This window comes from Toxorhynchites rutilus, chromosome 1 (assembly GCF_029784135.1).
Source record: "Toxorhynchites rutilus septentrionalis strain SRP chromosome 1, ASM2978413v1, whole genome shotgun sequence".
Lineage (NCBI taxonomy): Eukaryota > Metazoa > Arthropoda > Insecta > Diptera > Culicidae > Toxorhynchites > Toxorhynchites rutilus.
Window position 1 is genome coordinate 90,067,863 of NC_073744.1, and position 131,718 is coordinate 90,199,580.

General features: G+C 40.4%; 3 protein-coding genes across 7 annotated transcripts; 1 reads left to right on the top strand and 2 right to left on the bottom strand.

Moving 5' to 3' along the window:
* Positions 1-553: 553 nt before the first annotated feature.
* On the top strand, positions 554-78,342 carry LOC129767147 (protein unc-13 homolog 4B-like). 4 transcript variants are annotated; one of them, XM_055767782.1, is made up of 12 exons: positions 555-1,108; positions 36,124-36,182; positions 54,531-54,774; positions 68,865-69,202; positions 69,264-69,435; positions 69,499-70,091; positions 70,142-70,366; positions 70,419-70,920; positions 76,781-77,266; positions 77,328-77,773; positions 77,836-78,035; positions 78,093-78,342. In XM_055767782.1, the coding sequence occupies exons 4-12, from the start codon at positions 68,943-68,945 to the stop codon at positions 78,215-78,217; spliced, it is 3,009 nt and encodes a 1,002-aa protein (XP_055623757.1). In that variant the 5' UTR covers positions 555-1,108; positions 36,124-36,182; positions 54,531-54,774; positions 68,865-68,942; the 3' UTR covers positions 78,218-78,342. The 4 variants fall into 4 exon arrangements, with proteins under 4 accessions (XP_055623750.1, XP_055623745.1, XP_055623763.1 ...); XM_055767775.1 differs by lacking the exon at positions 54,531-54,774 and having other exon boundaries at positions 554-1,108; XM_055767770.1 differs by lacking the exon at positions 36,124-36,182 and having other exon boundaries at positions 554-1,108.
* A 21,061-nt stretch (positions 78,343-99,403) lies between these two features.
* On the bottom strand, positions 99,404-110,154 carry LOC129762953 (uncharacterized). Of its 2 annotated transcripts, none has more exons than XM_055761587.1 (4): positions 109,820-110,154; positions 100,094-100,546; positions 99,864-100,023; positions 99,404-99,801 (listed from the first exon to the last, which is right to left on the bottom strand). In XM_055761587.1, the coding sequence occupies exons 1-4, from the start codon at positions 109,941-109,943 to the stop codon at positions 99,660-99,662; spliced, it is 879 nt and encodes a 292-aa protein (XP_055617562.1). In that variant the 5' UTR covers positions 109,944-110,154; the 3' UTR covers positions 99,404-99,659. The 2 variants fall into 2 exon arrangements, with proteins under 2 accessions (XP_055617562.1, XP_055617561.1); XM_055761586.1 differs by having other exon boundaries at positions 99,406-99,801; positions 109,805-110,152.
* An 8,711-nt stretch (positions 110,155-118,865) lies between these two features.
* LOC129761162 (uncharacterized) lies at positions 118,866-122,282 on the bottom strand. The gene has a single exon (XM_055758875.1). It carries the CDS (start codon positions 122,280-122,282, stop codon positions 118,866-118,868), a length of 3,417 nt encoding a protein of 1,138 aa, XP_055614850.1.
* Positions 122,283-131,718: the final 9,436 nt, after the last annotated feature.

A 131,718-nucleotide genomic window follows, 5' to 3' on the forward strand; every position in this document is an offset into this window, starting at 1 on the left:
GCAGTCGTTTTAGCTAATGTCTTCACATCTGCAAAGCTTTCATGAATGAAGGTGCTTCTAGTGAAGTTGGCGCGAATTTACTTTAATGAATCTTAAATGAATTTTCGTAGTTTTATGTCAACAATGTAATGTCTTGGACACAACCCTCTCTACGAAATTAAATAGCAGTTTTATTATGCGGTATTATTGTTTCTTATACAGCAAATTTGAATGAACTAATAATATACAACAGCAGCAATCTATCGGTAATCGGCGTAAACCACATAACAGCACTTCTCAATGAAAAGGTTGTACCGTCCCGTTGTGGAAATGAATTCTTACGATCGCATTTTTCTGAGTAGACTGAAGTGTGAATATAAATCTTATTTCAGTACACCACCAACGGTAAACATCTACATCAAGCAGCGGCACGCTGTTCACGAGAGAGTTTTGTTGAGCAATGATCATTCTGAATTAGGGAGCATTTTTTCAAAGTTGCTCCTACTGACTGAATCCGCGATCGAGGTACATACGTGTATTGCTCTCTCTCTCGTTTCGCGTGGTCTCAATTCACTTCAGAACGCATTGTATAGTCGTTACGGAAAGCTGCGCGCGGTTGGTTCCCTCTGGTTCCGTCACGTTCTTTAAATCAACAGTGAGGCTTGTAGTATAACTATTGTAGTGTTTTTTTATACACAAAAATGTAATTCGAACAAAAAATCAGTCCAAACAAAAAATAAACAAAGAAGGTTATTTTCTGGTGGGTGAATTTCGTTCAGAAAAGTGATCGCTGCGAAGAAGTGTGTTTCGCGAACAAGTGAACCACTTTCACTGTGGCGCAAAAATAGTCTTTCAATCCCGTTAGAAGTGGGATCGAGAAAAAAACCGTGACTATCTGTTAAGTACGAGCGAGTGTACAACGATAGATATAAAACGGCAATGTGAAAAGTGTGGAAGAATTGCATAAACGTTTTTCATAATCAGTGGCACATTGACATTTCCGTACATTTCCGCAGTAGATGAACCGACTTAAGATGTCTAACAGTCACAACTTGAGCAATTTCATTGATAACACTATAGAGGCACTTCAAGCCAGATGGAGTAAATCAAAAACGGAAAACAAAACCAGGTAATTTTATAAAAAAGAGAATTATAACCTATGTAGCTCTAATTTCGGGGATTCCCAGTTCATCAGTCACATGAAACGATGAAAGGTTGTTTCTGAACCGGTTTGACCTATTCGGTAACAATATTGGAGTCGCCGACAGCCGACACCTGAAAGGTATTGCAGTTAACTAGTTTGATGAATGAGAGATATTCATCCTAGTGTGTACGGGTTTTCGGGAGAATATAAACAAAATGAACATGATAAACAATCCCGTAACTGCTCAGAAAGTCGGTCAAATCTGAACTGATCTAATTATCATTGAATGTATGTACTGAAAGTCGAGCACAGTATCAAGTATGCCGTGCATAGCCGGTTGGAATTATTTTGCTCACCTAAAAGAGAAGATTGAAGAAACTCTAATTCTATTCTCCCACGTAACAAGTAGTTTGCATGTGAACTTTCATATTATTATTTTTGATCGGGAGTTTCATAGAAATTGATATAGCATTCAAATAGATATGGGATCTGCATTCGCTTGTAATCAAATCTATTATTTCGCATCAGATCTCAGTTGATTAGTACCTGATCGCCTATTACCAATGCGATGTTATGTACGTACAATTTAAAAATTACAATAATCACGACTATTCATCTTTAAACACAAATCAAATGTCTTGCATTGGAAAAACATGATTGTGCTCTGAATCCAGCTATCCAGTAACTAAGCCGTGTCCAAGTTATATAATATATTCTATTTCATCAGCGAATGCATTTTACGCTATGAATGATATAAGACAGATCAAGCGAATATAACAAGTTGATGGTTGCTGTAAAAAAATCAATTTTTGGTCAGACGATCAGTCAAAACAAATAAGGAAACCAAATGTTCGGTTGAAATTCATGTGATTTATTGATTTATGAAATTTATGAAATGATCTATGAAATTAAAAATATAATTTCTGATCCCAAATTTCAATTGGTAAACATGTTGGTCACCATTCACATTGTTTCCTAAGTTGATGTTTTCTAGTAGAAATTAACTAAGCTCAACGAACTCAATGCTAATTCTTTGGTCGATGATAACAATTTCCCCTTTATTCCTATTCAAGTCACAGTGTCCCGGAAGACGAATGGTGTGACTATAGTTCGCCACTAGTTGAGATTTGAAGTCGTGTCCTCATATGTTACCGACTCGGGTATCAAATAGGAACTGAAAAGTAAGGTGGCATGTACAATAAGGCGAGAAACTTTGCTATCTCACGTCATTCGCAGCGCAGAATAAAGGGGTGTATTAGCATATTGGAAACTTGATTCACTTCTCACTGTTTTCCATACATACTTTGATGCTACTCGAAGTCTAATATACGTTAAGCTTTTAAGGGATAAAATAGTGACTAGCAAAGGACACAATTTACAAATTTTTCAGTTTTTTTTTACAAAACCCTCGGTTTTACTTGGTTGAACCTCAAATCAAAATACTCTAGTAGAAGCTTCTGAAAACAGGTCTGTTATATTTTGAAAGTATCCTTGATGGAACGAAATGAACCGGTATGAATTATTCACCAAACCGGTGGCGATTAGTTGTCTCCCCTTGGCGTGTTGTATTGCATTAAGGTTATTTATTGTGTTTACTATCCGATTGAACAACCGGTAACCTTTTATAATCCCCCACACATCACAAGCAGAAACATGTATAAATCACAATAATGTAAACCTCCTTATTAATGTCTTACATGTGAGTTTCAATTTATTTTTTCAGTTACACGGATTTTTTCTAATTGCTATAATCCTATTCATATTAACATATTAAGGACCGCTCACGAGTTTCCTCGTGTTTCGCGTTCCGTCTGTTACGGATGGATCACGTGTTTTCCACACGCTGTCTTTAGATGTCACATACTTTTATACATTGTATCCTACTTTGTGTATTTGAGTATTTACGTCAACAGCCAAAACTTGTTATAATTATTAAAATACTTTTTTTTTTCAAAAATACCTAGAATGCCTTTTATTGTACAATTTCCGGAAATTTCACAAAAATTGCTTCATGAATAACAAAGTTATGATGATTTCAGAACGTACCAGTTTGCCCCAAAACGGGCGGTCCCTGACGTATGTCTTACAGATTTCTTTGCGGTCCTTAATATGTTAAAATGTTACCGTTCGGTATTTGTTCACGTTGAAAAATCATCGCAAATTTAAATATATTATCTTATTTTCATAACCTAATTTACGTGGTGCATGTTTCCATTTGAACGTGCAAATGTTATATCTTTACCTTTGCTTAATTTCCAAGTTAGCATATGTGAGAAGGTGATGTAAAAAGTTCTAGTAGTCATTACTAACACAAAATGAGTACCACATGTGTTGAATTCGCGAGTTTTGGATGAAATAACACTATTTGTTAGTAGTTTCAGTAGTTTCAAAACACCTTCGAAGTCAACAACAACAAACAATCAAATAAATTTATCTATTACAATAAACATACATTTAGTACATTTTTGATCCCCACTACTCGCTAGTCAATTGACAATAGGAGAAAACATGTAGCGAAATACACGGAAATCATTCACATTCCTATAGCAATGAGTGGAGTGTGTTTTCGCACTATATACAATATTAGTGATTAAGTTAAAAAATTGAAAACTTTCAATGCGTAAAAAATTTCAATCTCTCAGGTTCAACAAAAGTTGCTGATCGCCTAGGTATAGGCGCCCGAATTTCAATTAGAGCATTGTAAATCTCATAAAAACAATCTATCTGTTTATTGTGCATTGTGAATAAGCTTATTATAGTCTCATGTCAGAAGCCATAGCCCATAATCAGGACTTTCATATGAAATTCGCATTTTTGCACTACATACTCTGCGAAATGGCTTGAACACTTGTGCTGAGGAATAAAGGTGCAAGCTGTCATTTTATCTATTTACCCTTAAGGTTTGATTTAGTTTAATTTCAGAATCATTGTTCATTTTATAGCAGCGGTCGTAGTAGGCGTATCTCAAATCTTTTGACATTAAATTGTTTGGGAAAAAACTGTATCTTTCGACTGTGAAAATTTCAGTTGATCCGTTTTGTTTTGAAAAATTTGTACAGGATGAATGCCGAGAGAAGAAATTTGATTTTGGACACCCACATTAGAAACTCGACATGGTCAGATACTAAAATCGCGAAATCACTGCATGTGGTTAAAATTGACACTGTAAGATCTGCTGAAACATTTTCGTGAAAATGCAACTGTTGTTCCGATTGATCAGAGAGCCCATCTCAGTAGAACATACGATCGGAATCTGAGGTTGAAGGTATTGAGATGATTAACGCCAACCCAAGGTTCTCGGACTTCGACGTTGCCACAAACAAAACTTTGACCAAAGTACCATCCGGAGAATCAATACATGAGAAAGTTATCGTAATTTCTGTGCCTGCAAGCAACCGAACAGGATGCTAAAGCAAAATCTGGTGGCCGAAAGACGTGTTCGAGAATTATACAAGGTTTTGCGAAGTACGAAGGATGCATGTTGATGGATGACGAAACGTACTTGAATATGGATTTTAGACAGTTCCCAGGCCTGAAATTCTATGGGATCGCTGCTAGAAGAAACGTTCCCAGCAAATTTAAGTCCGTTTTCGCTGATAAATTTGCCAGGAGGTTCTCGATTTGACAAGGGATTTGCAGATGTGAACAGAAAACCAATGTTCTCGTCACAAACATGACAATGGACTTGAATATGTTTTTGCTAGATTTGGCAAGCTGTCACAGTCGAGTGGTGCTTCAGTGACAATGGGATCAATTACTTTGAAAAAGACCTCAATCCTCCGAATTGCCCCTAATTCCACCCAATCGAGAGATATTGGCCAATTGTCAAGCGGAATTGAAGAAGAGTACCAAAGTCAATCGGGATGCGGCAGAAATGAGAAGTTTGTGGAGTAAAATGGCTGCTGAGGTTGACCAACAGCGAGTTCAAACATCGATGGAGGTATCCGAAGAAAAGTAAATTCATCAAAACTTAGAGGAATATTTTTTTAAAGTACACTAAATTATCTGTATTTTGATATAAAAAAAAACATTGTTCGTACCTGGAGTGCCGATCGGGCAGCCGTCGGGTGCGGACGTATTTTAGCTTCGCTCCGCGTTCGAATCTTTTTTTCCTTATACGTTTAAAGGAGGTGTAATAATTTCATGAGAAATAGTGCTGTTACTGGTTTAGCATATGAACAATTTCAATAAGTGAAGTTATTCGGTGAAGCAGTTTTTCTTCGCATGTTAAGTGCGGTTTATTTATTTTTACGGCACAATATACTCGCGATGATCGTTCGCTCGTTTTCGTGTCGCGACATGTTGAAATTATTTCTTCGTCGCGTGTGTAGGTCAAAATAAAATGAAAGGCTTTCCGCTTGAGATGCCAAAGTGTTTGATTTAATGAAGAAAATTCAAACAATATGTTTTCGTGAACAGAATTGAAATAGAATTCAGAATGAAATTATTTTGCTCATTATTGGTGTGTTTTGTCCTGCATGTGTGATTTTCAGGAGCGCAATAGCTCAGCTGTGTGTTTTACGTAGAAGCGTTGCAGACATGGGTTTCGTTTAACCGTTGTTTTTACGTGAAAGTAGTTTTATGAGATATCATTATATCTGTTGACTTCATGGTGTAATGTGTAGCAGAAACGCATTTCGTAGTAGATATGTGTGTGTGTGTATCGAAAAAAAAAGAGAGCTCCCTCTTCACTGTCATACGCGCATGTGCGAAGCACAGAGTTCCCCGGTGCGAATAAAGTGAGTACGTACAGTCTCTCGTCACATTTCGAGGAGGGTTGTGATTTGGAAGAATATGTGGAAACAAGAAGCGACAGTTTGTTTCGAAGAATCCGTGTGTACATAGCGACTGTTCGGTGTTGCTGTGTGGGTATGCCATGTTTGCACCCACACAGATAAAACAATCTACGAGAAACTCTAGACAGAGGGTGAGAGAACCTATAAGTGTTGCCAAGTGGAAAGCGTAAATAATCTCAGCGAATGTATCACAATCAAAGGAATCATCGAATCAGCATAGGATGGGACGAGCGTGCAGTGGCGTCAGATAAGTTTTGTTTTAATTTTTTTTCAGATGCGTATTATAAACATTCTTCAATTGTTCAGTTCTTTAATTCTTTAGTTCTTTTTTTTTTTAATTCTTTAATTGATAAGACTCTATGGTTTGTATCTATGGGAGAAGAGATAACTAAAGCATAAGCATTTTCACTCCCACAGATTTACTCCTTTATCAATAAAAATCATATTAACATTTAACAAATCTCTTCTTTTAACTCAGCTAAAAAGGTGACAACAATCGGAAGGCTGGAGCAATTTTATTTTACTAACCGTCTCTCTTTGCAGATGCCATTTTTCATAGTAATAATAATAGTAATAGTAATAGTAATAGTAATAGTAATAGTAATAGTAATAGTAATAGTAATAGTAATAGTAATAGTAATAGTAATAGTAATAGTAATAGTAATAGTAATAGTAATAGTAATAGTAATAGTAATAGTAATAGTAATAGTAATAGTAATAGTAATAGTAATAGTAATAGTAATAGTAATAGTAATAGTAATAGTAATAGTAATAGTAATAGTAATAGTAATAGTAATAGTAATAGTAATAGTAATAGTAGTAGTAGTAGTAGTAGTAGTAGTAGTAGTAGTAGTAGTAGTAGTAGTAGTAGTAGTAGTAGTAGTAGTAGTAGTAGTAGTAGTAGTAGTAGTAATAGTAATAGTAATAGTAATAGAAATCACAAGCTGTGCCACTAACACTGACTGAGTGTATCCTACGGCTAACCTTCCCAACTAACATATTTCCTAAATTCCCGAGATATTTATGAGAGGTCGTAGAGTTCTCTGCATCTCTCTTAAGTAAATATCGAACATTCCTTCCCTTTCCTCAGCAGTTGCAAGGACGTGGCCAGGACAATTCTTAACTGTTGGAGAAAGCAAGCCTTCATCTAAGAGATACTTCCAATCGTCAGTAACGGATGGAGGTGAGCTTTTGAAGTAACAGTTCTGAATTCGTACCACCTACGATATTGTGCAACTTGCTCAATGCTAATGCTAATGCTAATGCTAAAAAAGACGGGTGGGTAATGTCGGGGACATAACCGGAGTGACGTAGGACTATACAAAGGGGACAGCTTTTGTTAAATATATATTTTAAATATATTGATTTATTTTCTTCTCATACGTGAATACCTACCTATCTACCTGAAAAATGGATTAGTTTACTGTTTGCTCTTTATGAATATGTTGATGGTTCTGAAAAGAACCTTTGGTGTTGTGTTTTTGTTATCACTCGATATTCCTATCTTTTTCGGTTAAACCTTCCTGTTTAGCTATTGCGTTTGCCACTCGCCACAGCTTTCACAGTTGGAAAATTTCTTCCCATCCAGCTTGTGACATGTTGTTCAGTGAATTACATTTAATGCGACGTGCCGGAGAAACACTTTGCCATTCACTGAAACTAATTGTTGTCTTGATGAGCGCCGAACCGAAGCTGCTCTGTTGCTGTCTGTGCGGGTTTTCTGATTGTCGTGAGCAGCTTTGCAAGCCAACTCGAGCACTCCGACGGCCGAGACTCTATAATCGCTGTTAGGTATACTGGTACTCCGGCACCAATCCGTTCGGCCTAGTTACCCTTGCGGAGCGATCAGTGAATGCGATCAACAGGGAACTGGAGACCTGCACGGTTCGAGTGAGACTTTGCCTTTCCCTTAACTTGTCCTCCTTTGTTACGTCCACGATGCCGATGCCGTACAACCACACGGGTTTACGGTTTGAAAGAAAATAAGATATTTTTTTGCGGTCCGCTTGTTTTTGGATAATGTTTTAGAAAGCATTGAACTGTATTTCCTAAACTCTTTTTTGGAAGGTTTAATGGCCCTGAAAAGCGCCTTGTTTTATGGAATGGTTCCAATTTAGAAAACTTAGTACTCGTGGTTTTGAAAAAAACCATTTCGAACGCCCTCGATGCCGCCTTGTTCTGGATTTCCCACTAAAGCGGTTTGTATAAAGAACAAACTTTTTTCTTCTGCTACCTGATGCCGTTTTGCGATTGCGTTTGCCACTCGCCACTCGCTGCAACTGCCTGTTGTCTTGATGTCCACCGAACCGAATGTGTTCTGTTCCGAATGCGGGTTTTCTCATCGTCGCGAGCAGCTTTGCCAGCTAACTCGATCTCGATCACTTCGGCGGCCGAAACTATATAACGCCGGCTAGGTGGACTGGTGCACTGGTACTAACGCGCTCGGCCAGATCAACACGGTTCGAGCGGGATTTTGCCTTTCCCTTCACTTTTCCTCCTTTGCCATATCCAACCATGGCTGCTTGTGTTGGTTTGTTGATGTGAGGTGATGCGAAACGATGTGGTGTACGGTTCGGATGAGAATGATCGTTACGGCAGCGGAGCGGGGATTTTTAAGCTGACTGGCTGGCTCGAGAATTACGCATGTGTGAGACTGCGACCAATGTTTCGTTCATTTTTTTCTTTTTCCTTTCCAATCGTGCTTCATTCTATTTCGCTGCTGCTCTGGTTGCCCGTTTTGGTCGGTACGATTTGAGGAGCACAAAATGGACCAATCAAAAATGGGCACATAGTGCATTTTGACAATGCTTCATATTTCACAATTATTCAATTATTTATCTCAAGAGAAATGAAATGTTATTCGTTATGATAGATGCGTAGATATATTTCCTATCAATTGATGCAAAAACCTTTGCGATCTATTGAGAAATGCTCGAGTTGTAAGCGTTCCAAATCTTGCATTTTTTCCTACTTGTTCAGTGCCTAGATTTCCATTTCACCCCCTATATCTTCCGGTTAGACGTAGTCCTACGTCAAAAAAACATTGTTCGTACCTTTAACCAATCTCGATATACAACTGGTTTTGTGATTCCGGATTCTATATGATTTCGACAGTATCGATTTTAGTAACAGAAATCTTTGATAATTTATATCTCAAAAACTATGAGTCGTATCGAAATAGTGTTATATAGAATTGTTGTTAAAACGTGAAAAAATATACAATCAGAAAAAAATTAGTACTCTTTTTTCTATTTACAAAAAAAAATAGCTGACCCGGCAAACTTCGTCCCGCCAAAAATTTATTTTTCGTTATCACATCCACGTTTTCTTACTAAGCGCTGTTCATGGGTCCAATCGCAGAATAGCTCATTGATTGATCTTCTAATCTTCCCTTTAAAATATATATATATATATATATATATATATATATATATATATATATATATATATATATATATATATATATATATATATATATATATATATATATATATATATATATATATATATATATATATATATATATATATATATATATATTATATAAAATTCTCGTGTCACAATGTTCGTGGTCGAACTCCTCTGAAATGGCTCGACAGATTTTCAAGCCTACCAAGTTTTCAGTTATGCACTGAAAACTTGGTAGGCTTGAGAATAGAACGTAAACTATATATGATACCGCTAGGGTACCGATTACCATATGTTTTATACCGATTAGGGTGGTCCTATGCAAAAAAAAAAAGAATCTAAATAATTTTGACGTAGGACTACGTCTAACCGGAAGATATAGGGGGTGAAATGGATATCTAGGTACTGAACAAGTAGGAAAAAATGCAAGATTTGGAACGCTTATAACTCGAGCATTTCTCAATAGATCGCAAAGGTTTTTGCATCAATTGATAGGAAATATATCTACGCATCTATCATAATGAATAACATTTCATTTTTCTTGAGATAAATAATTGAATAATTGTGAAATATCAAGCATTGTCAAAATGCACTATGTGCCCATTTTTGATTGGTCCATTTTGTGCTCCTCAAATTGTACCGACAAAAACGGGCAACCAGAGCAGCAGCGAAATAGAATGAAGCACGATTGGAAAGGAAAAAGAAAAAAATGAACGAAACATTGGTCGCAGTCTCACACATGCGTAATTCTCGAGCCAGCCAGTCAGCTTAAAATCCCCGCTCCGCTGCCGTAACGATCATTCTCATTCAAACCGTACACCTCATCGGTTCGCATCACAACACATCAACAAACCAACCCAAGCAGCCATTTCTGGACATGGTAAAGGAGGAAAAGTGAAGGGAAAGGCAAAATACCGTTCGAACCGTGTTGATCTGGAGTTCCCCGCAAGGGTAGTTAGGCCGAGCGCGTTAGTACCAGTGCACCAGTCCACCTAGCCGGCGTTATATAGTTTCGGCCGCCGAAGTGATCGAGTTGGCTGGTAAAGCTGCTCGCGACGATAAGAAAAACCGCATTCAGAACAGAATACATTCAGTTCGGTGGACATCAAGACAACAACAGGCAGTTGCAGCGAGTGGCGAATGGCAAACGCAATCGCAAAACGGTAGCAGGTAGCAGAAGTTTGTTCTTTATACAAACTGCTTTGGTGGCAAATCCAGAACAAGGCGGCATCGAGGGCGTTCGAAATGGTTTTTTTCAAAACCACGAGTACAAAGTTTTCTAAATTGGAATCATTCCATAAAACAAGGCGCTTTTCAGGGCCATTAAACCTTCCAAAAAAGAGTTTAGGAAATACAGTTCAATGCTTTCTAAAACATTATCCAAAATAATAATAAAACACAAATTGATTTTTTCATAATTTGTTTGCCAGGATCTGATGAGTATGTGATTTTGGCAGTTGTTCTGAGCTTATTGATAGTTGGGGACTTTCAAGATTATTCAATTTTCACCAATTCTTAAATTGTTTCCAGATTGAAAGTACAGTAATTTACAATTAGTTCGACATTTAGCTAATTCGACGGACATGTAATGCGACTTATTTAGTTGGACATTTTTGTAAACATAGAGATCCAAATTATGACCCCACATTGAAAGTCGAAACTGTACCACTGTCATCGCAAATGTTCAATTACAGGTTAAAATCGCCTCCAATGCGACACTGAGTGGCGCTTCGGCACGTCGCATTGAATGTAATTTACTGTACAACATGTCACAAAGCTGGATGGGAAGAAATTTTCCAACTGTGAAAGCTGTGGCGAGTGGCAAATGCAATCGCTAAACAGAAAGGTTTAGCCGAACAAGATGGGGATATCGAGTAATAACAAAACAATAAACTCTTTAGATTGAAGATAATTTTGTGATCCTGAAAAGGACCCTTTTTAGCCTGCATGTGAATCCAACGAGCGAACAAATCGTAATGAATGTATTTTTTTGCCATCGCTCCCTTTTAACGCTCATTCGTTCGTCTCGTTAGACTCGCCCCTCTGGCTGAGTCTGCCGATTTGTCTCTATCCTGTGAGTGTGTACCGCTAGAGTATAAAACACGCGGACCCCAAAAAATATCTTATTTTCTTTCAAACCGTAAACCCGTGTGGTTGTACGGCATCGGCATCGTGGACGTAACAAAGGAGGACAAGTTAAGGGAAAGGCAAAGTCCCACTCGAACCGTACAAGTGTGCAGTTCCCTGTTGGTCGCATTCACTGATTGCTCCGCAAGGGTAACTAGGCCAAACGGATTGGTGCCGGAGCACCAGTATACCTAACAGGGATTATAGAGTTTCGGCCGTCGGAGTGCTCGAGTTGGCTTGCAAAGCTGCTCACGACAATCAGAAAACCCGCATCAAGAACAGAGCAGCTTCGGTTCGGCGCTCATCAAGGCAACAATTAGTGTTTCTCCGGCACGTCGCATTAAATGTAATTTACTGAACAATATGTCACAAGCTGGATGGGAAGAAATTTTCCAACTGTGAAAGCTGTGGCGAGTGGCAAACGCAATAGCTAAACAGGAAGGTTTAACCGAACAAGATGGGAATATCGAGTGATAACAAAAACACAACACCAAAGGTTCTTTTCAGAACCATCAATATATTCATAAAGAGTAAACAGTAAACTAATCCATTTTTTCAGGTAGATAGGTAGGTATTCACGTAGGAGAAGAAAATAAAACAACATATTTAAAATATATATAAACAATATATTTACAGTATATATAGAGGGGTCCCCTTTGTATAGTCCTACGTCACTCCGGTTATGTCCCCGACATTACCCACCCGTCTTTTTTTATTTCTTTTTTTTAAATTTGGCATAAAAGTATATATAACCTCAAAGGTTTACCTGCATTTCCTATTTTTAATCGAGATTTTAGTATTTTGGTATAAATAATATCCAAATAATCGACCCGTAGATAGTTTTTCAAAGAGAACGAATGTCAACCAACCTTGAAACGCAATGCGTATAGACGTCATTGAGCTTCGTGTTCCTTTTCTGTGAAGCGTAAATTGTTATGAATTTTCGAGTGAAATAAATACGCTTTTAAAACAAAAATTTTAAACGAACTATGGCTCTATTGAGGGTTCTGTGTAACAGAATAACACATTCTTTACCGGTAGGGAAAATATCGGACGAAAATAGTCTCTGATAATTATTTTATATTCTGGATAATATTTTGGCTGAAATGCAAGAAGATTTATAGAAAAATAGTAGAGTTAGGGTCAAGGCTATGTCTACTAAGTATTCAAACAACATCGAATAATCATTCGTTCGATAACTCGCAAGTAGATCGGACAGGTTTTCGAAACGATCCAACAAAGGTGTTTTTTTCCACATCGAATCAGACTGTGTTTTTTTTTCATCGGTTGCGCTTGCGAGTAGAGCGAAGCTCAAAGTGGTGCGCGACCGAGACGCAGAGGATACAATTCAGACAGATTCATCACACACGCCACACAGCAGCGGCAAGTATAAGTTTATTTTTCTTTTGTCCTCCTATCATTCCTTCTACCATCTGTGCTCGATTTACACCATTGTTCATCTGTGTGTTTACCAAATCGGCAAACGTTGGCATTAGGGGTGTCTATTTTTTCTTGGTAACATTACCGTTGAAATTTTATTGGAACTTTTTTTCATTTTAGAATTTATTATAAATTAAATAAATTAATATAAATATTATCCGCAGGGGGCAACCTGGCTAAGCCCCCTCTTGTACAGTTTTTACGTCAATGATATAGATGATTGTCTAACTAGAGATTGCACTTTGAGACAACTTGCAGACGATGGAGTTATTTCCATCACGGGTACTAATCCCGCCGTTCTGCAAAAATCCTTGCAAGATACCCTGAACAACCTGTTCACGTGGGCTCTCAAGCTGGGTATCGAATTCTCTACGGAGAAAACTGAAATGGTCGTTTTTTCTAGGAAGCACGAACCCTCCCAATTCCAGCTTCACCTATCCGGCAAAGCGATCAGGCACTCGATGTTTTTCAAATACCTTGGAGTATATTTTGACTCTAAATGTACCTGGGGAATACACATTGCGTATTTGAAACAGAAATGCCAGCAAAGAATCAATTTTCTCCAAACAATAACCGGAACATGGTGGGGTGCCCATCCAGGAGACCTCATTCAGTTGTACAAAACAACGATATTATCAGTGTTAGAATATGGCAGTTTTTGCTTCCGATCAGCTGCCAGGATTCATATTCTCAAGCTGGAGAGAATACAATATCGTTGCTTGCGTATAGCCATGGGGTGTTTGCATTCGACACATACGATGAGTCTCGAAGTTTTGGCAGGAGTACCCCCGCTTACTCTTCGGTTCACAGAATTATCCTACAGATTTCTCATCCGTTGCAAGATCATGAATCCATTGGTGATTGATAACTTCGAAAATCTATTCCAACTGACCCCTCAGTCAAGTTTTATGTCTTTATACCATGAGTACCTTACCCATGAAGTGCACCCTTCACCGGGCATCTCCAACCAAGTTTGCTTCCCATACATTTGCAATTCCTCTGTCAATTTTGATCTGTCCATACGACAAAAGATCCATGGAATCCCAGATCATCTACGCTCCGATTATATTCCGGAGATATTTTCGGCAGAATATGGGAAAGTTAGATCTGATAAAATGTTCTTTACTGACGGTTCATGCATAAACGGGTCCACTGGCTTCGACATCTTCAATGAAAATTCCAGTGCCTCTTTCAAACTCAAAGATCCTTGTTCCGTGTATGTCGCTGAACTGGGTGCGATATACTACGCTTTAGGGATCATTGAAACATTGCCCATCGACCATTATTTAATTTTTTCAGACAGTCTCAGCTCAATAGAGGCAATCCGCTCAATGAAAGTTGATAAACGCTCATCTTATTTCCTTACAAGAATAAGACATCTATTGAGTGTTTTGGTCGAAAAATTATTCAAGATTACCTTAGCATGGGTTCCCTCTCATTGCTCGATTCCGGGGAATGAGAAAGCGGACTCGCTAGCTAAGGTGGGCGCTTCAGAAGGCACACTTTTTGAAAGGCAAATTGCTTATAACGAATTTTTTCACATTCCTCGTCAGGACACACTCGTTAGTTGGCAGCGCATGTGGAGTGAAGATGAGTTCGGTCGTTGGTTACACACGATTATCCCTAAGGTTTCGACGAAAGCTTGGTTTAAGGGATTGAACGTCGGTCGTGATTTCATTCGCGTGATATCTCGGCTTATGTCCAATCACTACAACCTAAACGCGCATCTCTATCGCATTGGGCTCGCAGCAAACAATCTTTGTGATTGTGGCGATGGCTACCACGACATCGAGCATATTGTCTGGTCGTGTATCCGGTTCCATGCTGCTCGCTCTCAGCTCTCTAGAGCACTGAGAGCAAAAGGCAGACAATCGGATATCCCCGTCCGGGATATCTTAGGTAGCCGTGATCCTGATCTTCTGCTTCATCTATACCTGTTCCTCAGAAACGCCGATGTCAACGTTTAATGATGTTTCCTTCGTTGTGTCCCTGTTTCGTGTCCCTCCTATCCGATCTATAAACTTTTACTTAGTCGCGGCAATACATACACACACTCTTTACAGATACACGGGCCAAAGGTTGTGCAGTCCACTGATGATTCAACAAAAGCCAAAGGTTGTACCGCTCATGACAACTCTACACGAGCTGATGATTGCGCCGGCTAGTGACCATTCTATCCTGGATTCCTCGAGAAGACGCACCACGCTAGATATGGGGTACAGACTAGGGGGCGTCGCTGATTAATGGTCAGCTGCATCCCAATAGGAAGTATCCCGTGTCGGGCACAGGTACAGATCATTGAAGACAGCAACATCACAATTACGAAAACACTTGTAATACTAACCTCGAGCCAACCGCGAATAATCGGTTACATATTACTAACATAGTTATAAGGCAAACATTGTCGAAATATTGAACTCCCGGCCCTGTCAGGTTGACGCCATATGAGCCTTAATAAAAATATATATTTTGGATAAAAAAAAAAAAATTATCCGCAGCATAACCTTATAATATTTTTTTTTACTTATTCATTTTGATAATTATTATATTCTGTTCATATCGAACAGTTGGCCGATTTTTCTAATATGGCTGAGGGCGGAAAGGACCCCCCGTTGACGCAATTGAATATTTCTGATACCAAACCTCCTCCTGAAGAGCAGGAGGATGAAGCAGAAATTGAGGTAGAAAATTCTGTTTACGAAGTTGATAGTTCCGAAGATGAGGAAATCGACGAGAAACAGGATTTTCGTCCTAAAGAATACCCTGAAGGCTCCAAAGGCCCATTCATTGTGTACTTTAGACGAAAATCCAAACCTCTCAATGTCATTCGCATCTCGAAGGAACTAACTCAACATTTTTCTGACGTTACCGAAATTACACGGATGGGGCCAGACAAACTACGAGTTGTCGTCTCAAGCAGGACCCAAGCGAACAAAATAACGCGCTGCGACCTCTTTGCGATTGAGTATCGTGTATACGTACCCTGTGGCAACGTCGAAATAGACGGCGTAATAACCGAAAAGGGTTTGACCCGAAAAGAGATAATCGATGGTGTCGGTCGCTTCAAGAACTCCACACTAAAAACTGTGAGGATTCTTGCATGCGATCGACTGAAATCTGTGTCATATAAAAATGACAAAAGAATTCTCAATCGGACAAACTCTTTTCGTGTGACTTTTGAGGGTTCCGCCCTTCCAAATTACGTTGCAATAGGGGCACTTCGTTTACCTGTTCGATTGTTTGTACCCCGGGTAATGAAATGCAACAAATGTATGCAACTCGGTCACACGGCCGCCTATTGTTGCAATAAAAAACGTTGCGCAGATTGTGGAGAGAGCCATGATGAGAATCCTTGCGCGAAAGAGCACAAGTGTCTTCATTGCGGCGGGACTCCTCATGATCTTATTCAATGCCCGGTGTACAAACAACGAGGGGAAAAACTCAAGCGTTCCTTAAAGGAACGTTCCAAGCGGACTTTTGCAGAAATGCTTAAGAGTTCCGTGCCAACGACACAGGACAATCCCTACTCCATTCTGCAGAACGACGAGCCTGTTGCTGACGCTCCCAATGCCGGATGTTCCGGTACATCTCAGGGTGCCATCAGGAAAAGAAAAATTACTTCTTTTCCATCACTCCCCAGAAAGAATACCGAAACTTCCCAAGTTGGAATGAAGCCTCGAACTGAACGTGCTGAGAATAGGCCGAAGCAAGTACCTACTGGTTTACGTGGTCATGCTACCAACCAGGGGTCCTCAGCACTTCCCGGAACAACAACGAACACGTCTGTTCCATTTTCGCGGTCGTAGCAACAGCCACTACCTGGCCTGCTTGCGCTTTCAGACCTTGTGGATAACATTTTAAATGCTTTAAATATAAATGATCCTCTTAAAAGCATAGTATTATGTTTGCTTCCGGTTGTGAGAACATTTTTGAAAGAAAAATGTGGCTTTTTAGCAGCGTTCATTTCCCTCGATGCCTAATTCAGCGCAAGAGGTCAAGGATTTGACCACTGTCATACAGTGGAATTGCAGAAGCATCATCCCTAAACTAGACCAATTTAAATTTTTAGTTCACAGTTCTAACTGTGATGTATTTTCTCTCTGTGAAACATGGCTTTGTTCAGCCGACGAGCTGAATTTTCACGATTTCAACATTATTCGCCTAGATCGTAACGACTCGTTTGGTGGCGTACTATTGGGGATCAAAAAAAGACGGGTGGGTAATGTCGGGGACATAACCGGAGTGACGTAGGACTATACAAAGGGGACAGCTTTTGCTAAATATATATTTTAATTATATTGTTTTATTTTCTTCTACCTACCTATCTACCTGAAAAATGAATTACTTTACTGTTTACTTTTTATGAACATGTTGGGGGGTCTGAAAAGAACCTTTGGTGTTGTGTTTTTGCGTTTTTTTTTACAAACTTGATTCTTGATTTTTTTCTAAAGGCTTTGTACTTATTAAATGCTCAACGCCGGGCATCTTTCGGCGTATGCATATATCGTACAATCAAAATGATGGCTGTGATAGGGAATGCATAGGTAGTCATCAACTCATTCACTATCATATATTTCATTATTGAGCACATTACCGTACCTTAAACTGTGGTTTCAGAGACGAATGAATTGTAAGATTTGTAGTATCCGTAAACAAAGTAAATAAAAATAAAAAAGAACTGAGGTTTTGGAGACGATCTGTTGAAAAATAAACGAACTATAAGAACTTAAAATAAGAACAGAGCAGCAGGAAATACATAGCTCATCATGTTGCTCCTTAGTTATTTTCCTATACAATGCAGATGTAACGTCAGTCAGTCAACCAAAGAAAGCAGTTCTTGCTACCGAGAAAATTCGTTAATGCCATCCTGCATACAATGTGTTGTAATTTGAAGCCACTTTTAATTCGGAAACTGTACATGGGTTTGTGAAAACTGAATGATCAATTTAAAAAAACCCAACCAGTTCAAGAACAAGCATAAACAAAACAAAACAGTTTATATTATATGTCATATTATGTCACTTTAGAATGCATTGGTATTGTGAAAAACTTTTAATAACTCTTTTTTGAATGGTTTAATGGCCCTGTAAAGCGCCGTGTTTTACGGTGGCTGGTTTTGCCACCAAAGCGGTCTGTATAAACAAACTTTTTCTTTCTTCTACCTGCTGCCGTTTTGCGATTGCGTTTGCCACTCGCTGAAACTAGTTGTTGCCTTGACGAGCGCCGAACCGAAGCTGCTCTGTTCTTGATGCGTGTTTTCTGATTGTCGTGAGCAGCTTTGCAAGCCAACTCGAGCACTCCGACGGTCGAAACTCTATAACCACTGTTAGGTATACTGGTGCTCCGGCACCAATCCGTTCGGCCTAGTTACCCTTGCGGAGCAATCAATGAATGCGACCAACAGGGAACTGGAAACATGCACGGTTCGAGTGAGGCTTTGCCTTTCCCTTAACTTGTCCTCCTTTGTTACGTCAACACGTCCACGTTGCTGCTTGTTTTCTTTTTATGATGTGATGCGATGCGATGCTAAACGATGCCGTACAACCACACTGGTTTACGGTTTGAAAGAAAATGAGATATTTTTTTTGGATCCGCGCGCTTTATACTCTAGCGGTACACGCTCACAGGATAGAGACAAATCGGCAGACTCAGCCAAAGGGACGAGTCCAACGAGACGAACGAATGAGCGTTAAAAGGCAGCGATGGCAAAAAAATACATTCATTATGATTTGTTCGCTCGTTGGATTCACATGCAGGCTAAAAAGGGTCCTTTTCAGGATCACAAAATTATCTTCATTCTAAAGAGTTTATTGTTTTGTTATCACTCGATATCCCCATCTTGTTCGGCTAAACCTTCCTGTTTAGCGATTTGTTGCCACTCGCCACAGCTTTCACAGTTGGAAAATTTCTTCCCATCCAGCTTTGTGACATGTTGTACAGTAAATTACATTCAATGCGACGTGCCGAAGCACCACTCAGTGTCGCATTGGAAACGATTTTAACCTGTAATTGAACATTTGCGATGACAGTGGTACAGTGTCGACTTTCAATGTGGGGTCATAATTTGGATCTCTATGTTTACAAAAATGTCCAACTAATTATGTCGCATTACATGTCCGTCCAATTAGCTAAATGTCGAACTAATTGTAAATTACTGTACTTTCAATCTGGAAACAATTTAAGAATTGGTGTAAATTGAATAATCAGGAAAGTCCCCAACTATCAATAAGCTCAGAACAACTGCCAAATTCACATACTCAGCAGATCCTGGCAAACAAATTATGAAAAAATCAAATTGTTTTTTATTATTATTTTGGATATTATTTTAGAAAGCATTGAACTATATTTCGTAAACTCTTTTTTGAAAGGTTTAATGGCCCTGATAAGCGCCTTGTTTTATGGAATGGTTCCAATTTAGAAAACTTTGTACTCGTGGTTTTGAAAAAAACCATTTCGAACGCCCTCGATGCCGCCTTGTTCTGGATTTGCCACCAAAGCAGATTGTATAAAGAACAAACTATTTTCTTCTGCTACCAGCTGCCGTTTTGCGATTGCGTTTGCCACTCACCACTCGCTGCAACTGCCTGTTGACTTGATGTCCACCGAACCGAATGTGTTCTGTTCCGAATGCGGGTTTTGTTTTCGGCGCGAGCAGCTAACTCGATCACTTCGGCGGCCGAAACTATACTGGTACTAATGCGGTCGGCCTAGCTACCCTTGCGGGGAACTCCAGACCGACACGATTCGAGCGGGTTTTGCCTTTCCCTTAATTTTTCCTCCTTTGCCATGTCCAGATTTGGCTGCTTGGTTTGGTTTGTTGATGTGTTGTGATGCGAACTGATGTGGTGTACGGTTTGAATGAGAATGATCGTTACGGCAGCGGAGCGGGGATTTTTAAGCTGACTGGTTGGCTCGAGAATTACGCATGTGTGAGACTGCGACCAATGTTTCGTTCTTTTTTTTTCTTTTTCCTTTCCAATCGTGCTTCATTCTATTTCGCTGCTGCTCTGGTTGCCCGTTTTGGTCGGTACGATTTGAGGAGCACAAAATGGACCAATCAAAAATGGGCACATAGTGCATTTGGACAATGCTTGATATTTCACAATTATTCAATTATTTATCTCAAGAAAAATGAAATGTTATTCGTTATGATAGATGCGTAGATATATTTCCTATCAATTGATGCAAAAACCTTTGCGATCTATTGAGAAATGCTCGAGTTATAAACGTTCCAAATCTTGCATTTTTTCCTACTTGTTCAGTGCCTAGATTTCCATTTCACCCCCTATATCTTCCGGTTAGACGTAGTCCTACGTCAAAAAAAAACCATTTCGAACGCCCTCGATGCCGCCTTGTTCTGGATTTGCCACCAAAGCAGATTATATAAAGAACAAACTTTTTTCTTCTGCTACCAGCTGCCGTTTTGCGATTGCGTTTGCCACTCGCCACTCGCTGCAACTGCCTGTTGTCTTGATGTCCACCGAACCGAATGTGTTCTGTTCTGAATGCGGGTTTTCTTATCGTCTCGAGCAGCTTTGCCAGCTAACTCGATCACTTCGGCGGCCGAAACTATATAACGCCAGCTAGGTAGACTGGTGCACTGGTACTAACGCGCTCGGCCTAGCTACCCTTGCGGAGAAATTGGCGAATACACCTACGTGGAACTGCACACTTGCACGGTTCGAGTGGGACTTTGCCTTTCCCTTCACTTGTCCTCCTTTGTTACGTCAACACGTCCACGTTGCTGCTTGTGTTGCTTTGTCGATGTGATGCGATGCGATGTTAAACGATGCCGTACAACCACACGGTTTGTTTACGGTTTGAAAGAAAATAACATATTTTTTTGGGGTCCACGTATTTTATACTCTAGCGGTACACACTCACAGGATAGAGACAAATCGGCAGACTCAGCCAAAGGGACGAGTCCAACGAGACGAACGAATGAGCGTTAAAAGGCAGCGATGGCAAAAAAATACATTCATCACGATTTGTTCGCTCGTTGGATTCACATGCAGGCTAAAAAGGGTCCTTTTCAGGATCACAAAATTATCTTCAATCTAAAGAGTTTATTGTTTTGTTATCACTCGATATCCCCATCTTGTTCGGCTAAACCTTTCTGTTTAGCGATTGCGTTTGCCACTCACCACAGCTTTCACAGTTGGAAAATTTCTTCCCATCCAGCTTGTGACATATTGTACAGTAAATTACATTCAATGGCACGTCGCATTACCACCACTTAGTGTCGGATTGGAGGTAATTTTAACCTGTAATTGAACATTTTCGATGACAGTGGTACAGTGTCGACTTTCAATGTGGGGTCATAATTTGGATCTCTATGTTTACAAAAATGTCCAACTAATTATGTCGCATTACATGTCCGTCCAATAAGCTAAATGTCGAACTAATTGTAAATTACTGTACTTTCAATCTGGAAACAATTTAAGAATTGGTGAAAATTGAATAATCAGGAAAGTCCCCAACTATCAATAATCTCAGAACAACTGCCAAATTCACATACTCATCAGATCCTGGCAAATAAATTATGAAAAAATCAATTTGTGTTTTATTATTATTTATTATATTATTGTAGAAAGCATTTAACTGTATTTCGTAAACTCTTTTTTGAAAGGTTTAATGGCCCTGATAAGCGCCTTGTTTTATGGAATGGTTCCAATTTAGAAAACTTTGTACTCGTGGTTTTAAAAAAAACCATTTCGAACGCCCTCGATGCCGCCTTGTTCTGGATTTGCCACCAAAGCAGATTGTTAAAAGAACAAACTTTTTTCTTCTGCTACCTGCTGCCGTTTTGCGATTGCGTTTGCCACTCGCCACTCGCTGCAACTGCCTGTTGTCTTGATGTCCACCGAATGTGTTCTGATCCGAATGCAGTTTTTCTTATCGTCGCGAGCAGCTTTGTCAGCTAGCTCAATCACTTCGGCGGCCGAAACTAAACACGGTTCGAGCGGGATTTTGCCTTTCCCTTCACTTTTCCTCCTTTGCCTTGTCCAGACATGGCTGCTTGGGTTGGTTTGTTGATGTGTTGTGATGCGAACTGATGTGGTGTACGGTTTGAAAGAGAATGATCGTTACGGCAGCGAAGCGGGGATTTTTAAGCTGACTGGCTGGCTCGAGAATTACGCATGTGTGACACTGCGACCAATGTTTCGTTCATTTTTTTTCTTTTTCCTTTCCAATCGTGGTTCATTCTATTTCGCTGCTGCTCTGGTTGCCCGTTTTGGTCGGTTCGATTTGAGGAGCACAAAATGGACCAATCAAAAATGGGCACATAGTGCATTTTGACAATGCTCGATATTTCACAATTATTCAATTATTTATCTCAAGAAAAATGAAATGTTATTCATTATGATAGATGCGTAGATATATTTCCTATCAATTGATGCAAAAACCTTTGCGATCTATTGAGAAATGCTCGAGTTATAAGCGTTCCAAATCTTGCATTTTTTCCTACTTGTTCAGTGCCTATATTTCCATTTCACCCCCTATATCTTCCGGTTAGACGTAGTCCTACGTCAAAACGTCACTCCTTCTATAGAGTCACTATCCTATCGATTACAGGCATTGAAGTTGTCGAGGCATTGCCGGAGCCGCGGTTAATCTTAGGTGACTTCAACTCCCATGGAACAGCATGGGGGTCACTCTACGATGACAACCGTGCCACGTTGATTTATGATCTGTGCGACAACTTCAACATGACAGTTTTAAATACTGGGGAAGCAACTAGGATAGCCAACCCTCCTGCACGGGCAAGCATGTTAGACATATCTCTCTGCTCTTCTTCATTATCCCTGGATTGCACATGGAAGGTAATCCAAGATCCCCACGGTAGTGATCACCTACCAATAATTTTATCGATCGCCAATGAATCAAAATCTAGTGAGTCAGTCGATATTGCGTATGACCTCACGAAGAATATTGACTGGAGAAAATTTGCAGAATTAATATCTGAAGCAATCATTTCGATGCATGAACTTCCTCCCCTTGAAGAGTATAATTTTATATCAAGTTTGATTTACGATAGCGCACTTCAAGCTCAAAAGAAACGTGTACCGGCTACCACTTTCCGACGTCGTCCTCCATCACTTTGGTGGGACAAGGAGTGTTCAAAGGTCTACCTTGAAAAATCATCCGCTTTCAAAAAATTCAGGAAAACTGGATCAGTGGAATGGTTTCGAAAGTACCAAGCTCTAGAAGCCAAACTAAAAGGTCTGATTAAAGGAAAAAAGCGTGGATATTGGCGGAAATTCGTCAATGGTTTGTCAAGGGAGACCGCTATGAGTACTCTTTGGAATACGGCTAGGAGAATGCGTGGCTGGAACCATACCAATGAAAGTGAGGAATACTCTGACCGTTGGATTTTCAAATTTGCAAGGAAGGTTTGTCCCGATTCTGTTCCTGCACAAAGCGTCGTACGCAATATTCCGCTCCAATGCGATTATGAGAATTTTTCGATGGTAGAATTCTCAATTGCCCTCCTCTCATGTAACAATTCAGCTCCGGGGTCGGACAAAATTAAATTCAACTTGTTGAGGAATCTTCCCGACTTGGCAAAACAGCGTTTGCTGAACTTGTTCAACAAGTTTCTGGAGCTGAATATTGTCCCGCATGACTGGAGACAAGTGAGAGTGATAGCCATACGAAAACCCAACAAGCCGGCTTGCGATCACAACTCGTATAGGCCGATTGCAATGTTATCCTGTATTCGCAAATTGTTAGAGAAAATGATTCTACTTCGTTTGGACAAGTGGGTCGAAACGAACAATTTGCTGTCAAATACGCAGTTTGGCTTCCGCCGAGGTAAAGGGACGAATGATTGTCTCGCGCTGCTATCTTCTGAAATCCAAATCGCATTTGCTCGCAAAGAACAAATGGCTTCCGTTTTTCTCGATATCAAAGGGGCATTTGATTCAGTTTCCATGGAAATTCTCTCAGAGAAGCTTCATAATCGTGGACTTTCACCAATTCTGAATAATTTCCTGTACAATTTTCTGTCAGAAAAGCACATGAATTTCTCTCATGGCAACTCAAAATCTGGTAGTTAGAATATGGCAGTTTTTGCTTCCGATCAGCTGCCAGGATTCATATTCTCAAGCTGGAGAGAATACAATATCGTTGCTTGCGTATAGCCATGGGGTGTTTGCATTCGACACATACGACGAGTCTCGAGGTTTTGGCAGGAGTACCCCCGCTTACTCTTCGGTTCACAGAATTATCCTACAGATTTCTCATCCGTTGCAAGATCATGAATCCATTGGTGATTGATAACTTCGAAAATCTACTCCAACTGACTCCTCAGTCAAGTTTTATGTCTTTATACCATGAGTACCTTACCCACGACGTGCACCCTTCACCAGGCATCTCCAACCAAGTTTGCTTCCCATACTTCTGCAATTCCTCTGTCATTTGTTATCTGTCCATGCGACAAAAAATCCATGGAATCCCAGATCACCTACGCTCCGATTCTATTCCGCCGATATTTTCGGCAGAATATGGGAAAGTTAGATCTGATAAAATGTTCTTTACTGACGGTTCATTCATAAACGGGTCCACTGGCTTCGGCATCTTCAATGAAAATTCCAGTGCCTCTTTCAAACTCAAAGATCCTTGTTCCGTGTATGTCGCTGAACTGGGTGCGATATATTACGCATTAGGGATCATTGAAACATTGCCCATCGACCACTATTTTATTTTTTCAGACAGTCTCAGCTCAATAGAGGCAATCCGCTCAATGAAAGTTGATAAATGCTCATCTTATTTCCTAACAAGAATAAGACAACTATTGAGTGTTTTGGTCGAAAAATTATTCAAGATTACCTTAGCATGGGTTCCCTCTCATTGCTCGATACCGGGGAATGAGAAAGCGGAATCGCAAGCTAAGGTGGGCGCTTCAGAAGGCACAGTTTTTGAAAGGCAAATTGCTTATAATGAATTTTTCCACATTCCTCGTCAGAATACGCTCGTAAGTTGGCAGCGCATGTGAAGTGAAGATGAGTTCGGTCGTTGGTTACACACGATTATCCCTAAGGTCTCGACGAGTGCATGGTTCAAGGGATTGAATGTAGGTCGTGATTTCATTCGCGTGATATCTCGGCTTATGTCCAATCACTACAACCTAAACGCGCATCTCTATCGCATTGGGCTCGCAGCAAACAATCTTTGTGATTGTGGCGATGGCTACCACGAGATCGAGCATGTTGTCTGGTCGTGTATCTGGTTCCATGCTGCTCGCTCTCAGCTCTCTAGAGTACTGAGAGCACAAGGCAGACAATCGGATATCCCCGTCCGGGATATCTTAGGTAGCCGTGATCCTGATCTTCTGCTTCATCTATACATGTTCCTCAGAAACGCCGATGTCAACGTTTAATGATGTTTCCTTCGTTGTGTCCCCGTTTCATATCCCTCCTATCCAAACGATAAACTTTTACTTAGTGGCGGCAATACATACACACACTCTTTACAGATACACGGGCCAAAGGTTGTGCAGTCCACTGATGATTCAACAAAAGCCAAAGGTTGTACCGCTCATGACAACTCTACACGAGCTGATGATTGCGCCGGCTAGTGACCATTCTATCCTGGATTCCTCGAGAAGACGCACCACGCTAGATATGGGGTACAGACTAGGGGGCGTCGCTGATTAATGGTCAGCTGCATCCCAATAGGAAGTATCCCGTGTCGGGCACAGGTACAGATCATTGAAGACAGCAACATCACAATTACGAAAACACTTGTAATACTAACCTCGAGCCAACCGCGAATAATCGGTTACATATTACTAACATAGTTATAAGGCAAACATTGTCGAAATATTGAACTCCCGGCCCTTAATGAGCCTTAATAAAAATATATATTTTGGATAAAAAAAAAAAAATTATCCGCAGCATAACCTTATAATATTTTTTTTTACTTATTCATTTTGATAATTATTATATTCTGTTCATATCGAACAGTTGGCCGATTTTTCTAATATGGCTGAGGGCGGAAAGGACCCCCCGTTGACGCAATTGAATATTTCTGATACCAAACCTCCTCCTGAAGAGCAGGAGGATGAAGCAGAAATTGAGGTAGAAAATTCTGTTTACGAAGTTGATAGTTCCGAAGATGAGGAAATCGACGAGAAACAGGATTTTCGTCCTAAAGAATACCCTGAAGGCTCCAAAGGCCCATTCATTGTGTACTTTAGACGAAAATCCAAACCTCTCAATGTCATTCGCATCTCGAAGGAACTAACTCAACATTTTTCTGACGTTACCGAAATTACACGGATGGGGCCAGACAAACTACGAGTTGTCGTCTCAAGCAGGACCCAAGCGAACAAAATAACGCGCTGCGACCTCTTTGCGATTGAGTATCGTGTATACGTGCCCTGTTGCAACGTCGAAATAGACGGCGTAATAACCGAAAAGGGTTTGACCCGAAAAGAGATAATCGATGGTGTCGGTCGCTTCAAGAACTCCACACTAAAAACTGTGAGGATTCTTGCATGCGATCGACTGAAATCTGTGTCATATAAAAATGACAAAAGAATTCTCAATCGGACAAACTCTTTTCGTGTGACTTTTGAGGGTTCCGCCCTTCCAAATTACGTTGCAATAGGGGCACTTCGTTTACCTGTTCGATTGTTTGTACCCCGGGTAATGAAATGCAACAAATGTATGCAACTCGGTCACACGGCCGCCTATTGTTGCAATAAAAAACGTTGCGCAGATTGTGGAGAGAGCCATGATGAGAATCCTTGCGCGAAAGAGCACAAGTGTCTTCATTGCGGCGGGACTCCTCATGATCTTATTCAATGCCCGGTGTACAAACAACGAGGGGAAAAACTCAAGCGTTCCTTAAAGGAACGTTCCAAGCGGACTTTTGCAGAAATGCTTAAGAGTTCCGTGCCAACGACACAGGACAATCCCTACTCCATTCTGCAGAACGACGAGCCTGTTGCTGACGCTCCCAATGCCGGATGTTCCGGTACATCTCAGGGTGCCATCAGGAAAAGAAAAATTACTTCTTTTCCATCACTCCCCAGAAAGAATACCGAAACTTCCCAAGTTGGAATGAAGCCTCGAACTGAACGTGCTGAGAATAGGCCGAAGCAAGTACCTACTGGTTTACGTGGTCATGCTACCAACCAGGGGTCCTCAGCACTTCCCGGAACAACAACGAACACGTCTGTTCCATTTTCGCGGTCGTAGCAACAGCCACTACCTGGCCTGCTTGCGCTTTCAGACCTTGTGGATAACATTTTAAATGCTTTAAATATAAATGATCCTCTTAAAAGCATAGTATTATGTTTGCTTCCGGTTGTGAGAACATTTTTGAAAGAAAAATGTGGCTTTTTAGCAGCGTTCATTTCCCTCGATGCCTAATTCAGCGCAAGAGGTCAAGGATTTGACCACTGTCATACAGTGGAATTGCAGAAGCATCATCCCTAAACTAGACCAATTTAAATTTTTAGTTCACAGTTCTAACTGTGATGTATTTTCTCTCTGTGAAACATGGCTTTGTTCAGCCGACGAGCTGAATTTTCACGATTTCAACATTATTCGCCTAGATCGTAACGACTCGTTTGGTGGCGTACTATTGGGGATCAAAAAACGTCACTCCTTCTATAGAGTCACTATCCTATCGATTACAGGCATTGAAGTTGTCGAGGCATTGCCGGAGCCGCGGTTAATCTTAGGTGACTTCAACTCCCATGGAACAGCATGGGGGTCACTCTACGATGACAACCGTGCCACGTTGATTTATGATCTGTGCGACAACTTCAACATGACAGTTTTAAATACTGGGGAAGCAACTAGGATAGCCAACCCTCCTGCACGGGCAAGCATGCTAGACATATCTCTCTGCTCTTCTTCATTATCCCTGGATTGCACATGGAAGGTAATCCAAGATCCCCACGGTAGTGATCACCTACCAATAATTTTATCGATCGCCAATGAATCAAAATCTAGTGAGTCAGTCGATATTGCGTATGACCTCACGACGAATATTGACTGGAGAAAATTTGCAGAATTAATATCTGAAGCAATCATTTCGATGCATGAACTTCCTCCCCTTGAAGAGTATAATTTTATATCAAGTTTGTTTTACGATAGCGCACTTCAAGCTCAAAAGAAACGTGTACCGGCTACCACTTTCCGACGTCGTCCTCCATCACTTTGGTGGGACAAGGAGTGTTCAAAGGTCTACCTTGAAAAATCATCCGCTTTCAAAAAATTCAGGAAAACTGGATCAGTGGAATGGTTTCGAAAGTACCAAGCTCTAGAAGCCAAACTAAAAGGTCTGATTAAAGGAAAAAAGCGTGGATATTGGCGGAAATTCGTCAATGGTTTGTCAAGGGAGACCGCTATGAGTACTGTTTGGAATACGGCTAGGAGAATGCGTGGCTGGAACCATACCAATGAAAGTGAGGAATACTCTGACCGTTGGATTTTCAAATTTGCAAGGAAGGTTTGTCCCGATTCTGTTCCTGCACAAAGCGTCGTACGCGATATTCCGCTCCAATGCGATTATGAGAATTTTTCGATGGTAGAATTCTCAATTGCCCTCCTCTCATGTAACAATTCAGCTCCGGGGTCGGACAAAATTAAATTCAACTTGTTGAGGAATCTTCCCGACTTGGCAAAACAGCGTTTGCTGAACTTGTTCAACAAGTTTCTGGAGCTGAATATTGTCCCGCATGACTGGAGACAAGTGAGAGTGATAGCCATACGAAAACCCAACAAGCCGGCTTGCGATCACAACTCGTATAGGCCGATTGCAATGTTATCCTGTATTCGCAAATTGTTAGAGAAAATGATTCTACTTCGTTTGGACAAGTGGGTCGAAACGAACAATTTGCTGTCAAATACGCAGTTTGGCTTCCGCCGAGGTAAAGGGACGAATGATTGTCTCGCGCTGCTATCTTCTGAAATCCAAATCGCATTTGCTCGCAAAGAACAAATGGCTTCCGTTTTTCTCGATATCAAAGGGGCATTTGATTCAGTTTCCATGGAAATTCTCTCAGAGAAGCTTCATAATCGTGGACTTTCACCAATTCTGAATAATTTCCTGTACAATTTACTGTCAGAAAAGCACATGAATTTCTCTCATGGCAACTCAAAATCTGGCAGTTAGAATATGGCAGTTTTTGCTTCCGATCAGCTGCCAGGATTCATATTCTCAAGCTGGAGAGAATACAATATCGTTACTTGCGTATAGCCATGGGGTGTTTGCATTCGACACATACGACGAGTCTCGAAGTTTTGGCAGGAGTACCCCCGCTTACTCTTCGGTTCACAGAATTATCCTACAGATTTCTCATCCGTTGCAAGATCATGAATCCATTGGTGATTGATAACTTCGAAAATCTACTCCAACTGACTCCTCAGTCAAGTTTTATGTCTTTATACCATGAGTACCTTACCCACGACGTGCACCCTTCACCAGGCATCTCCAACCAAGTCTGCTTCCCATACTTCTGCAATTCCTCTGTCATTTTTTATCTGTCCATGCGACAAAAAATCCATGGAATCCCAGATCACCTACGCTCCGATTCTATTCCGCCGATATTTTCGGCAGAATATGGGAAAGTTAGATCTGATAAAATGTTCTTTACTGACGGTTCATTCATAAACGGGTCCACTGGCTTCGGCATCTTCAATGAAAATTCCAGTGCCTCTTTCAAACTCAAAGATCCTTGTTCCGTGTATGTCGCTGAACTGGGTGCGATATATTACGCATTAGGGATCATTGAAACATTGCCCATCGACCACTATTTTATTTTTTCAGACAGTCTCAGCTCAATAGAGGCAATCCGCTCAATGAAAGTTGATAAATGCTCATCTTATTTCCTAACAAGAATAAGACAACTATTGAGTGTTTTGGTCGAAAAATTATTCAAGATTACCTTAGCATGGGTTCCCTCTCATTGCTCGATACCGGGGAATGAGAAAGCGGACTCGCTAGCTAAGGTGGGCGCTTCAGAAGGCACAGTTTTTGAAAGGCAAATTGCTTATAATGAATTTTTCCACATTCCTCGTCAGAATACGCTCGTAAGTTGGCAGCGCATGTGAAGTGAAGATGAGTTCGGTCGTTGGTTACACACGATTATCCCTAAGGTCTCGACGAGTGCATGGTTCAAGGGATTGAATGTAGGTCGTGATTTCATTCGCGTGATATCTCGGCTTATGTCCAATCACTACAACCTAAACGCGCATCTCTATCGCATTGGGCTCGCAGCAAACAATCTTTGTGATTGTGGCGATGGCTACCACGACATCGAGCATGTTGTCTGGTCGTGTATCCGGTTCCATGCTGCTCGCTCTCAGCTCTCTAGAGTACTGAGAGCACAAGGCAGACAATCGGATATCCCCGTCCGGGATATCTTAGGTAGCCGTGATCCTGATCTTCTGCTTCATCTATACCTGTTCCTCAGAAACGCCGATGTCAACGTTTAATGATGTTTCCTTCGTTGTGTCCCCGTTTCATATCCCTCCTATCCAAACGATAAACTTTTACTTAGTCGCGGCAATACATACACACACTCTTTACAGATACACGGGCCAAAGGTTGTGCAGTCCACTGATCATTCAACAAGAGCCAAAGGTTGTACCGCTTATGACAACTCTACACGAGCTGATGATTGCGCCGGCTAGTGACCATTCTATCCTGGATTCCTCGAGTCGAGAAAGACGCACCACGCTAGATATGGGGTACAGACTAGGGGGGCGTTGCTGATTAATGGTCAGCTGCATCCCAATAGCAGGTATCCCGTGTCGGGCACACGTACAGAGCATCGAAGACTGCAACATACCAATTATGAGAACACATGTAATACTAACCTCGAGCCAACCGCGAGTAATCGGTTACATATTACTAACATAGTTGTAAGCAAACATTGTAGAAAAATTGAACTCCCGGTCCCGTTGGGCTGACGCCATGTGAGCCTTAATAAAAATATATATTTTGGATAAAAAAAAAAAAACTCAAAATCTTCTCGTTACAGTTTTATGGGCCTACCGCAAGGCTCCTGCCTAAGCCCCCTCTTGTACAGTTTTTACGTCAATGATATGGATGATTGTCTAACTAGAGACTGCACGCTGAGACAACTTGCAGACGATGGAGTTATTTCCATCACGGGTACTAATCCCGTCGCTCTGTAAAAGTCGTTGCAAGATACCATGAACAATCTGTTCACGTGGGCCCTCAAGCTGGGTATCGAATTCTCTACGGAGAAAACTGGAATGGTCGTTTTTTCTAGGAAGCACGAACCCGCCCAATTCCAGCTTTACCTATCCGGCAAAACGATCCAACACTCTATGTTTTGGCAGGAGTACCCCCGCTTACTCTTCGGTTCACAGAATTATCCTACAGATTTCTCATCCGTTGCAAGATCATGAATCCATTGGTGATTGATAACTGGCAACTGTGTCTTATTGTGGTTGATATGGTTCTTTTTGCTTCCGTCTAAAGTTCATAAAATCTATGTGTCCATGTGAATTTCTTCTGCTGTGGTGTGGTATTTTGAATTCTAATAATCAGAGTTAGCTGTGAGCTTCGAGTATTTGTGAATTCCCGCGCAAATTCAAGTGAAATTGACAAAATTAAATCAGCCGTCCAGATATCTCTTGTGGTCCATCGTTTGAATTTGAACAGTGCTCGTGTGTTAGTGTCGATAAGCTATTACAGTGCCATTGTATTGTATCGTACAAGCGTTCTTAGATTGACTCTGCCTGTGTTTTCCATGATTGTGTGGGACTGCTACAGATAGCCCTAGTTCGCCTTCCGATAATATATGTCACAAGCTCGGCGAGGCTGCACACAACTATACATCCAATAGATTGTGTGCAAGCGTGTCGTCTCTGACTTGCATGCAACTTGACGAGGAAGTAAGAACTAAAAGTTTGCTTGTTAGCTGTCCAGTATATGTAATAATGAATATCGCAGTGTGAGTCTCTGTACGACGCTTAAGTGTGAGGAATAAAGCACTTGTGTGGACAAGGTAAGTGATGTCTGCCGTTGATCGTGTCAATCATAGCACGTTCACAATAGCTCGCTAGCAAATTCAGCTGAACTCATCCCTTGTATGCAGCAACTGGGAAAACATTGAAGTCATCATAAAGCTTTCTTGATTTCCTGTTTAGGCTTCTATGTTTGTCTGACCTTTTTTCTTTGTAACATGAATGACGAAAATATATGTGTTTGTGAACGGAAAGAACCTGATTCGAATAAAATTATTACATGTCTGTATTGTTTCTCTAGCGCGCATTTGAAATGTAAAAATATAATCGGAAACGCCGTTCGTCGTGTGCGTGAAAAGCCTCATTTTTGTACTCCTGCAAAAATATACCAGCGTATTGTCGAAATGTCCAATAATAAAGAAGCATTAATTGCAACGCTCACAACTGAATTGAAAACAACGATCGAGAACGCAGTTTCTGCCGAAATTCTTAATGTTCGATCGGAAGTCAAACAGATAACTACTGCTATAGAAAATTCCCAGGAATTCCTATCTGCCAAATTTGACGCTATTACAGATGAGTTTAATAAATTAAAGTTGGAAAACGATGAACTCAAGCTCGAGATTCATAGTTTGAGGAAATCGCAATCTGCATTAACAGAGACGGTCCATAAACTTGAAATGTACACAGAAAAAACTAATAGGATAATGAACGAAAAAAACGCGTTGTTTATGGGCATACCTCTAACACATAATGAAAACACAGTTCAACTCATTGAGAAAACTATACAGTCTCTGGGTGTACAGCTGGAAGCAGGATCTATAGCAACAGCCGCCAGGCTTAGCTCAAAAAAGAACAGCAATTCAACGTTGATTCCTATCAAAGTGATCTTTAATGATACAGTTAGTAAGGAAATGGTATTTGACAAAAGGAAACAAAAAGGTAAACTTGTATCAACAGAAATTGATCCATCTTTACTGTTAAATGGTAGACCAACTTCTGTTTCCATTCGTGATGAATTGTCTCCGCTTTCTTTTGAACTACTTCGCGAACTTCGTGAATCGCAGGAAGTATTGAACATTAAATATGTCTGGCCTGGCCGATTCGGAACAATTCTAGTAAAGAAAAGAGATGGTGATAGACCTGACGTTATAAAAAACAGAGAAGATCTCAGTAAACTAATGACCCGATACTTGAACATGACTAAGACTCCCTCGCCCAAGAGGAAAAGACACAACAATGCTGTGTAATTTCTTCTTGCCTGTTTTCCTCGTTTTTTTTATTCAATTTGTGTTTGTCTTTTAATCTATGACTCATACAAATACAAATAACTTTTCCCATGACGACCTGAGCTTGAGAAATATTAACGGTAACTTTTTGAGAATTCTTCAATGGAATGTTCGTGGAATAAATGACTTAGAAAAATTCGACCAAATAATTTTATTCATTAATCAGTGTGACGTGTCCATAGATGTCATAGTGATTGGCGAGACATGGCTTAAAGCTGAAATGTGCTCAATTTATAATATAAATGGGTACAAATCGATTTTCTCGTGTCGTGAGGTATCTGCTGGTGGTTTAGCTGTATTCGTTAAAAATTCAATTCGACATAAAATCATTGACAATCAAAATCTAGATGAATTTCATTTCATTCACATTGAGCTATCAATCAATAATCAGTTTTTCGATGTTTTAGGTGTTTATCGTCCCCCCTCTTTTGACTTCAACAGATTTTATGACTTCCTGGAAAATAAATTGAATCGTTCTAAATCAAGACCATACTTCATTGTAGGTGACGTGAATGTTCCTGTCAATTTGTCTGGTAATAATATTGTAGTTCGTTATAGCAATCTCTTACAGTCGCTAGGTTTTATATGTGGCAACACGTTTACTACGCGCAATGCGAGTAACAATATATTGGACCATGTTGTATGCAGAATCATGGACGTGCCAAACATTCGGAATGATACTGTTTTCTCTTGTCTCAGTGATCACTCATTGATTGTATCTTCGTTAAGACTAAACGGTTGCAAAGTCAAATTGTTGAAAATTAAAGACAAATACTTGAAAAAGGTTAAAAGCCGTCCTAATGATACGTACCTACAAGAAATGCTCAACCATATTTCAAAAAAAGTTCAAGTAGAGAAAAGGCACAGTAAAAGAGCATTTTTCCAACAATTATTGAACAATACGAATAATTCAAGAATGTGGAAAACAATTAATTCCATTTTTGGGCGCTCCAAGGAAAGAACACAAATTAATCTTATTAATGATGGTATTGAGTATACAAAGGTCGAAGAAGTGTGTGAAGTTTTCAACGAATATTTTTCAAGCATCGGAACTCAACTATCTCGTGAAATTCCTAAGCGTAATAATGGTAATCCATCGATGTACACTCGTTATGTCCCAAATTCATTTTTTTTATATCCGTCAAATCCAGCTGAGGTGCTAACGATCATACAAGATCTGAACAGCAAAAAAGGTTGCGGATCTGATAATATCCCAGTTAATGTAATAAAAACGAACGCAGTTGCCTTTTCTAGAATTTGCTCAGAAATGTTCAACATATTGCTGTCTACAGGAAGATACCCAAACTGTCTAAAAATTGCTAGAGTCGTGCCAATTTTTAAATCTGGCGATTGTACGAATCCTAGCAACTATCGACCGATATCAACCCTATCAGTGTTTAATAAAATATTTGAAAAGCTCATTATTGTCAGATTTCTTGATTTTTTGAATAAAAATAACGTCTTCTACCAGCTCCAGTACGGATTTCGGCGTGGCAGCAATACTGTAACTGCCGTCACTGAGCTTGTGGATGAGCTGATAGATGGAATCGATCACAAAAAGGTAGTTGGAGCACTATTTCTTGACCTAAAAAAAGCCTTCGATACAATCGATCATAATGTATTACTAAAAAAATTAAATATCTATGGTATTCGAGGAATAGCCAACGACCTCGTGCAAAATTATCTCACCGATAGACACCAATATGTTGCATTGAATAATGCCAGAAGTATCCTGCGTCCAATAAATATAGGAGTACCCCAGGGTAGTAATATCGGGCCTCTGCTGTTTCTTATGTACGTTAATGATATAGGTAACCTTCCGTTGATAGGAACAGCTAGACTATTTGCTGACGACACTGCATTATTTTATCCTTGTTCTGAATCAAAAACCGTCGTCTGAAATATTGAAAATGATCTAAATGTTCTTCTTACTTATTTTCCAGACAATCTTTTGTCACTTAATCTGTCAAAAACAAAATATATGTTCTTCCACTCACCTAGGAAAAAAATCATCGTTTGTCCCGACCCAAAGGTCGGGGATATTTCCATTGACAAGGTTAACCACTTCAAATATCTTGGAATTCAGCTAGACACGACCTTATCATGGACACAACAAGTAAATTCTTTGGAGAGAAAAATTTCTTCACTCTGTGGTTTATTAAAGAGAGTATCCCACTTTGTGGCCAAGAAAGCGTTAATCAATTTCTACTTTGCATGTATACACTCACTATTGTAATATGGAATAATAGTATGGGGGCATGCATGTAAAACAAAACTAAAAAAATTACAAGTGTTGCAGAATAGATGTTTGAAAATCATATACAGACTACCAATTCTTCATCCTACTTCGGACTTATACTCTGACGATTCTCATAGTATACTGCCTCTTATTGGACTGCGCGAATTACAGACTGTAAAATTTATTCACAGCGTTATAAATGACAATAATATCCATCACAACCTGACAATACCTACAGCAAATCACCAACACTCCACACGACAAGCCCAAAATTTAATGCGAAGTCGGGCAACAACCAATGTTGGTCAACAGCGCATTTTGTTTTATGGACCGTCCCGTTTCAATGCTTTGCCACCGGAAATCCGAGCAATAACACGTTCAGATCTTTTTAAAAATAAATTGAAGCTATACCTAAAATCGATCATAAGAGTTTTCCTAGTATAGATTTCGATCAACCACAATAAACCACCTCAGTGTTTAGCTTTCTTATTTTTGTATACTTGCCAGTTTTTCTCATAATTTTCTACAATCTATGTTTTATATTCAAATTTTTGTTGTTTGTTTCTATTTATCTTTTTTAACTATGTTATATTCTTGTATTATATTGGATCCCTTAAAAGAAATACTATTTTCACTGGGATCCATACATCTTTGCTTTACATGTTATTGTCCGCTCACCTCGTACCTAAATATCTTGTTTTGTCCTGTGGAATTGTAAATTATATTAAAATTTTTTTTTCAGCAAAAAACAATTGGTGCCCAACTCTAGGATTCTCGAATAAGAGTTTCTTCGAGATGGAGGTGAGTGGAGGGCTATAAAAAAAAATATATATATATAAACTTCGAAAATCTACTACAACTGACTCCTCAGTCAAGTTTTATGTCTTTATGCCATGAGTACCTTACCCACGACGTGCACCCTTCACCAGGCATCTCCAACCAAGTTTGCTTCCCATACTTTTGCAATTCCTCTATCATTTTTGATCTGTCCATGCGACAAAAAATCCATGGAATACCAGATCACCTACGCTCCAATGTTATTCCGTCGATATTTTCGGAAAAATATGGGAAAGTTGGATCTGATAAAATGTTCTTTACTGACGGTTCATACATAAACGGGTCCACTGGCTTCGGCATCTTCAATGAAAATTCCAGTGCCTCTTTCAAACTCAAAGATCCTTGTTCCGTGTATGTCGCAGAAATGGGTGCGATATACTATGCTCTAGGGATCATTGAAACACTGCCTATCGACCATTATTTTATTTTTTCAGACAGTCTCAGCTCAATAGAGGCAATCCGCTCAATGAAAGTTGATAAACGCTCATCTTATTTCCTAACAAGAATAAGACATCTATTGAGTGTTTTGGTCGAAAAATTATTCAAGATTACCTTAGCATGGGTTCCCTCTCATTGCTCGATTCCGGGGAATGAGAAAGCGGACTCGCTAGCTAAGGTGGGCGCTTCAGAAGGCACACTTTTTGAGAGGCAAATTGCCTATAATGAATTTTTTCACATTCCTCGTCAGGACACACTCGTTAGTTGGCAGCGCATGTGGAGTGAAGATGAGTTCGGTCGTTGGTTACACACGATTATCCCTAAGGTTTCGACCAGTGCTTGGTTTAAGGGATTGAATGTAGGTCGTGATTTCATTCGCGTGATATTTCGGCTCATGTCCAATCACTACAACCTAAACGCGCATCTCTATCGCATTGCGCTCGCAGCAAACAATCTTTGTGATTGTGGCGATGGCTACCACGACATCGAGCATGTTGTCTGGTCGTGTATCCGGTTCCATACTGCTCGCTCTCAGCTCTCTAGAGCACTGAGTGCACAAGGCAGACAATCGGATATCCCCGTCCGGGATATCTTAGGTAGCCGTGATCCTGATCTTCTGCTTCATCTATACCTGTTCGTCAGAAACGCCGACGTTTAATGATGTTTCCTACTACTGTGTCCCTGTTTCATATCCCTCCTATCCGATCTATAAACTTTTACTTAGTCGCGGCAATACATACACACACTCTTTACAGATACACGGGCCAAAGGTTGTGCAGTCCACTGATGATTCAACAAGAGCCAAAGGTTGTACCGCTCATGACAACTCTACACGAGCTGATGATTGCGCCGGCTAGTGACCATTCTATCCTGGATTCCTCGAGTCGAGAAGACGCACCACGCTAGATATGGGGTACAGACTAGGGGGCGTCGCTGATTAATGGTCAGCTGCATCCCAATAGGAAGTATCCCGTGTCGGGCACACGTACAGAGCATTACGAGAACACTTGTAATACTAACCTCGAGCCGACCGCGAGTAATCGGTTACATATTACTAACATAGATAATAAGAAAAACTGTCAAAATATTGAACTCCGGCCCCGTCAGGCTAACGCCATATGAGCCTTGATAAAAATATATATTTTGGAAAAAAAAGACGGGTGGGTAATCTTATATTGTTGTTGTTTGGATAAAAAAAACTCATCTGACATAGTCTTAATGAATTTAAACTTAAAACTAAAACATTAAAACACACCATTGAACGCATCGGATTTCACAATTCTGTTTTTGAAGCGTAGTGATGGTTCTCCAAAAACAAAAAACTGCTCTACTGACGAGAACGTACGGATCATTCCCGAGATCGGCTCATGTTGTCCAAACGATGATCGATGTGGAAGCGGTTGCAGCAAATACGAGAATCGTAAAATTCTGCTGGGAGCACGAAAGTTTACCATCTCGAGCAGGTGAGGCGCATCAATTTCACCACAAAGAAGCTTGACAATGAAAGTAGCTTGTTGAATACGCCTTCGTCTCTCAAGTGCATCCAGATTCAGCAAGCTACATCTGGCTACATATGGCGGTAGGTTCCGGGGATCACGCCAAGGCAAATGCCTGCGCGCTTCGAATAAAACATTTTTGTATCCGCTCAATCCTGATACTCCACATATGCTGGTAAGGGATCCATACTACCGATGCAGTCTCGAGAATCGGCCGAACAAGAGAACAGTACAGCGATTTTAGGCAATAGGGATCAGTGAAGTCCCTAGAGATTCTCGATATGAATCCAAGCTGACGATTAGCCTTAGTGATCAATGCAGATCGGTGTGCGTCGAAAGTTAGCTTATGATCGAGAACAACGCCCAAGTCGTTAACCTGACTGACTCTCTCTAAAATCAAATCGTCGATCGTGTAGTTGAATATAATTGGCTGTTTTTTTCGGTGAAAGCTCATGATCACACACTTGGCGATGCTTATGGTAAGTTTATTCAATTGGCACCAACTGACGAACTGGTCAAGCAAGCTCTGTAGTCGACGGCAATCCTCAAGGGTTCTGATAGCCAAATAAATCTTCAAGTCGTCTGCATAGATCGACACACAGCCGGATGCTAAAATAAGGGACACATCATTGTAGAATATCGCGAACAGCAGTGGCCCTAGATTACTGCCTTGTGGAACTCCCGAACAAACAGCAAACGGAGACGAAATGTGATATTGGAGCTTAACACGGAGCGTTCTTCCAGAAAGATATGACCTCATCCAGTTGATGAATCCATCAGAAGCACCAAGCCGGGATAGCTTTCTCAGCAGGATGCGGTGGTCAATTCGGTCGAAAGCGGCTTTTATGTCGGTATAAATAGCATCAACCTGAGCACGTTCTTCTAGGCGGTTGACACAGAATGATGAGAACTCGAGAAGATTGGTGCTTACCGAGCGTCCTGGCATAAAACCATGTTGTACTGGTGAGATATAGCTCTTAACTTCGAAGAAGACAACATCGTTCACAATCATCTCAAATAGCTTAGAGGCGGCAGATAAGCTGGTTATCCCGCGATAGTTGCTCACGTTACACTTGTCTCCTTTTTTGAAGACGGGAAACACAAATGAGTGCTTCCACACATCTGGAAAAACTCCTTGATCGCTTCGCTGGATCAAGGAGTCTTTCCAGATGTTTCCCGTCTGTATATGCGTATATGTATATGCGGGAGAGTGGTAACGCCAAAGCTGAAGCACAGCGACAGAAAACTATTGCTGGAATTCCATCTGGGCCAGGAACTGTAGAACGTTTCAACTTTTTTACGGACTTCTCTACCATCTGGGGAGTAACAACGAATGACCGCAAGTCTATTGGATACTCTGGAACGTTAGCAGCAGCCCTCTCGGCTTCAGATGAGGTGGCTGCATCAGCGACAAACACTGAAGCAAAATGTTTAGAAAACAAATCACATGTTTCCGGGACAGACGACGACTCCGAATCACCCAAACACATCTTAGATGGGATGTCTGTAGTTTTACGCTTCGAATTGACAAAATTCCAGAAACTCCTTGGATTCCTACGTAAGTTTGTCTGCACACGAAGCACGTACGATTTATAAAGAGAGGCGTTAAGGCTGCGGTATGCATTGCTCGCAAGTTGAAAGTTATGCTTAGTTTCAGCAGTTCGTCGACGTCGCAGTTTGCGTTGACAAGAATTTTTGTTGCGCCGTAAGAGGCGAAGAAGTGGAGTGCTCCATGCTGGTGATATCAAAGGTTTTTTCCGTGGAGTATTTGTTAAGAGCCAGCTACAAACGATTTCGCAAAAACGTGTCGCCATGCCATTAACGTCCTGGCCAAGGGCACTCCAACTGTAGCTATTCAAAAACTCATTAAGTGCAGCGAAATCGATTTTAGCGTAATTCAGCGGTCGTTCGCTTTTGCTTAGATCCTCAGCAGTCGACAGAGATCCACCTTTAGCCGATAAAGACAGCACTAACGGAGGATGGTGCAGATCCACCGCTAGCAGCGGCGAAACGGATTCGGAGATAGTTATGTTGATGTCGGCTGCGCAAAAAACCAGATCAAGTGTACGGCCCTGAGAATTGCGAATGAAGTTATTCTGCTGAAGACCGAGAAAGGAGACTCCATCCACTAGAACAGCACTCGCCGTAGAGGTCAAAGAGGGGTTCAGATTAACAACTGAATCGGCATGCGGTTCCCACGCAATATGGGGCTGATTGAAATCACCACATACTAAAACTGTGTCATCAGAGGACGCTCGGTCACACAGCTCACGCACGGAAGCCAGATGAGAATCATAAACCCCTACGTTCGGTCGGGTGGAATGTATACTACGCAAAGTAACAACCTTTTTCCACGTATTGTAGTAGCGACACAAATTTGTTCCAAAGAACCTCCGTTGCTCGTATGAACTGCTACAGCAGTGAAGCGACTAGCTACAGCGATGAGAACTCCACCAAATCTAGACTTATCACTGTTGGAAGGGCTTCGGTCGCAGCGAAAAACATTGAACTCAACTCCAAACAGCTGCAGGGAGTTGATGCTATCGTCAAGTCCGGTTTCAGTCAACATAATGACGTCGTAATTGCAATCGCTTACTGCCACATAGAGATCATCAATTTTCGTCCTCAGGCGTACGTTCTGGTTGTATAACCAAATGGCACAGCCGTCCACGCTAGAAACCAAAGGCAGGTCAGGTCGCGAATGGGATTCAATAAAAGTATACTCGCCTAGAGTGGCACGTTGGAAGACCCCTTCCCCAGACTCAACAGCAGGACCGGGACGGCTGTACTGACGGTGGCTGCAGGGCTCGACTGAGTTGGACGGGTTAGGGACTTCCATGATGCCGTTGTTCGTGCGTCCCAGTGGTAAAAGCTTATTACTCGTTTGATGCGTGTATTGCGGTGCTCGGGCAGCTATGACACCAGAAACATCGGCGACCTCATTGCGCACATCAAGAAGAGCGCTGGCTGCAATTGGCGCGGCTGGTTCAAGGATACCGCGTTCTGGCGAAGATGATTCGACAATTGTAGGAGGCTGCAATCCTTCAAGCTGATCGGCCCATGTAGACGTACATTGGCTGGAAGTTTGTACGGAGTGAGGCAGGTACGAGCGATCACAAAAAGCATACTTGCCTGGTGAAGAAGTTTGGAAGACCCTGCATCCACTCTCGACCGCAGGACCAGGACGTCTAAGGTGATCGTTGACTGTAATTAGCGCGACTGAGTCGAGGGGATTTAGGGCTTCCATATTGCTGCAGGTAGTGCGTCCTAGTGATGATAAACCAAAGGTGGTGTTGTTTTCGAAGGGCGGTGAAGGAGGCTTGATGGTCAGTGAACTTAAGCTTCCATCTGAACTGCCGATTCGAAACCAGGTGGGGGTATATTTCTTCCACTTGTCGCCTGGTTGAACGTTACAACCTTGTCCTGGTTTTTTGAACGGTCAACAAATTCACGGAAAAATACATTTTCTGGCCACGATTCGCGGGAAAGAGCTTTGTTCTTGAACTGAACATGTATACCAACATTGAAAGAGATGAAATTCATGCTGCCTAAGTCTGCCCCTTTCGGGACAAGTTTCACAACTTTAACCTCTGAATTTGGTTCCAGTTCGAGGCATTCACGTACCAGCGATGCAATTTCATTCTCAGTTGTTTGCGGATCAAAAGCAGATAGATAGATCCAGACCAAATTGTCGATCAGTTGTATGGTTTTGAGGTGTTGATTCATAGGCCTAGTTCCACAAACCCTCGTCGGTTTCGAAGGAGTACTGATAGGGCTACCACTATCCTCACGTCTACGTTTCGATGCATTTGTTGTAATCGATCGCTTAGAATTAATCCACGGACTTGAGATACTTTCAGCTGATGGTGCTTGCGCGCTGACTTTTGCCGATAAAGTTGACACCGCGTCACTCAGCTTTGTAACTTCATTTTTCAGAGATGAAAACGCTTCTGATTCAGTAGTACCGCTAATTTTGTTGGTCATGATGTTCCGGAATGTGCCATTGGTGAACAACTCCGAACAATTGTCACACATCCAGAAAACGTTATTCACGTACTGCCCTATGTGATCTAGCAGAGGAAAGTCTACTTTAGCACAGATCACATGAAACGAATTTCCGCAGAATCCCTGACAAACAATTCGATCCGAATTGCTGACAACTTTTTTGCATTGACCACAAGACATCATTAGTGAAGTGTAGAGTATGCTTATCTGTGCTCACGCAGAAGTTCTGTTGCATACAAGTTCTTCGTCTCTACTGAATAACAGATGGCGGTGATGTTGCAACAAATTAATGTAGGGATAATATATGACGCAGTATGTTTACAATGGCAGAACAACACACCGAAACTATCGCGCACTATAATCACAATTCCACGAAAATGAACGATTGCACTACACCAAATTAGAACGATCCGAAGTCAAAACATGTAGTTTTACTAACGTACGACAATTAATTCACAGTAGGAACAACGAAAAAACAAAATTAAAAAATGCTTTGTAAATAAACCACAGACGAACATAGCAGAGTTGCCAGAGTTGCCAGAGGTAATGTCGGGGACATAACCGGAGTGACGTAGGACTATACAAAGGGGACAGCTTTTGTTAAATATATATTTTATATTGTTAATATATTGTTTTATTTTCTTCTCCTACGTGAATACCTAACTATCTACCTGAAAAATGGATTAGTTTACTGTTTACTCTTTATGAATATTTTGATGGTTCTGAAAAGAACCTTTGGTGTTGTGTTTTTGTTGTCACTCGATATTCCCATCTTGTTCGGTTAAACCTTCCTGTTTAGCTATTGCGTTTGCCACTCGCCACAGCTTTCACAGTTGGAAAATTTCTTCCCATCCAGCTTGTGACATATTGTTCAGTAAATTACATTTAATGCGACGTGCCGGAGAAACACTTTGCCACTCACTGAAACTAATTGTTGCCTTGATGAGCGCCGAACCGAAGCTGCTCTGTTCTTGATGCGGGTTTTCTGATTGTCGTGAGCAGCTTTGCAAGCCAACTCGAGCACTCCGACGGCCAAAACTCTATAATCCCTGTTAGGTATACTGGTGCTCCGGCACCAATCCGTTCGGCCTAGTTACCCTTGCGGAGCAATCAGTGAATGCGACCAACAGTGAACTGCACACTTGCACGGTTCGAGTGGGACTTTGCCTTTCCATTAACTTGTCCTCCTTTGTTACGTCCACGATGCCGATGCCGTACAACCACACGGGTTTACGGTTTGAAAGAAAATAAGATATTTTTTTGGGGTCCGCGTGTTTTATACTCTAGCGGTACACACTCACAGGATAGAGATTTCATTACGATTTGTTCGCTCGTTGGATTCACATGCAGGCTAAAAAGGGTCCTTTTCAGAATCACAAAATTATCTTCAATCTAAAGAGTTTATTGTTTTTTTTTTTTCCAAAATATATATTTTTATAAAGGCTCATATGGCGTTAGCCTCACGGGGCCGGGAGTTCAATACAATTTTTCTTATTATCTATGTTAATAAGATGTAACCGATTACTCGCGGTTGGCTCGACGCCGGCGCAATCATCAGTTCGTGTAGAGTTGTCATGATCGGTACAACCTTTGGCTCTTGTTGAATGATCAGTGGACTGCACAACCTTTGGCCCGTGTGTCTGTAAAGAGTGTGTGTATGTATTGCCGCGACTAAGTAAAAGTTTATCGATCGGATAGGAGGGATATGAAACGGGGACACAACGAAGGAAACATCATTAAACGTTGACATCGGCGTTTCTGAGGAACAGGTATAGATGAAGCAGAAGCTCAGGATCACGGCTACCTAAGATATCCCGGACGGGGATATCCGATTGTCTGCCTTGTGCTCTTAGTGCTCTAGAGAGCTGAGAGCGAGCAGCATGGAACCAGATACACGACCAGACAACATGCTCGATGTCGTGGTAGCCATCGCCACAATCACAAAAATTGTTTGCTGCGAGCCCAATGCGATAGAGATGCGCGTTTAGGTTGTAGTGATTGGACATAAGCCGAGATATCACGCGAATGAAATCACGACCTACATTCAATCCCTTGAACCATGCCCTCGTCGAGACCTTAGGGATAATCGTGTGTAACCAACGACCTAACTCATCTCCACTCCACATGCGCTGCCAACTTACGAGCGTATACTGACGAGGAATGTGGAAAAATTCATTATAAGCAATTTGCCTTTCAAAAAGAGTGCCTTCTAAAGCGCCCACCTTAGCTAGCGAGTCCGCTTTCTCATTCCCCGGAATCGAGCAATGAGAGGGAACCCATGCTAAGGTAATCTTGAATAATTTTTCGACCAAAACACTCAATAGTTGTCTTATTCTTGTTAGGAAATAAGATGAGCGTTTATCAACCTTCATTGAGCGGATTGCCTCTAATGAGCTGAGACTGTCTGAAAAAATAAAATAGTGGTCGATGGGCAATGTTTCAATGATCCCCAGTGCGTAGTATATCGCACCCAGTTCAGCAACATACACGGAAAAAGGATCTTTGAGTTTGAAAGAGGCACTGGAATTTTCATTGAAGATGCCAAAGCCAGTGGACCCGTTTATGAATGAACCGTCAGTAAAGAACATTTTATCAGATCTAACTATGCCCCCATATCGAAAATATCGGCGGAATAGAATCTGAGCGTAGATGATCTGGGATTCCATGGATTTTTTGTCGCATGGACAGATCAAAAATGACAGAGGAATTGCAAAAGTATGGGAAGCAAACTTGGTTGGAGATGCCTGGTGAAGGGTGCACGTCGTGGGTAAGGTACTCATGGTATAAAGACATAAAACTTGACTGAGGAATCAGTTGGAGTAGATTTTATCAATCAAGTTATCAATCACCAATGGATTCATGATCTTGCAACGGATGAGAAATCTGTAGGATAATTCTGTGAACCGAAGAGTAAGCGGGGGTACTCCTGCCAAAACTTCGAGACTCATCGTATGTGTCGAATGCAAACACCCCATTGCTATACGCAAGCAACGATATTGTATTCTCTCCAGCTTGAGAATATGAATCCTGGCAGCTGATCGGAAGCAAAAACTGCCATATTCTAACACTGATAATATCGTTGTTTTGTATAACTGAATGAGGTCTCCTGGATGGGCACCCCACCATGTTCCGGTTATTGTTTGGAGAAAATTGATTCTTTGCTGGCATTTCTGTGTTTATTGTGGTTTATTGTTTTGTTATTACTCGATATCCCCATCTTGTTCGGCTAAACCTTTCTGTTTAGCGATTGCATTTGCCACTCGCCACAGCTTTCACAGTTGGAAAATTTCTTCCCATCCCGCTTTGTGACATGTTCTACAATAAATTACATTCAATGCGACGTGCCGAAGAGCCACTCAGTGTCGCATTGGAGGCGATTTAAACCTGTAATTGAACATTTGCGATGACAGTGGTACAGTGTCGACTTTCAATGTGGGGTCATAATTTGGATCTCTATGTTTACAAAAATGTCCAACTAAATAAGTCGCATTACATGTCCGTCCAATTAGCTAATTGTCGAACTAATTGTAAATTACTGTACTTTCAATCTGGAAACAATTTAAGAATTGGTGAAAATTGAATAATCAGGAAAATCCCCAACTATCAATAAGCTCAGAACAACTGCCAAATTCACATACTCATCAGATCCTGGCAAACAAATTATGAAAAAAATCAATTTGTGTTTTATTATTATTTTGGATAATGTTTTAGAAAGCATTGAACTGTATTTCCTAAACTCTCTTTTGGAAGGTTTAATGGCCCTGAAAAGCGCCTTGTTTTATGGAATGGTTCCAATTTAGAAAACTTAGTACTCGTGGTTTTGAAAAAAAACCATTTTGAACGCCCTCGATGCCGCCTTGTTCTGGATTTGCCACCAAAGCAGTTTGTATAAAGAAAAACTTTTTTCTTCTGCTATCTGATGCCGTTTTGCGATTGCGTTTGCCACTCGCCACTCGCTGCAACTGCCTGTTGTCTTGATGTCCACCGAACCGAATGTGTTCTGTTCCGAATGCGAGTTTTCTTATCGTCGCGAGCAGCTTTGCCAGCTAACTCGATCACTTCGGCGGCCGAAACTATATAACGCCGGCTAGGTGGACTGGTGCACTGGTACTGACGCGCTCGGCCTAGCTACCCTTGCGGGGAACTCCAGATCAACACGGTTCGAGCGGGATTTTGCCTTTCCCTTCATTTTTCGTCCTTTACCATGTCCAGACATGGCTGCTTGGGTTGGTTTGTTGATGTGTTGTGATGCGAACCGATGTGGTGTACGGTTTGAATGAGAATGATCGTTACGGAAGGAAGGAAGGTCTTGTATTATAGAGACTTTAAACTTTTGCAGTTCATTGGTCTCTAGCCTTGAGAAAGGCCCTTTGAAAACTCTACTCTATTTACTCCAGCGCTACCACCTCCACCCTCTTGCCTTGAGAAAGGCACTCGATCCCTCGCCGTCCAGCTCGTCCAGCAACGATGTTGTCCAGTCGGTGTCCACACAAAGAATGATCGTTACGGCAGCGGAGCGGGGATTTTTAAGCTGACTGGCTGGCTCGAGAATTACGCATGTGTGAGACTGCGACCAATGTTTCGTTCATTTTTTTCTTTTTCCTTTCCAATCGTGCTTCATTCTATTTCGCTGCTGCTCTGGTTGCCCGTTTTTGTCGGTACGATTTGAGGAGGACAAAATGGACCAATCAAAAATGGGCACATAGTGCATTTGGACAATGCTTGATATTTCACAACTATTCAATTATTTATCTCAAGAAAAATGAAATGTTATTCGTTATGATAGATGCGTAGATATATTTCCTATCAATTGATGCAAAAACCTTTGCGATCTATTGAGAAATGCTCGGGTTATAAGTTATAAGTTATAAGAAAAAAATCTTGCATTTTTTCCTACTTGTTCAGTACCTAGATTTCCATTTCACCCCCTATATCTTCCGGTTAGACGTAGTCCTACGTCAAAACATCGAATAAACATTTTCATTCAAATTTCAACAATTTAAATTGCTTTCGGGTCTACTAATGACGAAATATGGGTGATTGTTCGATATTGTTACCACAAACATAGTCTTTTTTTATAGCCTTGCATGGCAGATGGAAACTGTACAATGCATTTTCTTAAAGATTTCACCAACGACACGACCGCAAGCCTAGGTGTATGTCCAATATATCAACGAATAAAAACTGATAATGACGGACAATCATTCATAAAAATTAACAACGCAGACATTGACATGGAAAACCGTTCAGTAGTGCCATATGCGCCTCAGCTGAGCAAAACATTCGATGATGAGCAACAAATTTGCAAGAATGAAATTTATTCCTTTTTTCAATTTACATTTAACGTTCAAGAGAACAAACATGACAGATTCGTGACATCGGGAATGGAATACAACGAATGTTTTGTGTTTTTTTTTAATTTTTGTCATCGACTTGGCGCTCTATACCTCGGTATGTCAAACACAAGTATGAAAGAAAGAATAACGAGCGTGCAGATCCTTAAAACATTTAAACACACTTATAATACATTAGTTATTTTTTATTTTACAATCAACATATTCACTAGAAATAATTTTTATGGCAGAACTACGTTTGCTGGGTCAGCCAGTATATATATATATATATATATAATATATTTATAATATAATATAACAATTTTAATAATAATAATAAATTCCAGACGCAATTTCCGTTCAAGATTTTTCAAACACTTGCAAATAACATTTTTCTCCGTTACATGGAATAAATGGTTGATACAGAAAATACAGTGAAACCCCGATTATCTGCGGTGCGGATTATGCGCGACGGCGAGTTCCATAATGAATCCATAAACCTTCTCGAAATTTGTCAGTGAGGGATAGGCTCATGCACTTTTGTTTTGGTCATGGCTTCCACATTATCTGACCACTGGTGTAAATGACCTTGTAGATGGATAGTTGATTGATTTCAATATTGGAATCCATTTCCATTTTCGAACGAAGATCAATTTCGTTAGCGCAAACATCAAATGGACTAAAAACGCTTGTCAATATGTAATTGTAGAACATATGCGAATTGAATTTTCCGAATTTACCCATTTTCCTTCCGAGTTTTCCTAAAATTTTCAATTGTTATGTTTGGTTGGAATATGTTTGGTTGAAATATGTGTATTATTTTTATGGGACCCCTCTCCATTCCAGATGAGACAGGGATGTCATACCATCATAGAAATATTTCTCGTACACAAAAACCCTCACATCCCAAATTTGGTCAGTTCTCGAGTTATGCAGAAGTTCGTGTTTCATTTGTATGGCAGTCCTCTTGCCCTTAGAGAGGGCGTAGGTGTGTCGAATCACCATAGAAACATTTATTGCTTCCTAAAACCTCCATATAGAAATTTTGGTTCAGTTTGCCTGATTAGTTCTCGAGTTATGCAGAAATTTGTGTTTCATTTGTATAACAACCCCCTTCCTTAGAGAGAGGGGAGAAGTGTCTAAACACCATAGAAACATTTATTGCATCCTAAAACCTCAACATGCCAAGTTTGGTTTCGTTTGCTTGATTAACTCTCGAGTAAAGCAGAAATTTGTGTTTCATTTGTATGGTAGTCCCCCCTAAGAGAGGGGGGAGGAGTGTCTATTTACCATAGAAACGTTTCTTGCCCCCTAAAATCTGCATATGCTAAATTTGGTTCTAGTTGCTTGATTAGCACTTGATTTCTGCAGAAAGTTATGCTTCATTTGTTGATATCATATGGAAATAAGTTCCCAGCGTCAACACCGCATAACATTCATCCTTGTAGACGCGTTTCATCATCGTTTTCGTCACTAAAATCGAGAGACCGTGGTTAACGAGCTGCGACAACTCTACGAACTCCCGAACTTACGATCGATGGTTTCTGAGGTATCTAGGAATTGTATGTGGTGCAAGGTCTATAATGTTCATCCACGCGCTCCACCCATGGCGCCACTGCCGAAGATAAGTTTGACTCCTTATGTACGGCCTTTTACATACGTAGGGTTGGACTATTTCGGGCCAGTCCTCGCAAATGTGGATCGTAGTAACGCAAAGCAGTGGATAGTGAAGGCAGCTCTTGCGACCATTCTGGACGCACAACGAAGGCCAGACGACGAGGTTTTGGAAACGGTCATTGTGGAAGCAGAAGCCAATGAAACACAAATTTCTGCATTAATCGAGAATTAATTAAGCAAATGAAACTAAATTTGGCACGTAAAGGTTTTAAGGTACTTTTATTTATTTATTTATCACCGTCTCCGTCCTAGACGTACAGACTGAATAATGGTTAGTAATCTATACAATATTCTTTATCTTAATTTTAAATGTGCTTTTGGACATATTCAGATCAAATTCGTCACTGATTTTATTAAACGCACGAAGACACGAGTCGAACGGATTATTGTAGCCGTAGTTGGTTCTGTGACGGGGAAGTGCCAACAAAGACGAACTCCGGAAACGTCGAGGTGGAACATAGGACGAGATTTGTTCCAGAAGTTCAGAACAGTCAATATTGTCTCTTAGCTAGTCGAAGACGAATAAGCGCTGCATATTGACCCTCCTGCTGGATAAGATCTCCAAGTCGATCAGTTGGCAACGGTCGGAATAAGGAGGAAGATCGATAGGATCATTCCATGGAAGTTGACGTAGTGCAAACCGTATGAACTTCCTCTGTATGCGTTCAATACTGATTATGTGCGATGTGTAGTATGGGCACCAGACAGTAGCAGCATACTCCAGTATACTGCGTACCAAAGAACAGTAGATCGACTTCAAAGCGTGTATATCGGTGAAATCGGAGGCGTGCCGGCGGATAAATCCAAGAGTAGCAAAAGCTTTAGCGGTCGTGATTCCTACGTGTTCGTTGAACCTGAGTTGGGCGTCAATGGTCACTCCTAAATCACAGATAGATTTGACCCGGTCAAGTGAGTCCGTGTCCATAAAATATTCGTGATAAGCAACGTTGTAACGGCGACCGAAGGATATGATCTTGCACTTCTTACTATTGACCTGCATGCCGTTATCGCCACACCATGTCAGCAGTGTTTATATCTTCTTCCAAGGCGACATGATCCAGGGACGAGGTGATGCACCGATAAAATTTCAGATCGTCGGCAAAAGAAAGCTTAAAAGAAGAGAGCTGTGAAGACAGGTCATTGACAAAGAGGTTGAAGATCAGAGGGCCAAGGACGCTACCCTGAGGTACACCAGACGTGATACTGAATGGTCTAGATTTTGTATAATTAACCATTACGTACGCGGAACGATCCGTCAAGTACGACCATAACCACTCCATAAACCAATCGGTAAAGCCCATGTGCTTCATTTTGTTGATAACAGTAATATGCGGAACAGTGTCGAATGCCTTCGAGAAATCAATGTACACCGAAATAAATGTTCTATGGTGGTTAGACTCTCCATACAAATGAAACATAAATTTCTGCATTACTCGAGAATTAATCGAGAAAATGAAACCAAATTTGGCATGTGAAGGTTCTATGGTGCAATAAAAGTTTCTATGGTGGTTAGACTCTCCACCCCCCTCTCTATGGGGGCAGCCATACAAATGAAGCACAAATTTCTGCATTAATCGAGAATTAATCAAGCAAATGAAACCAAATTGGGCATATGAAGGTTTTAGGGTGCAATAAATGTTTTTACGGTGGTTGGATACCCTCCCTCCCTCCTCTCTTAGGCTATACGAATGAAACACAAATTACAGGGGGCACACAAACACAAGCTTCGGCATAACTCGAGAACTAATCAATCACAATTTGGAATGTGAGGGTCTTTGGGTATGAGAAATGTTTTTATGATGGTATGACGCCCCTCCCTCCTCTGGAATAGAGAGGGGGTCCCATAAAAATATTACACATATTTCAACCAAAAATTTTCAACCAAACATGACAATTGAAAATTTTCGGAAAACTCTGAAGGAAAAACGGAAAATTCGGAAAATTAAATTCCCAAATGTTCTACAATTACATAGTGACAAGTGTTGTTAGTCCATTTGATGTTTGCGCACCCAAAAATGATCTTTGCTCGAAACTGGAAATGGGTTCTAATGTGATGAAACGCACTCCTATATCTTCTTTATCTATACCAATAAAAAAGTATCGCCGAATGGATTGATAAGAGCAGTGTTCCGTATGCTGGGAACTAGGGGTGTATGTATGTAGGATGCGTTGATCCACTCTTGGACACAACGGGTGCGTGGAAGGAACCCTCGTGTTCCTCGCGCCTTAATCGCCGGGTGGGAGCCCCAATGACTCCGCTCCGTGTATGGAAAACTCTCTACATGCTCTGAAAAGAGCATTTTTACTCTTTCGGAAATGCTTGAAAAAACTCTTCTTAAACCTTTATGGATTTTGGGTTTGAGTAGTGCGAGATGGAGACATGGGTTATGCTTTATTTACACTGCTTTCATTGTAATTATTCTCACTGAATTGTTAAAATACATTAAAATTCACTCGCTGCTGCTGATGATGTTATATTTCTCCCGCTGCTGCTGACGCAGTACAGCATTGCATCAGCGGCTGCTTCTTCGTATTTTTCTTCTTCTGCCACTGCTGCTGACGTAACACTGGATCTGATGCAATGCTGTTGCGACGCAATACAGCTGCTGACGTAATGCTGCTTCTTATTCTTCTTGCTCTGCCACTGCTGCTGACATCATAATGCCGCTGGTTCAATGCTGCTGCTATTTATTCCGCTACTATTGATAGTGTTCTCTTTTCCTAGTTGCTTGTCACACGGTCGAGATAAAACTGAAGTTCGCGGTTAGTGCATCGCCTTATATACTCTCATTTGGGCAAGTGCATCGCGACAAAACTAAAGTGGTCGTGGCTTACGGAGCGAATACTTTTCAGTGCGTTTCTCGGACTGAACAAGCAAAACTCGAGAAAGAAATTGTCCGATTTATGGCTGTCTTTATTCTATCGTATTTTCTATATAAAACATTTATTCCATGTAACGGAGAAACATGTTATTTGCAAGTGGTTGAAAAATCTTGAACGAGAATTGTGTCTGAAAATAATCTGATATTATAATGATGAGTTTTGTTAGAAATACTAGGAATTTTATAGTTAAAGGTTATTTTAAAGGGTCGATTAGAAGATCAATCAATGAACAGTTCTGCGATTGGACCCATGAACTTGCTCATAGTAAGAAAACGTGAATGTTTGAAGGTATTGATAACAAAAAAAAACAAATTTTGGGCGGGACGAAATTTGCCGGGTCAGCTAGTAATAAATAAAATATTCACAGCTAAAGCTGGTCCGAACTAACACTAGAGTTTTCGTGAGGATCTGCTAAAAGAAAACAGTCACAACACGAGCATTGACTTCATGTGTGAATTGGTGGAGGCGTTGACAACTGCAAAAAAACAGTTTTTTTCATGGTGACCCTAACGCAATTTAGAAAAGAGGCGGTATATCGGTTATTTCTAGAGATAGAAAAAAAACTTTGTTTTACAAAGATGTCTCAAATCACTGAGGCTAAAACATTGTTGAACTATGTTTACCTCTATCTATAAAGATAAGAAAGTTAGATTTTTTTATTTCATCGACAATTTTGGTCACCCTATTTCTGATAACATAAAAATAAGCGCTCTATCAAATGAGGGCCATAGAATGCAAGGAGTGTACTTACGGTAAACTCGAGAACTAATCAATCACAATTTACGTACGTGATTGATTTCTCTTCATCAACTTTTTCTTTAGTTAACAACTTAACTGCAAAAAAGTTCCAATTTATGTTCGCTATAGAATCCGATAGATGAGGTTCGGACCTATCTTCCACATTGTCAAATACAACTGGAAATATATTTGCAGCTAAGTTATGACCAGAAGAGAGAGTCGATGTAGAGAAATCGATCAAATCACTTACACCCCTTTCATTCGCGATCCTAATCTTATGTTCCCTACGTATTGGGTCATTTAAAATTATAGGAGGTTGTTTCCAGGACACAACAGTGTTGTTGACGTAGGGCTACGAGTAATTTGAGGAACTCCTTGGAGTCTCCCAGCGGGGGGTCACCTAGAACAATTCGATAGAATGACGTAATAACTTTCTCTAACCACCGAAGTCGAAAGAAATTATCTACGGCTGCGCTAAATATATATTGGCTGTAATTTCCCACCCACAGCATCACCTTATTTGGCGTCAATCCTAGCTTTGCAGTTGTTTATGGTGGTTCGTCGCACTTACCCCATATTTTTGGGAACGATTTTTCTGTGTTTTACTCATTTTCCTTCGCTCGAAATGATTTACATTAGAAATTGATTGATTTCGTTGTGTGTTAGTAGTGTTTCGCTGATGGAAATTTGGTTAATCAAGTTTCATTGTGTTATTTCATGTGAAATTTTACGTAACCGTTCTTTTTCAAATGATTTCACATGGTTGGTTTTTAGTGCATAAAAATTGACAGAACGTAATCGAGCAAACCACTCCTGAGTTCTGCGTTCACTTACGCTAGGGTGTAACTTAAAATGTCGTATTTCAGGTGTGAGTTCTTTTGACACAATTGAATAAGTGTTGCATGATATATGACCATCCATACCATCTAATGACAAATAACAACGGTACTTTTTAAATATCCCAATATAACTTGTTCAGAAACGCTTACATAATTTTTTAGCCGGCCTAATCTACCATTCTGTCTCTCCTACTCCTTTCTCTTTCTATCTTCCCATTTCGTCATTTTTTCCGCCTTCTCTCGAATAACGACATAATTAGGCACGTGTTAAAAACGTGCACTTGCGAGATATGACAGGAGTTACTGGTTTTGCGAGGAAGCACGCCTTTTTATATCTCGTTCCTAATTTAAATGGGATGTCCCAGATAAATAAAAAAAAAAGAAAGCGAATTTGATGATTTGGGTTAAACATTTATTCTACACTTGGTACTTGAATTGGTTGAACTGATGTAAAGCTGATATAGGAAAATACATAAATATGCATATGACGTTAAATTTGATGAGAATTCCCAAGTTTTTACTAATGTTTACACAATCAAGAAAAAATAAACCAAGATCTGCAGTAAAGATGCGATGATACATCGTCCATCGAGAGAAGCATGTCTCAATTGAGCTACGATGATTATGAAATTGACTTGCTTACACTATAGTAAATAGACCGGGTTTTCAGGCCATGCATGTTTCCCTTGTTCGATTTCTCATCATCTAACAAAAGGCGGATGGTGATTAATTTTGTGATTTTTATTTTGTGTTATCTCGATATTATGACTCATACATGATGCATTTTTCTTCCACTGCACTTCTGCTACTGTATCATCGAGAGCAAGAGCATTTTTGTTTCGCACTATGAGCTGTACAATCTGTGAACGCTTTCTAATGCAAGTAAACTTTTTCAACTTCCAGGGTTCTGGAAAAAGAGCCATTTTTCGAAAAATTTGGTACACTTCTGAAGCAGCAGTCCAGTCAGTTTTTGCTGCAAAATAAGCGAGATGTTACACCCCAGGATGAGTCTTTGGAGGCCCAAGAGCTACTCATCACGAATAAGCCGCAACAGATAGAGAATAACATACTTTCTGCTAACTCGACACAAGATCAAGGCATTTACACAAATGATTCTTCTATAGAAGCGACAAATGATGCGGAAACAGTAAGTATGAACCACATAAAAGATCGCTTTGTTTTTGCACAGTCTGATAGCTTGGAGATGACCATCCACGCATAGCGTTATTCTAATTAGAATCAACCCGTGATTGTAGATCTAACGAGAGCAAAGCTGTAATATTTTTAGCTGCAAACGCTTAACAAATGGTTCATTACGTTACGCTTGTCGACGGGTTAAAAATAAATTCATCCTAATGGAATTTCGATCGCATGGTGAATGTATGCCATTTCATTCCTTCCATTTGGTTCATCAAGATAGGTGGGAATGATGTGTTACTTATATAGACTTGGCTTTTGTGCATTTTATAGTAGGTCTCATAGGGAGAGGAAAGCAGATGTCTGAAATACACAGCCTCAGCCGTTCCGTTTTTAAGTGCCATCAAATATTTTATGATAGTTATGATCAATTGACAATTATATAAATTATTTAATAAGATCATAAAACGTACTATCAGGTTGTCAATTTCCTCACATATTCATTGCTCGACGATTTGAAACAAAAGCAGCAGCTCCACGCTTCACCCATCAGTTGTTCTCGGCCTTCCTGGTAGTGCGTCATTCATTATGCTTACATGGCTTCTACGGAAGCGAACAGTCTTTCGTGATACCAAACGATCTGTTAACCACAAACTCCATATGCATGCAAACATAGATGAAGAGATTTTTTTTAAAAAACGGGTGTTATATAAACATATGAAACACTTTTATGAATGAGTTTAATTTTCCCTTCGACGAGCTTTGCCTCCAGAGATTTTATGTCTGCCAGATTCTTGGATTTCCGTTAGCTTCATGAAGCACATTCAAGATCATCCGGAGGGTTTCAATATGCGCGTTGTCACACGATAATCACACGACGGCAAATTAAAAAAGGTTGCGAGTGCGACAAAAGTATATATACCATTTTTAATAAGGGCACCCACACATGATCCGCCATCAAAGTTCCGTGTGCAGAAATATTGTTTCTGAATCACGTCAGTATCTATTGAATCCACCAGCAGGGTTGGCACATTTAATGCTGTAGAATTTTCTGAAAAAGTCTGTATATCTGTATTTATAGCAAACATATCTGTATGAAAAATTAGTATTAAAAAGCTAACGAAAAAAGACGGGTGGGTAATGTCGGGGACATAACCGGAGTGACGTAGGACAAAAAGGGGACAGCTTTTGTTAAATATATATTTTATATTGTTAATATATTGTTTTATTTTCTTCTCCTTCGTGAATACCTACCTATCTACCTGAAAAATGGATTAGTTTACTGTTTACTCTTTATGAATATGTTGATGGTTCTGAAAAGAACCTTTGGTGTTGTGTTTTTGTTGTCACTCGATATTCCCATCTTGTTCGGTTAAACCTTCCTGTTTAGCTATTGCGTTTGCCACTCGCCACAGCTTTCACGGTTGGAAAATTTCTTCCCATCCAGCTTGTGACATATTGTTCAGTAAATTACATTTAATGCGACGTGCCGGAGAAACACTTTGCCACTCACTGAAACTAATTGTTGCCTTGATGAGCGCCGAACCGAAGCTGCTCTGTTCTTGATGCGGGTTTTCTGATTGTCGTGAGCAGCTTTGCAAGCCAACTCGAGCACTCCGACGGCCGAAACTCTATAATCCCTGTTAGGTATACTGGTGCTCCGGCACCAATCCGTTCGGCCTAGTTACCCTTGCGGAGCAATCAGTGAATGCGACCAACAGGGAACTGCACACTTGCACGGTTCGAGTGGGACTTTGCCTTTCCCTTAACTTGTCCTCCTTTGTTACGTCCACGATGCCGATGCCGTACAACCACACGGGTTTACGGTTTGAAAGAAAATAAGATATTTTTTTGGGGTCCGCGTGTTTTATACTCTAGCGGTACACACTCACAGGATAGAGACAAATCGGCAGACTCAGCCAGAGGGGTGAGTCCAACGAGACGAACGAATGAGCGTTAAAAGGGAGCGATGGCAAAAAAAATACATTCCAATTAGCTAAATGTCGAACTAATTGTAAATTGTACTTTCAATCTGGAAACAATTTAAGAATTGGTGAAAATTGAATAATCAGGAAAGTCCCCAACTATCAATAAGCTCAGAACAACTGCCAAATTCACATACTCATCAGATTCTGGCAAACAAATTATGAAAAAAATCAATTTGTGTTTTATTATTATTTTGGATAATGTTTTAGAAAGCATTGAACTGTATTTCCTAAACTCTCTTTTGGAAGGTTTAATGGCCCTGAAAAGCGCCTTGTTTTATGGAATGGTTCCAATTTAGAAAACTTAGTACTCGTGGTTTTGAAAAAAACCATTTTGAACGCCCTCGATGCCTTGTTCTGGATTTGCCACCAAAGCAGTTTGTATAAAGAACAAACTTTTTTCTTCTGCTACCTGATGCCGTTTTGCGATTGCGTTTGCCACTCGCCACTCGCTGCAACTGCCTGTTGTCTTGATGTCCACCGAACCGAATGTGTTCTGTTCCGAATGCGGGTTTTCTTATCGTCGCGAGCAGCTTTGCCAGCTAACTCGATCACTTCGGCGGCCGAAACTATATAACGCCGTCTAGGTGGACTGGTGCACTGGTACTGACGCGCTCGGCCTAGCTACCCTTGCGGGGAACTCCAGATCAACACGGTTCGAGCGGGATTTTGCCTTTCCCTTCATTTTTCCTCCTTTACCATGTCCAGACATGGCTGCTTGGGTTGGTTTGTTGATGTGTTGTGATGCGAACCGATGTGGTGTACGGTTTGAATGAGAATGATCGTTACGGAAGGAAGGAAGGTCTTGTATTATAGAGACTTTAAACTTTTGCAGTTCATTCGTCTCTAGCCTTGAGAAAGGCCCTTTGAAAACTCTACTCTATTTACTCCAGCGCTACCACCTCCACCCTCTTGCCTTGAGAAAGGCACTCGATCCCTCGCCGTCCAGCTCGTCCAGCAACGATGTTGTCCAGTAGGTGTCCACACAAAGAATGATCGTTACGGCAGCGGAGCGGGGATTTTTAAGCTGACTGGCTGGCTCGAGAATTACGCATGTGTGAGACTGCGACCAATGTTTCGTTCATTTTTTTCTTTTTCCTTTCCAATCGTGCTTCATTCTATTTCGCTGCTGCTCTGGTTGCCCGTTTTTGTCGGTACGATTTGAGGAGCACAAAATGGACCAATCAAAAATGGGCACATAGTGCATTTTGACAATGCTTGATATTTCACAATTATTCAATTATTTATCTCAAGAAAAATGAAATGTTATTCGTTATGATAGATGCGTAGATATATTTCCTATCAATTGATGCAAAAACCTTTGCGATCTATTGAGAAATGCTCGAGTTATAAGCGTTCCAAATCTTGCATTTTTTCCTACTTGTTCAGTACCTAGATTTCCATTTCACCCCCTATATCTTCCGGTTAGACGTAGTCCTACGTCAAAATGGAAAGAAAGGTTTATTTTCATTTTGAATTTATTTTCTTATTTATGGGTTATTAAAGTCGTATCAATGCAACAAAATAAATCACAAAAAGGTTTTTCTCTAAATTGTATGATGTTTATGCATGGTTTTGATGAACTTTACCTTCTACCTTCTCATTCTAACAAATGAAAGAATAGCATATCGTTCATTATTTTTATAAATCACTAGCTGACCCGGCAAATGTTGTTCTTACATATGATTTATTTCTAGTGAGTATGTTGAATGTTAAATAAAATATAATTAATGTGTTGTAAGTGTGGTTGAATGTTTTAACGATCAATAAAATTAGTCGAATGTTATCGATGAAAAAATCCAATGAAACGATTTGAACGGAATTAATGTGACTAACATGTAACATTTTTGATCTCTTAAAAATGAAATCTAAAGAGAAAAAAGTAATATATTTTTGTCGTAACGTGAAATCGATATTCATTTCGTTCGAATGCTGTCTCGTTGGTGGAAAATACGCGCTTGTCATGACGGCTAAGTTTATAACTGCTGGGTCTCGTAAATGAGCCTTTTTTTCACATAACGGGTGTTAAATAATAAGAATTTTTTCAATCACATATAAATTTTTTTTTTCATCGATTTCAGTATTTTTTATTAATAACATAATGTATTTTCTTCAAAAAATGTCAGTGAATGTTTGAGTAAGGGCCGTGGTCTGCTGTTCGACGCAACTTTGTCGCGATGCTCTCACAAGAACGTTGTACGGCACTTACGTCCATTTTCCGAATACAATTCCGGATTCTTGTAGTCAGTTGCTTCGTGTCCTTGGCCCTCCAATTGTTTTTATACACTAGGGCACTGAGTGAGCCAAAGAAATCCTCTATTGGGCGGCACTGGGGCAAGTTTGTTGGGTTACGATCTTTCGGTACGAACGGTATCTTTTTCTCCTCAAGATACGCCAGCGTCTTCTTGGCGTAATGGGAAGACGCCTTGTCCGGCCAGAAGACGTACTTCCCATCAGCGTGATGCTCGTTCAAGAACGTCAGCAGGATTTTATCGAGGCACTCTTCTCGATAGATTTGTTGGTTGATTGCTAGACCGCTCGGCTTAAACCAAGGCTTTGAAATTCCCCGGTCGGAAATGGCGATGTACAACATAACCTTTTTTCAAACTTGTGCTTGAACTTGTATTTCACTTCAGGCGGTGTGGATGACTTGTCGCTAGAGTAGTAATTATCATTTCCTGGAATATGCGTCTTGGACAGCAGAAAATAGCTTTCGTTGTCCAGAACGAAAGACGTCCCGTGGTATTTTTTGGTCATCCACCGACACTGTGATTCAACCGTCTCAATCTGCTCCTCCGTGTACTCCGGCGACCTCGTCTACTTCCTGCAGACGATTCCTTCCATCTTGAGGGTCCGATGGATCAATACGTGGGAGCAGCCATATTTCCGACCGGCGTCACGCAGGCTGGTTGCGTCCTTGTTGTCAAACAGCTTCTTTAACGATGTCTTCCTCTGTTTCGTCATTATCGTCACCGGACGACCACTTCCGACCTTCCGCTCTACGTTCAAGGAACCCAGGATACGATATACCGTACTGACAGGTACATTGTCTTCCTTAAAATGTGCCACCGTGAACTTTTTTCCTTGCTGGAAATGCGTTTCGTGAAACCGTACAATGCGTTCGCGGAGCACGTGCTGTTTCGACGCCATTTTTACTTTGACTAAATTCAAACTAGCAAAACCAAACACGCCTACTGTTTCTAGAGAGCCCAAAGAGCAATTTTCGTGGAGAAAGGTATTGAAAAAATTCTCATTTTTTATTTAACACCCGTTAGTGTTTCAAAGAAAAAAAAATGAGTTTGAATTTTACATCAAATACACCATTGATTTTATTGAAAAAACTGCATGATCTTACAAAGTAGATCCTAAAAAGTACGTCTACGTTTAAAAACTTTTCAACTTATTCCTTTTTCAAACAAAATTTTCTGCCGACGCTTTAAAATCGTGGTTTTGTTACATGAAAATGACTCCCGAATTGATATCGTACATTTTTAGCAGTCAAAAAAGTTCAGTATTGCCAGATACCTTTAGAAGGTTTTGGCTAAGTAAAATAATGAAATAACATTTCAAATGCAGCGAAAAGAATATTTTTGTTGGTGTCAATATAATTGCCACTTAAAAAAAGGGTTAAGGCGCACACCGAAGCAATAAGCAACTAGCAAGCTTCTTCTTCTTCAATGGCACTAACGTTCCTAGAGGAACTTCGCCGTCTCAACGTAGTATTACTTGCGTCATTTTTATTAGTACTTAGTTATGATTTCTATGCCAAATAACACGCCTTGAATGCATTCTTAGTGGCAAGCTCTAGAATACGCGTGATCACAGTGCAAGTCGGAGGAAATTTCTTTGACGAAAAATTCCCCCGACCAGAACGGGAATCGAACCCGAACACCCGGCATGTTAGTTATGACGCTAACCACTCAGCCACGGGTGCACAAGCAATCTGCAACACGCAATATGCAACAAGCAACATATTTTGTTTGTGCTTCGCATACCAAAGCATAACAAACGCCTGGCATGAACGAAACTTGCCAAATTATGAATAAGCTCGGTGAATAAGTAGTGCCGGCAAACGACTTATGGAACTAAGAAGGGCGCGACGGAAAGTTAAATTTAAAATTAGGAAAGAAATTGGTGGAAGGAAAGCGATAGAAGTGATATAAGGTTAGTTGGAAATTGAACATGTAAATAAAGGTAGTAACGTTTAGTTCCATTTCACAGAAGATAGGGTCGTAGAACAAAAGAAGGATAAGAAAAAAAATACATTCATTACGATTTGTTCGCTCGTTGGATTCACATGCAGGCTAAAAAGGATCCTTTTCAGGATCACAAAATTATCTTCAATCTAAAGAGTTTATTGTTTTGTTATCACTCGATATCCCCATCTTGTTCGGCTAAACCTTTCTGTTTAACGATTGCATTTGCCGCCAGCCACAGCTTTCACAGTTGGAAAATTTCTTCCCATCCAGCTTGTGACATATTTTACAGTAAATCACATTCAATGACACGTCGCATTACCACCACTCAGTATCGGATTGGAGGTAATTTTAACCTGTAATTGAACATTTGCGATGACAGTGGTACAGTGTCGACTTTCAATGTGGGGTCATAATTTGGATCTCTATGTTTACAAAAATGTCCAACTAAATATGTCGCATTACAATTAGCTAAATGTCGAGATAAGTGTAAATTACTGCACTTTCAATCTAGAAGCAATTTAAGAATTGGTGAAAATCAATAAGCTCAGAACAACTGCCAAATTCACATACTCATCAGATCCTGGCAAACAAATTATGAAAAAATCAATTTGTGTTTTATTATTATTTTGGATAATGTTTTAGAAAGCATTGAACTGTATTTCCTAAACTCTTTTTTGGAAGGTTTAATGGCCCTGAAAAGCGCCTTGTATTATGGAATGGTTCCAATTTAGAAAACTTAGTACTCGTGGTTTTGAAAAAAAAACATTTCGAACGCCCTCGATGCCGCCTTGTTCTGGATTTGCCACCAAAGCAGTTTGTATAAAGAACAAACTTTTTTCTTCTGCTACCTGATGCCGTTTTGCGATTGCGTTTGCCACTCGCCACTCGCTGCAACTGCCTGTTGTCTTGATGTCCACCGAACCGCATGTGTTCTGTTCCGAATGCGGGTTTTCTTATCGTCGCGAGCAGCTTTGCCAGCTAACTCGATCACTTCGGCGGCCGAAACTATATAACGCCGGCTAGGTGGACTGGTGCACTGGTACTAACGCGCTAGGCCTAGCTACCCTTGCGGGGAACTCCAGATCAACACGGTTCGAGCGGGATTTTGCCTTTCCCCTCACTTTTCCTCCTTTACCATGTCCAAACATGGCTGCTTGGGTTGGTTTGTTGATGTGTTGTGATGCGAACCGATGTGGTGTACGGTTTGAATGAGAATGATCGTTACGGCAGCGGAGCGGGGATTTTTAAGCTGACTGGCTGGCTCGAGAATTACGCATGTGTGAGACTGCGACCAATGTTTCGTTCATTTTTTTCTTTTTCCTTTCCAATCGTGCTTCATTCTATTTCGCTGCTGCTCTGGTTGCCCGTTTTGGTCGGTACGATTTGAGGAGCACAAAATGGACCAATCAAAAATGGGCACATAGTGCATTTTGACAATGCTTGATATTTCGCAATTATTCAATTATTTATCTCAAGAAAAATGAATTGTTATTCGTTATGATAGATGCGTAGATATATTTCCTATCAATTGATGCAAAAACCTTTGCGATCTATTGAGAAATGCTCGAGTTATAAGCGTTCCAAATCTTGCATTTTTTCCTACTTGTTCAGTGCCTAGATTTCCATTTCACCCCCTATATCTTCCGGTTAGACGTAGTCCTACGTCAAAACAAGAGGAGAGAAGAAAAATCTGGAAAAAAAGGTAATGGAATATCTGGCCCAGATACTAATACGCTGCACAGGTCCGTCCAGCGAGCCTTTTTCACGTATAGAAGAATTTCATGCCAACTCGACTGGCCGTTTTTTCAAACTGGCGTACACGATATCTCAAGTTCTACTGAGCCGATTCATGTCGAATTCATATGGGTACAATCTACAGGCATCTTTCTATCGCAATAATCTCTAAAAAACGATATTTTTAAAATTTTACTATTTTTAAAAAAAATCGGGAAACTAAGAAAAAACGTTTTAAACCGCATTTTGTTTTTCAAACGACCGCCATTGTGTCAAAAAATATGTTTTTGACTTGTCCGAAATTCATGCGATTGCGGCATCTTTACTGATTCATAATCTGTTCGATTTTTTTTGTTTCAGACAACCAGAAGGGCTGGAAGCGTGTACGCCATGGCATTTCATCAGCTCTTAATTATTCTAGTTATGAATACTTTCACTCCGTTCAATTTTTGTTTTATTGTTAAAAGAATAGGAGAACAAATAATGACATAATGGATGGTAAATATATTCTTTGTTTACGGTTACGGAGCTCAAAAAAACGTCCGAAATTTGGTTTCTACACTAGAATACCCCCTTAAGGCAAAAATTGGTCTTTAGAAAAGTTCAATAATTCTTTTATAATTGAGATCTGACCATAACCGTGGAAGATTTGTGTTATCAAATATGATCCTTAATCACCTGAAATATTCCTCATCAGCTACCTAACAACCCTTACATAACCATATTTCGAACAGTGTTACGTGATATAAAAAATTTCGATATTTCATTCAATTTGTGAGAATATTTTCTCAGCAGTTTGAATATTTTTTTTATTTTTTATAGAAATTTCATTGATTTCTTAAAAAATGTTTCGATGGATCGGCAGGTTTCAGAGTTATGATTTTTTTGGAAAAAAGAACAAATTGAAAAAGGGGAAAATGGGGATAGCGGCTGATTAATTCGGCATTGAATTGTTCTCTAGTAAACTATTCGAATTGCATTGGTAATATTCGGATAATCGCTTGGTGTCAGATTCGGACTATATGGTGAATGCATCAAAACATCCCAATCAAGCTTTCATATTGCTTCGACAACTCGCAAGCAGATCGGTCGAACTATATTAGATCCGATACAGGTGTTTTTTTTACATCCGTTTCTAGTGTGTATTTTTTCATCTAGTGCGCTGCGAGCGAAGTAAAGCTCATAAAAAGTGGTGCGCTTTCGAGACAATCCGGCAGCAAGTCACATCTTCACACACGCTACACAGCAGCGGAAAGTAGAAGTTTATTTCCCTATTACTTCTTCCATCATTCTGCATAGCTTCTGTGCACGATTTACACCATTATTAAAACTTTGTGTTTACCTAATCGGCAAGCGTTGGCATTAGGAGTGTCCATTTTGATACATCACCGTTGAACTTTTATTGGTACTTTTTTCATTTTCAAATTACAGGCCAGAAGGGTCGCCTCTATAGCGTGGTTCCCTAGCGTTTATCATAGAAGGGATAATTGTTAGTGGGAAGGGGTAAAAATCAGGACTCACTGTGGTAAGTGATGTGATTATGTAAACGCGATCTATCGACCATTCAACAAAACTTAATTTTGAAAATATCATATCTCAACACGCGGCAGAGATCTTTAGGTATCTTTAGAAGGAAAACTTGTTACATTAATTAGATTTTCAATTTCTCGCACATATTTGGTATCGAAATCCAATCGCAGCAGCGAAGTTTTAACTGCGGGGAAACCTGAGAAGAACTCATCTAGAAACAATCGTCCTCTATTATAATATAAATTAACACACTAAAGCTACTATATTCATACTAGTTCCATATTTTGGTTAGATTTGATGAACCTCTGCGCGAAAATGGGGCCACTCGAATCGTATGCAATTGGGAGAAGTAAACAGCTACACAGAATTGCACCGGTGCGGCTGTCAGTATCCCCTCGCGCCACCCGAAATCGGCCACACCCAGCGAACAAAATAATCAGTCTCCCTACCTCAGCTATCGTACAATCAAACCATCATATGTACTCCGATTCAGCATAACTGCACTCAAGGCTACTTTGACAGTGGATCCGAGCTCACACAAAAATTTGACTGCACAATTGACGAAAAAAACAAACCACTCTGCCCGCTCGAAGCAGCGAGTCCGAACAAAGCGAGGGAAAGCAATGCATCCACACCAATACCACTCAATGCAGCTGCAATCCCACGACCGTACACGTCTCGTACGGCCACACTCTCGCACACAGTCGCATCCACCATCACAGTACACGAGAGTGTGTGTGAACACTGAATCTGATTTTAAAATCCGAGTTCCTCGACCCTTTGAAAACAAGGCTCAACATAGAATCGATGAGGAAAGACATTCGAAATTATAATTCTGCGACCACCTTATTTGGAATCCAGAATTAAAAAAAAAACAACAAAGTTTAAAGTGCAGCTGAAACTCAAAAAAAAAATTTAAAAAAATACAAATACATACAAACACATATACAAACATTTGCGAACAGTAGGGTTGAGTGACCAAATCCTTCTCCTCTATTTTCCAAGTCATTCTGTATGCAGAGAATAATAATTTTTGGGCAACAATACAAGCTAATCACAATCTACACAAACGACTTACGCAACATAAAGTGAATTCTAACAACTCCATAATGTGAGGCACATCCTGGAGTTCGGAGTCAGTCATTTACAAGATGAATTCACATGGCAGTTTACATTGTAGAAACTGCTGCAGCCCAGTTAACGCACCCCCAATCTGATACCAGCCCAGTTGAAGAACACCCAGTTAGTGAACGATTACTGTGCTGTACTGTAATACAAATGAAACAACTTACACCTATCAACAGTGAAACCGAACATTAGAGACGCACTCGCTAGAGAGGATGATAGGTTAAGAGAGAAAGGAAAGCCACCAGCCCACAAGTGAATCTCAATGAAATGAAAACGTAAATCTCTACCCACACCCACAGGAACCCACAATAAATTAAATGTAATGTTTATAATATGTATGAGATAGGAATGAAAAATAAAACTTTGCTCGTATCCTCAGTCCAGCGATGTCAGCGCTTCCTTTCGATGTGATACGTTCACTACGACGGTGCAATAAAAACGAAAAAACATCTTCATACTCGTTAGAAAACTCCAAATCAATCACATGAAGCTAAGCATAGATTTTCCCATAACATATATTTGTAAACAGTCTTCGCGAAACCGATTACGCGGCGATAAAAACACAACACGCATTTGAGAGCGCGAGAACTGAGAGCGTGACGAACAAGAGCACATTGCGAGAGGGCCAACAATTAGGAGCACAACGTTAGAGAAAATTCTAACTAACAAACAAATACGAGCCGAAAAAATGGCTTCTCTCGATCTGTTGAGCCACTTTTTATTTTTATTTCAGTATAAAACATGGAATTCAACCGAATTTCACTGGTTTTCATTCCACTAGAACAATGTTCATCAGTTTCACTGGTCATGACACTTTCAAACGGCAGGAATCGGAAGCACATAAAGGTCAAAGCACGGAGCGCAAAAACATGCGTCCACTCCAGTACACTACTCAACCCGAACTCCAGGAGGATGAAACAGAACTTGACGAAGAAAATTCTGTAAACGAAATAGAAAGCTCCGAAGATGAGGAAACTGACGAAAAGCAGGATTTTCGTCTAAAAGAATACCCTGATGGCGCCAAAGACCCATTTATCGTATACTTTAGACGAAAATCCAAACCTCTTAACGTCATTCGCATCTCAAAAGAATTGACACAGAATTTTTCCGATGTTACCGAGATTACTCGGATGGGGTCAGACAAATTACGAGTTGTCGTCTCCAGCAGGACCCAAGCGAATAAAATAACGCGCTGTGATCTCTTTGCGGTTGAGTATCGCGTATACGTACCCTGTTGCAACGTTGAAATAGACGGGGTAATAAACGAAAAGGGTTTGACTCGAAAAGAGATAATCGATGGTGTCGGTCGCTTCAAGAACTCTTCACTTAAAAGTGTGAAGATTGTTGCATGCGATCGACTGAAATCTGTGTCACTTAAAAATGACAAAAGAATTTTCAATCGAACAAACTCTTTTCGTGTGACATTTGAGAGTTCCGCCCATCCAAACTACGTTGCAATAGGTGCACTTCGTTTACCTGTTCGGTTGTTTGTACCCCGGGTAATGAAATGCAACAAATGCATGCAACTCGGTCACACGGCCGCATTTTGTTGCAATAAAAAACGCTGTATTTGTAAATTGTTAGAGAAAATTATTCTATTTCGTTTGGACAAGTGGCTCGAAACAAACAATTTGCTGTCAAATACGCAGTTTGGCTTCCGCCGAGGTAAAGGGACGAACGATTGTCTCGCGCTGCTATCTTCTGAAATCCAAATCGCATTTGCTCGAAAACAACAAAAGGGGCATTTGATTCAATTTCCATGGAAATTCTCTCATAGAAGCTTCATAATCGTGGACTTTCACCAAGTCTCAATAATTTCCTGTACAATTTTCTGTCAGAAAAGCACATGTTTTTCTCTCATGGCAGCTCGAAATCTTCTCGTTACAGTTTTATGGGCCTACCGCAAGGCTCCTGCCTAAGCCCCCTCTTGTACAGTTTTAACGTCAATGATATGGATGATTGTCTAACTAGAGACTGCACGCTGAGACAACTTGCAGACGATGGAGTCATTTCCATCACGGGTACTAATCCCGTCGTTCTGCAAAAGTCGTTGCAAAATACCCTGAACAATCTGTTCATTATCCGTGCCTCTTTCAAACTCAAAGATGGATCATTGAAACATTGCCCATCGACCATTATTTTATTTTTTTCAGACAGTCTCAGCTCAATAGAGACAATCCGCTCAATGAAAGTTGATAAACGCTCATCTTATTTCCTAACAAGAATAAGACATCTATTGAGTGTTTTGGTCGAAAAATTATTCAAGATTACCTTAGCATGGGTTCCCTCTCATTGCTCGATTCCGGGGAATGAGAAAGCGGATCGCATTGGGCTCGCAGCAAGCAATCTATGTGATTGTGGCGATGGCTACCACGACATCGAGCATGTTGTGCTGCCCGCTCTCAGCTCTCCAGAGCATTGAGGGCACAAGGCAGATAATCGGATATCCCCGTCCGGGATATCTTAGGTAGCCGTGATCCTGATCTTCTGATTTACCTATACCTGTTCCTCAGAAACGCCGATGTCAACGTTTAATGATGTCTCCTTCGTTGTGTTCCTGTTTCATATCCCTCTTATCCGATCTATAAACTTTTACTTAATCGTGGCAATACATACACACACTCTTTACAGATACATGGACCGAAGGTTGTGCAGTCCACTGATGATTCAACAAGAGCCAAAGGTTGTACCGCTCATGACAACTCTACACGAGCTGATGATTGCGCCGGCTAGGGATCATTCTATCCTGGATTCCTCGAGTCGAAAAAGACGCACCACGCTAGATATGGGGTGCAGACTAGGAGGGCGTTGCTGATTAACGGTCAGCTGAATCCCAACAGGGAGTATCCCGTGTCGGGCACACGTACAGAGCATTGAAGACTGCAACATCCCAATTATGAGAACACTTGTAATACTAACCTCGAGCCAACCGCGAGTAATCGGTTACATATTACTAACATAGTTATAAGCAAACATTGTCGAAATATTGAACTCCCGGCCCCGTTAGGCTGACGCCGCGCTGAGCCTTAATAAAAATATATATTTTGGATAAAAAAGAAGCTTTCGGAATTGTGTGGCCTTGTGTTGTCCCGATGAAATTCATCGCCTTTTCGTTGGCCAATTCTGGACGTTTCCTAAATACCAGCTGTTTGTGAATTCAGAATTCTGTGTCATCTATACTTCTGATATGACTATCTGAAGTAGATCTGGCTCAGAAATATTTGCAAACTAAAGGATTGGGTAAGGTTGTGGACCAGAATCAATGTACTGGTAATTTTTTCTTGCCGTGATAAGAAACAGTCTAGTTGAAGACCATATTTTATTATATATTATATATTTTGTCCTAGTAGCACACCAACTTCACATTATCCTTTATTGCCGTCACTGTAATAATCATCATTACATCCCGTGACCTCGAGTAATAATTTCAAAAAAATACGGGTGTTTTTTTCTATACAATTACCAAAACTTTAGTAAAATTTTATGTTGGTTTGATTAATATTCAATTTTCTTTGGTCAAACAGGTTAAAGAACTGTACGAAAAGGTTCTACTCGAAATAATTAACGGCAAATTTGAGAAGCAGGATCTCTCGGAGAAGGTGATGTTCTCGTACGCTCAAGACGTCTTCAAACTCAACGAAAAGACACACGATGAGATTCTGAAGCATGCTAGATTGAAACCAATGTCCGAGGTGTTCCTCCGAGTTGAAATAATCGAAGCCAAGCTCACCGAACGTCCGGATGTACCTACTGGATGTAACCCGTTTGTTATCTTGTACCTGCAATCCGGATTGCCAGATATCGTAAGAAGCTCCATCCTAGAATCAACTAATAATCCTGTCTGGAAGGAATGTTTCACGCTGTAAGTATTGAGTAGCTGTGCAAAAAAGTGGGCTATTCAGCTAAAAGTGGTGTTGTTTCAGGCCAACCAGTGAGAACAGTAAAGACAACTTAATTCTTGAATTGTTTCATCATGATGTCGATATTACAAAAATTAGCAAGACCATTAGAATATGTCGAAAATATGCATTCAGCTGTGTTAGGCCAAGAACATCATATCAAAAATTGATAGGAAGAACAAGTATTCCTATAGAAGTAAGTATTTCAGTACATTTTAACACTAGGATACTAGCTTCAAAATGTTGTGCTTTATTACAGTCAATCAGCTCGTCTGGACTAGTGATGTGGTACACATTGAACAAAAAGAGGCATACCGATCCCCAAGGAACCATCAAACTTAAATTCCACTTCAGTTCCGCTCAAAATAAACTAAAGGCTATTGAAGAACACACAATGTTGATAAAAATGTTTCTCGAGTATGAACTTAATAGTTCTAGTGTAGCCCGGTATTGGTGGTCGGGTAAATTTACCGCTGCAGGGGAAGCCATACTCAAACAGCACGCCATCTGTGCTGACATAAATGAAAGTGAAAAAAATCTCATCCATTGGAATGCGTATACATCGATACATGTGACTTATCCCATATCATTTACACTTTTTGAAAATTTACTAAACAAAATATGCATACTAGTGAGTAAGGACTGTGTTTCTGGAGATGATTTAAAGAGATTCTGGGGTGGTGTTAAGAAATTGCTACCCTCTTGCTTTGCTGTGATAATAAAACTAAGAAAGCGTATAGCCGGTGATAAAGACATTTTGAAGACTGTTACTTCGGTGCTCAACATTCTAGTCAGAGTGGACAGCATAAGGGAAACTTGTGATATTGAACTGTTCTCCCCGGAAGATTACGAGTGAGTATTTACAATATATATGATATCTATTACTAACCAACGATTACCAGGCATTTCAAACATAAGATCGAACATAATCCAAGCATTTCGATCCGAGAGATGACATTGCTGGCAGTTAGAGCAGGGGCCAAATGTTGGTTCGACCAATCCGTAACAAACAGCATCAAATCGACGTTTTCTGATGAAGAAAAATTGCACAACTTTATTCTGCTAATCCAACTTCTCCAGAATGATATAAAGCGTGCGTCCACTTATTACAATGCTCCATTTAAAAGGTAGGATTTATCATTTTTGGTTACGATAAAAAAATATAATGTTTCCTTCCAGTATCATAGATATCGAATATACTCGTGAGCTGTGCAAACAGCATGAAACAAGTATTGTCACCCATATCAAACCACCGGTGGAAAAAATATGCAAAGGATTTAAAAAGCTCACAATACGGTTGGACCAACACAATCGAATTGGTGAGATGGAAGCCTTGGATATGAGTTCCAAACTTTTCGAGCTATATATCATTATAAAGCTATTTATCGAAGAAACTGACAGAGAGATCAAATGTGCCCACAACACGGATATAATCAACTATCATGCTTGGTTCATTGGCGGGGTTTCGCATTGGAGCGATGTATTCGCCTTGAAGGCTCTGGCTAGAATAAGTCAAGCCATCGATGTTGATTCGCTTGTGGCTGAGGAGAATGTGGAACCGAAGCAGTCTTCTTCGGCTGTAGAGTTTTCGAACATTGTTCTCCAAATGAAAACCTTCTGGGAGCAGCTGGCTTGGCCTGATCAGAATGATCTCAATCGATTTCTGAAAAGAAGCTTAGGGGTAAGTAGTTTTATTCACTTCTTCAGGAAATCAGATGCAATTGAAGGACACAATTCATATTGTTTTGTTTTTTGTTTGTTTTCTTTCGCTCTAAAAGTAATCTATATTCGATTCAGTTTCATAAGAGCTGTTATTAGTGGTTTTGTGTTAGTAATATACGTCCATTATTTTCTGTATGAAGGATGAACATTGAATTTCACAGATTTTTGAGTTCTACGGTCAATGGTCTGTACTTACAAATTTTGCGATCATGGCACTTCTCCAAATTTTGGTTCAGTGGGATAAAAACGTTGTTGATGGTGACTTGTTGGTCGTTCTTGTCGTAAACCATCATATCTGTACGCTATGTTTAGGAAGGATAGTCTGGGCAGTTTCTCATAATGTGTTCTATAGTCTCTCCTTATAGCTAACACATCCGGAATAGGTCTCTAGCGACTTGAAACCAGATGTGTCGCCAGCAGTTTCTGGTTGGCATAATATTGTCCTGAGTGGGATGTCGGCTTCAATTACTAAAGAAAGTTCACCACGCAGCGAACAAGTTGCTGAAGTTAGAGAGCATAAACGTCTGCTGGACTGTGGGGCGTTTTAGAATTGTTCCGCCTGTTCCCAAGCAACTGGAGAGATATTTCAGAAGTTTAAACATCGGTCACCTGGCGAGAGACAGCTTGGAGCCAGATAGACTGTGCATGAAATGCAGAATGGAGGGACACTTTGCCAGCGACTGCAAGGGGCAACCAAGGTATATGCTCAGCGAAAAAGAGCACAGTAATGACCCTACGACAGAAGGTTTCAATTGCCCTGTGTACAAACAGGCAAGGGCAAGCCAACAGGGAGCTGCCTGCCTAAACTAGCACTTCGGGTCTTGGTCCCTGTCCCTGTCGTAGAAGGCGACTAATCGGGCGACAACGTCAGTAAGGGCTCTGTAAAGCCTATGAAGACTGCACGGGGAAAATACCGTGTACAGGAGCAACGAAAGGTGTGCCCGGCACATCAGGAAGGACGCCAGTAAGATGCTGATTACGACATACTGGTACGACACGGAAAACGGACATGGTCAGGAAATGATTTACGTTCGACGCAACAGGCTGACAGTCGTGATATCCTGTTCCCTGAGTGAGGAAGGGTGACACCTTCCTGGAACATGGCAGGCAGAAAACATGAATAGTTGCAATAAAACCCCAACAAACGATAGAGAGCGATGAGATGATGCTGCAGATGAGAGCAGAGGGTGCTGAAAAGGTTCTGCTCGAGGCCAAGGAGAAAACCGTCGAGATACTGGAGACGCCGAATGGAGAAATACTTTCATTGCATAGGCTTCAGTCACCAGATGAAAAACTGCGGTGGTTTTGACAGATCCATACTGTGCAGGAAGTGCGGCGAGGAGGGTCACGTTGCTAGAGACTGCACAAAGCAACCAAGGTGCATGCTGTGCAATGAGAAGGACGGAAACGACCACGTCACGGGTAGCTTCAAATGTCCGGTGTACAAAAAGGCGATGGCGGGTTCCCAGATTAACCTCAATCATTGTGACATAGCACAGCAATTGTTGTGGCAGTCAGTAATTGAAACTAACTTCGAGGGGGGCAGTGAAATACCTCGGAGTTATGCGTTGAAAACCCATGATGTGCATGAGCACAGCCGCCCCCTGGAGTAGTCACCTAGATGTGGTCCCAAGGGGAATGAGGCAACAAGTAGAGGGCTTGGTTTTAGTGGGTGAGAGCCCCACTCGACGTCTGGGTTAACCCTTCCCAGATAAGGCTGGTAGAGCGTTCCTCACCTCTAAAAAAAGCCAACAGTGATGGAGATAACCCAAATTAACCTCAACCATTGTGTAAGAAATTGTCGCGAATTTCCGGTTCATTAACGTGTATTTATCAGTCGGAAATTTGCGACAATTTAAAAAATCCGTTTAGTTCCTTGCTACAATTCCTAATTTATGCGGGCTGGGTTTTTTTCCGTCCTGAACTTATACGGTTCGTTATTTTTTGGGGATCAGTTATACTTTTTGTTAATTATTGAATCATATAAATACAATCTTTTTCACCTCTACTTACAATGAAATCGTTTTGTTTTGATCGAGTCTCTGATTGACCCTTCTCTACACCAAGTCGCTAGAGTGAGGTTTGCCACATTCCGCAGGGGTGTGACACATTGTGACACCGTACAAAAACTGTTATGGCAGTCAATGACAGGAACAAACTATGATGTCGCAATTATCACAGAGCCGTATCGCGTTCCCTCCGGTAACGGCAATTAGGAGACGGATAAAGTAGGAATGGCCGCCATTCAAGTCATGGGCCGTTATCCCATTCAGGAGGCAGTCTAGAGGTCTATCGAGGGTTTCGTGATCACAAAAATCAACGAAATTTTTATCTGCAGTTGCTACGCACCTCCCAGATGGACGATAGACCAGTTCCACTACACGCTGGATGTCCTTACCGAGGAGCTCGCCGAACGAAGACCAGTCGTTATAGGAGGCGATTTCAATGCTTGGACAGTAGAGTAGGGGAGCAGATGCACAAACGCGAGAGGGACTAGTTTACTAGAAGCTCTGGGCAAGTTGGATGTGGTCCTGTGCAACGAGGGCACTACTAGTACCTTCCGCCGAGATGGTCGAGAATCCATCATCGAGCTGACTTTCTGCAGTCCATCGTTAATGACAAAAATGCGGTGGAGGGTATGCGAAGGATACACTCACAGTGACACAGTTACCATCAAGCTATCCTTTACCATTGACCAACGTACTCTGTCGCAGTACGGATAAATAACTTTTTCATCGAAGCACTACGCGTGGAGAGCGGTGTGTTGAACATAAACGCGGATAAACTGACGGAAACACTGATATGTTCTGGACAGCAATGCAGAAATGTCTAGCTACTCTAGCGTCTAGCGTCTAGCGAATGCTATTTTCCGGATCGATTGAAGGTACAAAAATTAGTACTGCTACCAAATCAGGAAAGACGCCGGGTAAACCATCATCGTATAGACACATATGCCTGCTGGACACTCTTGAGAAACTTCTGGAGAGAATCATCCTCAGCTGGCTGACGGAATGCGCGGAGGGAGCTCGTGGACAGTCCGATAGTCGGTCCGGATTTCGCAAAGGGAGATCTACGATAGATGCCATTCGCATAGTGGTCCAAAGAGCCAACATAACATCCAAACAGAAGCGCAATGATAACAATCGACGTTAAGAACGCGTTCAATAGTGCCATCGGGGAGGTCATCGTGTCTGCGCTCCACACGATTAGAGTCCTAGACTACCTGTGCAGAATGCTGAGAAGCTACTTCGAGAACCGGGTGCTGGTATACGAGACAGACACATGCAGATTAAAACTACGGCGGGAGTTCCACAGGGCTGTATCCTGGGCCCGTCGCTCTGGAACAGTACGTACGATGGCGTACTAAAACTGAATCTGCCCAGATGTGTGGAGATCGTTGGCTTCGCGAATGACATCGTTATCCTCGTGACAGGAGAATCCTTGGAACAGGTCGAAATGCTTGCGACCGAGTCATGTCGATAGACATGATCGGATGATGGATGCAAAGTGTGAAACTACGGATAGCATACCATAAGACGGAAACGCAGGGCGGTGCAACGAGCAGAAATCACCATTCGCCGCACTCGATAACTTCGAAGCGAGATTTAAAATACTTGGGAGTGCAGATCGATGATCGACTGAACTTCAACAGTCACGTCGACTACGCTTGTAAAAAAGCAACGAAAGCAATCAATGCACTGACGAGAATCGTGCCCAACAATAGTGGCCCAAGAAGCAGCAAGAAGGACCTTTTGGCTAGTGTCTCCTCATCGACATTACGATACGGGAGTCCAGCCTGGATCGCAGCATTAGAAACTCAGTGGAACACGAGGACGCTGAATAGTACGTATCAGCTCATGGCGATGCGAGTCACGAGTGCTTACAGAACCATATCATCAGCAGCGGTCTGCGTCATAGCCAGGTTGGTCCCCAGCGACATCACCATGGCGGAGGACAGCGAGTGCTAAAGGGAGAGGGGAACCACAGGAATCCGGAAGCTCATGAGGGCGGAGTCGATGGCTAGGTGGCAACAGGAGTGGATTGTGGCTCAAAACGGCAGATGAATCCACAGGCTCATCCCGACACTAATGGGCTGGGTGAACAGATGTGGAAGAAACACCGAAACACGTCGTATTCGTATGTCTCAGGTTCGCCGCAAGGGGCGAGAGGCTACCTACACCACGGAAAAAAATTATGGCAGTTGTGTCCAAGATACGACCGCATTGTTGACGTAGAACTACTCTGTTATTTTATATAAGTCGCTTGTTAATAATTTCGGATATTATTTTATAATGCTGTGAAATTTTAGAAATAACTGTTCAGTAGAATGGTTTGATCGCCCTGAATCAGTTGACGATAATTGATTGATGATTTATTCTTGCCCTCGCAGAACAATACACTAGCTGATCGTATGTCGCAATTTGTGTCATGTCAATGCATTGAAAATTTACCTCGAACGCTATTCCGGTGACCTTTTTCGCAATTGACATAGACTCAGATACAGTCGATTCCCGCACTGTTTTACGTAAGGGTTATGAAACACGCATGTGCGCACATGAATATCCATATTTCGATGGCTTGAAGCGACTAAATATACACACACTTATCTCCGTTCTGTCTCCTTTCTGTTAATATTGCCGGTCTAGATTAGCTTAGCTGTCAACCTTGGTGGAGAGAGTTTTGCTACCGCCACGCGAAACTAAACCACAGACCAAATTCCAGAACATTTATTTTGTAATGTAATGTAATGGCGTCAGATTGATGCAATGATTGCTTGGTCGAGTGCACAGCTCAACCCGAAACGAAGGCATGTGATGACACAAAACAAGGAAGAACAAGCGATGTTCATTGCTTTGAAAACAGAACGAGACTGAAAGTTTGTCTCAGCGAGATCCACTGTTTACGCTCTAGGCAAATATTCCCCTTCGTTCTTCTTCCTTTCCTTTGTTCACGGAGACTTTAAATCTTACGATTTCTCCTTCGCTGCTCGTCGATAAGTTGCTTGTTATTGACAGCTCTGTTCGGGAAAGCACACAAATCAGTAGAACAAATGTATGGGAAAATGGAAACGCTTATAGTTTTCATGAATTTTAACCATTTACACACCAGGGGATTGTGATGTATAGAATATCAAACAAATCTTAGGGAATTTTCGATTCGTTTGGTATGTGAATCGTCAAAATCCGTTCGCGGCAAAAATAGTTATTAACGTTAACTTTATTTCATAAAAACGTGACCTGTTTTCTGATTTGGCACCCTTAATGAAAGACGTAGTTCTACGTCAAAAATTGTTTGAATTATTTGTAGAATGTTAGTACAGATCCAAAAAAAAGTTCAAACAAACAGGAACTAGATATTTGCTTGTCGTGTTTTTATCAAATATATTTGATCAGTAGCATCAGTTTTATCTGTCAAAAAGTGTCAAATATTTGAATTCGGTCAAACAGTGTGCAAACGCCCTTAATATCAGAATGCCTCTTTTTCCAGGGCTTAGGTATATTTTCATTTGTTTTCTCCATCTCTGGGTCTCTTTTTTTCCCCCTCGCTGGGTTCTTCATCACGACCATCTTACGAAACGATCTTTGTGTTTTTTCTTCGTATTTTTGTCTATAAACGATTGCACCAATTACTTAATGGCCTATATCTGATATTTGTTAAGAAACTGGTTCATAAGTTTTGAGATCACATATCATAATTAATTCTGTATTATAGCTCGTTCATCTATTGGCTCAGTGATGAACAGAGATTAGACATACTCTATCTGTACCAAGTGCAGAATTCATTCGAATATCAATGGTTTTTTTTTCGCTTCTTCACAGGACATCTGCAGCTGCTGCATATATTATGCAGACCGAATCTCGTCGAAACTCAAACCAACAGAAGACAAAAAACACATCGATATGGCCTCCACAATCGAACTGATGCGTAAATGTACCCTTGTCAATTCCAACCTGTCGATACTGATTGAGATGCTTATCAATTTGCCAAACGATCTCGGCTACAGAAAAGTCGACGTAAATGCCAATGAGTCAACTGAATACACGCTTCCGATCGAGGGCCTAAGCAGCTGGAAGACAAAAGTTTTAACATTGTTCGCCGATTATTGCATGTCGGTGATAAGGATCAGTATGACAGATTCGATCTATAAGTTCAGCCAAATCAAGGAGAATATTGAGAGTTTTGCAACGCAGACATCGATGCTGATTAGAGAAAATTTGATAAACAATGATTTGAAACAAGTAGAAGGCAAACTGTGGACGATGTTAACCGCAGAGTTGAGCAGTTTAATTAAACAAACAATCGAGGTAAATAACTTTTGACAAATAAAGCATACCTTCATATTAATGTATACTTATCAAATTGCAGAAGAAAGCTCCTATTACCTCGTTTTCAAATCTGAAGGAATGTTATGCAATAATCGCTCAGGCATATCTACCCGAGTTGCAAGATTTACAGGACGCCAGTCCCCTTGCGGAACAGCTTTTGTCTATTGAAAAGCAACTTTGTTTGTACAGTAGTACTACACGCGACCTCATTCATCAATATTATTTGGCTTGTTACGAAAGTCAAAATCGGCTCGACGAACCGGATCGTGGAATACTTAACGTACGATGTTTCTTCAACCAGAACACCCTCGAAGTTCAGGTTCTAGGAGCAAACAACATTCAGATGCCGCTGGATTTCAAGGGGACTTGTGATTCATATGTGAAAATAAATTTAATTCCCGGCTACCGATTCTCCAATGTGCAAATGCCAAAGACACGAACGAAACCAAAGAATCGCTCTCCCACATACAATGAAAAGTTTGCTCTGTAAGTGACAATATGTTATGTGAGCTACTTTTTTTTCACACAAGCTTCATGAATGATTTCAGGAAATTTTCTCAAGATCAACGAGATATTCCCGATGCTCTTGTGGTCTTCAACGTGAAAGTAACGGAGATGCTCGGTCTCAACCAAAGACACGTTGGTGAATGTTTTATCCGGTTGGACAGTATACCCGTCCTAAGCGCAGATCGAGACGTTCAGACAGTTGATGTTCAACAACTTTACTTAACTCTTCCCGAAAATATAGGTGAATATTATTGCATTCCGTTTTACAATCGTCCGTACTCATGCCAATTTACTGCAGATTCAGAATGTATACCAGTGCTCGAATACCGACAAAACGACAAGGAAGCAGCACAGTTTTTCAAAAAACTCAAGCAAAAATTAGGCAAAGCTGCCTATACTGGAAGTGTACTTAGCATTTTCTAGAATTGTGTATCAACAGCAAAATAAAATCAACGCATTTATTAACAACGAATAACTAGAGTGCAATGTAAATTAAACCATACTGTAGACACTAATATTAAGCAAATATAACTTTTATCCATTTCGTAGTTTGGAAAGTAAAATGAAAAAATCGCTGAAATCATATTCGAACGCCAAATCTGGACATCCCCCCTTAACTAATACTGAGACAATTTTAACACGCAGCATGTCATGCATCGGTGTTGATTATGATTGAATTGGGTAGGGAACAGCTGGGTAAAACGACCACCCTAACCATAGAGTGCGATCAAACACAATGAAGGAGAAGGCGGGGAAGACGCCACCACGCCAGATTGTTATGTAACAATCATCTATTGGGTAATTATAATAAATTATGTTAGTGTATTGCATTACCTTTATTTATTTATAAAGTCATTCCATGTCAAACCGATAAGGTACACCGGGGCAAGTTGTGCGTTTCTAGAGGCAACTTTAAAAAATCACCAAAGTAGAAGGGACTGGTTTTAGGTAAGAAAAACTTAATTGAATTGAATTTAATTGTTTTTTATTTCTCACGAGGTCAGTAAGGCTCCCGGTGCTCACGTGTCGCTGGTCGCTGGGAAGGGGAGGATGAGTTTCGTACCTTGTTCTGTTGGGTTTCGCTTGTATGTTCAGAATGTTGCACTTCGTAGGTTGTCCTTTGTCTCCGTACGGTGGTTTCTGAACTCCGTCGAATAAGGCTGAGTCGTTCGGGTGGCAACTTCTCCCCAATTTGCGGGATGTGATATGCGACACAGGGGGCTTGAATTGGTGTGGTCGCACACCAATGTGTGTGACCAGAGAAGATCTTCCGTGGACACACCTGAGAGCGGCGGAGTGTGTACCAGAGCGTTCCGAAAGTACTTGGTTCTTTCTGGTTGCACCACAAATGCACTTCTTTCTTCTCGTCGTTTAGCTCGTCCAGCAACGATGTTGTCAAGTCGACGTTCACACAAAGAATGATGAGGCCGAGCCGAAGGAAGGTAGGTATTGTATTAAAGAGACTTTAAACTTTTGCAGTTCATTCGTCTCTAGCCTTGAGAAAGGCCCTTTGAAAACTCTACTCTACTTTACTCCAGCGCTACCACCTCCACCCTCTTGCCTTGAGAAAGGCACTCGATCCCTCGCCGTCCAGCTCGTCCAGCAACGATGTTGTCTAGTCGGTGTCCACACAAAGAATGGCCGAGCCGATTCTTTCCGCTTTCTTTTTAAACTACTCCTTTCCTCCCCCTTTCCTTCCTTTTCCTGTCACGGTCACCAGTGATAGTGACAGTGACAGCTTGGCGAGGTTTATTTCATACTCCAGCGATACTTCGTCGTGGGAGCACAGTGGGTTACGGTTAGTAATTACATTTTTCTCATATGAACAAATTTTACATTAACTATAATTATTCACCAGTCAAAAAAAAAAAATTTTAAACAAGAAAACAAACAAACAAAACTCTACTACGGTGATATTAAATTGTTCCGTATTTCGATGGTAACAGTGGGTTGGAAGATAACGTTTACTATACAGTCATTCCATGATAAACCGATATAGTGGTTATCAGAGTTTCTTGAAAAGTGATAGTCTTGTTCTTTATCCCAAAACATTAGACTCGTATTTTTATATTTTTTCATTTGGGTGACCATTTCCATTTTAGGGTTGTCTGAAAAATCAAATTTTTCCTCTTTTTTCCAAAAATGACTTTTCAAAAATTCATAACTTTTGAACTATTATTTTTATTTATTATTTTTTGGACCATCGGTTAACTTTGAAAAATCATAACTCAAAAATGAAAAAAACGCCTCTCTGGTATCGACATATGTTGTGTGAAAAATCCTCAGCTTTCTAGAAAAAAACAGCGCCTTTGGTCCCGAGACTATGAAAACAATAAAAAACGAATACAACCAATAATAACAAGAGCAGAATTCGAATTTCTGTAGGTGTAGTATTTTTTGAAAAAAGACATTTTTGGAAAAAAAGAGGGAAAAGTTGATTTTTCCGACAACCCTAAAATAAAAATGGTCACCCTACTGAAAAAATAAAAAAAACGGGTCTAACAATTTGCGATAAAGAACGAAACTACCACTTTTTACGAAAATCTGAGAGCTACTATATCGGTTTGACATGGAATGGCTGTATATATACCCATTTTAGCGTGTGTATAGGTGAAACAGCATGTATAACACGTTGAGCCCCAAATTGTTCCCGTTGCGCTTTCAATTAAGCCCGCATCATGAGTGTTTGCACAATATCAGTGTCGGTCTCAGCTCCCAAAGATACTTATTATATACATAGGAAATAACTAGAAAGTAGACACATATTGTAAAACATCCGAAAACAAACCATATATATTTCTATTTTTTTATTTTGTAACTGTCAGACCCGGTCAGTCAGCACTTTCGTACCAAAATGCTCTTAGGGACCGACGCGGGGCTCAACGTGTTAACAATGATAAACAACAAAACAAACTTTTCAGATGGCTATGAGCCGATTTATTATTTTGTTTGCTGAAGATTAAGTTTTTTAGTGGTGAATACATGTGCCACTTTTTCTTAACTCATACCGGGGGTAAGACGGTAACTATTGTAAGAGCACTTAATTGACGAATTGATTGAGAATACATTTGAGGATCCCCTCAAGGCGCACTCATGAAAAATTTGATTTTTATCAGAGTTCACATAAGGTCGAATACACTTGACAAAGTGTTAAAAAATGAAACTACAGGCAAACAATCAACATTCGATTTCCTTTTTTCATTTTCATAAGCGGCCTACTCACTTGCGCAGATCACGAAATCAACTTTTTGCTCCTTTCAATAAGCTCCTACTGACACATAAAAATAAAGAAAATAAAACTTGAGAATGAGAATTAGCTGACCTATGTAGAGCGATGAAATACATATCAATGATAGAAAAGAAAGTAAATGACCGATGACTTAATTTTTCACAAACACCACACAAAAAAACGCACGAGATTTTTGATGCAATATCCCTCAGAGTGGCCGATTCACCCCGTCATTAGAATTGTCCAATAGTTGATTGTTTCAATAAACTAGAGAGTGGCCCTCTTTCCCCGGCTTCCCCTATTGAATTAACGGATATGTGAGCTCTGTTAACTGAGTAACACGCGTTTTTTCAACCCGTTCGTCGTTTCCCGCATTTTAAAGAAACCTCTTCTCAGGGCTCGACAAAGTCATATTCAACTAAGGATAGTCAGGGGACTATGAAAATATTTGTCTTTGTTTTTAATAGGAAATGCGTTTGGGCTTCTTCCAGCAGTTTCTTCGTGAACATGACTCAACAGTCATTCGAGCGTTTAGTTGCTACCTCACTCTATGGCTCGACTATCTCATTTCATTCTTCCCCGTCATATGGACATATTGAAGTGAGTCCCCCCAAAATGAATTCATTTCTCTCTCATGTATCTCGTATGCATGTATCGATGTTTGAGTTGTAATATCCGTTCATATTTGCCAGCGATGACTTTGCCATCACTAAAATAAAGCTGAACCGCAGACAACAAAATTTGCCAAATGTCAATTGACAGGGCCATTGTAAGCTCCGCGCCAGCTCATCTGAGGGACCCCGCATCTTTAACAATGGACTGGTTTGAGTAAAGGAGAGGTCGCGTCCATGAATGGGGCAACTACCGTCCCTCAAAAGGATAGGGCATAATTGTGCTCGGCCTGTCGGCATTGTTCCCTTTTGTCCGTTTTATGTGGTCTTTCTTTCTGTTCGTGACCGTCTCCGGAAGTAGAAGTGCGCGTCGTGTAAAGTAAATGTTTTGATTTAAATATGAAGATATGTATAGCTTTCAGTATTGTTAAGTGTTGTTTGTTTATTAGGTTTCGTATTAAGTCCACGTTGTTGATAATTGTGGAATTTAAAAGTAAAAAAGAAAAGGTAATGAGAGAAATGATTTAAATGGGGACGCCACGGTGGTTAACGTCAGCTGGTCAGGTCCGACCAGTGGGATTTTTCTTTATTATCTACAGTCGAAGACGCAGAAGATCGAGGAGGACACGACAGGAAGAGGCCCTACAGAAGGGACTATCAGTACCGCTCCAGTCAAGAACCGAAGGCCATCTGATTAGGGAACGGAGTTTTCCCCCCACTCACGCCGATAGCCATCAGAACGCAAGTACCGTGTGCTTTTAAGGTGTTGCAGGTGTGCAGGTGTTGTTCTCAGAAACACTGACAAATTTGAGATTTTTGTTGATATAACCGAGTTTTCTGGATGTTTCACAAAATTGAACCCGGAGACAACATGAACTAAAATTTTGGTAATGAATTCCTTCCAAACTGCACCCTATTTACTAATACTAACGCGAAGAACTTTATAGCATCCCTGATAACTGTTTAAGTTCGTTGGTTTGAGTTCACGCTGGTTAAACAATGAGGCCGTCCATTAATGGTGTAACTAATGGGAGTACTGGTAAGTTTCTTGGTTTTTTTTTCAAAAATTAATGCTTTGTTCTGCAAAAATAGTTACAAATTTAATATTCAAAGTATTGTCCATCGCTAGTCACAACTTTTTCCCATCTTTCTAGTAATTCACGGATTTCTTTGCGGAAATAATCGCTCGGTTTGTTTGGCTAACCACGAATCGATCCAATATTTGACTTCATCAAAATTGGAGAAGTGCCGGTCAACCAGGTCATGCTGCATCGATCGAAAAAGGCAGTAATCGAAAGGAAAAATGTCTGAAGAATACGGCCGGTGGGATAGGACCTCCCAATTCAGCGGTTCCAAGTATATTTTGACCGGTTTCGCGACATGCGGCCGAGCGTCCCCCGTAATGGTTTCATTAGGTTTTAGCAGCTCACCACACCCAGCTGGTCCAATCAAATAGACACCACAACCTTCTGGCGATGAATAATCCGCGCGGCCGTCGATGTTGATGCATGGCCGGGGTATCCAGACGTAGCCCGACGTTCAAGATTGTCGTAATGGACCCACTTTTCATCGCCAGTAACGATTCGATACAAAAAAAAACCCAATGTCGTTGGAGCAGTTGTTCGCACGTGAAAAAACGGGGTTCGACGTCTCGTGGCTTCAATTCATACGGCACCCAATGTCCTATTTTTTGGATCATTCCTATTGTTTTTAAACGATCGGATACGGTTTGATGAACTACTCCTGCAAGTTCTTGTTGCGTTTGTTATGGATCTTGATCGAGTAAAGCCTCCAATTGTTCATCTTCAAACTTTTTGGCGGTCCGGAACGTTCTTCGTCTTCCATGTCAAAATTTCCACTTTTAAACCTTGTAAACCACGTCTGACACGTCCGCTCAGTTGGAGCATGGTCACCAAAAACTTCCACCAAAATGCGTTGACTTTCCGTAGCTTTTTTCTTCATATTGAAGTAATGAAAAAACACTCTCGTTGGTATGAAATTCGACATATTCGAAGTGGCAAAAAACTATGTTGTTTGAGCTTCAACTTTTTGACATATACTGAAAAAGACACGCAATGACAGTAGCTTTCAAACGAATGTTTGGAAATTTTATTCACTGGAATAATAATCAAATTAGGCCATCTGGCCACTTTTGACGTAGGACTACGTCTTTCATTTCTATACCGGGGTGTAAAACCAAAGTTTCGAGAACGAAAGCGTTACGCCGGAGACCGAGATTTTGAGCGTTAATAGCTCCTAAACAACTGAACGAAATGGTATGATAAACACTTCATTTGAAAGATAAAATGTCTACGCGTCATATACTTGTTACTTTTTCATCCAAAAACTTGTTTCAATAGTCTTAAAATTGCTTTCAAAACAGGCTATTGAAATCACCAATCGGTATATAAGCGAGCGCCGCTCGTAAACCCACTCAGTTATGATTGAACAGCGATTGGAGCATGTTGTCGCTGTTGTTGTGAAGCTAATTTCGTTTATCATGAAAACGCTGATGAACGGTGTCACCAAGAGCCTGTTTGTGCACCTAAGGCCAAAAGGGAATCCATCAGGAGGAGAGTGATGCCACGGTTCCGCTTGAAACATCGGAGCAGCCGCCACACACACACACACATACACGCGCGGAATTCTCGTTGCTATCATCGTTGCTGAAAAATAATCTGCCAGTTCCCCTGGGAATTGAAAAATACATTCATGCGAAAGAGTTTATTTTAATGTTTTCTATCCATATAACACTGCAACCAAATACATTTGGTTTTGTGATTTTTCAATCAATCGCAATTAATAGGAAATCTTTTGAATATTTTTTTTCCCATCAGTGGAAAACTTTTGTATCCAATATTGGATGCATAACATGAAAAACGTGAAACATCATCGCGAAAATCAAGTCATTTTCGAGCGATTATTTGTTTTCTACTCATAGAATGCTGCGACCAAATACATTTCGTTTTGGATTTTATCAATCAAGTGCGATCAACGTAAGACCACGTCTTTCGGCAATTTATTAGAGGTGCAATGAATATTTAGGAATTCCCGCTCTACGCGCACTGGCAAACAATGTTTACTCAACAATTTCTCAAACTAGAAATGGGTGTTGTGAGAAAGGATTAGCGAACGCGAAAACGACAAACGGGAGAAAGATACGTTTGGAGGTTGAAGGAAATTGGCAGAAAACTTCTTACTTCTATCATTCAAATAATGTGATTCATACCACATCGTTTTGCCAGAAAGAGATTATTAATGCTCAAAGGAGGAATCGAGTCCTCCGAGGAAATTACCCAGCGCAAATTAGAGTCGACTATCGATTGCGGCATTCGTACACAAATAATTTTATAATGCAGTTTCACCAAAGTGATTTCTTCGGATATATTCACTACATCATGTCATGTATTTCATATTCTTCATTAAGAAATCCATATCCATGGCACCTATCGGTAACGAATTATTATCGAAACCACGATTTTCGCTAAATGCTCCTTTCAGTTCGGCCTGTAAAAAACTTTTCTAAACTCTAATCCATCAAATTTGGAGCCCTGAAAAGGGCCGTTGATTATATGCTAAGCTAATATAGCACGCTCTCCTCGGATACGATGGGCCAGCTGAATGTCCTTGGGCATGATGTGACGTGTTTTGCATGGATAGCACACAAATTGGTATCTTCTAATAAGCCTCCTGCAGCGTCATAACCGCGGAACTTTGGAAGCGCAAGTCAGTTTTGAAGTCCTGAGCAATTCCACGAACCAAATGCTGCAAAGGTAGCTTGCGGATCAGCAATTCGGTCGATATCTGATAGCGACGAATTTCATGCGAAGTTCCCGGTCGATGACGATGTGGCTTCTTCACGCTTCCTGCGGCTGATGCGCTTATCCGAGCTGACATCGTGTGCCTTACCACCGAATGACTAACGAGCTGTCTGCGAAAGACTAACGAGCTCGAGTCCTCACGGTGCGAGAGTAGAGTAAGAAATGAACGAAAGCAAAGGAAGCGTCATTTTATAAACCATAAAAGTATAGAATCTAAATCCCACCCTTATTATATTCGTGAGTATACAGTAAGCTTATACAATAAAGAGGGTGGGGTTTACATTCGATTCTTTTATGTTTTATAAAATGACACTTCCCTTGCTTTCGTTCATTTCTTACTCTACTCTCGCACCGTGAGGACTCGTTTCATCGGGACTAAGCAGACACCTCGTTAGTCTTTCGGTGGTAAGGCACCACGAAAGCAGCTCGGATAAGCGCATCAGCCGCAGGAAGCGTGAAGAAGCCACATCGTCATCGACCGGGAACTTCGCATGAAATTCGTCGCTATCAGAAGTCGACCGAATTGCTGATCCGCAAGCTACCTTTGCAGCATTTGGTTCGTGGAATTGCTCAGGACTTCAAAACCGACTTGCGCTTCCAAAGTTCCGCGGTTATGACGCTGCAGGAGGCTTATTAGAAGATACCAATTTGTGTGCTATCCATGCAAAACGCGTCACATCATGCCCAAGGACATTCAGCTGGCCCATCGTATCCGAGGAGAGCGTGCTATATTAGCTTAGCATATAATCAACGGCCCTTTTCAGGGCTCCAAATTTGATGGATTAGAGTTTAGAAAAGTTTTTTACAGGCCGAACTGAAAGGAGCATTTAGCGAAAATCGTGGTGTCGATGATAATTCGATACCGATAGGTGCCATGGATATGGATTTCATAATGAAAAATATGAAATATATGACATGATGTAGTGAATATATCCCCATATCGAAGAAATCACTTTGATGAAACTGTTTACCGTTTGTCGTTTTTAATTGTTGGGAAAGGGCATTATTTCTGCTGACTAAATTCCAAGAAAAAATCCATTCCTTCTTTAAGTGTGATTCATTCTGCTTCGGATCAACGGAACAGTATGATAATCATTTCATACAAAAGATAAAATGTCCAAGAGTTATATGATTGCTATTTATTGAGTCGAAAAATTGTTTCAATAGCTTAATGATAGCTTCGAAAACAGGTTATTGAAATCATTCGTATCCGTGTGTAGCGCGTCCACTTGGAAACCCATTAATCTTATTGGAATGTGAGATGGGGAAGCTCATACTTACGTCTATGCATTATGCTGTACACTACAGACTTTTTTTCTCCGTACTGATTAAGAAGCCGACCGAACTATCGGTCGACAAGTCAGTCTGCAGTCGGCGCGGGCTCTTAATTTCGTTTTTGCAGGCCGAACCGAAAAAATTTCAGTCGAGTTAACTCTTTTTTACAGTAATGCTTTTGAATCCGGACACTTTGCATTACATTCAATATCATACCACAGCCATAACATTTTTTTTCATGTTGAATTTATGCGATTAATAGTTGCTAATATAGTTACTGATAGTTTCTTGATAGTTACTATTCAATCGCATTAATTCAACATGCAGAAAATGTTGTGGCTGCGGTATGGTATTAAATGTAACGCAAAGTGTCCGGATTCAAATACATTACTGTATACTTACTTCGATGTTATTCGTTTCTCTCTCAGGGCAAGCAACGAATATAATAAGGGTGGGGTTTAGATTCTATACTTTTATGGTTTATAAAATGACGCTTCCTTTGCTTTCGTTCATTTCTTACTCTACTCTCGCACCGTGACGACTCGTTTGTTTGGGACCAAGCAGATAGATAGTTAGTCTTTCAGTGGTAAGGCACACGAAAGCAGCTCGGATAAGCGCACCAGCCGCAGGATAGGTGAAGAAGCCACATCGCTATCGACCGGGAACTTTGCGTGAAATTCATCGCTATCGGAAGTCGACCGAATTGCTGATCCGCAAGCTACCTTTGCAGCTTTTGGATCGTGGAATTGCTCAGGACTTCAAAACCGACTTGCGCTTCCAAAGTTCCGCGGTTATGACGCTGCAGGAGGCTTATTCGAAGATACAAATTTGTGTGCTATCCACGCAAAACGCGTCACATCATGCCCAAGGACATTCAGCTGGCCCATCGAATCCAAGGAGAGGGTGCTATATTAGCTTAGCATATAATCAACGGCCCTTTTCAGGGCTCCAAATTTGATGGATTAGAGTTTAGAAAAGTTTTTTCCCTGGGAATTGAAGAATACATCCATGCGAAAGAGTTTATTTTAATGTTTTCAAATTATATGGCGAACACAGCGACCAAATACATTTGATTTCGTAATTTTTCAATCAAGTGTAATTAGCTGGAAAGCTTCTGAAGATTATTCTTTCCCATCAGTAGGATATTTTCGTATCCAATATTGGATGCATAACATGAAAAACGGAAAATGTTTCGTATCGCGAAAATTATATAATTTTCAATCGATTATTGCTCAGTCGCCGAAATTTTCATACTCAGAGAGTTCATTCTCCTCCAGTTTGCCTTCCAAATTGCCATCGTAAACCACACCTTCTCTCGATTCAATCACGCACGAAAAGCATACTGAAATGATATTCAACATCGTTACTGAACGAGCTGAACGGCGAGGGATCGAGGGATTCATTACCTGGCCTGACCTGACCTGAAATGCAATCAGTTTGTTTTAACTGTGAGGGAGCGCAGAAAAGCCGATGCTGATACTCTCGTGACCAAGAGAGTATCAGCATCGAAATACGGTTCCTCGGGAAGACATAGAAGCAGCCGCCACACACACACACACACACATACACGCGCGCAACTCTTTTCATTTGCTGGTTATCGAGAGGAAACCTGGAAAGAAATGATCGTTGCTGAAAAATAATCTGCCAGTTCCCCTTGGAATTGAAAATTACATTCAAGCGAGTTTATTTTAATGTTTTCTATCCATATAATACTGCGACCACATACATTTGGTTTTGTGATTTGTCAATCAAGTGCAGTTAGCAGGAAAGCTTCTGAAGATTATTCTTCAGAACAAGGTTTTTTGTATCCAATATCGGATGCATAAAACCTTGAGTCTCCAACGTAACACTCTCGTTTTTTAAGTCACCCAAATATTTATTTATTCATTCATTCAGGATGGATTTAGATTCAACTTCAAACAAATGATCTCTAAATCAACGATAGTCCTACGTCACCCTTGCGGTTATACCATAGATATAACCCACTTCCTGTTTTTTGAATCAGAATACAAATTTTCGTTTCACTTTATATGGACGTTAAAATGTGATTATGTACACGGGTAACGAGATTCGTGTCAGGGGGAGTTGTAGTGTGGATTGAAGTCAGATTGAACGAAGAGGCAGATTTGCGTTCTTTAGTCATGTCAATTAGAATAACCATTTTCAAGAATAAGTCATCAGTCATCCTTGATCTTAACGCTAATTAATTTATTTGTAGCCAATTCAAATCATGTTGACGGCGAATGTCAAACTAGTCCTAGTCGAGGCGAAGCCACTGAGAAGAGAGTCGGTCATCATTTTTCATCTTCGATGATTTCGGACCCTGTCTCTTTCAACATTTCATGGTTTAGACTGTGCCATTTCATGTGAACTCAATCTTTTGAGTTAAGTTATGATTACTTGTTAGATTTATATGACACCCAAAACGATAACGTTGATGTCATAAGCAGACTTACAAGACTTAAACCGGGTTTAGATGTTGTCAGTTACTCGGTTGCGAGTAAACACCAAACGATCCGAAGAATTACGAACGCACCCGCACCACGAAATTTGACATTTGATTTGTATTTATGGGGCCCGCAATGAAGTAACTGATAAGGTCTAAACCCGGCTTTACATAAAGCACATTCCAGTATTAGTTCACATCAATTCTTACGTATGTTAATTCTTTGCAGTCGTATGTCTGCTCTCTACCATCACAGCACGGAACCATACTAATCCTATACTTTAAACAGCCATGTATCATTTGATGATGATGACCCACCTCATACCCTTACAAAGGTATTTATATTTAACCAAATTAAGATATCAGTATTATAAAACAAAAAAGCGAACTGACTCTGTTGCAGGCATGAATTTCTATTAAAAGAACATCATAAATAGGCAAAAACTTTAAAAGAAAAACAATGGTCCTATCCTTATCGACATTATCATAATGATAATCCCAACTTCAGACCCAAAGTTTTTTTAAGGCATGTCAAGAAAATTTCCAAACCAATTTCCAATTTTACACTTTTTTAAACGAATCCTAATGTCTTATTAACCTGTTAACACCTGTTAATCAACCGGGGAATTTTTCGTCAAAGAAAATTCTTCCGGCTTGCACTGTGGTCACGCGTATTCTAGAGCTTGCCACTCCAGAGTACACTCAAGGCGTGTTATTCGGCATAGAAATCTCAACCAAGTACTACTAATGAAAATGACGCAAGTAATGCTAGGTTGAGAAGACAAAAGTTTCACTGGAACGTTAGTGCCATCGAAAAAGAAGATCATATCAGGGTATTCTCCTTCGTGAACATTTCGTGAAAATATAATTTTTATATGATACATTAGATTAAAACACAGTGTTCAGTGAATACAAATTCAAAGTCCGCAAAAAAATAGATCTTGTTTATCTTTCAAAATCTTACGTATAACATGTACACTAAGGTGTCAATGAATGTATGGGAAAAAATTGACCCAATAATTTAAAAAAGTTACCCCATACAAAATTTTCATCACCTCGAAAAAAAACACCCTATGCAATATTTTAACTCAATCGGACTCAAGGGAGAGTGGCGCAAAATGGTCAATATTTGAGTTTTTTGAAAATCAAAAAATCACCCAAGGGGGAAATCGGGGTTTTCAAACAAAAAGGTTTGGATGCCAAATGTCTTAAAATTGCATGAAACGTCGAGATCTACTGTCATCTGTAAAAAAATTGTCAAAATTCTACACTCTGGGACTTAATCTTCTTTTCCGGAATACGAAGCAAAACGTATGGTTTAGGGCGCCAATAAAAATGATCATCCCGATTCAAATGGAACTTCATGAGAAATGTTGATTTACACGATAAAATACCCAAAACAAAATATTAGCTCAATCGAACTTCAATTACTAGTGACACAGACGTTAAAATTGAATTTTTTGAAAGCCTTTTCGGCTTTCACCGAAAATCGGGGTTTTCAAAAAAAAATTGGTGCCAAATGTCTTAAAATTGCTTGACACTTGGAGATTTACAGTTAGATCAAAAGGACTTATCGGCTGAACTCGAGAGGATCGGACTCAGGTCAGTTCAAATTTATGAAATGAAGCGGCACAACCAAACTCGAACGTACCGTGACCAACTTGATCTCGTCTATTTCGCCAAGAACTCGACAGGCCTAAAGGACCTCCAGAGTATCCTGATGCTGTTCCCTTTTGTAATCGAGTGGGATCACTACATACCGGTCCACAGATACGTTACCCAATACTCGAAATGTTTCATGTTTGGGCATAGCACATGAAACTGCCACATGACATCTCACAGCTTTAATTGCGGCAAAACCCACGACGCTGACGCATGTGAACACATGAAGGACGCGCAGACGTCCCTGTCTGCACGAATTGCGGAACTGGTCACAAACCCACCAGCAGTGCGTGTCCGAAGAGGGCAGAGTACATCGAAATCCGAAAGTGTGCCTCCTTCAATAATTAATCAGGATGAAAGCGCAACCCACGTTCATCAGCAGTCAACGATGTGTACTTCCTGCGCTTCAACAAAACCGTGCAGCTTCAAATCTGCCCTCGCTTCCACTCAACAATCTACGAAACCGTGTTCGCCCCCACTGCAAGGCTTATAGGCGCAGCATTGCAGTAGAATCAAATCTCCCTCCCGGGTCTCTCGTACTCACGTGTAACAATAAAACTTTGGAAGAAATCTTATTAAAAGATGATTTGATGGCCAATATGATTTGTGACCAATATTCCGTATACCAGAATATATGACTATACTAGGTAGATGAGAAGCATCAAGCGAAGGTCAACCCGCTGTAACGGAAACGGTATGATCCTGCACGATGATTTCCAAGAAGCAGAGTACACCATTCCACCAATGAATTCCAAAAGAGCAGAGTACACAAAGTCCGGATGGTTCCACCCGGTTGAGCCGATCCGGTATCCACGCGACCATCGACATATTTATCACAAACGCGACAAATATCTCGGAACCTGTCATCTTCCAAGAGCTCTCTGATCACTATCCGGTGGCAATTGAAGTAGGCTAGTCCGTCAACAGATTCCAGGCTTCGCGACACAACTACCACTACGTCGACTGGTCACAGTTCCAGAAGTGCGTCGACACCGATATAGACTATGACATTGTACCCGAATCAACCGACGACATCGACCGTTATCTTCAGGTCATCGTCGAGGCGATCTACCGGGCAAGAAACCGACACGTTCCGGCTTCCAGAGTGGTGAGTAACTCCCTGAACCATTCCTCCACTCGGATCGCCGGATTCGATCACGTTTCTGGTAATTACCACTGCCGAAAAGACAAATGCGCTTGGTCAACAGTTCGTGGATTCTCGCAGTCTTGGTCGCTCCATGTTGAGTCCCCACGAGCCTGATACTCCCATCGTTCTAACCGAGGAATCGAGAACAACGGCTGATGAGGCGATAGCTGCGATCCGTAACACAAGAAATATGAAGGCCGCCGGGTTTGACGGAGTGCTCAACATCGAGTTGAAAAACTTGAGCGTTGGTTCCTTCGAGCACTTCCGATTTTCAACAAGTGCTTGGAGCTTGGCTACTTCCTGTCTCGCTGCAAACTAGCCAAAATAATACCGATCCACAAACCAGGTAAAAACCCTACCAGTGCCAAAAGCTATCGCCCCATCAGACTCTTGTCGTCTACCTTAAAGCTGTTTGAAAAATTGGTTTTAAGTCGTTTACCAGGCGAAAAGGCGTTCGACAATGTCTGACGCAATGGTCTTGTGTTTAAGCTACTACGTTTCATTTTCCCGATCTTCCACGTCAAGTTCATCGGAAATGGACTTTCCAGGTCTCTAAACAACATGCTCTCCAATATGTTCAACAACATATCGGGCACACGTACATAGCATCGAAGACTGCAACATGCCAATTATGATAACACTTGTAATACTAACCTCGAGCCAACCGCGAGTAATCGGTTACATATTACTAACATAGTTGTAAGCAAACATTGTCGAAATATTGAACTACCGGCCCCGTTAGGTTGACGCCATATGAGCCTTAATAAAAATATATATTTTGGAAAAAAAAATAGCGGGAGGTCCACAGGGCAGCTTCCTAGATCCTATCCTGATTAATACGTTGAGCCCCGATTTTTTCTTGCTGCGCTTTCCATTCAGCCCGCATCAAGAACGTTTGCACAATATCAGTGTCGGTCCCAGCTTCCAGAGATACTTATTGCATAAATAGAAAATAGTGTTCACATATTGTAAAACATCCGAAAACAAACCGTATATATTTTTTTTTATTTTGTAACTGTCAGTTCCAGTCAGTCAGCGGTTTTCTACCGAAAAGCTCAACGTCGGCCCCTAGGGCCCCCAGGGACGCGGGGCTCAAAGTGTAAATCTATACATCTAATGTTCCTCCCCTACCTGATGATGGCGTGCTGTCGATGTTCGCTGATGACACCGCTATCATCTACAAGGGTCGAGTAATAGTAGTAGTAGTAGTAGTAGTAAAAGTAGTAGCAGTAGTACAGGGTGGGCCATTTAAAGTGGAAGGATTTGTTTTTGCAATAGCAAAGTAAAGAAGTGGAATTTAAAAAAAAAAGACGGGTGGGTAATGTCGGGGACATAACCGGAGTGACGTAGGACTATACAAAGGGGACAGCTTTTGTTAAATATATATTTTAAATATATTGTTTTATTTTCAACTCCTACGTGAATACCTACCTATCTAACTGAAAAATGGATTAGTTTACTGTTTACTCTTTATGAATATGTTGAGGGTTGAAAAGAACCTTTGGTGTTGTGTTTTTGTTATCACTCGATATTCCCATCTTGTTCGGTTAAACCTTCCTGTTTAGCTATTGCGTTTGCCACTCGCCACAGCTTTCACAGTTGGAAAATTTCTTCGTATCCAGCTTGTGACATATTGTTCAGTAAATTACATTTAATGCGACGTGCCGGAGAAGCACTTTGCCACTCACTGAAACTAATTGTTGCCTTGATGAGCGCCGAACCGAAGCTGCTCTGTTCTTGAGGCGGGTTTTCTGATTGTCGTGAGCAGCTTTGCAAGCCAACTCGAGCACTCCGACGGCCGAAACTCTATAATCGCTGTTAGGTATACTGGTGCTCCGGCACCAATCCGTTCGGCCTAGTTACCCTTGCGGAGCAATCAGTGAATGCGACCAACAGCGAACTGGAGACCTGCACGGTTCGAGTGAGACTTTGCCTTTCCCTTAACTTGTCCTCCTTTGTTACGTCCACGATGCCGATGCCGTACAACCACACGGGTTTACGGTTTGAAAGAAAATAAGATATTTTTTTGGGGTCCGCGTATTTTATACTCTAGCGGTACACACTCACAGGATAGAGTCAAATCGGCAGACTCAGCCAGAAGGGGGAGTCCAACGAGACGAACGAATGAGCGTTAAAATGGAGCGATGACAAAAAAATACATTCATTACGATTTGTTCGCTCGTTGGATTCACATGTAGGCTAAAAAGGGTCCTTTTCAGGATCACAAAATTATCTTCAATCTAAAGAGTTTATTGTTTTGTTGTCACTCGATATCCCCATCTTGTTCGGCTAAACCTTTCTGTTTAGCGATTGCATTTGCCACTCGCCTCAGCTTTCACAGTTGGAAAATTTCTTCCCATCCAGCTTGTGACATATTTTACAGTAAATTACATTCAATGCAACGTACCGAAGCGCCACTCAGTGTCGCATTGGAGGCGATTTTAACCTGTAATTGAACATTTGCGATGACAGTGGTACAGTGTCGACTTTCAATGTGCGGTCATAATTTGGATCTCTATGTTTACAAAAATGTCCAACTAAATAAGTCGCATTACATTTCCGTCCAATTAGCTAAATGTCGAACTAATTGTAAATTACTGTACTTTCAATCTGGAAACAATTTAAGAGTTGGTGAAAATTGAATAATCTTGAAAGTCCCCAACTATCAATAAGCTCAGAACTACTGCCAAATTCACATACTTATCAGATCCTGGCAAACAAATTATGAAAACATCAATTTGTGTTTTATTATTATTTTGGATAATGTTTTAGAACGCATTGAACTTTATTTCCTAAACTCTTTTTTGCAAGATTTAATGGTCCTGAAAAACGCCTTGTTTTATGGAATGGTTCCAATTTAGAAAACTTAGTACTCGTGGTTTTGAAAAAAAAACCATTTCGAACGCCCTCGATGCCGCCTTGTTCTGGATTTGCCACCAAAGCAGATTGTAAAAAGAACAAACTTTTTTCTTCTGCTACCTGCTGCCGTTTTGCGATTGCGTTTGCCACTCGCCACTCGCTGCAACTGCCTGTTGTTGTCTTGATGTGTTCTGTTCTGAATGCGGTTTTTCTTATCGTCGCGAGCAGCTTTACCAGCCAACTCGATCACTTCGGCGGCCGAAACTATATAACGACGGCTAGGTGGACTGGTGCACTGGTACTAACGCGCTCGGCCTAGCTACCCTTGCGGGGAACTCCATATCAACACGGTTCGAGCGGGATTTTGCCTTTCCCTTCACTTTTCCTCCTTTACCATGTCCAGACATGGGTGCTTGGGTTGGTTTGTTGATGTGTTGTGATGCGAACCGATGTGGTGTACGGTTTGAATGAGAATGATCGTTACGGCAGCGGAGCGGGGATTTTTAAGCTGACTGGCTGGCTCGAGAATTACGCATGTGTGAGACTGCGACCAATGTTTCGTTCATTTTTTTCTTTTTCCTTTCCAATCGTGCTTCATTCTATTTCGCTGCTGCTCTGGTTGCCCGTTTTGGTCGGTACGATTTGAGGAGCATAAAATGAACCAATCAAAAATGGGCACATAGTGAATTTTGAGAATGCTTGATATTTCACAATTATTCAATTATTTATCTCAAGAAAAATGAAATGTTATTCGTTCTGATAGATGCGTAGATATATTTCCTATCAATTGATGCAAAAACCTTTGCGATCTATTGAGAAATGCTCGAGTTATAAGCGTTCCAAATATTGCATTTTTTCCTACTTGTTCAGTGCCTAGATTTCCATTTCACCCCTTATATCTTCCGGTTAGACGTAGTCCTACGTCAAAACCAACAGTAAATACAGGGACGAATGACCTTCGGATTAAAGTTCTTTAAAATAAGAACAGAGCAGCAGGAAATACATAGCTCATCATGTTGCTCCTTAGTTATTTTTCTATACAATGCAGATGTAACGTCAGTCAATTTTCAACATCAGTTATCAACCAAAGAAAGCAGTTCTTGCTACCGAGAAAATTCGTTAATGCCATCCTGCATACAATGTGAAGCCATTTTTAATTCGGAAACCATGCATGGGTTTGTGAAAACTGAATGATCAATTTAAAAGACCCCAACCACCAATAAGTTCAAGAACAAGCATAACCAAAATAAATCAGTTTATATTATATGTCATATTATGTCACTTTAGAATGCATTGGTATTGTGAAAAACTTTTAATAACTCTTCTTTGAAAGGTTTAATGGCCCTGAAAAGCGCCGTGTTTTACGGTGGCTGGTTTTGCCACCAAAGCAGTCTGTATAAACAAACGTTTTCCTTCTTCTACCTGCTGCCGTTTTGCGATTGCGTTTGCCACTCGCTGAAACTAGTTGTTGCCACCGAACCGAATGTGCTCTGTTCTGTAGGCTGGTTTTCTTATTGTCGTGAGCAGCTTCGCAAATCAACTCGAGCACTCCGGCGGCCGAAATTCTATAACCGCTATTAGGTATACTGGTGCTCCGGCATCAATCCGTTGATGCGATGTGATGTGAAACGATGCCATACAACCACACTGATTTACGGCTTGAAAGAAAATGAGATATTTTTTGGGGTCCGCGCGTTTTGTACTCTAGCGGTACACACTCACAGGATAGAGACCAATCGGCAGACTCAGCCAAAGGGGCGAGTCTAACGAGACGAACGAATGAGCGTTAAAAGGCAGCGATGGCAAAAAAATACATTCATTACGATTTGTTCGCTCGTTGGATTCACATGCAGGCTAAAAAGGGTCCTTTTCAGGATCACAAAATTATCTCCAATCTGAAGAGTTTATTGTTTTGTTATCACTCGATATCCCCATCTTGTTCGGCTAAACCTTTCTGTTTAGCGATTGCGTTTGCCACTCGCCACAGCTTTCACAGTTGGAAAATTTCTTCCCATCCAGCTTGTGACATATTTTACAGTAAATTACATTCAATGGCACGTCGCATTACCACCACTCAGTGTCGGATTGGAGGTAATTTTAACCTGTAATTGAACATTTGCGATGACAGTGGTACAGTGTCGACTTTCAATGTGGGGTCATAATTTGGACCCCGAACTCTATGTTTACAAAAATGTCCAACGAAATATGTCGCATTACATGTCCGTCCAATTAGCTAAATGTCGAACTAATTGTAAATTACTGTACTTTCAATCTGGAAACAATTTAAGAATTGGTGAAAATTTAATAATCAGGAAAGTCCCCAACTATCAATAAGCTCAGAACAACTGCCAAATTCACATACTCATCAGATCTTGGCAAACAAATTATGAAAACATCAATTTGTGTTTTATTATTATTTTGGATATTATTTTAGAATGCATTGAACTGTATTTCGTAAACTCTTTTTAGAAAGGTTTAATGGCCCTGATAAGCGCCGTGTTTTATGGAATGGTTCCAATTTAGAAAACTTTGTACTCGTGGTTTTGAAAAAAACCATTTCGAACGCCCTCGATGCCGCCTTGTTCTGGATTTGCCACCAAAGCAGTTTGTATAAAGAACAAACTTTTTTCTTCTGCTACCAGCTGCCGTTTTGCGATTGCGTTTGCCACTCGCCACTCGCTACAACTGCCTGTTGTCTTGATGTGCACCGAACCGAATGTGTTCTGTTCCGAATGCAGGTTTTCTTATCGTCGCGAGCAGCTTTGCCAGCTAACTCGATCACTTCGGCGGCCGAAACTATATAACGCCGGCTAGGTGGACTGGTGCACTGCTGCACTAACGCGCTCGGCCTAGCTACCCTTGCGGGGAACTCCAGACAAACACGGTTCGAGCGGGATTTTACCGTTCCCTTCACTTTTCCTCCTTTGCCATAACCAACCATGGCTGCTTGTGTTGGTTTGTTGATGTGATGTGATGCGAAACGATGTGGTGTACGGTTTGGATGAGAATGAGCGTTACCGCAGCGGAGCGGGGATATTTAAGCTGACTGGCTGGCTCGAGAATTACGCATGTGTGAGACTGCGACCAATGTTTCGTTCATTTTTTTCTTTTTCCTTTCCAATCGTGCTTCATTCTATTTCGCTGCTGCTCTGGTTGCCCGTTTTGGTCGGTACGATTTGAGGAGCACAAAATGGACCAATCAAAAATGGGCACATAGTGCATTTTGACAATGCTTGATATTTCACAATTATTCAATTATTTATATCAAGAAAAATGAAATGTTATTCTTTATGATAGATGCGTAGATATATTTCCTATCAATTGATGCAAAAATCTTTGCGATCTATTGAGAAATGCTCGAGTTATAAGCGTTCCAAATCTTGCATTTTTTCCTACTTGTTCAATGCCTAGATTTTCATTTCACCCCCTATATCTTCCGGTTAGACGTAGTCCTACGTCAAAAATTTTGAAATTCATTTATTTTGGTCCAAGGAGATTTGTTCTAACTACTTTTTGATTATGATATCTATTATGATATCTCGTAAATGACCGCCTCTGGCCTTGACCACAAAATGTGCCCTTTTTTCGGCATTTTCCATCACTTTGCCCAATGTTTCGGCCGATATGGCAGCAATTTCTTGTCGGATATTGTCTTTCAGCGCAGCCAGGGTCCTTGGTTTACCAGTGTATACCTTGGATTTTAAATATCCCCATAAAAAAAGTCAGGAGGCGTCAAATCAGGTGATCTCGGTGGCCAGTCATAATCGCCGTTTTTCGATATTAATCTTCCGGGGAACATTTCGCGCAATAATTTGGTCGTGGCAGCCGCTGTATGGCATGTAGCGCCGTCCTGTTGGAACCAGTAATTGTCCAATTCATTTTCACGAACAAATGGCAATAAAAAATCGGTTATCATTGTCCGATAACGCGACCTGATGTCGATGGAGTCTCTGCAACACTGGCTCGAACGGCATCAATATTCTCGTCGAAACGTCTTGGTCGTTGTCTGGACAGATGACTGGCATTACCAACACTACCAGACGATATAAATTTGGCATATAATCGACGCATAGTGTTGTCTCCAGGCGATGTTTTAACTTTATTTTATTTTTCCACGCACGTTTAGTTAACACAATTGAGAAGTTATTTTGAATGTACAGCTGAACAATTTCAGCGCGTTGTTTAGTTGTGTATTGTTCCATGGTTAAAATTGTACTGAAATGACGCTTCCAACGCGGTATGGCATTTGTTAATCTGACATCTCTGTCAAAAGTTATGGGGTTGCCAGATGCTTCCACTTTAAATGGCCCACCCTGTAGTAGTAGTAGTAGTATTAAAAGTAGTAGTAGTAGTAGTAATAGTTGTTGTTGTAGTAGCAGTAGTAAAAGTAGTAGTAGTAGTAAAAGTAGTTGTTGTAGTAGTAGATGTAAGTACATATCCAACGCCATTATGTTCACGAAAAATTATGAATTGAACAAACAGGAAAAACTAAATCAATAAATGAAACCGGGTTAATTTCATGAATACTCCAAATTACGTGAAAACAATTGGTCTGAAATCAACGTTTATTTCAAATAAGTTTTTAATAACAAAACAGTTCATAAATAAATAGATAAATAAATACTTTCATCGTTCACATCCGTTTACCCAGGCGACATGCATCGAAAAACGAAAGTGTCACACAGACGGCGATCCAATCAACATTCAAATCACGCGCCTTTTCCGTACCCTATCTTGTTTATAATCGACGCAATTTTCGCCTCCCATTCGAAGTAGTACGACGATACTTCAGGCTGGCCCCTTGCGTAATCATTTTCAGTCTTCTTCTTGTTCAACTCCCTCATTACTATTGCTGTTATCGTCGGTAATCTGGTCGATTCCGTTACTTCCGACATTTTCAGCTCTCTCGGAATGCGATCTCCTGATATTCGTTTTGGTAACATACATTTGGAAAATTCTGACAAGCAAAACAAACAAAATTGGTATATTTGATTACTGAGCACGTAACCAGGTTCTTACTGTTGCAACGGATACGCCTCGTCTATGGCGTCGAACATTCGCTTGGCCCGGCAACTGAGCAGGTTTTCTTCTGGGCAGTAAATTTCATTATCGATGGTGAAAGCTTCCATCGCTTTCAATGCAAAATTAGTTACATCGGTGAGACGCCTGTTGTAGTCATCTATTAAGATTTTTAAATTTCATTTTGTAGCTTTGCAGATTTTTAATTGTGAATAACAAATTCAACTCACGGTGCAAGTCATAGCTGCGTCTGTGATCATGGTCTCCGCTGCTTCCACTATGATCGTCATCGCTCTCGCTGGGCTTCAGTGTTGGAATGAAGAACAAAAGACAAAGCAACGCAATGAATTTTACAATTTTTTTGAAAATCACTATCTTTAGCAAAATTTTGGCAAGTGTGAACCAGTTGAATTTGAATTTGATTTTGTTGAGAAGCCACGTTTCGGGGCTCAAATACGGTACTCCATGACTGGCAGGAGCAGGCGGTCCATATGCCGGAGCAGGTGGGCCGTATGCCGGAGCAGGTGGCCCGTATACGGGTTTAGGTGGACCATACGCCGGTTTCGGTGGCGCTCCATATCCTGTCGGAGGAACGTTGTAACTGTTGGAGGGTGTGAAACTGTACTCGTACGACGAAACCGGAGGTGCACCATTGTAGTCTTCGCGAGCTATTCGAACGTGATCTAGAATAGAAATATTTCCGTAAGACTCTTAGGAATTAAGTACAGCTAGAGTCGAGAGAAGTTTTTCAGAATATCTATAGTATCGAAAGCTAAATTACTCTTCTTAAGATATTTTTTAAAAACTCTTCATTTGCGAAACTATATTCAGGGTTACGTTGGCACCCAACCATGTTCCAGTTAGTTTCCTTATAAAGCCATAACTGATATTTTTGGAATGAATTTCAATTGTCCTTTTCTATCTGGATAACATAAATGTGGACATTTCTCCATTTTTTGAACAAATCGGAAAATAATTTAATTGCGCTTAAATTTTATTTTAAGTTTGCTTCTATTTTCTATTCAATAGTTTGAAATTGATAGAAATGTTAGTTTCATAAATGAAAGCGGTTTGTTCGCAATTGATTGCTTGATCGTTTTGATTTGTTCTCCAACACTTCCCGTGAAGTTATTTGTATAGCTGTTTAGATTCATTCATATTCCATTTACGTTGTTATTACGTTATATTACGTTTCTTATTCTTTATCGTTGAGACTTTCATATATCCTCTCCTCTTATGAGACTCCTGTGCTGTGCTCGTCTCAGCAAAAATGGCCTAATAAGTGGCGCGATATGTGTTTATAATGAACTTATTACCAAAATTATTGATTTTACATACTGATACGGGTAAACAATTAAAATTTTTCATATCACGAGAATTTCAGCATATTTACACATTGAGTTCTCTTCCCTGGCCGTTTGGTGAAGATGTCCGATTGCCAAGACCCCAGGCCAATGGTGGTGACTACCCGTCGTTCGAAGATGCTGACTGTTCTTCTTCCCTTTATCGCGAAGGGGAACAAATAAGAATCTTTGGATCACATTTCTTTCATTGAAATTTTAAAATACAAATTGACCACAAGTACTTCCGCTGGTCCCGTAAAAGCTCCAGAGGTTCCCGTATTTCAGGTAAACACAAACAATATGTTCGACCGAATTGCGGATATCGCACAGATCGCAAAGGAAATGAAAGGATCTGCTGTTGAAGTTGTGTGATACTTTCAGTGGCCGGTTCTTAGCCTGAACAGGATCGCTGCTCCCTCATCGCTATCACGTCTTCGAACCTGGTTATGGATCATTTGATTATTCGAAAGAACAGCCTCGCTTCATCGGACCATTTTCCTGAGATAAAATCGACAGCTCGTAAGTTGTTTCTGACGGTATTTTCCACTCGGACCTCCGTCATCCTTCATTGACTTCAAACTAAAGCTGTTTAGCTATCGGTGGAAGGTTGAAGTGTCTCACCTACTGTAACAGTATTTTTGTTAAGACAGTCAGGTGCGTCTCCTCACCTTGGCCAGCCAAAAACCTCGTTCGACAACCCACTTACCGATAGCATTGATAGCTGCCTAGATCTTGATGCTTGATGCGCCTGGAGCTTATGTACCCAACTTTCACCTCGGAGGTTCGGTTTGTTGCGAGATTTTTCACAAAGCTTTTTTTTCAATTGCTGTCTACCCCCCAGTCTGTCAATATCTTCATAACTAGAGGAATCCATGTTCGGTTGTACGTCTTCTCTAGATTTAGGACTACCATCTCCACGTGCTGTCAATTCCAGATACAAAAAATGGGTGGGTTATATCTATGATATAACCGCAAGGTTGACGTGGGACTTCCTTAGCTTAGCAATCATTTTTTTTTATTGATTAAAATTTTGATTGAATGAAACAATTTCCGAATTCGATTGAATTCAACATATTTGTTTTGTGAGTAAAAACATTGTACAATGCCATGTGAGGTCAATTCATGCAATAGATTATGTTCTTCGTTACAAGTAAATTTAATAACAGTCTTTTACGTTTGGTATGATGACATATTGGTTTTGATGTCTGTGTTAGGCAAACACATTTCAGTCAGAACAAAAATACCTTTGCATGTATTTGCAATGCCGATTTCCCCACATACCTTGGTTTAGAAGTCTTTATTAGGTAAACACATTTCAATCGGAACAGAAATACCCCTGAGCTGCATTAATTTGCAATGCCAATTTCCTCAGACACCTTGGTTCTGAAGTCTGTGTTGGGGAAATATATTTCAGTCGGAACAAAAATGCCCCGACTTGCATATATTTACAAAGCTCCCGACTTGCATATATTTACAATGCCAATTTCCCCACGCTCCATGGATTTGAAGTCTGTGTTAGGGAGACACATTTCAGTCGGAACAAAAATACAGCCGACTTTCATGTATTTGCAATGCCGATTTCTCTAACGCTGCTTGGTTTTGAAGTCTGTGTTAGGGAACACATTTCGGTGCGAACGAAAGTCCCCATACTATCATGTGTTGGCAATGCCCATTTCCCCAATGCTGCTTGGTTTTGATGGCTGTGTTGGGGAAACCGTAAATCGGGCCAATCAAAACTAGCTAGTTAGGGCGTTTAGATAGCGCTTAACATTTGACAGTTATTCAGTTGATTATCTAATAAAAAAATAACATTTTATTTATTGCGATAGAAGCGTAGAAACATTCCGTATCAACTGATGCAAACATCCTTCCGATCCAATAAGAAATGATCGAGTTAAGAGCATTCGAAATCTTTCATTTTTTCATGCATGTTCTATGTTTAGGTTTTCATTTTACCCCCCATATACTCCGGTTAGACGTAGTCCCACGTCCCTACAAGTGAAGATCGACTTTGGGGATAGCTAATAGTTGTTCATTTTGCTTGCATCAAAGATTCAGCGTCTCGATTTGATTATCATCAACTTCCCGAACAACCCAATAGAAGTGCATTCAAGACAATATCACATTTCGACGAAGATTGTCTTCGTTGCTAGGGACACTTGCCCAGAGGTACATGTGAAGCATTCATGTATTTACTGTAAAGGTTCCTCAATGTCTTCAGTATAAACCTACAGTGAAATCACCCGACACAGGGAATAAATATTGAGTATGACTTACCGGCTCGACAGTTGTCTGTTGTGAGAGGAAATTATGCCCAATGTATGGCTCACTAGTGCTGCCAGTATATACTATCAACATCACTATTATACTGTCAACTGCGAGGGATAGGACGTTGTGTCTTTCACGCACCTCACAGTACACTCTGTCCAACTTCTATAAGACCACTTTGATTATATTTCATTGCAACACAAATAGTTATAATTTCAACACGAACGAAACTGTAAGTTTGATAACAATAAATGAAATTAATTGCATTTTAATTTTTGCATGTTGTGTGGGGTGGCATGGACACGTTTCTGTGGGGTGAATTGGTCCTACATGTTTGAGGCTTTTCTTTGGTCTAATTGATTCCAGATGCCGCTGAATTACAAGAAGAGGATGGGTAGACAACGTTGGAAGAAGGAGGAGCTTGAAAGAGCAACACAGGCCATCAAGAACGAATTTTATTCGACCAAGCATCGAAAGTGTTTGAAAATGCTCGAACAACAGTGAAAAGATCCATACAGAATTCGAGATGGTATATAATCAATCCAATTTTTCTGGTTGGGAATCTGGCTAATACACCTGGTATCGAACCCAGAATACTTTCACTGATTGTAACATTATCCCAAAAATAAAATAAACATAAGTATGTTTTTTCCGATGAAACACGCACTGGACCAAATCACCTCACAGACGGTCCAAATCTTCCCGCATCAAATTTTAATGTCCAAAACTCATCTTTAGGGGGTCTCCGTAGCCACATTGGTTGCGCGTTCGCTTAGTAAGCGATCGATCGTGAGTTCAAAACTCAGGGCCCCCATTGACCATCTTTGTGTTGTTACAGAATAGCTACGTCCACGCAACAATCATCAGCGATGGAGATCGATCCACGGTCGAAATAAGATCGATTCATCCATACAACTGCTCTGCTCTGCAAGACACATCGGGCTGCTGTACTATAAATAACTCAACAATGATCAATCAACTGTCTCCGCTGTCCGGTGGTCCAACTGGATAATGGAAGAACAGAAAGAATACTCTTACGCCTAAATGGCTACTGTGTGAATGTACCATATGTAATGGTATAGAAGGAATACTGGCGAATGACAACTGTGTAATGTGATAATTATAGATATGATAATGATGTGACATGTACACGATTAAAATTCGGCTCTGTTACATCTAAAATGCTAATGAGCCTTAAATAAATAAATGGGATAAAAAAAAACTCATCTTTTTCATTTTATGATATTTTTGGTAATTTGCAGCTTGATACAATGATTAAACATTATTGGTTGAGAGAAATTAAGTGTAGTTCAGTATACAATGTGCCTTTTTTATTTAGACCGTATTGGTTTGCTTAGGGGGCCAAATTCCCCCATTTCCTCTATGGTTGTACGAAATCGCTGCAAAACTGAAAAGCAGAGCTGCTATGTTCTTATTATGGCTTATTCTGTGCAATTGCATATCATAGGGCGCTTTTGAACGTTAAGTAGTGTAGTGAAATAGCACTATGCGTGCCCGACGGAAGCATATTTGTTTGGCTCACTCTGTTGAAAATTAAATCTTAGGTGAATGGGTAATATTCACCTAATTTCATTTGTTCAGTTCCTGAAGAGAAGCGAAAACTGCATCACAACCCTCACACCTAGTAGAGAGGCTTACCAACGAGGAGCAGGCAGTTATTTTCCAACCAAGAAGCACTCAACAACAGTCTAATCTAGAGATGAAACGGATATTAAGTAACGGATATTAGAAAAAAAAACAAAAATTTCTCATTAACAGAAGATAAATCATAACCAGAACTTGTAATGCTTGTTGATTCTTTTTTGATTAGTATTTAATTAAGTGTACCCTCTCTCAGATTATCATCCCTGAAGTTCTTAGTTTTTTAATCTTGAATACAAATAATTGGTTGATGTTATTTGCTTATTGAAATTATGTGGCACAAAATCTGTCTGGAAGGCCATGGTTATCGTAAGAGACAGTCAATGCAGAGAATCGATCAAAGCAAAAGCAAGAATTAAGCAGAACTTTCCGAATAATGAATAATAAATAATGAGCCTTGTACAAAATTTATTGGAATTTTCAAAACTGCCTTCTGATTTGGGGTTAAAAGCGTTATTGAACAATTATTTATTAGGAAATGAGAAATTTTTCATTCTATCAAAACGTTTTCCTGTAATAAAATGACCTACTGGAACGTTCTTGGAATCAAATGAATGCTGATTGATGAGGTTAATTGGATTTACTATTGACTTGCTTAATAAAACACTGTGTTAATCTGCAAAATCTTTAAAAAAATAAAAAAAATCGTTTTTTTTCTTTCCAATACTGTTATCCATCACACCTACACAGAAAAAAATAGAAGTATTACAAGTATTACATCACAAAACTTAAAGCTTAAGCTTTAAAATGATGTATACCCCGTTTTCATGCGTCGGTTTGCACAAAGTTCCAGCGTTTCTAAAATTACCTAAAAACTTCGACTTCGCCCTCCGTTCCCATAATTTTTGTCGAGTGTAAAATCAACGACATAGTATTTCATACTAGAAATAAGATTTAGAGGCATTGTTTTATTCAAAAATTATTATTGAAGTATTATTTGAATTCTATTAACACTTTTTCCATGTGACACCGACTATTTCTATAATAGGTACACTTATTACGAAACTCCAGGAACACTATTACCAAAATGGGTACATGTAAGTGACATTTTCAAACATGTTTTTATACAATTTAGTCAATTAATCATCGATATATCAGTGAGAATTTCCAAAAACAGAGTTCAAATTCCTAGAAAAAGTATATTTTTGTATACTTTTGAATTAAAATATAGTATTTATTCGCCAATTTCTGCAGGTTGGTTACATATATTAATTGGAACATTTACCCTACTTCTACCAAAACTCGTCATTAAAATAAACTTAAATTTATTTTCAGATACAATTTTCGCTCAAGATTCATGATTCACTTGCAAACAACACATTCCTCAGTTACATGGGATACATGTTTGCAGAAAATTAAATTTTCAATCTAAATTTTTATTTTCAATGCGCGTTATTCCTTGACCAAATATTTCAGAAAGGAAAACGGGACACGTAAGCAAAAAACAATTTCAAAAATTCATATAGTTTTAAGAATTTTATTGATTTAATAAAACCGAGAACAAATACTCTTAAATGTACTCGCTTTGTTCTACATAACGATGACTTTGCAAAGAAGGTTATGATTTTTGGAAATTTTATCATGAAATTTGTCACATTTCAGATCAAAGTTCTGTTCGGCATTTAAAATAGCGTTTATGGTTTAAACATTGAGTAGCTACAATACTGGGTCCGAATATTGATCATTGGGAAAAGTCCTTTCAACAGATGCGGTTCTACAAGGCAAACACAAAATATCATCAGTAAGCCTTACCGAGTACCTTACAATCTGGAAATTCGTTTTCCAATTCTGAAAATATTTATTTGCTCCACTTTTTTTAGATGCCATTAATTATAGTTCCAGTGATTTATATGATCAGGATTTTTTTTTACTAATGCTACTTTGAATATCCGTCCATTCAGGAATGGAATTCAACCATTTAACCTACAATGACAAAGCACATTCGTGGTGATTAGAGTGTGCCAAAACCTACTACATCGAACCTGACGCTTGATCAATATAGTAGAAGGACTTGATGTGCTCGTGTTTGGTTCGTGCTGTTGGAAATTGAGTCATAGGGCAAGTGGTTAGAATAATATTGTTAGAAAACCTTCCATTTTTCAACATACTCCAGTTCCTGCATCCTGTATTTCGCTTAAATCAACTGGTCAACTGGACAACTACATCAAGACTACCTTTTCAGTAAGTGCGAAATCAGAAAAATTGTGTCGTTTTTATGAAATAGTTTTAAAGTTAATAACTTTTTGTGCTGCGAACCAATCGAATTGGATACTCTCTATGATTTGTTTGATATGTTATACATTACGATTTCTGGCCTTACCTATCCGTACTTTCTATTCCGAGGAATGTGTGTAGCCGTAAGGTATAATTTTTATATCTTACTGCGCATGAGGCGTGCGTAAGTCACTCTCCAAAAATGTAAATGCAACGTTCGTTCGTACGGACACTGAGGAGAGGAGATATTGCAAATTAAGCCCATCCGTTTATAACTCATTAGTTATAAATAAGTTATTCGCTATTCCTAATACTCAATCTCGCTCCAACTAGCAAGCAGACAACAGTCTCACCAAATTGTAATTTCACACACAACGGTTTTGCTCGATACAAACATGAAAAGCGAAATCGTTCCACGCGCTGATTCAGTCTCAGATGAGTAAACGTATAATGTGTAATTGTACAGGGTTTTCCAACTTTAAATTCCGAAAGTAAATTGAAATAAAACACACTAAGAATTCGAATTTCGATGAAACTTTTATTTCAAATGTAAAGTTATGGTTCTGGTTATGTGTGAAATACAACATCATTCAAATGTCCACCTAGGGCTTCCTCGCACACCTTGATCCGGAACAGGTCATTTTCGATGACTTTTCGGCACATATGGGGCGGTATCTCGGTCATAACTTCACGAATGTTGTCTTTCAAATGTTCAAGAGTTTGCGGAGAGTTGGCATAGACACGGTCTTTCGCATAACCCTACAAAAAAGTCTAACGGGTTCGAATCGCATGATCTGGACGGCCAATTGGCATCACCAAAACTCGAAATTATGCGTCCCTCAAATTTCGTTCGCAATATGGCCATGTTCGGTCGTGTTGTGTGGCACGTGGCGCCGTCCTGCTAAAACCACATGTCATCCGTATACATATCTTCAATTTGTGACAAAAAAAAAATCGGTTAACATGCGGCCATAGCGCTCGCCATTCACAGTTACCGTCTCGCCGTCCTCATTTTCAAAGAAATACGGCCCGATGACTCCACCAGACCATAATGCGCACCAAAAAAAGACTTTTGGCGGATGCAATGGCCTCTCAACAATCACGTGTGGATTTTCTGAGCCCCATATACGGAAATTTTGGGTGTTCACATAGCCACCGAGCTCGAAATGTGCCTCATCGCTGATGAAAATTTGATGCGAAAATTCAGCATTTTGCTGCTGTTGTTCGTTAACCCAATCGACGTATGCCCGACGCATTCCATGGTCACCACGCTCTAATTTTTGTACCAGTTGGATTTTATATGGATGTAGGTGCAAGTCCAAATGCAAAATTCGCCACAATGATGTGTTTGACAATCCCAATTGCTGAGCACGCCGTGGAATCGAAACATTCCGGTCATCCTCCACACTGGCAGCAACAGCAGCAATATTTTCGGCCGAACGCACATTACGATGCACAGGTTTCACAATATCCGCTACGGATCCAGTTTGTTCGAATTTACGCACTACATTAGCGATTGTGTGCTCTGTAGGCCGTCCATGACGACCAAAATCGGTCCGTAATGCTCGAAAAACATTTGCCGGTTTTTCATCATTTTTATAGTATAATTTAACAAAATTAACACGTTGTGCGATGCTAAAACGATCCATATTATAAAATGGCAGACATTCAACTAACGTTATGACGCTTTGGTTGACAGCTATGTCAAACGGTTGTAAGCGCAGGGCTGTATACTTTCGGAAGCCTGAAATGGAAAACCCTGTACTATACATTGGGTTCCCTTGGATTGGCAGCCACCCACACCTAATATAGAAAATTCTGCTTGTTCAAGACCCCCTCAGGTGAAAGCGATTCTCATCATAATTTATGAAAACGCGTGTAAAAGGGTTGTCTGAAGCATTTCTTAACAAAGTTTTTTGCAACTGACATGATAACGTCCATTTAATTCTTGAGTTAATATGTTTTTGTAGAGATGGAACTCAGAGCGTAGCAACAACATAGTTGCGTACAAACCATCTCAACTGTTCAATTGAAACTCTTACTCGTTCAACATTTCCAGGTGTTCTCAAACTCCTATGCCTTTCAATTGTGCCGTCAGAATTGTGCATCCTGTAGCAATCATACAGAATTACTTTAAGAATCGGGGACCGGTTCTGAGCGGGGTGTGACTGAAGTCGCTTTGTTTCGCAATCACTGATTGTTTTCATATAAGGCAGGTATGACGAAACTCTGATATTCACCCGACCAAACTGTCATAACAGTTGAAAAAATAATCTCCGCATCCAGCCGAAGTGGTGAACAAGCGAATTGAATAAAATAATTCCGTAATCCTGCGTCAACAATGGTTAATAGTATCTATGAAACACTCAAACAATATTTCAGGGCACAACTATCGTTGCAGTATTTCAATGTTTGCGATAAAAGATAGATTTCTGGTTGGTGACAGTCACTCACTGTTTTGATTGTTACCGTTGATCTGGTGCGAGTTCTGCAGAGCAGCCATGTAAGAATCCTTGGCACTTTTAGCATCTTCAGCAAGAGTGAAACACACAAGAGCTAACCATGTCACCAAAACACTTTTCAATTTGCACATTTTCGCTCAGTTTCACTATTTCACAGCTTTAATTGATCCACAAATTGAGAAGGAAACACCGGATCATCCGTTACTCACGGAGGAAGTTGTAATACTGAGCGATGGTTGGTTCCCAGTCGCTAATTTGAAAGATGCTTCTTTTTTTACAGCTCAATTGCAATTCAATAAAGTGCTACAAGAAAACATTCAGTAAATACTTCAATTCACTTAATATTGTCATTACCAACTCCCACTCCAGAGGAGTGGAATTTGTAACAATGAAGCCCACTGGTTGATTGTTGCGTGCAAATGAAATAACAGTAGCGGCCAAAATATTGCAATCTTCAGGAAGAAACCAACTTTAGTTAGAACTTTTCGTTGTAGATCTACATCTATCGTCCATGTCGTTGTAATTCCACCATCGCTTTTATATTTTGTGTCGTTTTTTATTCCGTATAAATTCACTAAATACAACACGGCACCAGTTAATTATTCCACCACGACCGTCACTGTACGAGGCTGGCCTACTCCCCTCCATTGGTTCAGGTTTGAAACGAGGGAGAAATTCTACCGTAAACGCCACATTTCTAGGCGTATGGAATATGGAGTGCAACGACGTGTTGTGCGTGCTTAAAATACGTATTCAAAAATTGAGCGCGCGCACAAACCAGCGCACAGTAGCTGAAACCGATCAGTTGGTCGCGGATGTGTAAAATATGATGTTGAAATTGAATTCACTGTTTGGATAACCGTGTAATAAGTTATCACTTTCTTTCTCTCATTCGACAGCTGAATACATTTTGCAAAATTTTAATTACGAGTTCTTCTAATTTATTATAGTTTATATTAGTTGCCAAATTTTTGCTAAAAAGGGTATACAAATTCACAGATTGAATTACAGTTGTACAATATTAATGCTCGATCCATGATATGTTAGTAAATTTAAATCGTTCTCAACATGTGAGATTAGCGGAGTCATCAAGTTTATTCAATATTATTTCAATAATGGTATGGGAACAGAAAAAAGTGTGTTACATTATTAACAAGTTAAGTTAATCAACGAATCGAGACGTTGCGTGTTTTCTAACTGAGCGAACAATCTTAATTTGAATTTAGAGACTCTACCTTTGCCCAGCTTTATATATTCATCAGAACCAGTGATGGAGATCAATTCAAAGCAGATATCTTTTTGGCTTATCTTCATACGTATTATGCACGAAACAACGAACTATTTTGTGACATTAATGGCACAGTAACAGAAAGTTTTATGGCGCACAATTTTAAAGCCTGTTTAAGTTATAATTTGGATCATACGACCAAATTATAACTGACAGGACATTTCTCAGCATAGAAATAATATACAACATAAGGAAGGATGTCATTTTGTAGGCTTTTCAATGAAATTTAAGGAAAAAAATAACATGAACATTATTCGTCAGCTGTTCGGATAAGTTCTCGAACTTTTCGTGTGATACCAACCATCATTTGCATACATTTGCTATTTTTATTCGGATATCATTTCCGGAATATGACTCCCTCGGTTGCCTCGAAGAAAAGTCAATCAGGAAATCCAATTCACGATTACTTTTTTACAGCTTTTTTACAGGCACTTTTTTTCGTTTTCATTATTTAAGACCGTTTACTTTATTACTCGATTTAACCGTTGTTCGTTATATGATTTGAGCAATTCCAAATAAAATTGACAAATGACAAAACATGAGTATTCTTGATTCGAATGAAAGTTTGTATTCCGTTTGGGTTGGAGGAAATATGAGTTTTCCACAGTAAATGAAAACTCAAGTGTATGATTTAAGTAAGAGAAATCTTTAATAATTTATATCTCAAAAGAGTTATAGAGTATTAATGTTTGAACATGAAAAAAATATACACAGAATTTTTTTTTTTTTTATTTACAAAAAAACTTTAATTTGCAGTATCTAAAATACATTTTTTTTTCATGTAAAATAGAAGTCAAAAAGTAGAAAATTTGAAAACTAAGTCTAAGATGGTAAAACTATTTTTGACGAACTTTGTGGAACATCGAATTTTTATAAATTTTCGAAACATCGATTTTTTGTATGTTAACAATCATTTTTAGCCACAAAATAAGAATCCTGATGTGATTCAAAACAAAAAATCTCATTATCAAATGCAACCACTCTCGAGATATTTGAAAAAAAATTCTAATTGATTGACTTTTTTCATAGTAAATAGGTCCTTTTAATATGTTTGTCGTGTTATACCGTCATGTTCATGAAATTTTGACATAGGACTATGTCTATATAGGGGGGTAACCCTACGAAAAATGTAACGATTCATTAAGAGTTTTCAAACGCATGTTACTCAAAAACGTCATTGCGACATATGTTGTGTTGTATACCATTAGACAGGCATTTTTTGCTTATGACACGAACAGTGAATGTAGTAGAAAAAAGCTAACAATTTGACGATTAATATGGGTATGGTTTTTCGATTGCGCTAACAACTCGCTTTTCTCCCGACACAACAAACAATCTTTTTACCTACAATTCGGCGTTAGCTCACAATGTGATTAGATGTATCGAATTATTCTCAATTTGCGCATAATAGGCAATAATCAATGGAGGGATGATCTAAGAATGATCTTGAAGATGTTATTGGGTGTTTTAATCTTATTTTCCCCAAAGATTTGACGAGACCCTGACCCAAAAGATTAAACGTTGTTGTCCAATCAATTCGTGCTCAAGTCACGTTTTATCGTGTAGACGTTGCTACTAACAAATTATGTAGTTGTGATCCAGGATGTCATTATATCGAGCATATGGTTTGGTTATGTAAAAAATGCAAATAATGAATTTAACTGGCTGCTGATTTAGAAGCTCGAAAGAGTATACTCACGCATATTTTTCAGTGCTTCCATTTGATGTATCAAAAGAGAAATAAATGGGTGGATTATATCTATGATATAACCGCAAGGTTGACGTGGAACTACCTTAACTTAGCAATCATTTGTTTGTATTGATAAAATGTTTGATGGAATGAAACAATTCCCGAATTCAATTGAATTCAATATATTTGCTTTGTGAGTAAAAAGATTGTATAATTCCATGTAAGGTCAATTCATGCATTGTGATAGATAATGTTCTTCGTTACAAGTATTGAATTTACTTGTCCTTTTTAGTTTGGTATGATGCAAAATACGACAAAATATGTGAACGGAATAATTATCAAACGATTATTCTATTTTACGTTTCCTTCTGAAGTTTGCATCTCTCAAGTGTACGTACTTCTCGAACCGCGAATTTGCTTGATTTGATGAACTTCAGGCACTCAGTTTCGATTTTGACATGTACGTCGGAAGCGTATTGTTTAATCAAAAGGCGTTATCGCAGCAAATGGTTAACAAAATTTTGCCTAATCATCAAATGGTATGCGTAGAATTTCAGTGAGCAGCAGATATGAAGGCATATCCTTCAATGCAATAATAAATAACCGAACCAAGGCGTTGTGTTCGTACCCGCTTTTATAATCCGTGCTAGGAAAACACTTTTCGGAGTGCAAAAAAAAAAGCTGGTGCAGAAGTACTCCCGGCTTGCATGAATCAACAACTTCAACTTCTACTTTTTATACTATAGAGGCTTTAAACTTGAAAGTTCATTCGTGTCTAGTGTCTGTACGATTTTCCCGGGTTCCTAAGTTTACAAGACCGTGTTAAGGAAACATATTCTAGTTTGCACAAAGACAAGCGAGTACAAAAGTACTCGAAGTTTGCATCTATTTGCAGAGCCGATTTTCCCAGACACCTTGGTTTTGAAGTCTGTGTTAGGCAAACATATTTCAGTCAGAACAAAAGTACCCCCTACTTGCATGAATTTGCAATGCCAATTTCCTCAGACATCTTGGTTCAGAAGTTGGGGAAACACAATTCAGTCGGAACAAAAATACCCCGGACTTTCAAGTATTTGCAATGCCGATTTCATCACGCTCCATGGATTCAAAGTTTGTGTTAGGGAAACACATTTTAGTCAGAACAAAAATGCCCCCGACTCTCATGTATTTGCAATTAGAGACGTCGGTTAATCGTTCGATTAATTCAAATAATCGAATATCTGCAATTATAATCGAGCAATTTGGTATCGAATAATGAAAAATCAATATATGAATAAATCGAATAATTATCATGGTAATTGCGATTAATGAAAAAAGGAACCATTTTCACTATTAATACATTTTTAGGTCAAGAGTTAGGCTATGGATTTTTTTAATCCGACAGCGACCATCTGACATCGGTAACCCGATAGACAACGTGATAGAAATAAATCATGAATTGGTAAATTTATCAATATACTGAAATATCATTTAATTCAAAAATCATGATTCTACTCCATGTTTATTTTACAATTATATTTAAGGTAACTTATAAAATTATAATATAATAATCTTTTTATTATGCAATGTCTGTTCATTATTATTACAAGAAAAAAATATTCGCTCGATTAATCGAATACTGAAAGACAATTATTCGAATGAATCAAATATTTAAAAATGATCCGACGGTTAATCGATAATCGAATAAACGAAAAATTTAGACATCTCTATTTGCAATGCCAATCTCTCCAACGCTCCTCGGTTTTGAAGTCTGTGTTAGGGAACATATTTTGGTGAGAACAAAAGTCCCCATACTTTCATGTATATGCAATGCCGATTTCCCCAAGGCTGCTTGGCTTTGATGGCTGTGTTAGGGAAACTGTAGATCGGGCCAATCAATATGAGGCAGTTAGGGCGTTTAGATAACGCTTAACATTTAACAGTTGTTCAATTGTTTATCTAATGATAAATAATATTTTATTAATTGCGATAGAAGCGTAGAAATATTCCCTATCAATTGATGGAAACATCTTTCCGATCCAGTAAGAAATGTTCGAGTTATAAGCATTCGAAATCTTTCATTTTTTTCCTGCATGTTCTGTGTTTAGGTTTTCATTTTACCCCCCATATGCTCCGGTTAGACGTAGTACTACGTCAAAAAATACAGATTTTGAACAATGAAGAATTCCAATACAATTTCTACACACAATCACAGTCCTATGTCAAGATCCCGTCCGTGCCCCTATGCCCAGAGCCATCAACTTTTATGAATTTGCTGTTAATTTCCAACAACTTTACCAAATACATCATTATGGTAAAAATATATTTGTTTATTTGTTTATTTTTTCGAGTTGAAATTCATCTGACAACATCGTCTTAATGAAATAAGATACTTATAAATAGTTAAAAACACATTAATACATGACATTAAGCACAATAGAATTCTCGATCCTGTTTCTGAAGCGTTATGACGGTTCTCCGAAATCAAAAAATTGTTCTACTAATAAAAATGTCGCTATCATTCCCGTTATCGGTTCATGATGACCAAACGTTGAACGATGCGGGATCGGTTGCAGCAAATACGAAAATCGTAGGATTCGGCTGGGAGCGCGAAGGTTAACCATTTCTAGCAAGTTAGGTGCATCAAATTCACCACAAATTAGTTTGGCAACGAAAGTGGTTTGTTGAATACGCCTACGATGTTCAAGCGTATCCAGTTTCAGTAATCGACAACTAGCTATATATGGCGGCAGATTCCGTGGATCACGCCAAGGTAGATGCCTGAGCGCTCTACGGATGAAGCGTTTCTGACAAGCACAGCGACAGAAAACTTTTGCTGGAATTCCATCTGGGCCAGGAACTGTTGACCGTTTCAACTTTTTTACGCTTCTCTCAATCATCTGAGGAGTAACAGCGAATCACCGCAAGTCTATTAAAGCCTCCGGAACATTAGCGGCAGCACATTCGGCTTCGGACGGGGTGGCTGCATCAGCTGCAAACACTGAAGCAAAGTGTGTTGAGAACAAATCACACGTTTCAGGTACATAGGACGACTCTCGATCTACAAGAACACCTTGGACGGGATATGTGCGGTTTTCCGCTTGGAGTTTACAAACTTCCAGAAACTTCTTGAATTCCTGCGCAAGTTCGTCTGGACACGAAGTACGTATGATTTGTAGAGAGTTGCGTTAAGACTGCGGTATGCATTGCTAGCGAGTTGAAAGTTGTGTTTTGTTTCAATAGTTCATCTACGACGCAACCTGCGTTGGCAGGGATTTTTGTCGCGCCTTAGAACGCGTAGGAGTGGAGTACTCCATGCTGGAGACATCTAAGGTTTTTTTCGTGGAGTATTTGTTACGAGCCAGCCACAGACAATTTCGCAAAAGCGCGTCGCCATGTTGTTAATGTCCTGACCAAGGACACTCCAATCGTAGCTATACAGAAACTCATTGAATGTAGCGAAATCAATTTTAGAGTACAAAAATGTTATGGGTACAAAAATCATTAACTTGTTTACGTTATGCCTAGATTGCACCTGAAGTCAGGTATCTTGAGGGTACCGATGCAGCCATTCCATATCAAACCGATATAGTGGTTCTCAGATTTTCGTGAAAAGTAGTAATTTTGTTCTTTATCACAAAACATTAGACCCGTATTTTTTTATTATTTTTTCGTTAGGGTGACCATTTCCATTTTAGGATGGTTAGAAAAATCAATTATTTCCAATTTTTCCCAAAAACGACTTTTTTGAAAAAATCATAATTATTGGAACCACTGAACCGTTCTAAATGATCGACATAACAAATTGAAGCCAATGAGCTAGCTAAAATATTGAACCAGCAAAAAATGGATTTTGTTTTCGTAATTATTGATTGTAATCGTTTTTTGTTGTTCTCATGTTTTTCTAGTCCAAGAAGGCGCTATAATTTTTTTTTTGAAGCTGAGGATTTTTTTACATAACGTATCTCGGTATCAGAGATGCAGCTATTTCCAAAACCTCAGGTAGCTTCAGGTCCGGTGAGTACACCCAAAACTGATTTTTAGCTCATGTTTAGTCATCCCGATCAATTAAATTAAATCAGCTCAAAGATGACAGAAAATGTCATGACTCACAAATACTAGTAAGCAGTTGTATAATATACTAGCTGACCCGCTAAACTTCGTCCCGCCCAAAATTTGTTTCTTGTTATCAATACCAAACATTCATGTTTTCTTACTAAGCGCAAGTTTATGAGTCCAATAGCACAACTGTTCATTGATTGATCTTTTAATCGATCCCGTTGAATTTACCAAAACTCATCATTATAATATCAGAATATTTTTAGACACAATTCTCGTTCAAGATTTTTCAATCACTTGCAAATAACAAGTTTCTCCGTTACACGGAATAAATGTTTGATACAGAAAATATGATAAAATAAAGACAGACCCCTCCCCTCTTCTTCTCTTAGAGGGGGAGGAGTGTATATCCACCACAGAAACGTTTCGTGTCCCTCAAAATCTGCCAAATTTGGCTACATTTGCTTGATTAGTTTTCGAGTTATGCAGAAATTTGTCTTTCGTTTGTATGACAGTCCACTCTACAACCATAAAAACATTTATTGCATCCTAAAACCTCCACGTGCCAATTTTGGTTTCGTTTGCTTGATTAATTATCGAGTAATGCAGAAATATGTATTTCATTTGTATGACAACCCCCCCCCCCCCCTTAGAGAGGGGGCTGTGTGTCGAACCATCATAGAAACATTTATTGCACCCTAAAACCTCTATATGCCTAATTTGGTTTCGTTTGCTTGATTAATTCTCGAGTAATGCAGAAATTTGTGTTTCATTTGTATGGCAACCCCCCTAAGAGAGGGGGAGGAGTATCTAACCACCATAGAATCCTAAATCCTAAACTCCACATGCCAAATTTCGTTTCATTTACTTGATTAGTTTTCGAGTAATGTAGAAATTTGTGTTTCATTTGTATGGCAAACCACCTCCCCTCCTCCCCTTAGAGAGGGGAGAGGAGTCTCAAACTATCATGAAAACCTTCCCCGGCTCCAAGAACCCCTACATACCAATCTTCCGAGTGGTTTCCGAGTCCATAAGAATCAGACAGACAGACAGAAATCCATTTATATATATATATAGATTGAAAAAAGGTAAATAATTGCATTGCGCCTATATTCAATTTTAAATTAGTCTTATTTTATATTTGGTGTTTTTTCAATGATAAAAAAAACTATTCAAGAAAAAAAGCATGTTCGAGAAATATTTCGATTCATTCGTATCTGCAAATCATGTTTAAAAAATAAAAAAAATAATGCGAATAAGCTTTTTAATAGTGTCGGTTGTTTTCTATTCTTTGATTTTTCCATGAACATTGCGCAATAAGTTATTTGTATCGCTCTTCAGTTTGTTTCAAATTCTATTTATGTAGTATCGATTACACCTCTTCCTACCAATATATCTTATGGCAGGTTTACATTAGGGAGATCTATAGCTATAGATGGATTTATTCACGTGAAATTAGGTGTAAACGGGTGACAATAAATATGATACACTTATTCGAGGTATATATAGCATGAATAAATTCAGCATATGTAAACGCTTGTGAATTTCTCACTGGTGAGAAATCACTAAAGTTGGATGCAGTTCTACTTGAGGTGAATAAATTCACCGAAAATATGAATGTTCGGACCCTATCCTACGCACTTTGAACACCTTTGTAGCACGTATGTTTTCCGTATATTTTACCGTTGAAAAATATATAAATTTCTAGTAAAACTCGCGATAAGAAATAGAATTGTTTTATTGCTCGAAATGAGATAAACTATTGACCGACTGATCTGGCGTTTTATTGTCTAAGAGAGAGTAGTGACCAGCTGATCCGACTTAAATAGTCAGCTAAGGCCCCGTGTAGCAAACTAAAATGAGAGTACAACTGAGAATTTTATGCTACACGGGGGGCGCTCGGATGGAGCGTATCAAGCTACCTAACATGCCGGCCACCTAAATTCTGTTAAGGAATTTACAAAAAATCAATTACGAATTCATTTGACTTAAACATATTACAATCATGAATTCATTATTATTTTGAATTCAGTGCTCCTAGTGCTCCGGAGTTGCACTAGTGAGTAGTGGGTTGGCAGCTATCTTCTCGAATGGTAATAGACAAACACGTGAAGCCTGACGTTTGTAGACGGCTCCACTCGGTGTTCGTAGTTTCACTACTCTGACTACATCGTCGGGGCCAGGGTAGACTTCGATGATACGAGCTAGAGGCCACTCGATAGCCGCGTTGTTGTCCTCCTTGAGCACAACCATTTGTCCGATCTTTAGCTTTGTCGCTTGAGGAAATCGCTGATTCTGGTTGTGAAGTTGCGAGATGTATTCTCGCCTCCACCGCTTCCAATGCTGCTGTACTAGTTGCTGCAATTGCTGGTAGTGTTGTAGCCGGTTCGTTGCAACATCAGTGTAATCCGGATCAGGTAATGCTAATAGGGAGGTTCCTGTCAGGAAATGCCCAGGAGTGAGCACGTCCAATTCGTCGGGATCTTCCGACAGCGGAGTGAGTGGTCGAGCATTCATTACCGCCTCGACCTGAGTGAGGATCGTCGTCATGTCCTCGAAGGAAAGTTGTCGTTTGCCCAGAACTCGGATGAGCGACAGCTTCGCAGACTTCACTGCTGCTTCCCAAAGCCCGCCGAAATTGGGTGCTCGTGGCGGGATAAATTTCCAAATAATGCCTCGCTGGGAGGTTTGGCTAGTGATTTTAGCTGCCACCGTCGGATCATGCAGTAAGTCGTACAGCTCTCGAAGATGGTTACTGGCACCCTGGAAGTTGAGACCATTGTCCAAGTGAATCTCGGCGGGTAGGCCTCTACGGGACACGAAGCGACGCAGGGCAGCCAGAAAGGCGGCCGTTGTGAGATCGCCTACCAGCTCGAGATGGACCGCTTTCGTGCTGAAGCACACAAAAATGGCGATGTAAGCCTTTTGAGCAGCAGCGCGACGATGCACGGGCTTCAAGTAGACTGGACCACAGTAGTCTACACCGGTAAAAGCGAATGCACGAGTGGGAGTTGTACGTGGCTTAGGAAGTTGACCAGGAGGTTGAGATATAGGAACAAGGTTGCTTCGGAAGCAGCGAATGCAGTTCCGGAAAGTAAAGGTTGCCAGTGCCCTACCATTTAAAGGCCAGAATTCCTGCCGAATTTGAGCGAGTGTCATGCGGGGACCAGAATGAAGTGCCATTACGTGGTAAGCGACTGCCATCTGTCGCGAGAAAGAATGATTGCCGGGGATAATCATGGGATGCCGAACAGAGTACGATTCTCCAGCAAGTTTGAGCCGGCCACCTACACGAAGTATACCCTGCTGATCCAGGAAAGGGTTGAGCCGTTTTAACGACAAGTGAGCTGGAATAATACGATGGTTTGCGAGTGCCTTGATTTCCACAGAGAATGACTCCAGCTGAACACACCGTACCAGTGCGTACTTGGCTCCTTTAAGATCGGTGACGCTGAGAATTGGGATGGTGGGGGACGAGCTGTGACGTTTACAATTCCGGATGAATCTCATACAATAGGCTGTAATCCGCAATAGCTTCCAATAACACGAAAAGTGACCCAGAAAAGGATGAGGTTGGGAGGAGTCTGCTACCACGAGGACGCTTTTCTTCATCTGCAATGATTCCTCCGATGGCTTCTCGTATTTCAAATGTTCTCTGGTGTTCCAATGTTGGTCGAATAGTGACAACCACGGCGGACCATGGAACCAATGCGACAAATCTGCTAGATCCTTTGGCATAACACCTCGCGACACCAGATCAGCAGGATTCTCCGTCCCCTTTACGTGGTTCCATCGGTGTCCCTTCGTAAGCTCTTGGATGTGTGAGACCCGGTTTGCGACGAATGTAGGCCACACGTAAGGTGGCAGCTTCAGCCACGAAAGAACGATGGTTGAATCAGACCAGAACCAAGCCTCAATTTCCTCCATTTTCAGGGCGTGAACAGTCATACGGTAAAGTCTAGCCGCAACGAGGGCACCGCATAGCTCTAACCTTGCTAGTGTGATTTTCTTCAGGCTTGCTGGGCGAGATTTCGCTGCCAACAACTCTACTTTGATCCGCCCAAACCGACTGATAGAACGAGCGTAGATGCACGCGCCGTAGGCAGCTTCGGACGCATCCGAAAATACGTGAAACTGTGTCAATGCCGGATGATCGGTAAACGCATATCGGTCCACCTTGATGTTGGAAAGTAACGGGAGCTGCTGATAAAAATCTGCCCATTGTTCCTCCAAGTCTGGTGACAATGAATCATCCCATCCTTGAGTGGCAACCCATAGTAACTGCATCCGAATCTTAGCCCATGTAATTACGGGTGCTGTGATACCGGTGGGATCGAACAATTGTGCGATGACAGAATAAACCTTGCGTCTAGTCCACTGTCCGCTTACAGCGAAACCTGATACGTCGATGCTAAGTAAACCTGGCCCTGGTTGCCAGTTTACTCCTAGCGTTTTCACGCGCTCCTGATCAAAATTTAGCGTAGATGATGTTCCCAGTTCACCAAGAGGTAGTCCTGTCAACACAGTTTCCAAATTTGACACCCATTTTCGCAGTCTGAAGCCACCCTTTGACAGCAACTGCTCCAATTCATGCCGTAGCAAAATAGCCTCTTCTTCGGAGTTCGCTCCTCCGATAAAATCGTCGACATAAAAATCGTTAACGAGCGCCGCTTTTGCTCTTGGGTGTTGATCACCATCGTCGAGTGCTAGTTGCTGCAAACATCGCGTAGCAAGGAACGATGATGGAGCCAAACCAAAAGTGACTCTAGACATCTCGTATGTTGCAATTGGTTCCGAGGGCGAGAATCTATACAGAATACGTAACAAAGCAGTATCGTCTGGATGTACCATTACCTGAAGGTACATCTTTTCGATGTCAGCAACGAGAGCCACAAAATATTTGCGGAAGCGAAGTAGCAGATCAAAGAGGGTGTCCTGGATTACCGGACCTGTCATTAGCCCATCGTTTAGCGAGTAGTTGGATGACGTCTTGGATGAGCCATCAAATACGGGCCGAATCTTCGTGGTGGAGCTCAATTCCTTGAAGACAGGATGATGAGGGAGGTAGAAAGCGATCCGTTTATCGCGTTTCAGCTCTTGTTCTGGAACAAGCTTCATGTGGTTCTGATCTAGATAGGCGCGTATCTCTTCGTTGTACCGCCTACGCAACTCAGGGTCTTTGTTGAACCGCCGTTCGAGCTGCATAAGTCTCCGCAACGCTGTTTCTTTCGATTCACCGATCATCTGCTCGAACCCCATCCGCTTCGGCAGACGCACCACGTATCGTCCCGTTGCATCACGAGAGAAAGTGGTTCGAAAGTGTTCTTCACAGTCAAGTTCTTCTTGCGTCAGCTTCGGCACATCTTGCAGTTCTTCGATTGTCCAAAATCGCTCAATTTTTTCATCCAGAGTGGTATTATGGACCACCGCGTGGCAGCAAGGGACTGGGTTCATGCTTCCCAAATCCGCCTTGCCCGCTGCAATCCACCCAAAAACGGTGTTGACAAAAAGTGGAAGTCCTTCTCCCACGCGCTGAATTTGCACCCAACCAGTATTGAGTAACAAGAATTCATAGAAATACTCTAGACCCAGAAGAAGATCAATCGGAGCTCGCTTATGAAAACCTGGATCGCCAAAGTCATATCTGAAGGAAGATTCCAACTACCAATCGGAATCGTTGTCGACGGTTGATCTTCCGTAACCTTTTTGATAACCAAAAACTTCATTGGTATCGAATAGTCCATAATACGTGAACCGATCGTAGTAGAAACAGAATTATTGATTTGTACCCTCGCACTGCCCACACCAGATATTGGTATGCTTACTTCCTTTCTGTGTAACTTCAAGATGTGACACAATCTCTCAGAAATGAGATTCGCTTGAGACCCGCTGTCTAGAAGCGCTCTCGCAGTATGCAACCGTCCGTTGCAATCTTTCACCGATACGAGAACCGTCGACAGAAATACGTGCACCTCTCGTGATTCCGCTGCGACGTTAGCTGCATAAATTGTAGCCACCGAACTCTGAATAGACTGTTGAGGGATTTCCGTCGTGTGTGCTGTGGTCATAGGAGCACCAGAGCCAACTAATTGAGACCCTTTAGGATCCTGAGCATCAGCCGCAGAACCAGAACCAGATGCTGATAACCCAGGATGAAGCAGAGTGTGGTGCTTCTTACTGCACGTTCGACAGCGGAAATTAGAGCTACAATCTCGACTGTAGTGGTCGCGACGAAGACAATTGCTGCACAGCTTCTTCGAGTTTACGACTTGGAACCGCTTATCCAGTGTCATTAGTACAAAAGCCGGACAGTTACTAATGTAATGTGACCCGCCACAGGACACACATTTCGGCGAAGATTTTTCCGACATTGAATGGACGGACAGTTTCGACACTGGTTTCTTAAACGGTAGGGGAGTAGAAGAAAATTGATCATGTTTACTTTCGGAGTGCTGGTCGACTGCTATCGCATCAAGGATTCGTGTTTGTCCCTCCAAAAATTCCATCACGTGCAAGTACGCAGGTTCTTCCTTTTTCACAGCAAATTCTTCCCAATCCTTTTGCGAGACATCGTCCAGCTTCGATATTAACAGCTGTGTCAGCATCGCCCCCCAGCCCGTAGTTACTTCCCCCAATTGATCCAAGATTTTTAGATGTCGGTCAAAACAATCAATGACATCATGAATCCCACTTGCATTCATCCTTTTCAATTTCGGATACTGTAGCAGAGCGTTGACGTGGCGCTTCTTCTGCAAGTATACATTTGAATAGCGCTTAGTTAACGCGGACCAAGCAGCCCCGTAACTCGCTTTGCTCATCGGGAATGCATCTACAACTTTTAGCGCTTCACCCTTTAAAGACGCTCGCAAATAATGAAAACGTTGTATAGCGCTCAGATCCGGATTCCCATGGATCAGCGATTTAAAGGTGTCAAAAAACGGTAACCATTTCTCAAATTCCCCGTTAAATTCTGGCAAGTTTATTTTCGGCAATTGAATACTCGCACATGTCCTCATACGACTAGTGGCACCGGCAGATGTGGAGGGAGAAAGTGGAGTGGTAGGTGGCTACTTCGATATCAACCCTGCCCTTACCTTGAAGTACAACTCCTCGAACTCGGCCCGGGTCTTCGTGTGCTGATCCGCCCTCTCCTCCTCAAGCTCCTCCAGCTCCTCTATTTGCGTCTGTACTTCCTCGAATTCTTCCCATTTTTCGTCGAGTTTGTCGATCCGTGCTTGCACCTGGAGAGCGTGGTTGGCCGGATCATAGTGTTTCAGGAAACGATCCGTACGAACGAGAAAGTCGACTATGTTGTCGCGTACATGCAGCTTCTGCTTCAGCTTTTTCGTCATCTCGTACTAGCCGTCGTCGTGTGAAAACTGTGAGAAATATACGAAGCACAGCACCACAAAACCAACTAATGAATAAATTGGATAGAGGCTCACCTGTGAGCCTAATTGAATAGGCCTTGTATGATTGAATAAAACTTCCTACAGCAAAACTTCAGATCCTCCAGGATATTATTCCTTCTAGTACAATGCCTCGATTTTCGGCGGCGTCGTCACAGTCGTTAGCAATGGTCGTACAGGATGGCGCAAATTCTCCATACAAAGCAATGAAGATGGAGTGGAAGAAAATGGTCGCAGAATTATCCGTCGAATACCGACTACTTCAGCCAAGTACTCACCGTTTGAGCTTGGCTAAACATGCCTTGTATGCAATCGTATGTACATACGCGCCTCCGGTAACTATTACGGGTTCGTAGAACCACCGCTTAGGTCCTAAAGCCCAGTTCCAGATCCTCGATCGAATCCGTCGCCCAATGGATGGTCAATCGATCAAACGTATTGTGATCGTCCAGCAAACAGCAAACAATAGAACTAGCAGCAATTTGGTGATTGTCCTTTTCACCTTTCTCAAGCGAAGCAATCGGTGAACGATGGCGCCTTGGCGCTGAAATAGCGATGAACAATGGTATCCAAAGTAATACGTCCCGCGTCGACCAGACCAATCCTGGTCACGGCACCAATGTTCGGACCCTATCCTACGCACTTTGAACACCTTTGTAGCACGTATGTTTTCCGTATATTTTACCGTTGAAAAATATATAAATTTCTAGTAAAACTCGCGATAAGAAATAGAATCTATTGTTTTATTGCTCGAAATGAGATAAACTATTGACCGACTGATCTGGCGTTTTATTGTCTAAGAGAGAGTAGTGACCAGCTGATCCGACTTAAATAGTCAGCTAAGGCCCCGTGTAGTAAACTAAAATGAGAGTACAACTGAGAATTTTATGCTACACGGGGGGCGCTCGGATGGAGCGTATCAAGCTACCTAACAATGAATATATTCATTATATAAGTTCGCGCTAGTGTAAAGGTTGATGCGATTTCTATAAATCTCATCATATTTCTTCACATGATCCCTAGTCTAAACCCACCCTTAGAGTTGGAAAATATGTGAAATAGTTTACTGCAGGAAAAGTTCGGCTATGGCAACTGTATGAAATGTTAACAGTTACTAAAAAGTCGTTCTTTTTCATCCCATTAGCTCTAATACGTATGGAAATCTATTTAATCATTTATATTTTGGCTTAACTGATGTTAAACCCAAAATACTACTCCTTCAAAATCGCTTTTCGAGAGTCAACGACAAATACATATCTACTTTTCCAATGGCAAAAACTAAAACACTATTGATTCTATCCGACATTAGGATTGCATCCTAAATAATCCTACTGAAATTAGAAACATTTCTTCGGTGACTTCAAAGGACTGTACGATAATAAAACTGCACAATCAAGCAAAATGTTTTCTTGTAATTGTAAAATCACAACTGAATCAATAACCTATAATCAAAAGACGCGTAGAATAACATCTAAAGAAACTTATTTGGCAATAGAATCATTCGCCTGCAGAAAATCCCCGAGAAACGAGTGTCTATCGAAAAGAGTTTTCTGAAGACTTCTGAAATGATTTAGCACAATTGAAGCTAATCAAGGTACCATTCAAAAAGACGGGTGGGTAATGTCGGGGACATAACCGGAGTGACGTAGGACTATACAAAGGGGACAGCTTTTGTTAAATATATATTTTAAATATATTGTTTTATTTTCTTCTCCTACGTGAATACCTACCTATCTACCTGAAAAATGGATTAGTTTACTGTTTACTTTTTATGCATATGTTGATGGTTCTGAAAAGAACCTTTGGTGTTGTGTTTTTGTTATCACTCGATATTCCCATCTTGTTCGGTTAAACCTTCCTATTTAGCTATTGCGTTTGCCACTCGCCACAGCTTTCAAAGTTGGAAAATTTCTTCCCATCCAGCATGTGACATATTGTGCAGTAAATTACATTTAATGCGACGTGCCGGAGAAACACTTTGCCACTCACTGAAACTAATTGTTGCCTTGATAAGCGCCGAACCGAAGCTGCTCTGTTCTTGATGCGGGTTTTCTGATTGTCGTGAGCAGCTTTGCAAGCCAACTCGAGCACTCCGACGACCGAAACTCTATAATCCCTGTTAGGTATACTGGTGCTCCGGCACCAATCCGTTCGGCCTAGTTACCCTTGCGGAGCAATCAGTGAATGCGACCAACAGGGAACTGGAGACCTGCACGGTTCGAGTGGGACTTTGCCTTTCCCTTAACTTGTCCTCCTTTGTTACGTCCACGATGCCGATGCCGTATAACCACACGGGTTTACGGTTTGAAAGAAAATAAGAATTTTTTTTTGGGGTCCGCGTGTTTTATACTCTAGCGGTACACACTCACAGGATAGAGACAAATCGGCAGACTCAGCCAGAGGGGCGAGTCCAACGAGACGAACGAATGAGCGTTAAAAGGGAGCGATGGCAGAAAAATACATTCATTACGATTTGTTCGCTCGTTGGATTCACATGCAGGCTAAAAAGGGTCCTTTTCAGGATCACAAAATTATCTTCAATCTAAAGAGTTTATTGTTTTGTTATCACTCGATATCCCCATCTTGTTCGGCTAAACCTTCCTGTTTAGCGATTTGTTGCCACTCGCCACAGCTTTCACAGTTGGAAAATTTCTTTCTATCCAGCTTTGTGACATGTTGTACAGTAAATTACATTCAATGCGACGTGCCGAAGCGCCACTCAGTGTCGCATTGGAGGCGATTTTAACCTGTAATTGAACATTTGCGATGACAGTGGTACAGTGTCGACTTTCAATGTGGGGTCATAATTTGGATCTCTATGTTTACAAAAATGTCCAACTAAATAAGTCGCATTACATGTCCGTCCAACTAGCTAAATGTCGAACTAATTGTAAATTACTGTACTTTCAATCTGGAAACAATTTAAGAATTAATTAATGAAAATTAAATAATCAGGAAAGTCCCCAACTATCAATAAGCTCAGAACAAATGCCAAATTCACATACTCATCAGATCCTGGCAAACAAATTATGAAAAAATCAATTTGTGTTTTATTATTATTTTGGATAATGTTTTAGAAAGCATTGAACTGTATTTCCTAAACTCTTTTTTGGAATAATGGCCCTGAAAAGCGCCTTGTTTTATGGAATGGTTCCAATTTAGAAAACTTTGTACTCGTGATTTTGAAAAAAACCATTTCGAACGCCCTCGATGCCGCCTTGTTCTGAATTTGCCACCAAAGCAGAACAAACACAAACACAAAGAACAAACTTTGTTCTTCTGCTACCTGCTGCCGTTTTGCGATTGCGTTTGCCATTCGCCACTCGCTGCAACTGCCTGTTGTTGTCTTGATGTCCACCGAACTGAATGTGTTCTGTTCTGAATGCGATTTTTCTAGGTGGACTGGTGCACTGGTACTAACGCGCTCGGTCTAGCTACCCTTGCGGGGAAATCCAGATCAACACGAGCGGGAACTCCAGATCAAGGTTCGAGCGGGATTTTGCCTTTCCCTTCACTTTTCCTCCTTTACCATGTCCAGACATGGCTGCTAGGGTTGGTTTGTTGATGTGTTGTGATGCGAACCGATGTGGTGTACGGTTTGAGTGAGAATGATCGTTAAGGCAGCGGAGCGGGGATTTTTAAGCTGACTGGCTGGCTCGAGAATTACGCATGTGTGAGACTGCGACCAATGTTTCGTTCATTTTTTTTCTTTTTCCTTTCCAATCGTGCTTCATTCTATTTCGCTGCTGCTCTGGTTGCCCGTTTTGGTCGGTACGATTTGAGGAGCACAAAATGGACCAATCAAAAATGGGCACATAGTGCATTTTGACAATGCTTGATATTTCACAATTATTCAATTATTTATCTCAAGAAAAATGAAATGTTATTCATTATGATAGATGCGTAGATATATTTCCTATCAATTGATGCAAAAACCTTTGCGATCTATTGAGAAATGCTCGAGTTATAAGCGTTCCAAATCTTGCATTTTTTCCTACTTGTTCAGTGCCTAGATTTCCATTTCACCCCCTATATCTTCCGGTTAGACGTAGTCCTACGTCAAAAAATGTGTCGAAAGCATTCAAATGGAGAAACAACCGACGGATTATGTGTATTTCTTTACTGAACTTTGATTGCGAGATACTAGTTCAGATATTGAAGCGAAAATAAGAATACAGAAAACAATATTTGGAATGCCCAATTTGAAGAAAAATATTTTCGGTGCGCTCAATTCCATAAAACGTAGATTTGTCAAGTTTAATTCTAAAAATAAAGCAGGAAAATTTGTCGCTTGTGATTTCGACCATGCCATTGATCGTATTGGTGGGAGTCTCCTCTTGGTTGTGGTGTAGATTATGTAATCTAATCCCGAATTCAAGGCCCCCTTGAAAGTAAAATACGAATGTCGTAATAACATGTACTAATTAACGGAAATCTCACTAGTAACATCCCAATCTTTCATTCAGTAGGATCCCTAAAAACTGCTCTCCGGTGCTGAGCATACATAACTCAGCTGTATCAAATATAACGCACGCTAGGAAATATTCAGGAAATATCAGGAAAATTCAGGAAATATTCGAGAACGAAGGTACTGTCCATCCAAAAAAAAGTGGATTGAATCTGCTTCTTCGAAAATAGAACTGCAGAACTCTGTTTTTGAGCAGGTATTATAGAGATTTAAAAGCACTCGTTTCGCTAAGTCCTTCTAAAATTATTTGGAAAATCCTCCAAATATCACGGTCTTTTTATCAAGTTATCAACATCTCACATGTACTCTGCAGATAAAAAAGTATCAGTAGTTCACCATGTCAAATTTACTCTCACGTAGGCCCGGACCTAGAACACAGAGTTCTCAAATATGAAGAAGCATAGAAGTTGAAAACAATGATCCTCCATTACCAATGACAGCTTGATCGCTCACTGTTTTTGTGAGTTTCATTCAGAATACATATTTCAGTGGAGAAGTGCGACGATATGGAAAAATATTCGACATAACCATTTTATGGATAAATATGGAGTACTTAAAATGGGCGGAAAGCTTGAACATTCTAGAAAATCAGATTTCATTTATTTTTGAAAACAGTTGCATTTTTAAAAAAATGAGTGGGTTATATCTATGATATAACCGCAAGGTTCACGTGGAAATACCTTAACTTAGCAATCATTCGTTTGTATTGATTAAATTCTTGATTGAATGAAACAGTTTCCAAATTCAATTGAGTTCAATATATTTGCTCTGTGAGTGAAAAAATGAACAAATGCCGTGTAAAGTCAATTCATTTATTGTGATTGATTGTTCTTCGTTACAAGTAAATTTAATGACGGACCTTTTACGTTTGGTATGATGACTAGAACAAAATATATGTACGGAAGAATTATCAAACGTTTGATGAACCAGCCTAAGGCTGAAAATCTTTCCAATAAAGACAAAAAAAATTATCAAACGATTATTTTATTTTACATTTCCCTCTGAAGTTTACATCCCAAAAGTGTACATACTTCTCGAATCTCGAATTTGCTTGAAACTGGGAAGTTCATTCGCTTCTAGTGGCTGCACGATTTTCCCAGGTTCCTAAGTTTAGAAGATCATGTTAGGACAGACATATTCCACTCTGCACAAAGGCAAGCGAGGACAAAAGTACTCGCAGTTTGCATTTATTTGCAGAGCCGATTTCCCCAGAAACCTCGGTTTTGAAGTCTGTGTTAGGGAAACACATTTCAATCGGAACAAAAATACCCCCGATTTGTATGAATTCGCAATGCTGATTTCCCCACGATTCATGGATTTGAAGTCTGTGTTAGGGAAACACATTCCAGTCGGAACAAAAATACCCCCGACTTGCATGAATTTGAAATACCGATTTCTCCAGGCACCTTGGTTTAGAAATCTCTATTAGGGAACACATTTCGGTGGGAACAAAAGCTCCCCCTACTTTCGTGTGTTCTTCTTCTTTTTGGCTTTAAGAGGGTTTAAACTTTTCAGTTCACTCGCCTCTAGGCTCTTTCGTGTGTTTGCAATGCCGATTTCGCTGCTTGGTTTTAAAGTCTGTGTTAGGGAACATTTTTCGATGAGAACAAAAGTACCCCTACTTTCATGTATTTGCAATGCCGATTTCCCCAAGGCTGCTTGGTTTTGATGGCTGTGTTAGAGAAACCGTAAATCGGGCCAATCAAAACGATGCAGTTAGGGCGTTTAGATAACGCCTAATATTTTACAGTTATTCAATTGTTTATCTAATGAAAAACAACATTTTGTTAGTTGCGATAGATGCGTAGAAATATTCCCTATCAAGTATTGCAAACATCTCTCCTATCCAGTACGAAATGTTTGAGCTATAAGCATTCGAAATCTTTCATTTTTTCCTGCATGTTCTGTGTTTAGGTTTTCATTTTACCCTCCATATATTCCGGTTAGACGTAGTCCCACGTCAAAATATTTGTTGAACGTATCCACGTGGACATTATCTGTATTCCGACCCCCCTCATAGTGGACATGTGTGGACATTTTCGTACCCTCCCTAAAGTTGTCTACGTGGTATGTGGACAACCCACTTTTCACTCTCCGAGTTTTTAGCCGGATACGTCCAACGATGTTGGAATATTGAAAAATAAACCAATTTTCATTCTTTTATTCAAAAACACACATTGACAATTTTCATAGAACACGTCGAAGACACGCCGCTGGCACGGTACAATGTAAGTGAATTAAAACATCGTGGCCCCGCCCCGCTCACGCCACGTTGGCGCCCCGCTACAATAAGAACATGGCCTAAAACCTCTACATGCCATATTTGGTTCCATTTGTTCCATTTATTCAGTCCTCCCCTCTTTAGAGAGGGGGAGGAGTGTCTAACAACCATAGAAAATTTTATTACACCCTAAAACCTCTACATGCCAAATTTGGTATCGTTTGCTTGATTAGTTCTCGAGTTATTCAAAAAATTTATGTTTCATTTGTATGGAAGCCTCCCCTTAGAGAGGGGGAGGAGTGTCTACTCACCATAGAAACGTTTCTTGTCCCCTTAAACCTTCACATGCCAAATTCGGCTCCATTTGCTTGATTAGTTTTTAAGTTATGCAGAAATTTGAGTTTCACTGACAATGTGTATCTATCACAAAGCGACTAGTATTCTCAGATGCTGTCAAATTGTTTGATGCAGAATGGGGATGATTCACCCCTATTCTGTATTTAGATCGATTCGAAATATTTCGAACGACTCCATAAAATTACATTCTGTATTCCGTTCGAGTTGTTTTTGCATTTCGTTCGATTTGTTCGTCTTCGAACATTATATGGATAAAACGTTCGAAATAGACAGCCCTATTCTGTATTCCGACGGATTTCGGAATTCGTTCGAGATCGTTAGTTCGTTCGAGCTATAATTTCGCTTCACCTGTTTCAAACGTTTTGCCCCTTTAATGTTCTAAGAGAAACAGATCGAACGAAATGCAAAAACAACTCTAACGGAATACAGAATGGA

Excerpts from the sequence above, each read along its gene's own strand:
- LOC129762953 (XM_055761586.1), bottom strand. The coding sequence starts at position 109,943 with ATGTGCAAATTGAAAAGTGTTTTGGTGACATGGTTAGCTCTTGTGTGT. Across the intron at positions 100,547-109,804 it reads CAACGGTAACAATCAAAACA|ATCACGTTCGAATAGCTCGC; the intron begins GTGAGTGACTGT and ends TTTCTATTCTAG. Across the intron at positions 100,024-100,093 it reads ACGCAGCTATGACTTGCACC|ATGACTACAACAGGCGTCTC; the intron begins GTGAGTTGAATT and ends AAATCTTAATAG.
- LOC129767147 (XM_055767770.1), top strand. The coding sequence starts at position 999 with ATGAACCGACTTAAGATGTCTAACAGTCACAACTTGAGCAATTTCATT. Across the intron at positions 54,775-68,864 it reads CGACAAATGATGCGGAAACA|GTTAAAGAACTGTACGAAAA; the intron begins GTAAGTATGAAC and ends TTGGTCAAACAG. Across the intron at positions 77,267-77,327 it reads TAATTAAACAAACAATCGAG|AAGAAAGCTCCTATTACCTC; the intron begins GTAAATAACTTT and ends ATCAAATTGCAG.
- LOC129761162 (XM_055758875.1), bottom strand. The coding sequence starts at position 122,282 with ATGAACCCAGTCCCTTGCTGCCACGCGGTGGTCCATAATACCACTCTG.